Raw genomic sequence first — 144,179 nt, forward strand, 5'->3', positions numbered from 1 at the left:
GCCATGAGGACACTTGTATGATTTTATATGTTCTTTATAAATTAATCGTGTATCATCATGATGTTCATATCATTTGTATGGTTTATATCTAAAATTTAAAAGAAAATAGTATTTTTATTGTTTATTATGTTTTGTCCTTTGGGCCTCATAGCGGGGGCGTGACACTTGGTATCAGAGCCCATGTTCAAACACTGGGTTCTCTTGGTGTTCTTGGGTTCATTCGCTGCTTGTTTGTTTCTGCGTGTGCGTAATTCTTTTCGTTAGCTCGTTTTATCTGTGTTGTTGTGTTGTCTAGTAGAATATCGAGAGCACAAGGTAGAGGATGTGGTAGAGGCCTAGGTAGGGGACATGGCATGGGGGTAATAGATAATAGTACCCCCTCTCATAGTTCCCAAAGAGATTTTGGTAATCAGATCGTGAGCAGTCAGAATCGACAAAGAATTAGTTGCAAGTACCACTTGAGCATCTCCTTGACCATTTCAGTCCCCACCAAGAGAATGGGGCTCATGAAAGGTTGCCTGTGAGACCTGTTAATGATATGTCAGAACGGGAGGCTGTATTCATGAGAGATTTGACAAGAACTCAACCTCCTAAATTTCATGGCACCGTAACTGGTCTAGAGGCAGAAAACTGGTTGATTGAATTGGACTATTGTTTAGCTATGCATCCCTTCAGTACCAATACTAAGGCTAGATGTACAATCATGCATCTGAGGGGTTTCGCATCCACCTGGTGGCAGTTAAAAGAGTTGAAGCTTCGCCTTGACATTAATACCATCTCTTGGGAGTTGTTTGTGGAACAATTTCAGACATGGTTTCTTTCGGATCATTGGAGGCAGCGCATAGCATATGAGTTCCATGACTTGCACCAGTTATCCATGTCAGTAGAGCAATATGAGTGTTGTTTCTATGAGCTCAAGAGATATGTTGGGATTGGAGATGATGAGACCATGTTAGTACAGAATTTTATCAGGGATCTCAATGATCGGATCAGTGGAGATGTGCAGGTTTTCTAACCTAAGACCATGGAGGTTGTAGTTGAGAAACCTCGTCTGGTAGAGGAGAAACTCGCAAGGGATCTTGGTGGACACACGGAAGTGCAGAATGGTAGTTCAACCACTGGTGGTCAAGGTTCTAAAGAGGGATCATCCCGTGGACAGGAGCAGCATCAGTCGAAGAGAAACAACTTTGATGTTCAGCAGGGTTAGGGTACTCAGACAAGCAAGAATAGGAATTGGGAGAGGAACAAGCATGATCACAATGACCAGCCTTGTGTTAACACTCAGTCAATAGTTAGTTGGAGTGGTCATCAGCAGTCGAGTGCACCCTCTGGTGGTAGTGGTTTCGGTCATAGTTCAAAATGCTTTTCTTGTGGTCAGTAGGGACACATTGCAAGGTATTGCCCTTAGAAGAGTACCCAAGGATCCAGTAGTAGGCCATCTGCTTCAGAGCCTATAATTGGAGATGTGGGAAGGAGCTACAAGATTCATGCAACGGTTGATAACCGCCAAGAGGAGCTTCAGGATACGGTGATAGAGTCATCAGGTTGTGGTCAAACAGCAGGTCCTCGGGGACGTGGACATTCGAGAGCATAGGCATTAGGTTCTCAGAGGTAGAGGTTTTGAGCAAGTCAGGGTTTAGTAGGAACCTTTAGTTGAGTCTCCCGCTTCTAGGTTGAAGGTCTCTCATATGTGTGAGTTCTATCCTTTCCTCTTCGTAGGCTTCCAAGAGTAAGCATGATCCTAGGGGAGGAGGATGCAGTGCCCCTCCCTCTTTTGGCTTGTTAGACTTTGTGGATTGACTTCTGTGTGGTTCGACCTTTTCTTGGTGTTGGTCGATTTTGGTTTTGGTTGTGATGTTCGCCTATGCCTTTTTGGATTCATATGTGATATTCATACTTTGTGCCCTATGGTTCGTTGCTATAATGATGAATTTCAAGAATGTTGTTATATGATTGTGGGTGATGATTTATATGTTGATGTCTATAATGGAATTATATGATGTTGTTTATGATGTGCTTATTAGCTGCTTTTTATATTGTTGACTGTGATATGTTTACTTGATGTATCTATGCTCTAAGAGTTAGATGATTATTGAGATGGATTATATATGTAATATTAGGATTTGATCTTTGATGCTCATAGATGATTATTTGTTTTGATCTTACATTGTAAATTATCTCTGATGTGTTTGGGTGAAGGGGAAAAGTGTTTCACTGCTCTCTATGGGCAAGCTACGTCACTTCCATTCCCTTTTCATGGTGTGTTGTTGTATGGTTTATATGCAAATGTTCGACGGTTTGTCTACAAGTACCGAGCATCAACTCCACCTGAATCTTCAGATCTGAGCGTGCTCTCCAACCCAATGGTAAAGTGGTAACTGGAGATATCAGTCAGACCCTAGACACAACCTCCCTGTCAGGTGTCCTTGTGGTCATAGTCAGTCTTGTTATTGTTGGCCTCATCCTTGTGTTTTTGTGTATGTTGTTGCAGATGTCTTCTTAGAATTTGTCTATGTTAATTAATTAATTTTGCAAGAAAAAGATTTAATTTTATATTAAAAAAGAACTTAAATATTTTTTTATTATTTATTTAATTAATAAAATGTATATAGTGCAAGTTTAAAATTAAACTGATTAATTAAACATTTAATTTGGTATTTGTGCTTAAGAAATTAATGTTTTAAGGAAAAATAATAATAATTAAATTGATATATTCGGCTTTCATAAAATAATATATGTTTTGTTAAAAGAAATAATATTATTATTATTTAAAAAGCATTTAATTGTTTTATGTGCATGTAGGGAGTTACAAAAAGAAAATTAATGAATTAAATTATGGAAGAATCCTTGCATGCAGGGGGGAGTTAAATTTTCGTTCTTTTGGGGGGTTTTTGAGCAGAAGCTCTTCCTCTCAAGGATTTTTGGGTTTTTGTGAAGGTCTTTGATTTTTTAAAAAAATTGGTCTAGTTTTTTGTGAATTGCAATGGCAATTAATCGGTAATTTTGTTGGGAAATTGTGATGAGCTGATTGAAATTATTGTGTTGAAGTTTTGGATTGAGGATTGTCTAGTTCTTCGGATTTGGATCCGGGGATCTTCTATTAATTGTTGCTTCTTCTTCTACACATTTTCTTCCGAATAGCGTTTTGAGGTAGGGACTTTTGATCCATGCCTTGCATGTTAAATTTCTTTGCAAATTTAAGAAAATAATTTGTTTTTCGGATTTCAGAATGATGAAATTGGGGGATTTTGCATTTATATTTTATTTGGCAAAATATTGTTCAGAATTCTAGGTTAAAATTGGATGTTGTCCTTGTGAGTTTCTTTGTTTCTGTCTTGTAGTTTTCCTTATATTGTAGCCTTGTGAGCTTCGTGTGTATCCTTGTATCTTTATGTTTCTTTCTTCGTCTCTTAGGTCTGACTGATACCTCCTAGCATGGGGGGTGGACCTGATGGTACCACATGGTTCGGTGGAGTGCTATTCGCACCCATTGGGTTTTCGTTTGACTTGCTCCTGGCCGAGATAGTTTGTGAGAAGTTTGAAGATCTACATTATGTTCTAGATTTTGTACTCACTTCATTATTGTACTGTTGGATACTATATCCTTATGGATACCTTGTAGTGTAAACAATGATCATATGTACATTCTCTTGGCGATGTAAATTGATCCATGTACCTTGTAAAGGACCGTGTAATCTTATTTGTAAAAGTTCTCATTTATTCATTTATGTATGGTTGTGTTATTTGAGTAGTTTCGTTGTGGGTCCCTGGGGACACTTGTATGATTTTATATGTTCTTTATATCTTAATTGTGTATCATCATGATGTTCATATCGTTTGTATGGTTTATATCTCAACTTTTTTTTAAAAATCACATTTTTATTGTTTATTATGTTTTGTCCTCTGGGCCTCATAGCAGGGGTGTGACACTTGGTATCAGAGCCTATGTTCAAACACTGAGTTGGGTGTTCTTGGCTTCGTTCGTTGCTTGTTTGTTTTTGCGTGTGCGTAATTCTTATCGTTAGCTCATCTCATTTGTGTTTTTGTTTTGTCAAGTAGGATGTTGAGAGCACGAGGTGGAGGTCGTGGTAGAGGTCGTCGTAGGCGACGTGGAAGGGGGTAGCAGCCGATAGTACCCCCTCTAAGAGTTCCCACTGAAATTTTGGTAATTAGGAACGTGAGCAATCAGCATCGGCACGGAATCAGTTGCAAGTACTGCTTGAGCAGCTCCTTGACCGTTTGGGTCCCCGCCAAGAGAATGGGGCTCGTGAAAGGTCGCCTATGAGACTTGTTAATGATATGTCAGAACGGGAGGCTGCATTCATGAGAGATTTGATGAGAACTCAACCTCCTAAATTTCATGGCATCGGAACTGGTCTAGAGGCAGAAAACTGGTCGATTTAATTGGACCGATGTTTTGCTATGCATCCCTTCAATACCAATACTAAGGCTAGATGTGCAATCATGCATCTGAGGGGTTTCGCATCCACCTAGTGGCAGTTAGAAGAGCAGAAGCTTTGCCTTGACATCAATACCATCTCTTGGGAGTTGTTTGTGGAACGATTTCGTACACGGTTTCTTTAGGATCATTGGAGGCAATGCAGAGCATATGAGTTCCATGATTTGCGCCAGTTATCCATGTCAGTAGAGCAGTATGAGTGTTGTTTCTACGAGCTCAAGAGATATGTTGGGATTGGAGATGATGAGACCATGTTAATACAACATTTTATCAGGGGTCTCAATGATCGGATCAGTGGAGATGTACAAGTTTTTGAACCTATGACCATGTAGGTTCCAGCTGAGAAAGCCCGTCTAGTAGAGTAGAAACTAGCAAGGGATCTTGGTGGACACACCAGAGTGCAGAACGGTAGTTCAACCACTGGTGGTCAGGGTTCTAAAGGGGGATCATCCCATGGATAGCAACAGTATCAGTCAAAGTGCAAGAACTTTGATTATCAGCAGGCTGAGGGTACTCAGTCATGGAAGAATAGGAATTGGGAGAGGAACAAGCGTGATCGCAATGACCAGCCTTCGCATAACACTCAGTCAGTAGTTAGTTGGAGTGGTCATTAGTAGTTGAGTGCGCCCTCTATTGGTATTAGTTTCGGTCATAGTACAGAATGTTTTTCTTGTGGTCAGCAAGGACACATTGCTAGGTATTGCCCTCGGAAGGGTACCCAGAGATCCAGTTGTTGGCCAACTGCTTCAGAGCCTATAGTTGGAGATGCAGTCATGAGCTATAGGATTTTATGCAGCGGTTGATAACCGCCAAGAGGAGCTTCAGGATACAATGATAGAGTCATCAGGTCATGGTCGGACAGCAGGTCCTTAGGGACGTGGATGTTCAGGAGCTTAGGCATCGAGTTCTTAGAGGTAGAGGTTTTGAGCAAGTCAGGGTTTAGTAGGAACCTTTAGTTGAGTCTCCCGCTTCTGGGTTGAAGGTCTCTCATATGCGTGAGTTCTATCCTTTCCTCTTCGCAAGCTTCCAAGAGTAAGCTTGATCCTAGGGGAGGAAGATGTAGTGCCCCTCCCTTTTTTGGCTTGTCAGACTTTGTGGATTGAGTTTTGTGCGGTTCGACCCTTTTTTAGTGTTGGTTGATTTTGGTTTTGGTTGTGCTGTTCGGCTATGTCCTTTTGGATTCATATGTGATATCATACTCTGTACTCTATGGTTCGTTGCTATAATGATGAATTTCATGAATGTTGTTATATGATTGTGGATGATGATTTATATGTTGATGTCTATGATGGAATTATATTATGTTGTTTATGATGTGCTTATTACATGTTTTTCATATTGTTGATTGTGATATGTTTACTTTATGTATCTCTGCTCTGAGAGTTTGATGATTATTGAGATGGATTATATATGTAATGTTAGGATTTGATCTTTGATGCTCATAGATGATTATTTGTTCTGATCGTACACTGTAAATTATCTCTAATATGTTTGGGTGAAGGGGAAAAGCGTCACACTACTCTATATGGGCAAGCTACGTCTCTTACATTCCCTTTTCACGGTGTGTTGCTATATGGTTTATATGCACATGTCCGGCGGTTTGTTTATGCAGCTGCAGGTACCGAGCATCGACTCCACCTAAATCTTCGGATCTGAGTGTGCTCCCCAACCCAATGGTAAAGTGGTAACTAGAGATATCAATTAGACCCTAGACACAATCTCCCTGTCAAGTATCCTTGTGGTCATAATCAGTCTTGTTATTGTCGGTCTCGTCCTTGTGTTTTCGTGTATGTTGTTGCAGACATCTTCTGAGAGTTTGTCTATGTTAATTAATTAATTTTGCAAGGAAAAGATTTGATTCTATAATAAAAATGAACTTAAATATTTTTTATAATTTTTCTAATTAATAAAATGTATATAGTGCAAATTTAAATTTAAATTGATTAATTAAACATTTAATTTGGTATTTGTGCTTAAGAAATTAATGTTTTAAAGAATAATAATAATAATTAAATTGATATATTCGGCTTTCATAAAATAATATATGTTTTATTAAAAGAAATAATAATATTATTATTTAAAAAGCAATTACTTGTTTTATGTGCATGATGGGAGTTACAGAAAGAAAATTAATGAATTAAATTATGGGAGAATCCTCGCATGCAGGGGGGAGTTACATTTTGGTTCTTTTGGGGGGATTTTGAGCAGAAGCTCTTCCCGTGAAGGATTTTTGGGTTTTTTGTGAAGGTCTTTGATTTATTTTTTTAAATGGTCAGCTTTTTGGGGAATTGCAATGGAGATAATTCAGCAATTTTCTTAGGAAATTGGGATGAGGTGATTGAGTTTATTGTGTTAAGTTTTGGATTGAGGATTGTCTGGCTCTCTGGATTTGGGTCTGAGGATCTTCTGTTAATTGTTGCTTATTCTTCTACATATTTTCTTCCGAATAGCGTTTTGAGGTAGGCACTTCTAATTCACGCCTTGCATGTTAAATTTCTTTGCAAGTTGAAGAAAATAATTGGTGTTTCAGATTTCAGAATGATGAAATTGGGGGTTTTGCATTTATATTTGATCTGGCAAAATATTGTTCAAAATTCTGGGTTAAAATTGGATGTTGTCCTTATGAGTTTCTTTGTTTGTCTTGTAGTTTTCCTTAAATTGTAGCCTTGTGAACTTCGTGTGTATCCTTGTATCTTTATGTTTCTTTCTTCGTCTCTTGGGTTTGACGGATGCCACCTAGCACGGGGGGTGGACCTGATGGTACCACATAGTTGGGTGTAGTGTTATTTGCACCCATTGGATTTTGGTTTGACTTGCTCTTGATCGAGATAGTTCATGAGGAGACTGAAGATCTACATTATGTTCCAGAGTTTGTACTCACTTCATTATTGTACTCTTGGAGACTATATCCTTATGGACATCTTGTAATGTGAACAATGATCATATGTATAGTCTCTTGGCAATGTAAATTGATTCATGTACCTTGTAAAGGATCGTGTAATCTTATTTGTAAAAGTTCTCATTTATTCATTATGTATGGTTGTGTTATTTGAGTAGTTTCGTTGTGGGGCCTTGAGGACACCTATATGATTTTATATGCTCTTTATAACTTAATTGTGTATCGTCATGATGTTCATATCATTTGTATGGTTTATATCTCAAATTTAAAATTTAAAAAATCACATTTTTATTGTTTATTATGTCTTGTCCTCTGGGCCTCATAGTGAGGGCGTGACATGTCATTTAATCCACAAGCATGCCGAAGATGGATCAATGATCTTGCAATATATTCCAACTGAGGATCACACTGCAGATTTTCTCACCAAGTCTCTCAATCTGGAAAAGTTTGTCAAATTTAGGGGGCAACCTTGAGTAGTTTATAGAATGACCAGTAAGGAAGGGTATTAGAATATTTGATTAATATTTTAATGGTCATTATTATTATTTTTTGTTTTATTTAGTTTTCTATTTTTGGTTTGTATTTTTAGAAGTGTTTGTTTCTTTTTTTAAAACATAACCGTTTGTAATCAACTAATTATACGGGCTCTCTGGTTGAATAAAATTATCCAGTTAATTTTTCACTTTCTATCATCTTATTTCTTTATTTTCTCATCTTCATGCAGACATCATGAAGAACTTAAAATTGGACTTTCAAATTCAACAAATTAAAAGTCAATTGGAGCAGCTTCTGAAGAAGAAAAGGATCCCTATGACATAAGGTCCTCCTTGCAAAATTGATTTAAAAGACGGCAGAGAGTTAAAAAAGGTTGTCCAGTGGTTATCTTCATTCAAACTGTGGAAGCCTCTGCATATGTATGCTCTTAAATACCCACATCTCTTTAGTGTGAGTTCAAGTATTGAGATTTAAAAGAGAATAAATGTTTGGAGTGAATGATTAGAGTCAAATTGTCATTCTAGAATCTTGTTAGGCCCATGCCAGGTGCCTCGTACAATGCATTGGAAAACAGGATTGCATGCTAAGGAACAGGCAGCGGAAATGAAAAACTAAGGAATTCAGAACCCTAGAAGGAATCCAGAAGAAAGGCAAGCCAAGGACACCAAAAAAGTGAATGAAGGTAAGCCTTAAGTTGAAAGTGACCATTGCAACAGAATAGAAAACTAGGCTTCACTCATTGAAATTAAGCACCGTGAAAACTTCACTTCTCAAGTAGAAAAAGGAATCCATTACAGATGGTTTACAATTGGATGAAAGGATTTTGATTACTAATTGTGATGCAGGCCCCAGAATATGTTCATTTAGTTCCCTCTGAAACATAGACAAGAATCCTCAGAAGATGGCTTAAGGCATTATTTTGAACTAAATAGTTTTTGAAAGTTCAGAATCCTTTATTTTGAAGAGAAATCAAAGATTCTAGGCAGCTACACGCTAATTAAAAGGAATGTCTCCAATTAATTACTTAAAATAGTCTTGATAGAAAATAAGATTTGCATTCTAGGAAAGTGATGATTTACTAAGCACATTAAGAAGGATAATTTTCCACCAAGCAAGAAAGACTTCTTTAAGCTTGTTTACTAATATTATCATTTATAATTATATATTAATATTGGTACAAGCATGGTGATGTGAAACATTTCAGTGCAATGAAAGAAAATGTAAACCTTGGTTTGGATATAAGTGTTGTTCTATCCCCAAACGTATCTCCCAAAAGTGCTCAAAATCCCAGCATGAATCTCTCTACCGTGATGGGTGATGTAAATGGATGTGTGTATTTTGTACAGAAGTAATGGTATAAAATAGGCCAAAAAGTGTTACACAATAATGCAATATTACATGATTGTTGTGCAAACAGAAAATTTCAAATTTGAACAGATGAAGTGTCCAAGAACAATAATGACCCACATTGTTAAATCCCAATAAAAAAAGCACGAGCAAATCCTATCTTACTTAGGAACACATGCTCTTCGAAGTTCAAGAGTCTAGTAATAAACAAAGATAAAAATGTTGTTTGATTCAGCTTTTGACCAACATTGTTCAACAAATCATTTTGTTCCATTTGAATTAATATAAGCTCAGAGGCAATCATATTACAAGGGCAATAAAAGGGAGCATGCAGGCATATAAAATCTGCTGCTCTTTTATTGGTACTTAAAAATTTACTCCCTTTGCTTTTTTATTAGCTTCAAAATTTACTGTTGTACCTCTTGCAAAATTTAGTATTTATCATTCTCTCTAGCAAAATTCATTTATGGATGTTAACAAGTATAGTAGGCAATATATTTCATGGCAAACAAAAATTTGTGCATGTTCTCCTTACTTTTCGCCCTGTAATCAACCAAAATGCCCCAATTGAGCCCCAAACCATTACAAATATGGATTTCCCATTATTCTTTTCTACTTGCCCCACCTCAAAATTCAATTAAGCCATGGTTTTCACATTTGGAAGTGCTTCGATCACTGCATCTGCCAAGTCTGATATGAAAGCTGGTTCAGAGCCTAATGCTGGAACCCTCCCCCAATTCTCAATTCCAGATTCAAGTGCCAATTCTTTGTACTCCATATCAATTTCCTCGAGTGTTTCAATATGCTCACTAACAAAACTGGACTCCAGACATTATCAACTTATTAGCAAAATATTACTACAACTAAAAAATTGTTTCTTTTACTTTATGCTATACATGCTGAAAATTCGAGGACATTATTTCACTAATTCAAAAAGAAAATTATAATTATTCATGGATAGCAAGACTAGATTACCTTATGGGAACTGCAAGGAGACTCTTGACTCCTCTCTGGCCCAGTTCAATTATAGTCTCATCAGTGTATGGCTTCAGCCACTCCACAGGACCAACTCGGCTCTGCCATTCATTTAATCATTTGTTTAGAATAAACCAGTAAAATAAATCAGCTCATGTTTACATATATACAAAACATTACAAGACAAGACCCACTATCTCCATGCTCCACTCTCCATTATGATTTTGCAGTGATAAAATCCAGCCATCATTTGGCAATACAGGTAATACCATAGAAACATAAAACAGGAGTAACACACAAATAATCACAATTAAGTGGCCAAGTGATCAGCAAATGCCAGTCGAAACTGTGTTTTTTTTCACTCCACTCGCCCTTATGATTTGGCAGTGATAAAGTCCATCCATCATTTGGCAATACAGGTAATAGTGATACCATAGAAACATAAAATGAAAATACCACAAGTAATCACAATGAAATGGCCCAGCGATCAGGGTATGCCAGTTGAACCTGTGTTTTTTTAAACCAAACATGAAAAAAATACAACAACCCACAATTTAATAAAAAAAGTCTCACGTTTTAGAGCTTCGGGTTCTATTTGTCATGTTATCTCTATTTTAGACCCATGCAATTGAATTCCATTTACACTTTCAGTTTGCCATGTAAATGTAATGCTAGTATGTTCAATACCACAAAAATTATACACTAACAAAGTACTGTTTCGGTATTTCGGTCACCTAGAGCACTCCATACTCAATTTTACATCAATTAAATGACAATATTTACCATACAAAGCTAAGTATTTGGATACCTAATTGACATCTAAGAGAAATACCAGGACCAGGAAATATCAACTTACTTGGTAAGCCTATCTTAAGGTTGAAAATAATAATCAAATGGCACTTTTTATCATACAAAAGTAAGAATGAAATCTTGACAAACTATTAAAAAAGAACTAAATGCTGGCTTGATGTCTATTGGAAAATATGGTGAATACGCTAAGGCTAGTAAGTCAAGACACCTCGAATTCAACAAGCATGCATGCAGATATAGCAATATAATTAAGTTTAAGATAAAAAATCATTGCCAGCTACATCATAAAAGTAAACAACAGCTTTTGAAAGCAAATGAGTGACTGAGAAACATTTTACCGATCATTTCCTCATTCATACTTATGGCTGCAAATATATAAATGGTTGATATTGCTTAAGGGTTTGTCCTCAATAGTCTACTAGGATATATCATGTTCCCTTTAATAAAAGTTTGTCTCCATTGTATACAGTTTCTCTAATTGATGGAGCTGAGAAACGTTTATCAAAGAACGGATTTTCCCTAAAAAGCAGAACCACTGACAGAGAATATTTTAGTACACACTGTACATTATTAAACATATCCTCCAACTGAATAGGAGCAAATGCATTCTTACCTGATATGCGAGAGTATGTTCATTATAAATTCCCCTTTGTTTCAACTCTTCCATAATCAGAGCCACACACTCCTCCATCTGTGTCTTGTATGGATCCCCAGCATTTTCAACATATGTAACCGGCACTCCATGAGCACTGAAAAATATCATCACCTAAGCATGTGTTTTAACCATCAGAAACTATCCAAAATACAAAATAAATTAAACTTAGGGCGCATATAACTCTAGTTCATTGTTCTTATATACTTTGACAGAATGTTTAATTTGACTTCTATCATTGAAGAAGTAATTTCACCTAACTAAGAAACAAATCTCAACTCACCAATCAAATTGACTAAATATGCAACTTGAAGACTCAGTAACCTTGTATGACAAATCAGCAATGAAAAAGAATTTACAGAAGACATAGAAGCATGAGATAGGCAGTGTTTCACAAATGATCTAGACACCCAAGGACAAAAGGACAGCTGCAGAATCAGAATGTCTGACAGGTTCATCTGCAACCAAACTCACCAGGAAGTTTTCTACAGTGTCAAACCTGTTTTGCATAAAACAAGACAGAGGGGCAAGGTCATAGAAAGCCACTTGCATACAAATACAACAAATTAGCGAACTCCACAGAATCCATGATCCATAATGATCCAAAAAGGGATGGAACCAACTATGTCTCTTTCCCCAAAGGTATACAAAATGCTCCACATGACTCTTCATGCCTCACACATGACATTTCATTTTCCTCCCTATGACTATTCATGTTCCTTCATTTTCTAAAGCAAGAAAACCTATTTAAAGATGTGTGGAGGGAAAATTATTACATGGAGGCATTCCGTAGTCAATGTATCATCAAGGGAAGCAAGATGGAGTGTTGAAATCTAGGAGAAGGAATTGTAGCTGAAGAATGAAGTGGCAAGCTTGAGAGTAAGAAGTAAAAATCTTGTGCCACTAAACAATATTCTAATTCTAAAATTAATTGTCATTTAAGGTTTTCCAGTAGCATGCTATTATTATAAATAGTTTGGCTTGTTAATTTCTACTATAAATTGGAGAAATTAAAGATCAATTGTTATCAAAGCAGAAAGTTTCTTGAGTGTTGTAGGAGATTTTGGTTACATATAAGAGATTTGTGCATATAACCATAATTCTAGATTTGGGACAAGGTGTTGGAGAAATTATTTGTTGAGCAGTAAAACAAAGACAAAGCCACTAAAGAAAGATCTTACAACATCTCCAAGTCCCATGAATAAGTGCTGCCGGAAAATGGAGCTCTTTGGGAGGTGGTGTATTGCATCCAAGAAGAGAATGAAGAGTTGCAAAATCGGATGACAAGCTAAGGAAACTTGCTCATAGATATCATAGAAAAGTTGCAAAAAGAGTGCAAATTAAAAGAAATGTCAGAAAAAGTTCCAAGATAATGGTATAGCTTTACAAATGACACACAAACACAAAACTGAGGGATGCACAGTGGTCACTCCACCAAATTTTATTTTTAACCATCAAGAATCTTTTGGTAGTTTAGAAAAGCACACCAAAATATTTTATTTTCAGATGTTAACAAAGATAGATTATGACAGGAAGGGGCATGGAAAGAATGGCAGAGATACATTCAACCCCATGAAGGTTACAGAAATACCTCAATTTGCAGGTTTCAGATATTTTAATGGTGTACAAGCAAAAGGAGAATGCTCTAAAACAATATGGGTAAGATAACCTTGAAAAGACAAGGAGCCCAAGCTACTAAATCAGAAGAAACAGCCCAGACAAGGTAATGGTGTCATTCATTTTGCTGAAACTAAGATGAAGCCTCAACATGTTGCAGGTTTCCTGTAATGTATGAGTAGCAATCAAAGGGAAGTAGAAGAGAACAGAATTCTACCTCTGGAGTTGAAAAAACACATCCTGATTTTATTTTTAAAACTCGCCACTGTTGTCAACACATGAACTTGCCAATGAGCATGCAATTGAAGTAATCTGCTGTAGTAAGTTATGGTTATGAAGTTTCAATTTGACCAAACTGTTTTCACAAAAGTTTGAGTTATTTTGGAATAAGATGTTGACAAATTTAAATTCTCTGATTTATTGATTTCAGAAGTTAAAACACTGCTGCAATGAAATCTGATATAAATTTCCAAAGTCTTACAACTGCTGACACACATTTCTTGCTGAACAATTAGTCACAAGTGCATTACATGAAACAAATGAATTTCAAGTAGTTCAATTATGAAATACTTCGATTATGGAGCGAGCAGGAATGGGGACTGATCAACATACAAGAAATGAGGCCTCGCAGGGACTGTTACATAAGTGGAAACAGTGCTACAAGTCTGCAATACTGAAAACATAGGTATGCTAGCCCATAAGTCTTTGTATCCTTATTCAGCCAAGCAATAGATACCTCCTCTTAGCAACAACCGGTAACCAGAACCCCCAGCAACCCTCCAAAACACCTAAAACAGTCAAAATACAACCAGTCATGCAATTTCAGTATCCTTAGAACTGTTCAGCCCCTTTTCTAGTCATCAACCCCTCCGACATAATAATCCAATCAACTGCCAATGCCTTATACCAACCCAGCACCCCTTAGAAACCCTCAACCATTATAGAAAATGCAGAGAATTAATTGCACTTCAGATCTCAGACCAGTACATGCTATGATTCATAGCACTAAAGGCAGGGCGATCTCAAAAACAAAATTGAAACTCCTTCATTTGATGCCAATCTAATGCCCAACCACTTACAACCATTGAAAAAGTTCTAGGCACTTCCCAATATGCAGAGTTGCCCCCAAAAGGATAGGCATTTGAACCTTCACATCCCACACCAGTCATGGGATGAAGTTGTACAGCTGGTATAGATGTATGGCCACCTTAGAATCAATGAATCAACAGCAAACCCTTCAAAATTTACACTCAAACCTGTCGCCCAAACATATAAATCATGCTCCAAATAAGCTCTGATAAACTCAGACCCAATTCACAGCCCTACGGGCATTTTAGAAGGGTCATCCTTGTTAGGACATCATCGAGGAACATCATTTTATAAAGCCAACCATGTAAGCTCTGCAGATGCCTTCAAACGCAACAAAAACTCCAAAAAAAATAATTGATATTAATCTCAAACAAACCCACAACCAAAAGGCCATGAAAATTTTCATTTCTAGAAACCTTGGATTACCAAAACACCATGAAAATCAATGTGTTTCCTATGTGAAAACACCAAACTAGCTAGGATGGATCTTTCACCGTCAAAACTAGTGAATATTGACAAGGATTTTCGTCCTCAATCAACCTTGGAAGAACTACTTTGTTCACTCAAACAGCATCTCAATATGTGTGCAACTCTGAGTAATGAAAATGCGAGCCAAAGCCCTTTATATAGAGTTGGAGGAAATTAGGGCAATTGAAAATTCATAAAAGATTATTTTTCTTCAAAAGCCTTTGCACTTTTATCAAAATAACTTTGTGTAAGTCCTCTTTTCCCCTAGACGTCCACTTGAGGGGGATAAGACATAACTTTATTAAATTGAATAATTTAATCCAAACCACTTTACAAAAAGCACTATCAAGTCATCAAAAACAGAAACTGAACACACTAAGAAGGAACTGAAGCTAAAGAATGATGCCAAGGACCAAAACAGGCAGTTACTAAACATAGAAGTGTTCTCCAAAAACTATGGAGAACAACCCAAAAGGCTCAAAACACTACAAAGAGCATTACCGCAAAAATAAAAAACCAACTAAACAACCATCACTAGATGCCGAGAAAATCTGAAATTGAAGTCTCCAAGAACCTTGGAACTCTCACATCTCACCTAGAAACTTGCGGAAGACCCTGAAAACTAGCTGACGCTCACAGAAAAGTATGGCGTAAATATTGGAATATTAAAATCCTCCTTACCCAAAGATTGCTTGTCCTCAAGCAATGTCAGCTCATAAACCGATTGATCTCAGATAAAACTCAATGTAATTCCATGATCCCAAATAAGTCTTGAAGGTTTATAGCTCCATCTGTTTGGAGCATTATACTGCTCAGCACTTGCACAAGTAACCTCCTATAAGGAGAGCAACCAAACAATGCAAGATCTCGGTCAACTCCTTAGAAAATTGGTCTCTATAATCACAAATCCATGGCACCATAGGAAAACATCTGAGATAGTAAATGTTTACTCCCTCATTTTCAATACCCACAGGTGCTAACTGGAAACAAGAATTAACAGTAATTCCCTTCTTCTGAAACCATAAACTAACCCTATTATGAGGCTAAAAGGTTAGAAAATGTGTAAATTTGCAGCTATCCAAATCTGAAATTAGCAATATAGTCTGATTTCTGAAACATCAGCACCCAAAATAAAGGACAATTGCTGTAACACTGATAATCATCAACCAAATTTAAAAAACTGATCATTACCTCAACTGAAAATGCCTTCCCAAAAGTCACCAACTTGGTAGAATACCAAATTTTGCTCAAAATCCCTCTCCAATTGACTTGTATGAGCACAAATGGGCTCATTAGATGACTGTAAAAAGAGGTAACAGCAGTATTCCTTTCACCTTTTTGATACATAACCTTGCATGGTATGCCCCTCCCATCATCTTTAATTCCCAAAAACCCGTGCAAATGATCATGGGCAGAGATATTCACCCCCAAAGCAGCTCGACCACATTCAGGCCCATCAATCTCTTAGTCACAATAGTACTCCTCTACTTGTGGTGAATGCACAAGGTCCTCCATCATGCCATATTAATCCCATCCACCAAGATCCATCACAAGAAGCAAACCATCATAAAGAACTTGTTCTTCCCCTAAATTATCAAAATGCATCTCAAAAAGAGGATTACGAAATGCTAACTCTGTGTCTATGACAAAAAGGGAATTAACCAAAATCTGAAAATCATTTATACCCCCTTGTTGTGACTTTCTTTTTGGCTCATGATCAAATACTTCTTGCATCATCTTGCATGTAGCAATATGGGACCCCTCCTTTATCATTCCTTTCAACACTACCAATCTACCGTCATTCCAAAATTTAAGCTCCATAGATTTTAAGTTCAAAGTTATCTCACCAAGTGAACGAAGCCACTGCATACCAAGAACAACATGTATGCCTCTTGTATTCACCACATAAAAATCATCATTCACTTCATAGTGGTTCAATAGGAACCTCAATTGTGGAATCTTCCTCGTGCAAGACATAGTGTGAGTCCCATAGAAACGAAGAAACGAGACTCGAACTCAGCGCGGACTCGGCAAGGCTGACCCGACTCGGGACTCGGCAAAAAATTGGTAGGACTCGGCAAAAACTCGGTAGGACTCGGCAAAAAAACCAATTTCTAGTGACTTTTACCTAGAGCGAGTCCTGGAGAGTCACGACTCCCTGAGACCAGCTAGGGTCACTCGGCTCTAAACTCCCCAGGAATTGGCGAGTCCTGGCGAGTTCTGGAACTATGAGTGTGACCATTTGCAATCATGACTTTTAAACCTCCAAATTTCTTAATCTTGAGCCCACGTTGTGCCACAATCTCTTCATCAATGAAAATATGAATAGATCCTGTGTCAGTAAGATCAACACTTTGTTGCCCTTTCAAGGTACCTCTAAACTTGAATGAATCATTTCTTTTAAGACTAGAGAATGAATCATTTCTTTTAAGACTAGAGAGTCTAGCAAGTATGCCTCCACTTCCCTTCTCTTCCCTAGACTCCTCTGCTGATTCTTTTTCTTCACTTTCCTCCATTTCAGCTTGTTGGTCTGAATTATTTAATTTAGATTTACCAGCTGAATATGCCTCCAATTGACAATTTTTCCCTTTTCTAAACACTTATGTCCTAGGGACCATGGTTCCTTGCATGTGAAACAAAGATTTTTCTTCCTTAGCACCTTTTTGAAGTCATCTTCCACCTCCTTTAAAGAGAGCTCTTTGGGCTGAATGTTTTCTTGTTATCATGCCTCCTACCTTTTTCATCCTAGAAGATCTTGGATGAGAATTTTTTTGGGGGGCAGCAAGCTCCATACTCCTAGCCTTCCTCATAACATCCTGCAAGCTTGGTGGATCAAAGACCTTAACCCATCCTTTGATGGACTCCATTAGTCCTTCACTTAAAAGGACTACCAACCTCCTCTCTGTAATATTAGGAACCCTAACAGATAGCTTCTAAAACTCTAAAATGTAAGCATCCATAGTACTGTGTTACCTCAACTGTGCTAGCTCTTTGAAATGTAACTCTAGGTCCTTGTCAAAACTCTCAATGAGTTTGTTGGTGAACTCATTGTATGTGGTAATTAGATCGTGTCCAAGACTGACTAACCCATTGTACCACCACTCTTGGGCCGTGTCATCCAGATGAAAAATGGCAAACTTAATTGCCTCATCCTCTACCATGGGCCTAAGAGCCCAATAGTTGTCCAACTTCTAAACCCAAGCTTTGGTTGTGCATTTTTTACTACCATTGAAGTGTGGCAAGGTAACCTTGCTCAATGCCTACTGAAAGTCCCTCCGAACTGCTGGACCCTTGTTCTGAACTCTTCCACCTCCTCTAATTTAGATAAACATTCAATGATAAATGATGCTTAATCTCATCCAGAAGAGTATCATACTCAACATAATCAATCCTCATCTCATCAACCAAAAGAAGTGGCATCTCTGAAGCAACATGGGTCTCCTCCCTATGTGTGAAAGTAAGCTGGATAGGCCTTTGAACAAATCCTGACACTGCTGTTGTATGGTGTCTCTCAATGTTATTTTGCTGGTTTGCAGAACTTGTTTCACCACTTTGACCCTAAGTGACCTGAGGAATTCCCAAATTCATCTTAGCAATCATCTGGGACATCATATCCAACATGGTATCAAATTTACTCTCCACTTTAGTATTAGGACTAACTGAACCAACTCTGTCCTTACCCCTGTCACCCATGACACTAGGTGGGCTAGATAGATTGGGTGTAGAATCTGGAGCATTGTCACTGTTACTAAACAACCCCACCTTTACTCTCTGAGCTGCTGCAAAAGGATTCTCAAATGGAGCTTGCAGTATTAATTTCTTTTGTTCACCAATATAATACCTTAATTCCCTTTCACTCATAGATGATACTTCTGCTGCAATGAGGTTTTAAAAGCACTGGCTGGCAGGAAACCGGCTCTGATACCACTATTAAAACACCCCCTCACTTTCGTTTTGAAAACTTGCCAATGTTGTCAATACATGAACTTGCCAATGAGCATGCAATTAAAGTAATCTGCTGTAGTAAGTTATGTTTATGAAGTTTTAACTCAACCAAACTGCTTTCACAAGGGTTTGAGTTATTTTGAAATAAGGTGTTGACAGATTTAAATTCTCCAATTTATTGATTTCAAAAGTTAGAACACTGCTGCAATGAAATCTGATTTGAATTTTCAACGTCTTACAACTGCTGACACACATTTCTTGCTGGACAATTAGTCACAAGTGCCATTACATGAAACAAATGAATTTAAGTGGTTCTATTATAAAATATGTCAATTATGGAGTGAGAAGGAATAGGGACTGATCAGCATACAAGAAATGAGGCCTTGCAGGAACTGTTTCATAAGTGGAAAAATTGCTACAAGTCTGCACTATTGAAAACATAGGTATGCTTGCCCACAAGTCTTCAAATCCTTTGTCAACCAAGTATTAGATGCCTCCTCTAACACCAACCGGTAACCAAAACCCAGAGCAACCTCAAGCAGCCCTCCAAAACACCTAAAACAGTCAAAATACAGCCAGTCATACAATTTCAGTCTCCTTAGAACTGTTTGGCCAGTTTCATAGTGTTGTGACGTATTCACACATCGCCCCATTGCAAATGGGGACCCCTGCTTTTTGCTTTCTGGGGTTTGTTTTTTAGGTCTTTTAGGGTTTTGTCTGTTAGCCTTTAACTTTCGAGTGTCGCCAAGGGGATCACCTGGATAGCAGGTTCTGCTTGAGTGAGGTCAAGTTGATGAGTGATGAAGTCTGGAATGTCCTGATCCTGAAATTTGGCTAAGTCTGGAATGTCCTGATCCTGAAATTTGACTAAGTCTGGAAAATTGAAAATCCTCCAAAAACTCGATTTTGCAATATAGCTCCTGGAGGTCTGAAACCACTCTCAAACATCCTGAAAGTATATATGGAATATAACTTAAAGTATAAGTCTTTCTTCTTTCTTATACTTAAATGTTATATTCCATAAAATGATCCTGACGGAGAGTTCAAAAAGTCGAATTTTGCTCCTGACCCTTCCAGAGGGTCCAAAGCGAAAATCAACCTAGGACTCATTTCTTGCCTTATTTGACCAAATTTTGATTTGCAAGGCATTTTGAAAGGAAAATTGGAAATGATTGAAAACCTTGAAGAAATGATGGATTCTAGCCTGGAAGAGGAATTTCGCTCCTGACCCTTCCAAAGGGTCCAGAGCAAAATTCATCATAAACTTCATTTGCCACCTTGTTTGAGCTTGCAATCCTGTTCCTGGCCTTGAAAATGATCTAACCTTGTCCTGTGGAATGGTTTGAAACTTAAAGACTGAGCAATTTGGCCTAGAAGGAAGATTTCGCTCCTGACCCTTCCAGAGGGTCCAGAGCGAAAATCTTATTTGATGCTCATTTTTCACTAATTTTAGCTAAATTGTGATATGCAGGGTCTCTTGGAGTGAAGATTGGACATCATTTAAAGATTTGGAAGCATGCAAAATGATGAATTTTGGACAAGGAAGGCAATTTCGCTCCTGACCCTTCTAGAGGGTCCAGAGCGAAATTCCTCATAACCACATTTTGGGCCTTCCTTGGACATGAGACTTTATTCCTAGCATGATGAAAGATGAAAAACTACCTTGCAAAGAAGTTTCAAGTTGGAAAAATGATGATTTTTGGTCAAGAATGAAAATTTCGCTCCTGACCCTCCCAAAGGGTCCAAATCGAATTTTCTCAAAATCACTCTTTGCTATCGAGTTTTGCTAAGCAAGTAAGGGACAAGGTGAAAACAGAAGGAATTGAGCCCAAATGAGAAAATTCGCTCCTGACCCTTCCAGAGGGTCCAGGGCGAAAATTCTTCAAACACCTATTTTCCCTGGCGAAATCAAGTGAAACTTGGGTTGAACATGCAAGGAGAAGTGTGTTTTTAGCCTTGAAGGTGAATTGAAGTTGAAAGGATAGAGGAACATGCTCAAAACTCGAAAATCACTCCTGACCCTTCCAGAGGGTCTAGGGCGAAATTCCCTAAAATGCAATTTTTTCCTTCAAGTTTTGATGAGCTAACCCAGTGATGGAAGGAAATGGACCCTGGAGATCGCCTTGAAGGAGTTCAATGATCAAGCTAAGGTGAATTTTGACCTAAATTGAAAAAATCGCTCCTGACCCTTCCAGAGGGTCCAAGGCGAAATCTTGAAGAAACTTCACTAAGCCTCAGTCAAACCTTGATATTCCCAAATTTCACCAAATTTGCCAAATTTAAGACATTTGGGAGGATAAATTAAATTCGCATTTATTAAGGCATTGGCAATTTAGTAAATTAATTTTTAGGCCTTGAAATAATAAAAAATCCACCTTGGAGGCATTAAAATTAATTTTGAAAATGAAAAAATTAAGTTGAGCGCTCAATATTTGTTATTTGCATTTATTTGCCAAGTCGGCCATCCTTCAAAAAGGGGTTTTATTTCATTTTATTTCCTTTTTCTCAAGTCGGCCTCAACAAGAATTAGGGTGAGCGCCCTATATAAGAGAGGTGTATTGTGGACAAATGCAAATCATTCATTCATCCCTTCTAAGTGCGAAATTGAGGAGCAATTTGAGGAGCGAAATCCAGCAGAATGGAGGCGAAATTTTGCTAAGTGTTGGAGGCTAAAGAAGGAGAAGCTCTTATGGAGGCTAATGGAGGCATAATTCATCCAAAGGAAGACCACAATTCAACCCTTGTCCAGCAAAATCCGGTCTTCTTTCATCATTTTCCAAGGTTTTATAGTTAAGCATTCATGGAGGAGGTTTCAAATAACCACCCAAAGCCGGAGGATCTATTACTTGGCAGACTCTCATCAAAGAAAATCAAGCCAGATCAAGGACGGTCTCCTCCAGCTCAGTATCATCAAAGAAGGTCAAGCATCATCAGGAATAACCTCTTCCAATCCACCATTCCAAGGCGAGGTACATCATCTTCCTACACATCAATGACAAAAGAAGTCAGAGCAAGGGTTCGTTGAGGAAGCAAATAGTTTCAGGTGAATTAATTGAAGCTAGCTTCTCAGCATCATCAAATTGGATATCTACCAAGTTGCAAGTATCAGACAAGGTGGCATCCTAGTCATCACTCCTCCAATCGGGTTGGTCCACCTCAACATGTCCAGATTCAATGTACCTGACTCATTAAAGGTGGCACAAACTTCGATGTACCTACCTCAGCTATCCATTGGTCGAATATTCCAGAGAAGACATGTGTCCAATTAATACAATTATTTCATTGGTCAGAATTGAGTTTGTTGAAGCAAACCCTAATTAGGGTTTTCATTGTAAAATCTTGGCCATTGATCTCAAATTGATCTTAGCCATTGAATTGTATTAAGGGCACTATATAAGCCCCGACTCTTCATTTGTAAAGGCTAATAGAAAGTAGTTAGTGAATAGTGGAAGAATAGTGGGTAAATAGTTAGTGAATAGTCAGTTAATAGTATAGCAATTAGAGTAGAGTAGAGAGAGAAGGCAAAGATTGTTGCCAAGATGTTGTAAAAGACTTGTAAAACTTCATTGAAGAAATGGTGAAATCTATGGGTCGATTCAACAATTTGCATGGTCTCTATACTTCTCAGTTTTGATTTCATGTTATTAGATGAGTGGAAAAAATGTGTTTGATTGATGGTGATATTCGTATATCCATACTACTAGCAGTTTGTTGATTGCAAACTTGCCTTGTGTAGTCAACTGGAATCATTCAGCTTAAGCTTAACTTCAATTGTCGCTTCTTCATTGATATGCATCAGCCTGATGGTGTCTATGCCTGTAGCGATGATCTGAACATCATAAAGCTTTCCTCCGAAGATCGCACTAACCTTGTGGAGATGGTCCTGCGATGTCAAAACAAGACTTAGTTAGAATTTCATCAAAGATCAATCAATGCTCCTACATTTCTTAGTATCAGAATTAGATCCTTTCCTCGCCCTCGTCCTTTTTTCCTTCTTTCAAAAAGTCTAGGCTAGTGAAATCCTGTGTTCCAACAATATTCAAAGTGAATCAGACGTTTAGGTCGTCAAGTGTAAGTCCCCTTGTGATTCCAGCAAAATCACATCATACTGCGAAGAGCTTATCCACACATACAGATCCTACAACGAAGAACCTTGAAGTCATCCCGATTGATCCTTTTCGCGACATCTTTAGCATTCGGAGACTTTAATCAAGAGAGGATAAGGTACCTTTTGGGTATTTTATTTTGTGTTTGGTGGTGTACAAAATACACATCAACACATAGTCATCAACCCTATCGACATAATACTCCAATCTACTATGAATGCCTTATAATAACCCAGCACCCCTTAAAAACTCTCAACCGTTATAGAAAATGCAGATTATTAATTGTGCCTTGGATCTCAAACCTGTATATGCTAAGAATTATGGCAATAAAGGCAAGGCGATCCCAATAAAAAATTTAACTCCTCCATTTGATGCCAATTCAATGCCCAAACACTCACCACCATTGAACAAGGTCTAGGAGCTTCCCAATATGCAGATTTGCCCCCAAAAAGCTATGCATTTGAGCCTTCACATCCCACGCCAATCATGGATGAAGTTGTACGGATGGTATAGAATCTATAGATGTACAACCACCTTGGTATTAATGAGTCAGCAGCAAACCCTTCAAAATTCACACTCAAACCTATCATCCAAACATGTAAATCATGCTGCAAACAAGCTCTGATACACTAGAATCCAATTCACAGCCCTACGAGCATTTTAGGAGGGTCATCCTTGCTAGGGCATCACCCAAAAACATCATCTTGTACGGCCAACCTTGTAAGCTCTACAAATTCCTTCACACACAACAAAAACTCCAAAAAAATACCTAATATTAATCTCATACAAACCCTACAATCAAAAGACCATGAAAACTTTCATTTCTAGCAACTTTGGATTACCAAAACAACATGAAAATTAGTGTGTTTCCTGCATGAAAACACCAAACCAGCTAGGATGGATCTTTCACCATCGAAACTAGTGGATATTAACAAGGGTTTCTGTTCTCAATCAACCTTGAGAGAACTTCTTTGTTCACTCCAACGCAAAGAAACGGGACTCGAACTCGGCGAGGCCAACTCAACTCGGAACTCGGACTCGAGAGACAAAACTCAGCTCAGACTCGGCTGGACTCGACAAAGTGAAAAACTCAAGAAATTTAGAGATTTTTAAATATTTAAAACTTGTTTCATGCACCCTTTATTAAATACACCTTAAAGACACAATAACATCATCAAATAGAAGCTGATTTGATTACATACACAAGTATACATCTTTCACATAAGCATAAACGCAAATTGTAGCTGAAAGAAATAACAACCATAGATATATAAATATTGTCAAATGTAAACAATATTACAAAACTCATGGAATAAAAAATCCATATCATCATATGATCAAATGAGATGCAAACTCTTCCTTTCCAACTCTTGATGCACCAAATGAAAGTATATGTTGTTATATGGAATTGGAGCCTAATCAAACTCGGAGGTTAAAATTTCCCTACTTTTATCAGCGCAATTTCCCCCCTAATTTTACGACGGGGGTTTAGGGGCAGCACCCCCAAGTTGGGGTCAAGGGGCAACGCCCCTTGCAGGGTCCAAGAGCATACGGGGCGGGGTCTAGGGGCAGCGCCCCGCGAGGCCAAAAGACTCTTATTATTTTATACAAGTGTCGGGTGTTATTTTTCTATTGTTTCTCCTCACAACTCACCTTTCTCCTCCTATTTTGCCCAATGAATGAAATGAAGTTCACTTTTAGGCTCAAAGCATAATATAAACCAAAAAAAATCAATTCAAAACATATTAGGAGTTGTGTTTTTTTACTAAAAGTTACATGCTGCCGGCCGAGTTTGGCGAGTACTCGGCGATTTTGGGCGATTTTTTGACTCAGACTCGTCCGAGTCCAAGTCTGAGCCCACTGGACTCGACGAGCATGACTCGACTTGGAAATCGCCCAAACTCGGCGATTCCCGTTTCTCTACTCCAACAGCATCTTGATATGTGTGCAACTCTTTTAATAATGAAAATGAAAGCCAAAACCCCTTTATATAGAGTTGAAAGGAATTAGGCCAATTTAAAATTCATAATAAATTATTTTCCCTCAAAAGCCTGTGCACTTTTTTTAAAATAACTTTGTCTAAGTCCCCTTTTCCCCTAGACATCCACTTCAGGGGGGCAAATCATAACTTTATTAAATTAAAACACTAAAGAAAATAGTTTAAAGTAAATAACTTTTGCGTAATAATTTCATAATCCAAACAACTTTATGGAAAGCACCACCAAGCCACCGAAATTTGAAACTGAACACGCTAAGAAGTAACTGATGCTGAAGAATGATGTTAGGGGCCAAAACAAGCACTTACTAAAAATAGCAATGTCCTCCAAGAACTGTGGAGAACAACCCAAAAGGCCAAAAACACTACAAAGAGCATTACCATACACATGAAACCAACTAAACTCTAAACCATCACCGGATGCCAAGAAACCCCTAAACCAATAAAATCAAAATGTGTGAGGTAATGAATCAATTTCAGCCTTCACATTCATTCATAGATGATTGGAACTCCCATCAACTAGTTATGTATAGCAAGGAGGAGTAAGTGAGATTACTTGGTTGCATGAAGGTACATGCGCTTCTAGTAAAACCACTTATATCAGTCATGTGGAAAGTGGTATGGACATTTTTCAATGTTGTAACTTGTAAGTGTTATTTTAAACCCTAGGTAAGTTAATCAGATTCATATATTTGATTATGCCCTAGGTTGTAATCAGATTTGCAGTATTTTAGTAAACCAACATAGATTAATTGTACCCTAGATTGTATTCAGATTTACAGTATTTAATAAGCCAACATAAATCAGAAATGGAACAGCAGACAAACAAGCATACCCTGGGAAAACCTCCAAGGAGGAAAAACCCAGCATGAAAGACCCACAGGTCAGATTATATATTCTCCTCTAAACATAAGTACAATACTTAGCTTGAATCTGATCTGCACATATCAGATCTGTTCATTGCATCAAGATCCACTATGTCCTCTTGGACAATTTCGCACCAAGCTGAATAAGTTTTCAGTCTTCCTTAAGTTCGCACCCTTCTTAAGACTTCGCACAGTGGAGCTAAATCGCCTTGTATATTATCGAACTTGATTGATTATTGACTTGCAAATTATCATTTACTTATATGCATCATTTATTCTTTCAAATGTAAGTCGGCCTCCTTGGATTTTGGCACCAATGTTAAATGGCGTGTGTTTTAGCATAGCGTGGCATTGAATAGGGTCACGTCACCCTAGGATAGGACCCAGTCCTAAAATGGGGGTCGGATGTTGCCTTAAGGCAATCCGAACCCCTATATCCCTAGTTACAATTAACAGTAAGTACACTTGTTCTTATGATTATTCTTCCATGCACATGGACATAGGAGTTTCAGAAATGGAGGAAGAAAAAGCCTTCAAAAAAGGGAGATAAGTCCATAAGGATCCAAACAAGTGTTATCCATAACAATCCACGAAGGGCTGAAACGTCCCACTTGTCTCATCTTTTTCCAAGAAATAATAGAACACCTGTTACACCTCACTTTGTCTCTTCCCCCAGATGAAGACAATGCTCCACACATGACTCTTCATGCTTCAGACATGACCTTGAATGCCCCCACCCCTACCCCCAACCACACCCACCTCTCCCCTGCCCCCATCCCATGACTTTTCTATTAGAATAATATTAAATCTATGTTACCTCAAGTTTCCAAGATGGGGGGACTGGGGGACTTGGGGACAGGACAGATTTCTTTTGGCCATTTTTGGAGACAGTTATATAAAAAGTAGGGAAAATGTTAAATATATAGGGAAATTTCAAATATTCATATGATAACAATGATAAACCATTCATCATATACATTATACATAGCAATTGAGTTGAATTGAGAGTTCCAATGAGAGTTGAAATTCATAAATTCATATACATAATGTATCTTAATAGTTAATACATGAGGGGTCGTCCCCTGCTGTCCCCCATCCCCGGGACGCTTGGTTTTTATCCAAGAAATGTGTCCCCGGGTAACACTATATTAAATTATTAAAAGATAAGACTTACAATTGTAATAAAGCCACCTTAGTAGCAATTATTTTCTTTCTATTTTGTAAGTTCGCTCTTTAGTTTGATGTAATGTTTATCTGTTTGGATAGTTTATTCTCCAATCTCTATATAAGGAAATGAAACTCTTTGTAATAATCGATCCAGTTATTTAATAGAATATTAAAATATTGTGTTCTATTAATTTTTACAATATGGTATTAGAGCAAGGGGTCACATGAATTATCAATTGTAACAAAGGTTGAAATCACAAGCCATTCCTAGTATAATTACGACCTACTCTTTTGGAAAAAGTCATGTGTATTTCAATATTATGTGTGAGCAATATTTCTTTTTCAAAGAATTGAGTAGGAACTTTGATGCAAAATAAATCGCATATACTTGCATGTGAGTTGCATGTACTTGCATGAACTTGCATGTTGCTTCCATGTGCTTGTATGCTATTGAATGTGAAGGAGGCGTGCTGTTTAAAGTTCTAAGTATTTCTTCTATTACAATTTTTCAGACTGGCTAGCTTGTGGGAATATATTAAAAGGAATTCCATATTGTTAAATGCTTGTGGATTGTAAGGGATATTTTGTGTTATGCTTTTATGTAGATCAACATCCTAAATTTATTCAAAATTTAAACAAGAAGGTAGTAAGTTTTAAAAATATTGTTTTTTTATATTTTTCCAGAATGGAAATTTTTGTTGGAGTTGCTCTAAATGACCAGCACAATGAAGATGGAGTAAACTTAGAAGGTTGGACAACCATGTACTTTGCTTATGGGTATCATGAAGTGAAATGTGTTGAGTTACTTTTTGAAGTTAATGACGACATACTTTTTCGCCATGTTGAAGATCCTCCAAATGCATTTACAGGAGAGCCTAAAAATATTACTATGCCAAACGATTCGCACATATTTTAAGAAGCCCACACCTTGAAGATAGGTAAGAAGCCAATGTAGACAACTCAAAATGCATGGTTACCTAGTTAGCTTGGGAGTCTATGATCTTGAGACTCATACCCTTCTAGGGGTTATGAGACAACTTGATGGAGCTAAGCAAAGTAGCTCAACATGGATTGTTGTCCAATGGTTTGAGAGTTTTGAAATTTGGGACTTTGGGGAGATGATAATCTGAGAACGTGAGAATTCAGCTCGGGAGCTACACCTTTACAAAGGTTTGAGGTGGCTTGATGGAGTTCTACCTAGTGCATGGTCCATTTTCAAAGAAAAGCTTTTGAAGAATGGCATATTCATGGTTCACGGTGTTTTTAATTTGTTATATTTTCAATGAAGTAAGCCATAAGGAGGACTATTAGAATAATAATAAATTATTAAAAGATAAGGCTTATAGTTGGAATAAAGCCAACTTAATGGCAAATGTTTTCTTTCTATATTTTTAGTTCACTTTTTAGTAAGTCATGTAAAGTGTAGAATCCCCTATGGAATCTTGACTGATTTTTTTTCACCTTTTCCCTCTCATTATTTTGTCTAACAGTTTGCTTGCAAGGCAATGTTTGATTTCTATTTAAGCAGATTTCTTCCCAGGTATGCATTAAATGATTGAACAATAAATAACACTTGCAAGCACTTGAAAGGGCAATGTTTCATTTGATATTCAAGACTGATAAAGTTTTTAATAACATAAGTACAGATTGCTGACCTTCCAATGCAAGTTCCAAGCACTAAGAAATATCTCAGCAAATTAGGCAAGTGGTGATTACTCAAGGCTAACCACAAGTTTTTGGTGTGTAATGCTACCATTAGGTACTTTAACACACTCTCATTTCCTTTCCAAAAGAAATATCTTTAAATTTGTTGAGTTTGTTGTTCTATCTTGTGGGGGATAGGAATCAAATTAAGGAAATAGGAATCACTTGAAGTACCATTTTAATCATCTAAGAATGCAACCTACAAGGCTGATCCATCCATGCATCCAGTAGATTGATTGGATTGTTTTTCTTTGTAGTACATCGATTACATTGTTCCATGATATTGAAGAATTTTTAAATAGAAATGGAAAACAAAGACCTATGTCTGGAAAAGTTCCTTCCTTCAATTGAGTTTAGTTAGTAATTTCCGTTTTTTAAAAAGAAGGATGTTTGAGAAAAACGTATTCTATCTGGCCATATTAAATTGCTGTCCCAAATCCTCTTGATAAGTTTGCAGAATTTTTTGTAAGCTAGTTTGCCTCTGTTTTCAGAAGTGTTGTGAGTAGAAAAAGTACCATCAGCAAAACAAAGGTAAGCCTTGTAGATCCTCCAATGTCTGAGATTTCATAGAGTTATCTTCTTTACTTGGCTGCTTGTATCGTGAAGCAAAGAGTTTCACTCCTTTGACTGAAGAGGGCTGGACTAAGAGGAATAGGATCATCTTGTCTCAAACCCCTTACGGAGAGAATATGATTTCTCGTTCTCCTTTAATATTGCCATTGAAGGTGGATGTGCAGACACAATTGTTGATCCATTGGATAGACTACTTTGTAACCACCTGAACTTGTGCAGTGTTGTTTTAATTAAATTCCAATTGCACCTGTCAAAAGTTTTGGAGATATCTAACTCAATGACAATTCTGGTCCTTTTCGGTTTTTAAAAGTGTGTAGAATTTCTTGGACAACAACAATATTCTTTGTGATCTAACTCCTGGGGACAAAGGCTGATTGCTCCTGAGAAATCAATTTATTTAAAAGAGGTTCAAGAAACCTTTCAATGATTTTAGAATTATCTTGTAGACCATGTTTCATGAGGCAATTAGCCTTTTCATTACAAGCATATGAGCTTAATTTACCTCAGGGATTAGGGCTACTTTGTGTTGATTTTAGTAATCAGACTCAAAGTAAATAGCAGAAACACATAACAGCACAAGATAACACAAGGATAACACAAGAATAACACCAGAACAACACAGCAGTACCCTGGGAAAACCTCCCTCTTCGAGGTGAAAAACCCAGCAACAAGTCTCAGATCTGATTAGATTAGACACAGTAACAGATTACAACTTCACCCTCCTAGGGTATAAAGTATAAACACAACTTATCTGATATGTAATTCTGATTAGACTTGAAGATCTCACTCAGAATATAGTGTGCTGAACAAGTATCAATGTTCGCTTAACCATGAGAGGGCTCGCTCACAGCATGAACAAGAATTTGGTAGTATAGGCAGGTTCATCTATGCAGAATGTAGCTCACACAGCATTAGAACAAGTTCGCTGCATTTTGATCAGATTCGCTGTCATGAATGCCCTAATGCAGGAGATCGCTGATGGTGTAGATGAACTCACTGATGGATGGATGAACTCGCAGTATATATCAGAGAGGAAATTCGCTGTTTTGTAGCAGACACAATTCGCATGTAATTGTTATTATTTGACCATTAATCATCTTTTATATATATGATGCAAGAGCCTTCCATAAATACAAGTCGGCTTGCATAAATTTGACGCCAAGAAAACATTTTACATAATGTTTACATGTTATACATTAATAGGTCAGGACCTATATGCAAGTCACAGCACGTTGCATATGTATTTGGCATAAATCGCCCAAATAGGACTTGATAAAAGAAATGGCGAATTGCTAAGGCCAAAGGCCAATTAGCAATTAAGAGAACTAGGTCGGCCCAAGCAAGGGATCCGACCTAGCTATAAATCAACACTTTGGTGTTGTTCATTTGTTTATTTCTGTGTGATTGTTCTACTACAAAAAGCAGTTTAACCATCCAGCCAAGCAACTTCAACCAAGTTGAAAGAAAAAACACTGGTTTTTAGTTCTTCCTCCACAATAAGCTACATGAAGGTTGTTTTGTCTAATTCTGTATCCCCTTTTGGGATGTGCTGAAGAAGATTTTGTGTTGCCTTTCTTTGTGAATTGAATTACGAGGCTCATATAGCATGTCTCAGAAGAATTTAGTGACACATTTCAAGATCTCTTCTTGAAAATGATACAATCCCCAAATGAAATTTGTGGTCTCTGGATTGTGTTGAAGCATCTCCTGTTTTGAGCAGTATAATGAGAGAATCTGATGTTGGAATCTCTAAAATTGATGCATTGCTCACTTGTCTTTTGATCCTAGCAGATCTGTTATATGTTGAAGTGATGATAGTTAACAAATAAAGCATCTCCTGTTTTGAGCAGTATAATGAGAGAATCTGATATTGGAATCTCTAAAATTGATCCATTGCTCTCGTCTTTTGATCCTAGCAGATCTGTTATGTGTTGAAGTGCTCATAGGTGAAGAATAAATTTTTGCTCTTGCTTTTCTATTTCTTTCAAGGATTCTTGACATCCAACTTGAATTTGGACATCTTGCAGCTAATTTTTCACATGTTTGCTTTCTTGGAAAAGGTTACCAAAGACTGCATGGTTCCAGTGCTTTATTGGGAGTCAAAATATTTTGATTTTTACACAAATTTGAACATTTCAAACCCAGTTTGTTGTGGCATAATAATTCACCATTTGGAGATGTTGCAGAAAATTCTTGATGGGTTAGCCATCTAAAAGGTTTTTCTGATTGTGCAGTTCTTTGCTTTGGTGACCATGAGGAGGATGAGCCACAGGACAAAGAGGGTAAAATTATAGATTTGCACTTGTACTTTCCATTCTGGGTGCATCCAATTTTCTGCAATAAAATTCTGTTGAGTTTTTAAGCTAAATAACTGTTGCCTTTCAGTCTAACAGACCAATTGTATGACCCTTGATTGAATTGATTATTGAAATTCTACTAGATCAGTATTCGCTTCCAATTTGTTAAGTGGTTCATTAGTTCTTTGGTTAAATTTAAAGCTTTTTTCTTTTCGAATGTAGTTCTGAAAGTGTTGAAAACTCCCATCACTATGTGTGGGCATGCCTTGAATCCATTTACTCAAATCCTTAATAAAAGTATTAAAGAGATTCTCCAAAGGTGGGATATAGATGTTAACTGTGATATCCAATGAGATTTCTATGGAATAAAAAATGGTGTATATAAACATTTGTCGCATGGGGACACATACCCAGGCTTTTTTCAGGTGCCCCCATCTCGAAAACATTTCAGGGACACAGGGAAACCTGGAAGACATCCACGAGGCCATTGCTGGGCCCCAATGGCCCCCTCACCAGACCATTAAAAGGATGGCCAGCATTCCTATGAACAGAAACAAATTATCTCTGATGTCAGGGACCAAAAATATGATAAGATCCCCAGCAAGGGATATGTATCAATTGCTTCACCCAAAACAACCTAGGGATCACATCTACATGCTAAAGGAGTAAACCCATCCCTGTGAATAACAAAAAGCACATTAGTCTCATATTTTTGTACCCAGCAAGAGGGTTTTCCCAACCCAATTGCTGGAATTTTCTATACTAATGTGTTTGGCCCATTCTTTCATGGCTAAAGAGAAGCAAAATGCTTTCCCTGTACTATGTTTTCACTTCTAACACTTGATGTTAGAATATTGCAACAGTACAATGAAAAAACAATATTTCTTCAGAGCTATCACTTAACCATACTCAACATTCATAATTGTAGTATTATAAAGGCATAAAAACTGCCAATAGGATCAGCGCGAAGCTGTCTCTATTAATGAATAGGTAAGTCGATTCATATAAGGAAAATACTACACACTTGTTATAACAAAAATGGATAGATCTTTCAAGAAAATGATAGCAAATCACATCTGCATGGAAATCCTACCTTTTCTGCACATACAAAACTCTGTAATTCTTTTTCTATCAAATTTGCCATTACTTGGATATACCCTTCCCTCTCATACCATGATGCTATGATCACGTGCTGCAACCTTATAAGATAGTCATCCTCCCTGAAATAACCATGATACCTATTTTGTCAGTCTGATTCAAGAATTTACTAAAACTACCGTAGACTTTAACCCTCCTGAAAAGCTAACTTGACAACCAAAAAAATTACAAAAAATACATAGATATTATATAACATACTGTCATTTACCGAAAAAGGCTTTGTAGAAGACGAATACTCGACCCACTTGTTGAGATTGAATACTGAGGATAAAGTGGAAGAACAACAAGTTTTGTGACCTTGTCCCTCTTTATCTGCAGCAATTTACTTAAAGAATTTAGAAACCAGAATGGATGTCAAAAAACAATAACTCCATTCAACTTGAATGAAAACAACTGCATTGAGTTTGAAAAGAACATTAATACAAAAAGATATAGAAACATGTTTACTTCCTTCATTTATATGATGTTGAACTACAAGGGTACACATAATTTGGATGTATGAGGCAAAAGGAGATAAGAAACATGCAGAAGAATACTTCAATGAAAAAGTAGAAAAACATGAAAATCGTGGGCTTATGCAGGAGAAAGGCATTTTTAAAAGTATTTCCATAAGCCTAACAATCAGAGGACAAAACATAATATTATAGTTTTATATGATTAAGTTTCAAGAAGACTCTTCAGTATAAATTGGGATTTGAAACAGAAAACAGTATATCAATAGTTCACCGAATACCCATATTAAAAAGGTTCTAAGAATTTTTTCTGTAATAATTAAATAGTAATATTAAATATAGCTTCCATTTTCTGAATCACTTTCTAGAAAAGTCTATCTTGAAAGGTTTAGAGGAATAACTGTAAAACTGTGAATCCCTGAATAAAAATCACAGAAGAAAGGTGTCTCAATTCTTAGATGAAGATCCAACATGGTTGGTTCTATTTATAGTACAAAAGTGTCTACAACTTTCCTATCAATTATCCCAAAGTGAAGATTCTCCAATTTGAGTTATCCCAAATTGACATCATGAGTACATTACATGCAAGTACACGAGGTTGTGATTTGTTGATAATCCCAACAATATATAATTCAGAAGTTACATGAAATGTCCCACAAAATTGATAGTCCAAACAATATATACTTCGGATGTCACAGATCACAGTATAACTAGGAAATAGAATGTGTAATGCTCGGTGTCAAGAAGTGATAATCCAAAACAAACTGATGGATTTAGGGCAGACTTGGCCTAGCTATCTCTTTGTGTCTCATGTTATATGATTATCCTATGTTTGTCCTAGTTCTCACCTTGCATGTATAAGCAAGGCTTCTGTTGTACATTACATATCTTGCGTCTTGTATCTTGGATCTTGCACCCTCTTGTATGCTTGTATCATTATTGGCAATATAGCATTCTTTGATGCTTCTCTCCTCTACGTGAAAGGTTATTTGGTATTTTAGAAGACTGCTACTCCTGTCAGTCTTTATGGTGACTTCAACATGGCATCAAAGCTTTGATTCTTTCAGGCCTCTTCTCAATTTTTTGAATGATTCTACCGTCATCTTTTTGTGGGTGCATCCTGAGCTCAATCTGACCCCATGGTTGAGTCCTGAAGGCCAAAATCTATATGGATCTACTAGAAAACACAATATACTTCTGTGTCAGTCAAATAAAGTGTTTTATTTGGCCCCCCTACCCCAATCATATGACATCCATACTGTCTATGAAAACATCAGAAATTTCTACATGTACTAGCATAATCAAAATATTATGTGCATTCTTCTCTACAAGCTAGTGAAATATTTAACAATAGCACATTTGTTTTCAAAAGTTTTAATTTTTATAAAATAAAAAATATAATTATCGGTACCAGGTCCACAAACCACCATACCCTCAAAATATGACAGGCCTGCAAGTGTCAAATCTGCATGCATGCCAAGTTGTAAAATCCACAATCAAAGTTTTCATTTTGTTTTTACACTTAGCAGCTATGGTTAAGTGCTAGTGCCTAGCACTAAGCACATGAGCACTTAAAGTCTTAAGGTAGTGCCTTATGCAATAAAGGTTGTGACACTCACTAAAGCCACCTCCACCAAAGGGCCACTCCACAACATCACCTATACTCCTCTATAGTGGCTACAGTGCCCGAAACCACCACTACTCCACTCCCTTGCTGGCATATCCAGAGGCCACCTTGATAGAAGCCAAACCTTGTTTCTTTGCCTCAAAGAGCTGATTTTATTGACAAGGCATAACTTTTGCCCATAGAGATATTTTTTTGCATTCAAATAGACATCAAAAAGCTGGGTTCCTAATTTTTCAGCTTTAAGGTACGTTTTTTATCCTTCTTTGCAACAGCTATAACTTTGCATATGGACTCATATTTTGGCAAAAAGTTGACTACACCATATAAGACTATATAAATTATAATATAACTTAATTAAGGGTTATCCTGGCCACAAGTCGACACCACATATCCCCCCGCACAATATAGGTTAAAGGCATAGCAAATACCACCTAAACAACCATCCTCTTAAGTCCAACGGCCACCATCAAGGAATATCAATAGTTGACAATCCACCATGCATCTGCAACCACGACCATGAATATCAATGAAAATGGCTACAAACAAACAACATCCCCATTCTTTTGCATTTGCCACCATATCCTTCCCATGTAAATAGAAAAATCAACAAACAAAAACTCATTCCAAGTCAACTACCAGTCAGTGAACAAAATCATCCCTATTTTATTATTATTCTACAATTGTCCACTTCAGTGGCAACAAGTATACTTCAGCAACAACATGTAACTCTTCAATAGCACTTTAATAGCAACTGAATTTCCCAACTTCCCTTCCGCAAGTGATGAAAGGATTGTCTCCACAAGTGTCAAGGCAATGTTCCAAATCATCACCAAGATTCCCGTAGAAAATTCTTGCAATCATGAACCTGCTGTATATTCATAATGACATTAAATATTGTTGAAAGCAACTTGCAACTGCTCTATAATATAGCTCAAAAATGCCCCCAACTTTTGAAAACCTCCCTGACATGAACCACTTAAATCAATTTCAAATCATTTGTGAAGACCCACAACAGATGTATAGAATTGAGAAGGCAGCTTAAATTCAACAACAGTGGATTACCCTTGTCAATCTTCATGGTCCAAAACTTAGCAAACCAAAGGCCAAAATAGATAGGGCTACATAAGCTCAATCCAAATCTATTGGATGGTGGAAAAGGAAAGTCAACAATGTAGTAGAGTTAAGAATGCTTGGCACTCAGCTCCTTTCATATACTGTCAACTCCTCTACTAAAGGAGAAATTGGTCCACATACAACTTCTTTCTATCAATCAAGAGGAATAGGCTTATCTCTCAACAAATGGAAAAGTTGGTCAAACATGGTGCCTTGTAACTTCAATATCAACAAACTCCAGCTACATGGTGGCATACTGTCTTCAAAGATATGGGTTGATAAGGAGGAATGGAAGGGTTGGTTAGAGATGAAGTAGTCCCTCATATTAGTAATGACTTAGATTCAATAACTGATTTTAATGAAAGCAAAGATGAGGCAGAAGCATAGCAGTAGTAGATCTAGTAGTCTACATTTTGTCAATTTATTGTTATAGCCTTCCAGCCTTTTCATTTTGTTGCATATGCACATTAGAAGCAAAAACTCAAATGATTATATATTGAAATTTTGTTAATTTGTATTGACTCATGAATTCTCAATTCAGCTCTAATTTTTCATAATATGGTTATTTATCGAATGTGATAAATGCCTTAAAATAATAATTGAAAATTCTTGTATTTTTAAATTTCCCTTATATTTTTTAATTGCCATCCCCTATCATTGATGCTCTTCTAAAAGGCCTAACATCGCCTGCTGTCCCCAAAAACACCACACCCCAAAACATAGGGATTTCATGAACACTGTCATGGCATTACAATCAGCCACTTGCTGTCATTGCGGTTACACATCTCAACATAATGATCAGAGTATTATTCAGCTCAAAAGAATGCAAGGTTGCATACAAGGACAAAGGATGTTGGCATTCAACATCACTTTATGCAACAACAGGCAAAGACAAAAGTAAAAGTGGTAACATTGATCACATGCAACAAAGCTTTAAGCCAAATTGAAGTTTTAAGAGCAAACCAAAAAAATACAAATGGAATTCAATTGCTCAAGATTTAATCAGAAGTCCAGAAGAGTCTGTAAATTCATAAAAATGGGGGAAAAAGTGTTCTTTGTTATTGGAAGCTGAATAAAGAAAAAAGCTCTGCTTTTCCTCTTCCAGTGCAGCCCAAAACAATTTTTTATGTTTTTCTTTTTAAAACCAGCAGGGGACAGGTGGGGCAGCTGGGTCAAGGAGCAGTGCCACAAGAACATTCCTTCTTGTAATATACTATAGGGTTGAGGGGCAGAGCCCTTGCCAACAAACTAAGGCCTGTAAGAAGCCACAAGGACCTTCATGGCGCATGCCATCTTTCATAATTTTATTGCTTTTAACCAACTGTAGATAAACCTTCCAATTACTTGACAGTCAAATCATGCCACTAAGATCGTAACCACTTAAGTCAAAAATGACAAAAACCAAAAAAGATCATGGTTTTATCAAGGCTCTGCAAATTTTATATCGGTGGTTGAATTCGCAGAGAAAACTTGCAAGCTACAGGCAAGACTTGTCAAACAAATCACAAGTTGCCTCTCAAGTTTGTCTGTAGGACTTGGCTCACAAGTAACTCAGACTGCAGGTTTACTTGTGAGTCCAGTGAGAACTTGCTGAGCTTGCGAACTAAATTTAAAATTTCAAAATATTCTTAGTATCATAAAAATTATACATTAAGATGGAGGGAAGGTTGAGAGTGGAGTAGCGTTAGAATGTAATATTTATTTTGTCAATGGTTTGGCACTTGTATCAATAGTAAGTACCATTAGTTCAATATGATGGATAGTTTACACTTTACAATATATATAATTCATTATAAATATCATAAGCTCAATATCATGAGTAGATTAATGTATAACTGGTTTCTTGTTTCCAGGTATACCATTTATTCACCATCTATATATTTATACCACCATTGCTTATACTCATCAGATCGCTGCACAATACATTTCAAAAATGAATATTCTATTATTCATGCTAGCTCTCTCCCTCTCTCTAACATAATGTCACAGTATTATCTATCATCATTATACAGAGACGCATCCACGAGCATCTGGGTGATGACCAAGCATCTAGGTGATGTCTTCAACATTCAAACTGTCCTGGTGACTAGGAGACTTGGAGGCAATGTCCCCTTTTTACAGAAATGAACAGCCTGTTTCATTTGCTGAATAAAAATAATAAAAAAGTCTACTTTTTAAGAGAATGTTAAGTTCTCCTAAAAATATAAAAGGGGAAGAATTGTCATTGAAAATTCAGCACACTTTTGTTTGTTTAAAATGTTTATGAGTCCCCTTACAGATTTGCAGAAATAACTTTGATACAGAATTTCATAAATCTGAATTTGATATAAATACTGACCAATCCGCACTACTGCGTGCAGATGATTAATATAAATCTCTGCAAGCTTCTGACTTGTAAATGCTGCAGAAATACTATTCACTTTGACAGTGAAATGACCACATCCCTGTTGATAAATTCATGCATCCCACTATTACTTGGACGTGCACAAACAACATTAAGTATCCATCAAAATCCAAGGTTTGTGCGGGCTTTATCACTCCTCATGTCCTTGGTGCAGGTATTCACCCTCAATACCAGATTGAGATATAAATTTATTCCTCCCAGTAATGAGGTCGTTTGTCCAAAAGGAAAACACCCAGGCTTAAGCTTCAAACGCACTATTATTCTCTGAATATAATAATATTTCCACTCCCAAAATATAATTTTGACACACCATACAATATTCACAATATAATAAACTTGTTTTTAAATAAGAAATAGATGCAAATATCTTTGTTTCTCAAACAAACCCTGAACCTTAAAAATTTGTCTCCATTAGAAACTTCACAAATTTGCCCAAATGTGAACTCCGTCACAAATTCACCCTTTAGGAAGAGCTAAGTTTTCATCCAACCTTTCTGTCAATCTTCTGAAGGTTTTTGTCCTCAAAAATCGGCTTCAAAGCTCATAAATGATAGATCCAATCATATCAAATCCATGAGCCCCTTACTTCATCCAGCCAGCCTCCTTATAAAGAACTCTAGGAAACATCTAGAAGATTAGGTTACTTTCCATATTAGGTTACAGGTAGAGAAATTTAAATACTTTCCATATTTAAGGTTACATTTCATTTTTGTCACAGCTGGAGAAATTTAAATACTTTCCACATTAGGTTACATTCCATTTTAGTCACAGCTAGAGAAACTTAAATACTTTCCATATTAGGTTCCATTCCATTTTTGGAACAGCTGGAGAAATTTAAATTGAGTGACTTAATTATTATTTTATTATTCACTTTAGTTTTAATTAAATTAAATAATTTAAGTCATCCTTTAGAAATAAAAATTGCTTTTTTTGGACAACATATCAATTAATTTATTTAAGTCACTTTATAAAATTTGGGAACATTACATTGTTGCAATAGCTATCCCCTCGCCCCACCATCCCAAAAATTTGGGAACAAACTTGCCGTCCCCCAAACTACATCCCATAGTCCCTGCATCCCCACATACTGGAAACTTAGAGAAACACTGATTATCTTTTCTAACACCTTGCTAAGTTGGCATTTTGGGCCATGTAAGTCCCCTATAAAATATCCAATTTTTAGATGTCAATATGGATCTAATGGCATATAAGTTATATCACTTGTTTCTAACAATAGCTCAAGTTAAACCTATTATGAAGGCAGACAACCCATTTAAGTTGGGTTTAAAGTATAAATATAAACAAAAAAGAAATAACTAATGCGTAGCAGTTAACTGAGAACAGTTAATGATGCATTGTGTGAGTTTTCCTAATTAAACATTGCAATACCTGTTCTATTGCTTCTTCTGTAAATGGATACCAGTAGCGCATTCCAACATATACTTTTGCTGGGGTCTTCTTGCCTTCCAAAGCAAGTCGCAATGCATCAGCCTACCAAAAATTCAAATCAGAAGCTTCATCACATTTTTCAGGGTGAAACTTATTTTTTATATATAGAACTCCATCATGAATGGAAATTCATTAATATAACCACATGTTCACTAATTTTCAAATTGGATCTCTATATATACCAAGTTCTATAATATAGGATCTCAAGAAAAGAGTTTGTGTCCAATGGCATTTGCATTATTACAATATTTAAAATGACTTTAATTTTCAATCAATAACTACCATGTTTGACAAAGACATCAAGATAATCTGGAATTTCATAATCACAAAACTTGCTGATCGTTTAAACACATACTTTGCACCTCTCTGAATTGTTATTTTGTAGCAGAATTAGTAAATTTTTTTAAATTAGATAGAAGTTTTGTCAAATAAAACTAATTAGTTAACAAAAGTAGATATTTACAAGTCAAAAGGGATAACAAACCTGCTCGTAAGTTATCTTTCGTAATGGTGAACCACCTCCAATAGCAGCATAACCTTCCCTACTTTTGGGAGCCCTGAATACAGATATAAATTTGGCCAAAGGTTGCTGAAGAAACCGGAAAAATCTCGGCAGGCGAATAATGTCCTGTACGTTTCAAATACTCAGTTGCTCATCCAATAGTAGAAAAACATCAAATTCTTTATGATATATTTGCATTTTTACTTCTTAGAAGAGGCTACTGATCCAAAGGCTAGGTCCCAAAAGCAGCTACTAAAATTACACTCTCTGAGTGCGAGAATCAAAATTAATGAATTGATGATAACAATATAAAAGTATGCCACTAGTACAGAGGACAGTAATATCTGATTAGTCCATTGGTGTTTCATAGATCCCACCTGGGTCCCATCCCAATTGCAGTCTGCCCACCTGAATGGAATGTGAAAAGGATGAGGCCAATTCAAGTTATGTGTAATTTTTTTACTGAGACCCAATATCTCAACCAAAAGGAGTTCCATGTGTGGTGCAAAACTCTTGATGAGGAATGCTTCAAGAAGCTTCATAGCAAAAGCAAATATGCATCAGGAATAAAAAATGGGTGGAACATTTCTTAATTTGAACATGCATCGAGTATCCCATCATAATAAATAATTTTTTGAGAAAAAAATGTAATAGGAATGTGAAGAACTCTGGTAGTGGAAATAATAACCTTCGAGAATCTAGCAGTTTTGGGATTTAAGTTTGAAACAAAATAAAGCCAGATTTGCATGCTAGAAGCAGGAAATAAGATTAAACACAGTTACTGGTTCAAATGTGAGCACCAATTTAACTTTATGTTGAAAAATTAGTCGTATTGTGCTTTTCCATTCTGCAATTGCTTCTATTTTATCAAAAAGATGGTTGGCTGGGTTATCAAAGTTTATGAAGAACAAAACAGTTTCTAGAACTTATATTTATAGAAATCTAAAAGGATCACTTGAGCAAAATTTTAGGTGAAATAAACTTTTTTTCTTTTAAAAAGAGCAAAAAATATAGAGCAGAAAAGTGACAAGTTCTGAATTATTCATTAGACCTGAATGAGCATCATTCCTATCATCTATGATGACAACCATCAAGGAGTAAGCAAAGTATATTAAGAAGTAAATTACTATATTTGCCTAGTTTGATCTCAACCAACTTATGAGTTTATATATTACTGATGTGATACTAGGTCAAAGTCAGACCAAAGACCGCATAGATGGATTAAGCATGTAATAAATCTCAGGATTAATCCTGGGAGCACTGGCATATGTGGATGCCATGGAAGAAGAGAATATTTCTTAATAATACAAGTCCTTTCACTGTATGGAATCAGATCAAGATTAATATTCCGAAAAGCATCAGAAACAGGTTCAGAGTCCTAACAATACAGTTTATGAATATTCAGAGTCCTAACAATGGTGTTCTGAATCTAAACATTGAAGTTCAGTTTAAAGAATATCTCATCCCTAATAATCAGGCAGGTCAGTCGGATAATAAGCCTAATGAGGAGTACCATTGAAACCCCTTAAAGCACCAATTGCTAAGCTTGAAATGGATGATTCATGTAGAACAATTAAACTCAAAGGTATCATCTAGAATACTAATTAGCAAATGCTAGACTGGTGTTGAAACTTGAAAGGAATCCTATGGCCTCCAGTATTGCTGTGCAGGCACTCATCATCAAGCAAGTCATATGAAACATCCTAAAGATGTCTATTGATATTTTAGCCATTGGCCAGATTCCAAATTCTGTTCCCTCATAAAGCTCTAACTAAATATGGGTATCTAAACCCTGAATATAATCAATGGCATCTAAATGTTGTTTCCTATGTTTAACTAAGTGGCATGCAATAGAATGAGCAGGATTGAAAACAAGGTGGTCAATAGACCAGAAAAAATGGCCCTCTGTGGAGTTCATGCATTACAGAGTTGGTTTGTGTACTATTGAACAAGGGGAATGTACAACCATGTCACATTCTCTCTTTTAGCATCTCTCCCATGAATATTAGGGAGGGTATATGGGTAAGCCATAAGTGATTCCTTTGGTCATATTTACCCCTAAGCTTCATCACCCTGAGATTAAGAGGATCCTATCCCCGATACCTGATGGACCCCCACCATTTAATAGTTCTTCAATAACAGAAGGTGTTGGCAGTATGGAGGTGGGTAAGTGGTAGAAAAGGCAACAAACTTTGGTGTTCTTTACAGTCCACGTGTGCAAGGCCTCAACTTCAAAATGATATTCAAGGAGATTGTAACTTAACTTCCAGGATGGGCATCATAAAATGGCTAATGATGATCTGCATTATTGGAAACCACTGGTGCAAAACCAAGCTGCTACTCACATCAATTTCAATAACTCACCAACCATCTTGTATAGACTCAAATGAAGTTGTTGCAATGAAAGGTCTTCAATTTTCCATCAAAAATAATTAATTCTATGTTCCTTCAGTTCCACTGGTTGCTTGTTTCAGATTCATTTTAGTGCTGCCTATTTGCCAAGGTTAAAAATTTGATTTGTTGTAAAGGTTAAAAAATTCAGAAATCCAGAATTTCAAAAAAAAAATGGTGAAATTTCTATAGGATTTGAAAAGTCTGAACTGAATCTAACAAATCCGACCAGTCCAAAAATTCCAGATCCACCTGCATTTGGTCAATACTTCTATTTTTGTGGTTTATCTTAGGAGGTGCACAATGGTCATGACAATCAACATGTAGTTGGAGTACAACATGGGCACAATAATGAAAAAAGAAATTTCATAGGCTGAAAATAACTATTCTTCATGGTGCTAGTTATCGAGAGAAATCTTATCATTGAGGAATTGAAAAGGTATATACTATATACTGAAGTTTAGAAATTTGAGTCACGAAAATACAACTGAAAAGAAATAAGGAATATTAAGAAGTCAGAGTAACTTTGACAGGAACAAGTCCACAATAATCTAGTGAACTTTGCAGCGAGGAATAATGGACACAGTAGTCAGATTATACCAAATTGCCAACTGAGATCCTATTCAAAATCAAGCTTTGCATGCGATGCCATTACAACACAGATTCCACAAGTCATGTCAATCATCATAAAGATAAATGCTCATTTGGACTACCTCCTTGGCACCCACACTAAGCAATAAGGATATGGATGGGCATCAAACCAACAGGCATATTGAACCAAACAGGGACAAAGATTCTAAGTCAATGTTAAATACTGTAGCAGGAACTCTACATCAGCTACCGAGACAAGCAGAAATGCTTTGTAAGGAGGTGAAGAGCATATTCATAGAATTGGCCTTCAAGATCAAAGTTATATAAAGTTTAGTGAGCCCATTGCAAATGTGATAGCTAGTGCTAGTTAGTTTGTACTATAGTCGAGGTGGTACCAAGGAACAGAATTCTTCAAAAGTTGTAAAATGAAAATCCAGAATCACAGATGTCATGGAGGTGAGATCCTGAGCTTCTTTCTTCTTCAATTTCTCTATGAATGGGCCCATTGGATTTTACTATTAAGTTTTTATGTCTTGTAAGGCGATGCCATCTTGTAATCATTTCTATTTTTCATTTTTTTTTGCAAGTCACCATAACAATCCATATGGCAACTCTGATAAAAGATAGAAGTGTCATTTGGTCTAAACAGATGCCTGTCAAATGAACTACAATTTTGAAAAATTTATGGTATACGGTTCAAAAATTAAATCTATGCTTGTCAACTCATGTTCCAGTCTCGAGTTCTGCGGTTCACCATTTTTTTCCCAGGTTAGAGAGGCTGGGTTAGGCCATATAATACATACATATGTAATATTAAAATTACATTGAAAAAAACATAATATGCACAAAATGTACAAATAATTACAGAACACGGCTTATAACTGATGATTCAATATCGACTGTAAATTGTTAAAGGTGAACCAAAATGGTTTATATTTGTGCAACTGCATATAGAAAATCAATACAAATCATCACATTGATCTTCATCAATTGAAGCAATGTCATCAGCTACTTCATTAGAATCACAAGCAATGCCACTGCTGCTCCCACTAGCTGCAATATGTAAGTCCAGAGTAGCAACCTTGTGCCCCTTAGCTTTGGATCAAGACTATGGAAAACTATTGATTAGAGTTAATTAGGTTTATTTGTTTGTTTTTTATTTTTCATTAATAAATGAGATTTTCCAGTCCCACGCAAGTTCTTCCTAGGTTCACTTGGGTTCACAGAGGGTAATCCCCCAGGCTACAGATTCCATCTTCGTAGATCTGAATATACCTAAGCCAAATCTACAACTCCAGGACAAGACACTGGACAAACCAAAGCCAAACATGGACCAGGATTCAGGATTCATACGTGGTCTGCACCAATCTGGATTTGATCAGGGTTCTTGCAGAAGCTGGTAACAGGGGTATAAATTTATGTTAAGATATTGGGTTTTCAACCTCTATGATTTGTAAAAGTCTACTTGCTGTGGTGAACATGTTATCACTATCAACAAAACTTTCCTTTATTTCCTTATTAAATGGATTTATCTATGCCAAAAATATTTACTTTGTTTTAAGTTAAATGATTCAAATTGCACATATAACAAGAAAAGGAATTTATTTTCTATCCTCTAGTAGTTGATTATCATAAACACATGCCTTCAGTTATAAATTGCTTAAGTTTTATATGGTATGCAATCATGGGACTTTGGCATTGAGTATACTCAATGCTTCATGACCCATGGCCACCCATGTCCAATCTTCCAAATAGATGGTAATGCTTAAGATGTAATGCTCCGTTGCACTGGTTGCAACTCTAGTTGCTATGCTAGATGGTGAAAGATCAAAAGAATTCCAATAGCTAGTCCAATACATCAGCCACCAAGAAGCACAGTTGAACAATGGGCACATAACAAACACATGTATATCTAGACTATCACAAATTTTTATATCTTGTTGGGCTGAACAAAATACCGGATCTGAAAATAAGTTGAATAAGAAAGGCTGAACATCATCAAGTGTATCAGGTCCTCCAAGATTGAGCAATAAGACACCCACTCTGTCCTGGTCAACACCGGCATCACTCACAGCATCACTCGCTGGTGCTACTTCAATATTTTCTGCAAGCGGAAGTGCCCTTGAAGAGATAAAGTTATTATCAACAAACTCTGTCTTCTTAATTGTTCTATACAAGAATGGTTTCCACTGAAGTTGATTCCGACTAGTTAAATCATTTCTGGATAAATGCAATTTGCAGGAAGCTGTGTGTATAATCCTCCTGTTGTAAAGGGAGGACTTTCGTACTAATCCTTCAGAATCTGTAGAAATATGTGTTTTAAGACAAGATCTGCAGTCAAAAGTCATATTTTATTGTAAGTGATAAGGTTAAAAGCAGTGATAATATGGACAAATATATATATTATTAAGAAAATAGAAAGACAAAGCAATAAAAAACTGAATATATTATTTTAAAAAGTTTAAATTTTAACCATTAGACCCACATGTTAGGAATATTACATTATTCATGTCTTCTAGATACATATGATAATCATTTGTTAGGTTTACTAGTATTTGTCATGGTTGGTTAGGAATTATTTATCCCAAGCATGTCTATGTAAAAGTGTGGTTATAAGAGCTCACCTATAATACAGGAGACAGATCTATAAATATAAAATTTGTATCATGTATTACTGAACAATAATGGATATAACTACAGTATTATTAAGTGTAATTAACTCCAAGCACTCTGAAAAACCAATATGGTGTCAGCTGGCAGAATATCTGGTAACAATCATCTGAATATAGTGGCCAAATGGCACATAGACAAAGAAATTTGTGTCTCTTCTGCATTTTTGTCTTGTTGGCTGCAATCGTCTCCATTCTCTAATTCAGTTGCCAGACAAGTTGATAGAATTGCCAAGATGGGGAAGAATGCCAGCAATCTTGGCTCCAAAATCACAAACAAAGTGTGTGTATTGAAAAATTAGGTGAGTTGTCACATTCCTGTTCAATTTCCTGCTTCACAGGAACTACCTACTCTTCTATATAAAATCCGGGACAGGCTACAAGTATTTGGCAAATTTAGATTGTTATTCATGGAGACAAAGTTATTCTTGAGGATTGAATGGAGAAGTCGCCAATTTGTAATTGCCTGATTGCTTTCTACTTCACAGGCTATCCTCTTGAGAAAGCTGAAGCTTATACTGCTCTTCAAAGGCCCTTTCTTGTGAATCAACTGGCACCCCAGCATCTTCTTCATGATTGGTAGAAGGCATACAACCACCTCGAAAATATTGGCATTCCTACTCCCCGTTATGCACTTGTGAATAGAAATTATCCCAATTAGGAGTTGGATTGCGTTGTAGAAGAAGAAGATTTTCTTAAGTTCATCGAAAGCAAATCTTGAAGCCTTTTATTGAAGTTCCTGGAAAGTGAATCTTGAACCCTTTTCGTTGAGAAGCCTTTTCATGGAGATGATCACACTGTTATGATTTACTACCCAGATTCTATTGGTGGGGAATAAAGGAGTTATTTCAGAAGGTAGGTAACCATTCCAGTGAGTTCCATCCAGATGTAAGAAGAGTTTGAAGAGAAAGCAAAAACATAAATGAAGAATTCAAGCCCATTGGAGGAACAGATGTTAACGGTTGGAGCTTTGTAAAGAATTCTTACAAATGTATGATGACGTTACATCTGTCTTATGCAAGATGTTCTTAGATGCTAAGGCACCTCATCTTTCATCAACAATTCCCCCATCACTTCCTTGGAAGGCCACAAAACCATCTCAACCTTCTGGGTTAACTCAACAAGGCTAAAAAGTGTCTAATGATAGTTTTTAGATTGAACATAATTTTTGAAAGTTTGATATTGGTAGGTTGTAATTATAATCTGTCGTCTAATTGTTGTTAATTCAGTGTTTCAAAATATAATATTAGAGATATTTTGTCAGTCTAAAAGTCCAATTAAAAAAGAATTGTATGTTGTCAAAGCATGTCAAAGTCAAGCTGTATCATTTTGTTTAACATAGGGTCCATTTTTATGACTCATCAAAAGTACGACTCTCAAAATTCAAAAGTGTCAAAAAATAATAAAAAATTGCCTCAATTGTAATTGAATGCACTATTGCTTGTACATGACATTCATCTTGTGGGAGGGAGGCGGGACAGTGGGATTCTAAAACTATGAATCAAAGCCAAAGGCACGGAAGGTTGGAGGACGAGTAGAGTTCTCTTGTCAATCATTAGCTATGAGGCCTTGAAATTGTATTAGTGGCAAAACTATTTGTGCCAAAATGACCAAAGCTAAGATCAATTCTGAGGTGACAGCAATAACCATCTTCTATCATTTGTGATCAAAGTGGTAGTGATCTATAACAATAGTTGCATACACTACAACAAGGACCTAGTGCTCAAAAAAATTTATGTAGTGATTGGATGTGTTTGTCCCCAATCACATTTGTTGAGTAATAGTGATTGGATGTGTTTGTCCCCAATCATATTTGTTGGGTGATTGTGTTTGGATGTGTTGTCCCAAATCATAATTGTTGTGAAAAGCAGTGTGTCCCCACTCATAAGTGATGACGGATTGACATGTTTGTCCCTATCCCAACTTGTTGTATGACCTCAAATAGAAGAATCAATCCCTATCTTTGGTTCCATGGGTAGATGTGTTTGTTGTTGTCATGTAGCTAGGTCGGATCCCTAGCGAGGGGCGACCTAGTCTTGGAATTGCTAATTGACCTTTCGGCCTTAGCAATTCTCCATAAAATGTGCAGCTTATATGTTTAATACAAAGGTATTGGTCTGACCCTAAATAAGTAACTTGTAATTAAATAGGACTGACCCTATTCTTGGCGTCAAATCAATAAGGCCGACTTGAGGTCTTTTAGGTAGCCTTACCTCATATGTATTCAATTATCTTGTAGTCTTTCATGCACAATGAACATATGCAATTCATAGTAAGCGAACTTATGCTTGGGAGTGACGATAAGACCTTATCGTCTATGGTTGGGAAGGCAACAATCTGATGTTTGCTTGCGGTGAACAAGCACAACCCGGAAAGTCAACATGGTATCAGAGCTATGGCTTTCCTAAATTGCAGATTTAGCCGGATGCGGCCTAAGCGAGTTGCAGTCGCAGTGTGACAATCTCAATGTTCGCTTGGCAATCACCGTATAGTCAAGGGTAAATCGCATTTTGAGTTTAGTAATCACAGTCGCAAGGTACTCATAGTCGTTGTGGATTGCATTTGCATTATCCGCATGGTGGTCGTGGCTTCGCAGCCCCGTGTTCGTTGCAGAGTATTCACAAAGTATTCGCAATGGACATTGGGGTATATCCAAATCATCACGGGATTATCGCAGTGACCGTGTTAGTGATGTTCGCGGTGTATTAGCATTTGCATCCGTAGTGTGTTCACATTATTGCATAATCATGATTGCATTTCAAGTTTTGTATTCGCCATGTTCAAAATGAATCGCATAAGTGTATGCATTGTTTGCGACCATTGGCAGCCGCATTCGCAGGGTGACTGCCAGACATTGCAGTCGCCATATTCACCTGGAGGCGTAAATGCAGGGAGGAAGCCGCTATTCCTCACCGCTTGGTATATTCGCCTTGTTTTGCACGATCATGGTGCTCAAGATATTCGCAGGGAGCCGTGTTCACAGTGTGAGCCATGGATGGTTATAGTCGCGCAACAGGGGGGCGTCCACGGACATTTTTATAATCCGCACCGTGATCACCATGAGAATATTTGCATTTTTATCACCAAGCTGATCATCTAATCGCGACAAGGTGGAAGCTCGAACCAGATTCGGGTCGTGATGGAGTTATCGTGTTTGCCAAGAGTCGTGGAGGCATCAAGGTCGCAGTGGTGATCGTAGCAGGCATATTCACACATGGAGGCAGCATCTACTGTAAGGTGATATCAATAATCACAATGCATTGAGGGGGCGTATGGAGACTCATCTCGATACACGGAGATTGCAGAAGGTGGTGACCATAGGTTACTCACGGTGATCTCATTGATTGTAGGGTGTATCTGTGTATGATCACAGGGGTATGTCCGCAGTATTTGCCTAGTCATAGTCATTCAGAATTAGAAGGATGGTCGTTGCTGTAGTGCTCGTCGAGAGCCATATTCACGGTGTTTGTATGCACAATAGCCTCGAAAGGAGTTCGTTGTATTCGCATTTGAATGGGTCGCAATATAAGAAATTGGCAATCGCAGAATATGATCACAATGCGTGGTCGACATTCTTGATCGTTTGTCGACTACAGTGAAAGCGTTTAGTGGCTTGGCATGTTGACGCCACCAAGATGAAGATAGATGATGAGCAATGGCGAGGGCCGAAGGCCACGCAGCCACCTTCACTAGATACTTCAGTATGGCTGGAAGCTTCGATACTGAGCCAAAACGTTGGTAGAAGACCAACCTAGAAAGAGATAAGTATTCATATGGTTGAATAAATTTTGTTAAATCATGTATGATTTCAGTATTGACATTTCAGCTTCATGTTTTGAGGTAATTCTCAGGGTCAAGGGGTGTAGGCTATTCAGAAAGTTCACCGTCATGCACATTGTTTGACCATCAACAACTTTGGTTGTTATGCCAACATTCTGAGCATCATCACTAAGCTGAAGGTAGATGGCAAGAGCCAAAGGCCACTCAGCCACCAAAGATTCATGAAACAACTTAAGGACGCAACTAAAAGAGATAAGTTTTATATATGCTTGTATCATGTTCGTGCTATTATTAATCATGGTTGATTCTAATAGTGATGTCAATAAGTCTTTAACTATTATGCTTCAGAGGGAGCTTGGAATAGGCATGAGAGCCTATACAAGTTTTCAGCTCATTTACTGACTTAAAGAGATGACTGACGATATGTCATTATGCTATGGATCCCTTTGTAGAAAGTAACAGTAAAGGAAAAGGAAATTTGGCATTCTTTTGATTTATGAAAATCCTATGATTGTTTTTCCTAATAGGATTCTTATATTATGTATCTCATTTCAAGTATTAAGAGGGAGTTCTACATTCCCTACAATCCTCAGTAAATTCTAGATGGAAGAATTGACAATATTCGGTAAGCTTAGGATTTTGTAAGAATTAGCATTAGAATTTGAAATGAAGGAACTAGGTCTAATGCATTTCCTTCTAGGATTAGAAGTATGACAAAGATTTAACTAAATCAATTAATGTTTTGAAAAGATTAAGAATGATGGATTGCAAACCTATGTCTACTCCTATGGAAACTAACTTGAAAGGTTGAGTATGTTTGCGGCTAACTCTGATTTTGCAGATCCATTTGAGTACAGACAGTTGATTGGATCCTTGATGTATCTAGTTAACACCAGACCTGACACCTGTTATGCAGTGAGTGCTCTCAGCCAATGTCCCTTCTTCGCTTGTGTGCAAGAATGGAAGGTTCCATTCTATACTTGTGTGCTAGATGGAAAATTGTAATTATGTAAAGACCCACTTGTGTATTACACTTTCTATACTTGTGTGCTAGAACCATCCTATGCTTGTGTGCTAGGTGGAAGATGTAATTCTATGCTTGTGTGCTAGATCCATTCTATGCTTGTGTGCTAGATAGAACTCTAAAGGTTCTGATTATGTATTCATTTTCTTCCCTAGTTAAGAGGGAGTGTTGTTTGTAACTAGGCTAAGAAAAAGGGGGATTCGGATTGCCTAAGGCAACATCCGAATCCCTAAAGGGCTGAGCCCTTTTGCCAAAGGGTAACGTGTACAGCTGGACCCTTCACGCCAAAGAAGATGGCATGTTCCTAAATAGGGCCAGCCCTATAATGAACACGCCACACTCAAATCAAATTGGTGTCAAAATATATATTTAAATAAGCCAACTTAAAAGGGTATATGCACCATATAAATAAAGGTTATTTGGCAAGTTTAAACACAATCATTCATTCATGCTCTTAGCAAAATTCATCTGCCTCTTGGTGTGTGAAAATAATCAGTGAACTTGGCGAATTTATCCAAGGAAGATATAGCGAATTTTGGTGCTCCTTATTGCTGTTAGATGGTGCATTAAAGTGCAGACCTGAGAGACTCATTCTTGCAAACCTGAAGCAAACTCGAAAGTACAGATTCAGTTGTAATGAAAGAGCAGACCTGGTGAATATAGAAGTGCAGACCTGGTATTAAAAGGGGCAGATCAGATTCATTCAAGTGTGCAGTTTTGGAGGTTTTCCCAGGGTAATTGAGCTGGTCTCTTGTGCACTTGTTTTCTTTCTTTCGTTTACTTGCTTATCATTTACTTAATGTTAATCTGAAATTAAATACTGAAAGTCTGATTGCTGGTCTGAGACAAAAAAAATTTATTTTTTAATCCAACCTGAGAGACATTTGCAAGGCACAATTGGTTATGGGCTGAAGTATTCACTCAATACTGTCATCACCTTGGAAGGTTACTCTAATTCGGATTGGGTAGAAAGTGTCACAGTCAGGAAGAGCACTTCAAGCATTTTGTTTTAGTTTGGGATCCATAGTGATCTCTTGGGCCTGCAAAAAACAGTCCTCAGTTGCACTGACTACTTCTGAAGCTGAGTATATTGCAGCAAGTGTTGCCACTAGAGAAGCAGTGTGGCTTCATAAACTTCTTGCTTATTTGTTTGGACAACCTTGGGAACCCACAGTCATTCATTGTGACAATCAAAGTTGTATGAAGATGTCTGTCAATCCAGTGTTTCATGACAGGTCAAAGCATGTGGAGACTCATACAAGATATGGTACAAAGAGGTGCCATACAGTTGAAATACATCAGCACAGATAACAGGTCTCTTGCTAGAGTGAAGATTGAATACTTCAAAGATAACTCTTGGTGTTGTGGAAAACACAGCTTTGGTTGAGAGGGAGTATCAACCCCAGTGATACATTTAGTTGTATCTTCCACCCTCTACGAGCAATGCAAGGTGGTGTTGTATTCTTCTCTAAAGAGAAGATTAAGGTGAAAATCCTCTTCCACCCTCTGTGGGCAATGCAAGGTGGAGCCATCATTTGCGGGCAATGCAAGATGGTAGTTATCCTTCTCAGGGAGAAGGTTGAAAGATCTCTTCCACCCTCTGCGGGCAATGCAAGGTGGATCCATCCTCTGCGAGCAATGCAAGATGGATATCATGGAAGAAGTCTATGATTTGTATTTATATATTTGTATGTATACTCACTTTTTGCAGGTGTGCATAGTAAGATTTTGGATCCATCCTTTGCGGGCAATGCAAGATGGATAGCATGGAAGAAGTCCATGATGTATTTTTCGAATTCAGGTATGCTTGATGAATATCATAGATGTGGATTACATGATGCATATCATTTCATGATGTAGAACATCATTTAGTTTTCATGGGAGCAGCCATGATGTGACTTGCTTATTTGGAAGTATCCTCCCTAGCTAAGAGGGAGTGTTGTCATGTAGCTAGGTCGGATCCCTAGCGAGGGCTGACCTAGTCTTGGAATTGCTAATTGGCCTTTCGGCCTTAGCAATTCTCCATAAAATGTGCAGCTTATATGTTTAATACAAAGGTATTGGTCTAGCCCTAAATAAGTAACTTGTAATTAAATAGGACTGATCCTATTCTTGGCGTCAAATCAGTAAGGCCGACTTGAGGTCTTTTAAGTAGCCTTACCTCATATATATTCAATTATCTTGTAGTCTTTCATACACAATGAACATATGCAATTCGCAGTAAGAGAACTTGTACTTTGGGGTGACGATAAGACCTTATCGTCTATGGTTGGGAAGGCAACAATCTGATGTTTGCCTGCGGTGAACAAGCACAGCCCGGAAAGTCAACATTTGTCACTATACTTGGATAAAATCTAGTAAAGTACATCTTACTAAGGAAGCATAATGAGGCTAGTTCTACTATTGCTCATCACAAGTAGATGTGTATGTCCCTACCCATACCTTGTGTTTTTTATGCACTACTGAATTTGTTCATCAAATGTCGTTAGTCCACTTATCCCCGTTTCAAGAATGATGTAACAAAGGTGGTTTTAGGAATATTACATCATTCATATTCCTTTAGGATACATAAAATAATCATTTTTTAGGTTTGTTAGTATTTGCTACGGTTGGATAGGAATTATTTATCCCATGAATGTCTATGTAAAGGGGTGGTTAAAGGAGCTCTCATATAATACAGGAGATGTAAGTCTTATCAATTTCCATTATCTATTAACGAACAATAATCAATAGAAACACAGTAAATTCAATGTAATTGAATCCAAGCACTTTGAAAAACCAATACACAGCTGCTCAAAATAGTCAAACAAAACTAGGAACAGGTCTAAAGATTGAGGAACAGAACTAGTAAGTTGGTCACTATTTACGATGTTGCTGTTTGATATAATTCCTTCTAGTACCAGTCACTGTTTTTATCCAGCCTCTGTCGATATATTCTTAACTTTTACCATAAAAAAGAAGACAAATATAAGAAAAACACTCAAAGCAATTCGAGTCATTCTCAGATTTGTACGTTAACAAACATGTAAATGGACTCCAAATTGCAGAATATGTGACATGAAAAATAAATCAGATTACATATAAGTACATACATAATCTCAAAGATTTCATTAAAAATCAACATGCAAATGCCAAAATATAGAGAACTATGGCATCTATGAAAATATACATCAGCATGCATGTAAGAAAAATATACAAATATGAAAGAATCTCATTAATAGAAGAGAACTACATTATGAAAAAAAATTATTGTTAGAAGAAAACTACATAACCTGAATGAGTCTCACAAATTAATCATCAGGGGAAAGGAAAAATTGAGTTATGTAATATTATGGTTATTAAATACCCCAATATAATCCATATGTCTCAACCGAAAACACTACCTTGCTTCTTTCTGATCAATCCTTTGACTGCGACTGATTAAAAATCTGTGAGAAAGTAAATAATTCTTGGAAAATCAAGAATATCTTTTGAAAGCATTAAAAAGAATGTCCACACCCAAACCGACTATCAGCACAGAAGCATCATTATGGAAAAATTGTTCTTTTATGTTTCAATGCTTCAAAAAGCACTCATACCACCAAGGCATACTGCCATCTGGGGGAGGGAGAAGATGTGCATTACAGATCAAAAAAATATCTTAGATCCAAATTCAATCATTCCTGGTATTTAAAAGTTTTCAAGGCTTTTAACAGGACACATTCACCCCAGGAAAGCAAAACTTGCTTATCCATTATCCATCCGAACATTGCAAAAAAGTTCATTGTTCAGAATCTCAGATGATCATGACATACTGCCTACAGCTCATGTTAAATTCAAAAGGCCGTGTTTCTGGAGGTTTCCTGGGCAAAAGTCCATGGGAAAGGATTTTTCAAAGCAGTTTTGGGGTTCAAGGCCAGGTGAGCTTCCCATAAAGGGTTTACTACACTAATTTCAACAATCAAGATCAGGCATGGAATTCCTGGAAAATCCCTATGAAAAATCGAAGTAAAGAATTGTCTTTTTTAAAATAATCTATCTAATTATAAACTATGGTTGAAATACGGGTTAAGAAGAGTCAGCCAAGCTACATCAACAACTGGATATAATTCAGCGTAGAAAAACGACAGATAAATTGTGAACAGAATCTTCCACAACTTGAAAAATTCGAGCAAAGAGCAGTGCATACAACAAAATCCCACCTTTATTCAAAATTAATGATAGATGAATATTAGGAATCCATGATCAGTGTTCATAAAGACTGCCACTGCAGAAGGTAAGTATTTATATAGTACACAAAACATGTGGCCAATGCAGAGTAGTTTGATTTGGAAAAGAATGGGGAGACTAGGACCCAGTGCAAATTGGCTGCTCTAACATTTGCGGTCAATGATAAACTCATGTTCCCATTGTTTGAAATGATTGGCATATAGAGTAAAATTTGTATTTCTATTTCTTCTAAGATAGAGAGCATCAAAACTTTCAGATGTGAAATTTCTAAATACGTATTTCTATATGGTGGCCTTGTACTATACCTACGGAATAAAAATAACAGCTCAGTTTGATTAAAGCTAAGAGTTTACCTCCAAAGGCAACCCATGAAGGTCAGATTGTGAAGGGATAATCAGACATTTTTCCTGTCTAATTTCACTGAGCTTTTCAAAGAAGATTTAGCATTGAATACTTTTTTAATCAAACAGAGTTGGAGAACCTTGTTAGAGGCACAAAAGGCTGCATTAGAATTAGAATAGACTTTAGGAAAATTTATAAGAAGACTTAAAAATAACAGTGAGCCTAATGAAATAAAGCTTAATGTGCAAAGGATTAAGCTGTTTGATAGAAGGAAAAATTTGAGATGTGAAATTTGGAGTTCAAAGGTATTGACTAATAACCTTATACATCTTAATTTAAACAATATAAAAAACCTGCCAACAATATGGCAAATAGCATAAAATCTATTGTACTTAATTTATGATGTAAAATAATATACTTGCATAAGGAAACAAAAAGTACAGTAGAACACCTAGTAGATCAAAATCATTTGATATGATGTAAACCGATCGATACATGCAGTACTACCCAAATTTTTGCAGGATTCAGCTAGAAAACCAAAGTAATATGTTATGGTTGCAGCCTTGCTTTAGTTGTTTAAGAACATTCTTGATAATTGTCAATTGATTAAAGATTTTTATAATTTAATGAAATTCCCTTATGTTTAACTTCAAACACTTAGAGCAGATGGTGAACAAATTCTGAAGGAAAGCGGTGCCAGAAAATACTTTCCACCACCTCAAATATACTCTTTCCTTTGTACATACTACATATACTTGCAGTCTCTGACATACAAAAGCCCTTTTCGTATTAGAGAAAAAATTGATGCCCCTCAATTTGCCAGACAACATTTTAAAGCAAGGAGGACATTCTCGGGATATTTGAGCTTTGCAATTAAACTCAGTGACTCTATGACAGAATTCTGCACCCTGATCAAAACTTCAAACACCAAAGGAGAAGAAGCTTTTCCTTCTCAGAAAATAACCATCAATTCCAGCACATACATCACAATGCACTGCAATTCCTTATTTCTGACTCAAGAATTTTATGAGTTATCATGTATCTTATTTGCAGCAGTTTCATCTTGTAGTCAAGTATGAGAAAGGACCAACAAAAAATATAGTGAACCTCATCAATTGTCCCCTTCTATGCGCACTAAGGATTAGAAAAATAATTCTCATTCAAATCCACAGCAAAGAACCCTTCATAAAGCTTTGCAATAGCTGACCATCATCAACCAAGTAACCTTTTTTTATCATAACCCTTACAGTCAGGTCTTGTACATGCTCAACTTGTTATATGTACCAGTTAATGAATTAGAATAATGAGTTCTTTTAGTCAGTTACCTTTTTAGTGGTTCTATTAATGGTCATTTAGTTAGTCATTAAGAGTTTTAGTTCGTCATCTTAGTTGTCGAATTATTTCGCATTTCGCTTTTCGCTTTTTGCTTTTTAGTTCGTTATGTGAAACTATTGCTTCTTTTATAAGAACACATTGTTTGCTTTTTAGATTTTAGCTTTTAGCTTTATTTAACACTTCCAAGTGTTTTAGCTTCATGTTGAAGTTTTACATTAACGGTTTGTTTTTTTTAGAACACCATCTTGTAATTCCTTTATATACGCTTGTATATTCGTTATTAATTAATTCAATATCATTCGATTATTGTATTCAATTATTTTTCATGGTATTAGAGCATGGATAAATTTTTTGAAAAGTTTATAATTTTTCTAAAAAAAGAATTTGAGTGAATCTTTTTAAAGAATATTTGAAGTGATCTTCGAAAAAAAAAAATTCAGAAAATCAAAGGGTTTTCTGAAAATTTTGTGGGTAATGTTGTGGGCAAGGTCGAAGATTTTGTGGGCAGATTTTTTGGCAAGATCGTGATTTTTTTTGGTGCAGTGTTCGTGGGCGGTGCGATTTTCTGAGATCATGCGTTTTTCAGGTTGCAATTTGCTTTTGACTGGCTTATTACTCTATGTTTTGCACGGAAAATTTGCACCTCCTTTTGGGTGAATTTTTTTTTGCAATTTAAAGTTTGACGACGGAACGATTTTTCACATTCAATTCAGTGTGACTTGTTCTCTACAAGTTTTCTGCAGTTTTTTGCGACTTATTCTCTTGCAACAGCGGTGGGAATTTTTGGGTTTTGTTTTCCGAATGCGATCTGGGTTTTCCACGCTTTGGATTTTATGATCTAGTAGCAATTTTTTCGCATTTTTGGCTTTTCGCAAGTTTGCAGCGCCGCCTGAATTTTTCTATCACGATTTTTTTGTCACGTTTTTTGCAGCAGCGTGATTTGTTGGGTCATGTTTTGCGCGATTTTCGCAACTTTACCTGGTGCTATGAGCATTTTCTTGTCGGCTTTTGTGTGGTGACTTGCAGATTTTCTAGCGCCTAGGGTTATTGCAACCAGTTTTTTTTGTGTGCGTGATTTTTCTGTAATGTCCCTACTAGTTAGAGATCATTAACCTGCAAAATAGATTGTTAGAATACAACAAACATATATATATATATATATAGAAGTAATCTAACTTTAATATACTTAACATAATCACAACTTTTATCTAATAAAAAGGATACGATTGCCATACAAAAGTATGTCCTTAGGCGGCCGTGAAGCTCGCCTTCTTGGAACCCATCTTGGTTCCAAGCCCTCCAGGAAGTCAAAGGTGAATTTGACTCCTATCTTGAATGTAATTTCTTACATCCAAGCCCTCCAGGAAATCAAAGGTTAATTCGACTCCTGTCTTGAATGTAATTTCTTACATCCAAGCCCTCCAGGAAATCGAAGGTTAATTCGATTCTTGTCTTACACCCAAGCCATCCAAGGAAGACCCTATGTCAATTCCTTGCCTTGGATGATGCATCCCATCATCCAAGTCCTCAAAGGGGACCGGCCAAATCCGTCTCTTCTTGGATGAACTTAGTCAACCAAGCCATATATATGCATATAGATATTCAGTATATACTGCCCTCCAAGGATTATCATAATCCCTCCGTTAGGCTAAGGGAATTTCTTCCCCATAACCTTCATCATATAATCACATTAATATTACATTTTATAATTCATTACTGTTTTCCATTCCATAATTTACGTCTTCATTTACATATTCTTTAATCTTTCTAATGATCCTAAATATACATACATATTCTACATAGATTTCTATCTTTATTGCTACATTCATATAAGTAATCATCAGAGATATATGTATTCATAAAAATGCATATGTGCGTGTGGGGCACACACATCCACACACATATATACCTTAAGACTTCTTAACCCCTCTTACTTGTACGCAGATTGTAGCCTACGGTTGGAGTTCGCACTATAGATGTCGCCTGCAAATTGGGAGGCATACCATAAAGAACACAAATGTTACTTCCTGTAACTTGATAACAATTCTGATCTGATCTTATCAATGGTGATGTCACTAGATGCTTTTGATTCCTTCCCTTTATATCTCTCAATTTGAGGGAGAGGTCACACCTTTTCATCATGTATGCCCTTTGGCAAGAGACATGCCCTTTCACGATTAGCACCCTTTGAAAGAGTGTAACTCTTCATTATTTCTACCATTTGAAAGGGACACAACCTTTCATAATCAGATCTGCACTTATTATTTAAATCAAATCTGCACTTCTCATCACCAAATTATCCCCCCCCTCAAATGAGGTTTTCTTCTCCCTTTTATATATCATTGTTGAGGGAGTGACAACTTTTCCTTTCATGTCTTTTGACTTTTCATTAACTTAATTAATTTTTTATTAATCATATTTAATTATATCATTTTATATTTTAATTTTATTATTATCATTTATTATTAAATTCTATTTCAAAGTGGGGATATTATTATCATTTATTATTAAATTCTATTTCAAAGTGGGGATATTATTATCATATATTATTAAATTCTATTTCAAAGTGGGGATATTACATTTTCCTAGGAGGGTTTCACTACTTTCGCAATTTCTGATCTCCAATCTGCAGATTATGCTCTCTGCTCGCAACTAGGGTTTGTCAGAGCTTTGTTTTTTTTAAGTTTTCTTTTTTTTTAAATCGTCTGTTTTTTTAATGATTTTTTAAAAAAAACAATATTTTCTACAGATTATTATTTTCTGTTTTTTTAAGAAAATTTTTAGGGTTCAAATTTGCAAGAAGTTTTAATTTATGGGTTTTTCAGCAAACCTCGAAATTTGCGCATTGGGATTCATGCCTTGAATTTCGTTCCAGGGGTTCAACTTCTTTGTGCATTTGTTTCTATTCTGATTTTTTAATCAAATTCTTCTATCTCATTTTATGTGCCTTCACAAGGTTGACCTTAATCAACCTTGGTTTCCATGATGGCCTCTTTGACCAACATCATGTTGGAGCACAATCAGAAGTTCAACGGCTGCAACTACAACACCTAGAAACAGCGCATGTTGATGATATTTGAATATCATTGCCTTGATTAGATTGTTCTAGACAAGCTCACTCGTCCTACAACAGCAGGTAAAGATCAGGACAAATTTGATGAGCAAAACCGAGAGGCTGTCATGCTTATCAAACTCTCAGACACAGACGATCAACTCCCTCAAGTAAAACAGCTAAAGAGATCTGGGATCTCTTGAAGGATCTTCATGAAACGTCCAACAAGAGTCGAGCTTTCTTTCTGAAGAATATGTTGTTTTCTATCATGATGGATGAGAAGTCATCTATCCAGACACATCTTACGAAGATCAAGGACATCCATGACCTGTTGCAATCTATTAGGTGCACCATGGCTGAAGAGGATATGGTAGTGATCATGCTGAAAAGCCTTCCTAGATCCTACGAGCATTTCATTGATACACTCAATATCACTTCTACTAGTGTTGATCTGAAGTTTCCTAATCTCTGCAACAAGCTTCTACAGCAGGATCGATGGAAGCAAAAGTTTGGAAGCAACGCTAGTTCGTCCACTGAACAAGCCTTCACAGCTGAAGTTTCGGATAAGAACAAGGATAAAGCTCAGTCCTTCCAACAGAAGGGACAAGGTCCACCTCAACAATCTTCAAAGAAGAAAAGTGTACAGTGTAACTATTGTCACCAATTTGGCCATATGAAGAAAGATTGCAGAAAATTGTTGGCATCTGTGCAATCTAAACTGGGAAGGTCTCAGGAACAAGAGCATGCTCATGTTACAAAGCGTTTTGAAGAGGAGTCAGCCCTCTATGCTTTGTGATAAGCAAATTTCATGTTTGGTAGGTTTTCACGATTTTTACCTGAAAAATTGTTTGAGGGTTTTCACGATTTTTTCCTGAAAAATTGTTTGTAGGTTTTCAAATTGTTTGTAGGTTTTCACAATTTTTTTCCTGAAAAATTATCTAAGGGTTTTCATAATTTTTTCTTGAAAAATTGTTAGTAGGTTTTCACCATTTTTTCCTCAAAAATTGTTTGTTGGTTTTTTCGATTTTTTCCTCAAAAATCATCTGTAATTCGCAAAGTTCACGTGGGATTTTGTGATTCGCGAAGTTCACATGGGATTTTGTGATTCGCAAAGTTTTCAAGGTTTGACAGTTTTTTCCTCAAAAATCGTGCTTTGTTGCAGTCAAGTTTGGATCACACCTGGAGTTGCTAGGGCGAACATCTGCAACCATGGTATCTTGCAGTCTGTTTTGTAGTTGTTGGAGCAAACAGTGCTCAGTACTCTTCTGCAAAAAGGTTTGCCGATTTTTCCTAAAAATCATGGTTTCATGCTTCTATAATTTGCGTGAGACAACTATATAATTCACATGTGAGGGTTATATCAGTCATCCAAAATCAGCTATTCCTGGTCATTACCACTTTGCAGATCCTGGGAGGGTCTTCGCGGTAGCAGAGTGTTCTTGTGTTTGTGATCAAAAGACCTGTAGTGTCTTTTGTCAGGTACTTAGTTGATACAATGACCATTAAGGGATAACACTTAAGCAGTATTTCTATAGATAAACCATTTGAAAAAAAATTGTTGATGATTGGTGTTGTTTTTGCAGCTAGTTGAAGCCTTCCAACTGAAAATCTGCCTTGTATCAACCTCTTCTCAGTTGTCAACTATGAGAATCTATCTCTGTGTATTCAGTATTACACCGTGGACATACATGGGTCATGGTGTTGTTCTCTAAAACAAGAGATCCTCAATACCTATAGAAGTACCATTGATACTCCTAAGTCCTAGAGTTATTATTTTTCCAGAACAACTGTACTTATAATAAGTTGATCCTTGCATTTATTTCAGAATGGGGATCCCAAATCCTCAGCCACTCTGCAAACCATTGTGGAAGATAAAAGAATCTATCAATTAAACTTCTCTACAGCTTTTCCCTCAAATTGTTTGTTGGAGTTCCACTGTTAGTTGGACCCTTGGTTTGGTGCATGCCTTAAACACATATACCATCAAACATAGGCAGAGGCACAACAATCTCCTGAATATAGAGTATGTCATGTTCTCATAAGCCACCCACCCTTAAGTAAGGTTTTACATCCTTGAACCATATAAATTTCCCAATGTCATTACCGATCCTTCAAAACTACTAAGGAGCAAGACAAAGATAATGTTTTTTAGAGCACCTAGCAACAGATTATACCACCGTAAAAGCATTTCATCAACAAAATCAAAGCAAACCATAAAGATTTCCACAAGGATATCAAACCCAACAATATGTCTAGGTAAGCGACAGAATTTAGCTGCAATTATATAAACCATTAGATATGATTGTGTGCCTCATAATGATCATCGGGTGCAACACTTTCCTCCTAAATCTTCCAGGTTTCCAAAGCATTGATGATGTCCTAGTGTCAACAGTGATAAACTGCGCCATCTATCACAAGTAAAAGAGAAGGTACAAGTTGCGAATCCTTAAGATACTGACTTTCAACTGCCTCTCAAAGACGCACTATATCAGTCCTTTCTTTGAGCAAATTCTTCATGTCTAAACTGTACACCATGACTTCTGACTAAGAATTTCATCATCTTTCTTCATTGAAAGCCCAAAGCAGTAGAAGATAAAATGAAGATGAAAGGAACACTTTTCTAGGGTGTTAGGACCCTCAACAGCATGTTAGGCCTCATGTATTAGAGTAAAACAAGTGGGTTGGAGTTAAAATACACCCCAAAACTAACAAAAACCAACAAGGAAGACAATATACAAGAAATGCCAACTTAGGAAAAAAGTTCCACCTATGAAAACTACAACTCCTCAAAAGACAGAAAAAGATCCAAGCTAATTGAGAAAAAAGAATACATACAATATTTCCATGCAACTCCGATAAAATCTGGAAATAAACTCTTTCGGTGGTTATTATGAATATGCAGCATTTGATTAACACATTGAAGAAAAGATAGGAAATCTGACTTTAACATCTTCTAGTTAAAATTTGAAGTAGAGGAAAATTTAGACAATATCCTAAGCAAATCAGAGATCCAAGACTTGGTGAGTCCTGAGCTGGGTCACCCTGGGCGAATTCTAGCAAGTCCAAGGACTCGCCGACCCAACCTGGACCCGGAGAGTCCCAATGTCCGGACTCAGCCGGCGGCAAAGCGGAAATAAAACATAAAAAAAAACTTTGAAATAAATGTTTTAATTTTTTTTTATATTTATATTGCCTCCTTGACCCTAAAAAAAAACCTCATTTGATTGTATTGGAAAAATAGGAAGAGTAGAAGAGTGAGTTGTGAGGAAAAACAAGAGTGCATTATAGGGCAACCAACAAGGAGGAAGAGCAAAATTTATTCAACAAATCGCATTGGGGCAGCGTAATACTTACATTTGGCGCATCAAGAGCTTGTTAGAAAGGATTGGAAAGAGGTTGCATTTCATTTCAACCTTGTTCTAATGAATAAGATGAAATTTTTTGGTTTTTTGGGTGTTTCCTAAGCAAAATTTACATTGTTTTTCTTTTAAACATTTCTATTCATTTTCTTTCAAAGAAATCACCAAGCCCCACAATGTAGATTTTTTTTTTCAAAACATTTTCATTTTCTTTCAAAGAAATCAACAAACCCTACAATGTACATTGTTTATGCTTTGAAAATAAAACAATGTACATCGTAGGGTTTGCTGATTTCTTTGAAGGAAAATGAATAGAAATTCTATTACAATGTTGTTTTTTTAAGATATCGGGTTCTAGTATGGGTACTGTTTGGGTACAAGTACGGGTACGGTTTGGGTACGTCTTGGGTGCCTAGGTTCTTTGTGGGTCTTTCTACGAAGAACCCACAGGGAACCCAAGCATCTAGAAAGTACCAAGGGCTCTACCCAAGCATAGTTTCATAAATTAAAACCTCAAACAGCATTTTTTATCAGAATATGCCAACAAGCAAGCAATTAAATATCATTCCACTTGCATTTGTGAGCTATACCTATGAACATGGGGTTAGTAAACTTTATATCAGCATTACTGAGATTTGATTTCAGTTGATTTACATTATGCATATGTAGCAATTGTTTGCTTATGTTTTGTGAAATCACTTTCCTTGTGTGGTTAATGATTTGGCATTTTGTCAAATGTTTGAAAAATGAAATTGAACCAACTTCTGCACTTGACATAGCTAGAGGTAGTGGCAATCCAATTGATTGTGGTTCAATGAAATTGAACCAAATGTTGCTATTGATCTTGATCTTTTGATAAAGAACATGAATATTAAAATAGATTATAATTTGAATTTTCATTGTGTAATGGCATTTTGAGACTTGAGTAATTTCATTTTTGCAAATTATGAATGAGGTATCAAAATATTCTATTTTTTTATATTTATTGGCAATTATGGATTTATGAGTATCACTCTTCTTATAGCTATACACTGATATAGTTTATATTTTATAAATTTGATGTTTGAACATATATATATATATATATATATATATATATATATATATATATATATATACCAACGTACCCGTACCCAAGGAAAAAAATTTGCGGTACCCGCAAATCTGTACATGTACCCGTATCCGTACCCGTACTCGGATCGGTAACTTAGTTATTTTTTCAAAATATTTCTATTACATTGTTTTTTTTTGTATTAGTTTATAATTTAACAATGCACAAATCTTAATTTTTTTGTAATTGTGTCTTATTCCACCTTCAACTTTTGAAAACCAGATTTTTGACAATGTCTAGTTCTACTCCTACTCCTAGAACAATCCCGGGTAGAAGAGATCCAACTTGGAAATATACTGAATATTTTCCTAGGCAAAAAAAGCGACAGACAAAATGTAAATATTGCAAAACAATCTTTCATGGAGGCATAAATAGATTGAAATACCACATTGTCGACATACGTTGCCATGATGTTGATCCTTGCACCGAAGCAACTCCTAAGGCTATTCGAGAGAGCCAAGTGCAACTAGAAACATTTGAAGCTCATAAAGAAAAGAAGAAGAGGCAAGGGGGGAGTTGGATAGCATTGGTTGTGTTGGAGAGGCTTCTTCCATGCCTCCATATCATCCTAGTGCGAGTGCTAGTGCTTGTGCCAATGGTAGTGGGAGTGTTAGCATTGATCCTAGAGTTCATAAATCTAGGATGGATTCATATTTTGAGCCACGCACTACTCCTGGTGCCCAACCGTTGCTTGAGAGCATGGATTGGAACAAGGAGGTACATGATGCGGCTAGACATGCAATTGGAAAATTTGGTTACTATTGCACCATTCCATTATTTGCAGCCAGGTAATTCTTTTTTATTTGATTGTTATAAATTTTTAATATTTACAGTTTGCTTTGTCTTATGAAATTTTAATGGACACATTTAATTTATTTGTGGCAGGTCCCCTTATATTAGAATAATGTTTTGCTTCTTCAATGGTCATCTAGTTGTCTTAAGTTAGTTTAGGAAAGTTTCATTTTCTACATTTTGTTAATGATTGTTTCTTTTAGAAACATCGTCTCTTGTAAATTCTTTATATAGAGCTTTCGTCTCTATTTTTTAATAGAACATTGAATTTACCATTACATGGTATCAAAGCGAGTCGGTGGGATTTCATAAAATTTGGCAAATTTTTTAAGAAAAAATTGAGCCTCTTCTGATCTGGAATTTTTTCTAGAAATTTGTTCTTCGATTTTTTTAATGAAAATTAAAAAAAAAATTGTTAGTAATTCTAAAAATTCTTGAGGAACTTTTTAGTGAAATTTTTCTGAAGATTTTTGGGGTTTTAGAAGATTGTGAGGGTTTTCAGTTTTCATGCAAGAGAGAGTTTTCACTTCTTCAAGCCCGCGCATTTGTTTTCTGTGCGTTTACGTCCATTTTGGGAGCTGCCATTGGGAGTTTTCTTTGTGCCTGCGTAAAGTCAGTGGAGCTTTTTCGCAACGGCCTTCCTTTCATGCATTTTTGGCACGAACTCACTGTGTTTTCGCATTTGCTTTCGTCGCAATTTCTTGTTCCTATGCACACGACAATGGTTTTTTGTTTTTGAGCTGCGCAACTATATTTTTGGCCCACACCTATGTCTTCATCTCTGTTCAACGGCTCTAGGGTGTCTATTTGTTGTTTGCGAGCTCTTCTTTTCTATCTATGACAAATCTGAGCAGGCGACTATTTGTGCACGAAGGGTTTCAGTGGTTTGATTTCCGTGTATTCTCTATGCGACGGTTTCTTTCATTTCTAGCTAGGTAGGGCACGTTTTCCGCCTTTGTTTGTGGTCTCTGTTACCAATGACTAGGGCATTGTTACATGACAAATTTCATATTTTTTACCGACAACAGGTTCTCTGCTCTATGATTTTTGTGACGCCCATTTACGACTAGTGTTTAACCATCATGTTTCTCAATCTCTTTTCTAAAATTGTTGGTATTTTTTTACTATTTGAAGTATTTGAGTTTTTATAATTTTTTGTCTTCAAAAAACTTATTATGGTTTTTTAATAATTTTTGTCCGTTAAAAATTATTTTTGGTTTTTCTTTATTTTGTTCTCAAAAATCATCTGTAATTCGTGAAGTTCACATGGGATTTAGGGTATCTAAGTTTATAATTTTTTCCAAAAAAATTATTTATGGGTTTTGTACAATTTTTTCCACAAAAATCGTTTTGTACAAGGGTTTTACTGTCTTTCCTCAAAAACAAAGTTTTGTATGCTGATCCATGTCTTGGATTTTGTGCCAGCTACTCACTGATGTTTCAATGTCTAGGTTTTATAATTTTTTCCTCAAAAAATTACTGATGGGTTTTTTTATTTTTCTCCTCAAAAATCATGTCTAGTTTTGATTTATTTTTCACCTCAAAAATCATGTCTGGTTTTACTCGATTTTTCCCAAAAAAATCATGGTTTCTTGCAGCTATTTTGGATCGCACCTAGAGTTGCTAGGGCAACGATCTGCCAAGGGTTTGCCAATTTTTCCTCAAAATCGTAGTTTCAGTTTGCGAAACTGTTCTCGATGTCTCTGGCTACAAGGAGGGACAATTTTTTTGTTTTCCCAACATCAGGTTGGACGGTTTTTGGTTATCTTGATCATTAACATTTTGCAGATTCAGGGAGGGTCTCAGCAGCATGTTGACAACAAGCGATTGAATAATTTGAATTTGATTTCGTGATTAGCATTTTTAATTTAAGATTTATTGAATGATCATTGATTTTGCTTTATTTTCAAATTTCAGGTGGCACCATGTTCCTGAAGTCCATTAATCCTTTTGCACATTCAAAAAATGCTACTTTCCTATGTGAGGCTACAAAGGAGGTCATACATGAGGTGGGTGAGAAGAATGTAGTACAAGTGGTGGCCAATAATATAGCAAATTATGTTGTCGTAAACTTTTGATAAAGAGGCACCCATCTATATTTTAGTCTCCATAAGCCACCCATTGCCTTGACCTCATGTTGGAGGATATTGGCAAGCTTCCAGGGATCAAGACGAGTGGAGAAGGCAAAAAATATTTGCAAATTTGTATACAATCATTCATGGGTCCTTTGCCTAATGAGGCAATACACGGGGCAAAAGGAGTTGGCTCATCCTAGAATCACTAGATTTGCCACCAATTTCATCACATTGCAATCCTTAATTCAGTGTAAGGTAGCTTTGAGGCATATGTTTGTTGGTGAGGAGTGGACTTCCTCATCCTATGCTATGACCGTTGCAAGGATTGATGTGGCAAATTGCATTTTTTATGAGTCGGGCTTTTAAGCCCCTTGTGCTGAGATTGTGAATGTAAAATTTTTATAAATTCTACATTATGTTTTAACTTTTATTCATATTTTTCTTTTATTTACTTATTTTCATTCACACTTAACTGATATTAGATAATGTTTCACAATATTTGCAGTTCATTGAGCCCTTGGTAGTTCTCTTATAAGTTGTTGATAGGGAGAAGTTCGCATTGGGCTACATATACAAGGGCATGGATAGGGCCAAGGAGGCCATCAAACCTGTCTATGGAGGACATGAGAGTAAGTATCTACCCATTTCGAATATCATTGATAGGAGATGGCAAATCTAGCTTCACAAGCCCCTCCATGCAGCCGCTTATTACCTCAATCCGGCATTTCATTTCCACCCTAATTTCAAGACGGATGAGGAGGTTCTTAATGGGCTCTACTCAATAATAGAGCCAATGCCACCCGGTCATAGTAGCACTATAATCCACGAGATAGAGGCCTTTTCTAATGCAGAAGGAAAGGTCTTCTCTTGTCAACTTTGCAAAGACAATCCGACAAAAATGCAGCCAGGTATAAATATATTTTAAGAGCATAATTTTAATTATATATTATTCAATTTATTATTAAATGAGACAGATTTTTTTTCTTTTTCTCATCTCAAATAGATGGTGGCAGATGTTTGGTCCTAAAACACCAAATCTTCAACAAATAGCCATTCGTATTTTGAGCCAACCATCCAATGCTTCCGATTGTGAACACAATTGGAGTATGTTTGAGCACATACACTTCAAGAAGTGCAATAGACTGTCTATGGAGAGGTTGAATGATCTAGTCTTTGTTCATTACAACCTCCATCTTACACAGACAGCTTTGGACCATGACACCACCCCAATCATGCTAGAGGAGGTCAATCCAAAATCTGAGTGGATTACTGAGGCTATAGATCCTATCTTTAGCAATGAGGACCCTCTTGATTGGATCGACCAAGTAGATAGAGAGGCTGAAACTATAGCCATGGCAAAGGAGGAGGTTAGAGCATGAGCAAAGCCAAACACAGACAGCTGATGTTGGTGAGGGTGGAATAGAGTCACTGCTAACTCATCCAAGACCTACCTTAGACACCTTCGCAGGAAGGATGCAAGCTCCTTTGAACCATAGACTTGTAGTTGTTTTGATATTTGTGAGGAACATTTGATATCATGGATTTCATATTCCATGAGTTTTGTAATATGTTTACAATTGACAATATTTATATATCTATGTTTGCTATTTCCTTCAGCTACAATTTGCGTTTATACTAATGTGATCCATGTATGTTTATGTATGTGATCAAATTAGCTTCTATTTGATGATATTATTGTGTATTTAAGGTTTATTTAATAAAGGGTGCATGAAACAAGTTTTAAATCCTTAAAAAATCTAAATTTCTTGGGTTTTTCACTTTGCCAAGTCCTGGCTGAGTTTTTTTGCTGACTCCTAAGTCCCAAGTCGAGTCACCCTTGCCAAGTCTGAGTCGCGTTTCTATGGAGCAAATACACAGATCACCTAGTTGAACTGCGTTACCTTCAAATTTCTTGAAAGGAAGAACCAGAAAGGGAGTTGCAAAATATTGAAACTGCTTCTTCAAACTGTTTTTTATATTTTAGCATTCTTTTGTATATTTTGTTAGTTTTAGTTGGCTTAACATTTTGTAGTTTTTTAAATATCAACGCAATTTCAATTAATACATGGCACTATATGTTCTCTAGTATGTACCAAAAATGCAGAGTCTTAGAGAGCTCCAAAATTTTGTGCAGCCATACCTACCTCCTCTTAGAATTTAATACAAGTTGCTCTAAAGGTATTCTTCCTCCAGCAGCACACCAGTACACTGCAGTTTCCCCTCAGAAGAGAAGCATACCCAACAGGAGCTTTGGGCATGGTCAAGAGCAGCATTAATACGGTGCAGAAGTGATAGCAGAGTTCACCTTAGTTTCTGTGCAATTGAGTGATGCTTGTTAAAACACAACAGCCTTCAGTAGGCATCCTTGTTATAACGGCACATGTATGTTTGAGGTGCATGTGCCATCCTCCTTTAAAAGCACTGTTCCAAGTTAGAAAGGCACTGATTTTGTTGTGTTTTAGACTAGGCACCTGCATGAGAAGGTTCTAGTTTAGCAGTGAATTAAGTGTTGAATATGATGTAGAAGAATATGTGCATCCCAGCTTAAATTTTTAAGTTTAGACTTTGCTTTTTCTAATTTGTTTTGCCAACTTCCTATTAAAAGAATGGCAGGGGTGTAAGTGTAATTAAATAATTCCAGTTTTTAGCTAATCCAGGGTATTTCTTTTAAGATTTAATGAGTAGACAGTTGCAGTTCATTGTTTTCTTTTCAGTGTGATGTGCAATAGGACTTATCAAGCTTGATCTCCTAGTGTTTAGGGTTTATTTTTCTAAGCACATGATCTAGTTAGCATGGTCTAAAATTTAACACTTCAATGTATAAACTACAAAGTAATACAATTATTTTCTTACTTTCTGAGCCAATTAAAAAAGGTAATATCAGAGATAATATAGTTACATTTAAAAACATAAATATGATAAAGTTCACTAAGTTGCCTCCAAACCACCTTTCTCTGGTAAATGCTTGGAATCTTTCCAATCAATAAATAATTACTTCTTATAAAATAAAACACAAATCAAATAAACAAATTCATAATTTGATGTTTTTAATTTATGTTGACAAAGTATGAGTCGATGCAACACATATGCTTCTATTGAATGACATTATGCTATGTGAAGATAAAAAAATGCTTAGTAGTGCAGCTAAGTAACATTTTCCCGGGCCCCCATAATGCATGGTTACCTTGCACAAATTGTTTTTTGAACAGCAAAACTGGAAATATTAGCCTCTGAAATTCCAAATTGAAGAGATCCACGAGTACTAGCTTGAAATGATGAAGATAATCTGTCCCCTGTTGTAGGCCAGCCAATCAGGCAATCCATAAGCAAACACACCATTTCTTCAAATAGGCTTTCCATAAAGAGCCAGATAATGCTTGAAGGAAAACATACATCATAGACAAAAGGCAAAATATGAAATTGCAGCCCAGAAGAAGTATAGAGAATCATACATAAATGTTTGTTGAGAATAATTCCTAATGGATATAAGGGGCATCCCATCTTACCTAGGTTACTTCTGTACTTCATTTTCATTATTACATGATTAACCATACATATTTTCTTTGATTTTTTTAGTCTTCATTTCAGAATTCTGGTTTTTGAATTATTCAACCACGCATACCTTTCTACTAATTCAAAATCTTGATCCCATAAAACTGAAAAATTATCCAAAGATCAAATTCAAGCCATATAAGAATGCTCTATTGAAATTCATTATTTGAGACCATTAGTAAACATATTTTGTCACCTACTACTTTCTAACAATGTCTAGAGTCATTGAAGAAAACGTAAGTTCCTCATCTCCCTTGTCCTTTTTTACCATCAAGAATAAAATAAAGTCAACTTTTATGTAAATAATTTCTCCTCTTTTAATATTTTCACACACAACTCTCTTAGTATCAAAATTTAGCCTGTTCCTATACCATAATAGAAATATAAACTGAATACGAAATAATAAATTCATTAAAAGAAAGATATTTCATAAACGACAACAGCATTGGATTCATAAACTAATAATTTTCAGTGTCACAACTTAGATCCCAATGGAATCAACGTCAACAAAATTGCTAAAGGTTGACAACAGGCTACCACTGCAAAAACATGGATAAAATTGGATGCATGCATAAGTGCATTACACAAGTATAACATTATACTCCGACCAAGACTTTATTGAACATTATATCACTTGTCATAGAAAATGTGCAACACGTATCAGCTCTAAAAAGGATCAAATATAAGAGATTAACATCTGACGGGCTAGATCCCAATCAAGTCAACCTTAAACAAAAAGGAAATTCTAATGAGACTTATCAAACAAAGTTACAATATTGGTACTGGTTCAACTTTGGGTTTGTGGGTTCAATATATAGTCATTCAAAATAAATTTGGGCTTTGGATTCATCGATAAAAAAACATATAAAAACCATAAATATATATTAGAGACATTACATTTTTTTTAATGACTATAAAAAAAAAAAATTATATATATACATACACACTAAAAATTATAGACAGATTAAAGATTATAAATTGAATAGATTAGAATAATTTATTATACATTAAAGATTAGGGTATTTAAATAAATTAATTATATATCAAGGTGCTTTATATCAAGCACAAGTAATAAAAAGTTTAATTATATTAGAGATTGGTTCTTTTAAACTTCAAGTGCTCTCTTAAATCCCTCACCAATATTTTCCAGTATAGTAAAGATTTTCATGAGTATATAGAAAATGTATTAAGTTTTTACAACTCCACCAAAAACTTTGCATTCTTCATGCTTGTTTTTTCATGGTTTACATCAGGTATTTGTTCCCTTTATATTAACAAACAACGTTAACATTTTTTTTGTATTGCAAGTCCCCAACATTAACTGAGAACTCTTGCTTAATGTCCTTCTCAATGTCCAAGGGGATGTGGATGTATATCTTTATGTCAGCGTTCTTGGCCTTTTTAACAATTGAAACAGCTGAAAACAAGAATTCGGAAATTGGGGGAGAAGAAGACATAATGCAAATAAAGGAGATCCAATCAGCTTTAGCAGACACGGAATTAAAAGAGAAAATAGTTAAGAGACCAGATAGAAGAGGCCAAATCATGGTCACAAGTGGTAAGTGGATCAGCAAGTGAGCAAAAAGGAATCATTGAAAAACAAATCAAGAGACAAATAAAGGAAGAAGAAGACAGACAAAACAAGGCTACAAACATGATCATTAAAAGATTAAGGGACTTTGGTGAGAAGGAGAGTATTAAATAATATTATATCTATTCTATAATGGTCATCTTATCAAAAGCGCATAGCTCAATTGATTGTCTCTTGTATTAGACACCATATATTTATACATGCAAATATGATGATTCCCGTGTAACAACTGGTAACCATGGGTTCAACAAATAGCTTAAATTAAGCTAACAAATAATAACAACCAAAAAACAAACATCAACAAATTAACAAACATTACCACAACCCCTATCTACGTGGAAGAAATGATGGAGTAACCAACATTCCCCCCTTATTACATCATTTCTTTAAAGTACTAATAAGAGAACCCTGAAAACTTTCAAACTTCACACGTGCAAGAGGCTTGGTGAAGATATCAGCTCGTTGTTCCTGAGTTGAGCAGAATTGGACTGGATGTTGTTTTGCTGAAAATGTTCTCGGATGAAGTGACAGGCAACTTCAATATGCTTGGTTCATTCATGAAACACTGGATTACGAACAAGCTTGAGAACACTCTGATTGTCACAATAGAGGACGGTAGGCTGATTTTGAGGTATGCCCAATCCTTCCAATATGCGACGCAACCAAACTGCTTCACAAACTGCTGCACAATATTCTGCCTCTGTTGAAGAACGAGCAACTGTAGATTGCTTCTTACTTCCCCAAAAAATAGGACTAGAACCCAAGAAGAAAACAAATCCAGATGTGGATTTCCCATCATCCACTAAATCTGCATAATCAGCATTTGTAAACCCTGTCAAGGAAAATTGGTCACTCCTTTTATATTCCAAACCATGATCCATTGTACCATGTATGTACCTCAAGACCCCTTTTGCTGCTAGCCAATGAGAGGTCTTTGGTTATTGCATGAATCGTGAAAGAAAATTTACACAAAACTGATATCTGGTCTAGTATATGTCAGGTAAATCAACCTCCAATCATTTGGAGATAAAGAGTTGCATTCACCTGAGGAGATTGATCAAAGGTAGATAACTGCGAACCTGATTCCGTAGGTGTAGACATGGATTTGGAATCCATCATTCTGAATTTCTCAAGTAGTGTCTTGTCATAGTTTCTCTGTGACACAAAGATATGGCGATTTGTTTGCCATACCTCTAAACCTAGACAATAGTGAAGTAGCCTGAAATCTGTCATATCAAAAGCCTTCTTGAGATCATTTTTGGTTGACTCAACCATTTCTTCTAAGCTGCCTGTGATGACTACCTCATCAACATATACATTAATGATCACAATATCCCCCCCTTGTTCTTTGAGGTAGAGATTTGGATCATATGGATGCCTAGTGAATCCATGTTTTAGCAAATGTTCGTCAATTTTGATATACCAAGCTCTAGGAGCTTGTTTCAGACCATATAGGGACTTGACAAGTTTACACACCTTTTCTTCATTACTAGGTGCAACATATCCCTCTAGTTGGGTCATATAGACCTCTTTCATAAGGTCTCCATTAAGAAAGACACTTTTTACATCCATTTGGTACAATTTCCAACCAAATTGTGCAGCTAAAGCAAAAATGATTCTAATTGTTTTAATCTTTGTAGTGGGAGCAAAGGTTTTCCTCATTGTCTATACCCTCTTTTTGGGCATAACCCTTGGCTACAAGTCTAGCCTTATGTTTATCTATGCTACCATCTGCTTTATACTTAGTTTTGAATATCCTTTTGCAACCAATTGCTTTCTTACCAGGTGGTAGATCAACAAGCTCCCCAATGTTGTTTTTCATTAGAGATTGATACTCTGCATCCATAGCCTCTTTCCAAGGCTTTGATTCAAGTGCCTCTTGAACAGTAGATGGCTCAAAATTTTCAACAACTGAAGTCATTAGTGCAAAGTTTACCTCATTGCGAGCCATGTTGCGAGTCCTCGGACCTGAAGTTGAAGTGTCTGGAACTCCATCTAGCTTTGCATCTCGAATGGTACAAGTATACCATTTTGGCAATGATTTTCTGACATTGGCGGGTGGTCATTGACTATCAACATTCCCATCATTTTTACCATCCATAATGAATATAGGAGCACTATCTTCAGTAGGTGAAGATGTAGGAGGAGAACTTACATCATTCTTCTCATCAAAGATTACATCCCTACTAATATAAATCTTCTTTGTATTAGGATCCTGTTGTGACCATTTCACACATCGCCCCATTGCAAATGGGGACCCTTGCTTTTTGCTTTTTAGGGTTTGTTTTTTTTTAGGTCTTTTAGGGTTTTGTTAGCTAGCCTTTGCATTTTGAGTGTTGTCGGGGAGATCAATAGGATAGCAAGTCCGGCTTGAGTGAAGTCCTGATCCTGAAATTTGGCTAAGTCTGGAATGTCCTGATCCTGAATTTGACTAAGTCTGGAAACTAAAAAACCTCAAAAAACTAGATTTTGCAATATAACTCCTGGAGGTCTGAAACCACTCTCAAACATCCTGAAAGTATATATGGAATATAACTTAAAGTATAAGAAAGAAGAAAGATAGAAGGAAATGTCACTTATACTTAAATGTTATATTCCATTAAAATTGTCCTGATTGAGAGTTCGAAAACTCAAATTTCGCTCCTGACCTTCACTGAGGATCCAGAGCGAAAAACGCTCCTGTCCCTCTCCAAGGGTCCAAGGCGAATCGCTCATGTCCCTCACCAAGGGTCCAGAGCGAAAAAGCTCAGTGGAGTCATTCCTGACCTTGTTTGGACAAATTGAGACATCAAAGGCATGATGGAGGACAAAATGAACGTGATAGAGCATCCAGACTTGATTAAGGACGATGAAATGATGGAGTATTTGTCTAGAAAGGTAAATTCGCTCCTGTCCCTCTCCAAGGGACCAGAGTGATTTTCCCTCAAGGCAAGTTTTTGGCAAAAGGAAAGCAAGTTTCGCGTTTGAGGTGGGTGGAGGAAGACACAATCGATCTGTTGAAGATAATTTTCAAAGCTAGCAAAGGACGAATTGGCTTGTAATTGCAAAAGTGCTCCCGTCCCTCACTGAAGGACCGGAGCTTGAATTTCAAATTTGCATTGTTCTTGCAGGATCAAGACAATTTTATGATTTGAAGAGACCAAGGAAAACATGATTTATCCATTGAATATAATTTGGAAGGCTAACAAAGGACGGATAAGCTTGGATTTGCAAAATAGCTCCTGTCCCTCTCCAAGGGACCAGGGCGAAAAACTTAATATCCAGTCCTTCTCGCCAAGTTTGGACAAATCTAAGCCAAGGCGCGAATTTGAAATGATGTTTAAAATGCCTCGAGGTGGAAAGGAGTTACAAGGACCACGAATTGTGATGACAATTGGCAAAAGGCGCTCCTGTCCCTCTCCAAGGGACCAGAGCGATCTTGTTGATGTCCATTATCTTGCCATGCCTAGGCACCAATATCATCTATGACACATTAAATGCCAATTTCGATGAAGCCTTGAAATATTTTAAAAATTAAATTGACATTTAATAAGTGCGCCTAACATTTAATAATTAATTTTGAGCCTAAAAATCGAATTTTTTAATTATAAAGGCATTTAAAATTAATTATTATTATTTTAAAAATAAAATTGGAGCGCTTGGGGTATTATTTAATGTTTTTATCAAGTCGGCCTCTTCCTTTATTAATTTTTATTTATCTTTTGGCCTATTTTTCCAAGTCGGCCCATGGAAATAAAATGGTGAACGCTCTATATATTTGAGGCATGTTTTTTATTCAAATCATTCACTCATCATTTCAAGTGCGATTTGGAAGAGCAATTTGTGGGGCGAAATTCATCTTGAAGGCTATTGGAGACGCGTATTTCTTGCTAGATTGGAGGATAAATTCCAGATGTTTTGAAGGCATTTGAAGGCAAATTTCCAAATCTTGAAGAAGCTAGTGGAAGATGGAGTTCTTTTCCAAGCTAAAGGAGGTGCATTTTATCCAAGGGAGAGCTTTGATCTACACTTTGCCTAGCAAAATTCATCTATTTTTACATCATTTCTTAGAGTTTAAAACTCAAGAGGAGGTATGGCGTAATCACCTTGGCACCATTTTTGAAGATTTAAATTTTGCTTTGAATCCTAAATTAGGAAATGATAACTCAAGATTTATCATGAAGTTTCCTAATTAAAACCTTGAATTTTCCTTTTAAAGTTTAATTTTTAGATTTCAAGATATATTACTAATTTTGAAATGTTGTGTAGGTATCAAGATGGCGACTCCAAGCTCGAAAGATCTACGAGTCGAAAGACTCTCCTCAAGGAAAATCAAGCCAGATCAAGGACGATCAAGCAAGGACAAGGACGACCTTCTTCGATCCAGCCTAGCATCGACAAGGACGATCTTCTTTGGACTAACATCATCAAGGGCGACCTCTTCCAAATCCAGCATTCCAAGGCAAGGTACATCAATCGTCCTGCACATCAAGGACACAAGAAGTTAGAACAAGGGTTCGTTGAAGAAGCAGATAGTTCCAGATGAATTAATTAAAGCTAGCTTCTCAACAACACCAAGTTGAATATTTACCAAGTTACAAGTGTCAGACGAGGTGGCATCCTAGTCATCACTTCTCCAGTCAGTGTGGTCCACCTCAGCATGTCCAGATTCAATGTACCTAACTCATGGAAGGTGGCACAAACTCCGATGTACCTACCCCGGCTATCCATTGGTGGAATTTTCCAAAGAGGACATGTGTCCAAGCAATACAATTATATCATTGGTCAAGCATTAAATGTTATGTAATGGTTGTAACAAACCCTAATTAGGGTTTTCATTGTTGAATCTCGGCCATTGATCTCAAATCGATCTATGCCATCGAATTGTATTGAGGGCACTATATAAGCCCTGGCATTTCATTTTGTAAAGGCAATTTAAGAGTTAGAAGATAGATAGAGAGTAGTTAGAAGGTGATTAGCTAGTTGATAGAATAGCAATTAGAGTAGAGTAGAGAGAGAAGGCAAAGATTGTTGCCAAGATGTTGTTGTAAGAGACTTGTAACTTCATTGAAGAAATGGTGAAATTTATGGGTCGATTCGACAATTTGCATGGTCTTTATACTTCTCATATTTGATTTCATGTTATTAGATGAGTGGAAGAAATGTGCTTGATTGATGGTGAAATTCGTATATCCATACTACTAGCAGTTTGTTGATTGCAGACTTACCTTGCGTAGTCAACTGGAATCATTCAGCTTAAGCTTAACTTCAATTGTCGCTTCTTCATTGATATGCATCAACCTGATGGTGTCTATGCCTGCAGTGATGATTTGAACATCATAAAGCTTTCCTTCGAAGATCGCACTAGCCTTGTGGAGATGATCCTGCGATGTCAAAACAAGACCTAGTTAGAATTTTATCGAAGATCAATCATTGCTCCTACATTCCTTAGTAATAGGATTAGATCCTCTCTTCGCCCTCGTCTTTTTTTCTTTTTTTTAAGTCAAAGCCAGTAAGAGCCTATGTTCCAGCAATATTCAAAGCAAATCAGAAGTTCAGGCATCAAATGTAAGTCCCCTTGTGATTCCAACAAATCACATCATACCACAGAGAGCTTATCCACACATAGAGACCCTACATACAAGAACCTTGGAGTCATCCTGATTGATCCTTTTTCGCGATATCTTCAGCAATCAGAGGCTTTATTCAAGAGAGGATAAGGTACCCTTAGGTATTTTATTTTGTGTTTGATTGTGTACAAAATACACGTCAACAGAATTTGGTGGCCTATGCATTTGCACACACATGGGTAACTGTGGACTTGATACTTTGTCTCAATGTGATGGTCTCTTCTTGTAAGTGTTTCTTAACTCCTGGTTTTGTTAAGGGAGGTTTTCTGAGTTTTCTTTAAGAAAGATTGATTCCCAAATGTTTTCCAACATTTTTCAGTGGTGTCGCCAGATGTTGTGACCCTTTCACACATCGCCCCATTAAAATGGGGACCCCCTCTTTTTTTGCTCGGTTTTGCCTGTTTCTCTCTCTGCTTTTAGGGTTTTTGAGTCGTCTGGATTAGGGTCAAGCCTTAGGGTTTCCGTTTTGATGATTTTAAGCCAGAGTCCAGTCCAATTTTGAGAGATTGTTGAGCTTCCTCTCGTAGGATGCAATTTTGAAGTGGGGTAAATTCGTCGGAGGTCGAGTAGGTTGATCTAGGTTCAGTCAGAATTTTGAAATATAAGTCCAAATTTTGCCTAAGTGTTGACGATGGAATTATGGAATTTTGTCTGATTGAATGATTTTGACCAAATTTTGAAAATTTTGATAATTGATTCCGGACATTGGAAAAGTCTTATTGTTGCCTTGTCAAGTGATTAAAACTCTAAAATCATGATATTTTGGCCTAGGGAAGCGAAATCGCTCGTCCCTCAGTCAGGGACCAGGGCGAAAGTGATATTTTATGCATCCTGGTTATTAATTTGTTTCATTTGTCTTGTGCAGGGTCGCCAGGAGATGCAGTTGAACGCAAATTGGAGGTTTTGAAGATTTTTTGAGACTCAAAATGGCAATTTTTTGAAGTTTGAGGACAAATCGCTCCTGTCCCTCACTGAAGGACCGAAGCTTAAAATCCAAAATTGCCTTGCCCTTGCAACATTTGAACGATTTCGCGATTTGAGAGGAACAAAGGAGATACATCTTATTAGTCGAATATAACTTGAAAATGTCATCATGAGGAAAATGGACCATAGAAGCAAAATCGCTGCTGTCCCTCTCCCAGGGACCAGGGCGAATTTTAGTGGTAGCTCCTGTCCCTCTCTCAGGGACCAGAGCGAATTTCCTTATAAGGCAAGATTTGGGCAAAGATCAAGTAAGTTTTAACTTTGAGGTAAGCAAAGGAGGCATAACGAACCCATTGAAGATAATTTGAAGATTGTAAAACGCCAAGTGAGGCCTATGTTATCCTAGGCGCTCCTGTCCCCCAGCCAGGGACCAGAGCGATTTCTTCCCTAGACAAATTTCTCGCCAAGATGAAACGAATTCCATGTCAAAGGTGAATGAAAGGAAGCATGACAAGTCCGTTGAAGATAGTTTTAAGCATTGGCTAAAAGTGATTGAGCCTACAAGTACAAGCTCGCCCCTGTCCCTCAGCCAGGGACAAGGGCGAAATCAAGGTTATCTAACATTTCCCTCCAAGTTTAAGTCACTCCAAGTCAAGGTACAAGGAGGCAATGATGTTTGGAACGCCTCGACGAAGAATGAAGTTGCAAAGACCGCCTAATATGATGAAATCACCTAAGTTCGCTCCTGTCCCTCTCCTAGGGACCAGAGCGAAATCTCTAAGTATGCTTAAATTTTGAAGGCCACGTTCGTTTCAAACATTCAAAAGGGAGCAAGGGACCTCATTTTATACTTCGAAGGCAATTGCAAGTCGATATAATCAAGGATTAGCACAATGAACAAAAGGTCGCTCCTGTCCTTCAGTCAAGGACCAGGGCGATATTCATGAAATCAATCTTTTTCTTCCTAGACCACGCCAAGGCAAAGTTTCACAAGATCGAATGTGTCTTTGGAAGGATGATGGACAAGGAACCAAACGTCAAAAGGTGATCAACTTGAGCAAAGATGCAAAATCGCTCCTGTCCCTCACCAAGGGACCAGGGCGATATTCACTTAAATATCAAATTGGCCTTGCAAAGGACAAGTTAAGTATGCGTAGAATGAATAGATAAAGTTATTTCTTGCCTTGTGACGTAAGTTGGCAATTAAAATGATCAAGGATCAAGGAGAAATACAAAAGTTCGCTCCTGTCCCTCACCAAGGGACCAGGGCGAAAATGGTCTAGGGGACATTCATTCAAAAGATTGAATCGATCAAGCTCAAGGTTCACCAATTAAAATGCCAATTTTGACGTAGAAGAAGTGACTTTGAACATAAAAGGGCGTGAAAATCAAGAGCAAAATGTTAGATCGCTCCTGTCCCTCTCCCAGGGACCAGAGCGATGTGGTTTGTACCCTTTCACCTCTCATGTTTTGGCGCTAACACCATTTTCAAATTATTTCAAATGCTAAATTTCGATAAAATGGGCATTTAATAAGTGCGCACAAGACATTTAATTAATTAATTTTGCCTTTTAAAAAATCGAAATAATTAATTACAAGGCATTTAATTAATTAATTATTAATTTAAATAAAGAAAGAGCGCTTGGGTTTATTTTAAATGTTTTGCAAAGTCGGCCTCCTCTTTTTATTTAAAATTTTGTTATTATTTGACTTATTTCCAAGTCGGCCTATGTGCAATTAGAGGGTGAGCGCCTATATAATGAAGATGTGATATCTCATTTCAAACCATCATATTCATCCTTTGCATGCGAAATATCAAGAAGACAAGGTGCGAATTTCATCAAGGTGATGCGAAACATCATAAAAGGGAGTGCGAACTTAGGTTGGAGTTGAGTGAACTTGCCATCATCACGTTGAAGACCCCTAAGGTTGGCGAAGTTACTAAGGAAGGTGTTCGCTTGAGGAAGATCACGTTGAAATCTTCAAAACTCCAATTTTTGTCTAGGCAATTCGCCTTATTTTGCATTTTTAGAGTTCGCTCGCAAGAGAGGTATGGCGAAGATCCCTTGTCTTAATTTTGAATTTTGATCGTCATAGTTTAAATTTTGAATTTTGAAATTTTGAAATTCCATTAGCTTAATCGTTTTTAGGAAATGATAACTCAAAGACTTATCACGAAGTTTCCTAAATTTAATCTCTAATATATAGTTATACATTGCAAAATCTATTACTTATTATGAAATGTTGTGTAGGTGTTACGATGGCGACCCCGAAGGCGGGAGCATCCACCAGTCGTCCAGCTCTCATGAAGGAAGATCAAAAGAACGAAGAACTGGAGACCAAGATCGTGTCCAAGTGGAGCAACATTGGAGATACCAACTTGGGCAACTTCAGTACGAAGAAGTTTCGAGAGGTCCCTTATATTGGCAAGCCATCACCTGTCGCCAGGAGGATAATTGAAAGTGGCATCATTAAGGCGGCCGGCTTCCCTCCAGCAATCCAGTGCCATGAGTTGATGATCGAGTGTGCTCGCCATTATGATCCTCAGTCCAGAACAATCGTGTCCAAGGAGGGAGACACTTTTGCTTATCTTTCAGAGGAGGCTATAAGTGAAGCTCTTCACTTACCAGAACATAAAGATATGATTTATAAAAGTTTAGAAGGAGCCAAGTCCATGTACGAAGATGATCCAGATGCTTGCCTAAGCATCATCAACAAGAACTGGTTACTTAAGAGTCGTCCTCGCCTGAGCAAGATCCCGAACACACCACATAGGATCGATTTCCAGGAGGAGTACAGAGATTTGATAACAATGCTCAACCGAGTCACAGGAGCTCCTCAAGCCTTCTATTTTGAGAAGTGGATGTTCCACTTCATTCAAGTGATAGTTCAGGGGAAAGGAACAATCCATTGGGCTAGAATGATTAGCCATTGCTTGGACGTACAGTTAAGGAGACTGAAGGCTACCAAGTCATTCCACATGAGTTCATACGTCGTATATGCCTTGATCAGGAGCTTTGAATATGCAGGACTACCTCACAGAGGAGTGATTGGAAGAGGACCCGATGAGGTCAGAGTTTGTGATTCCTATGTTCATTTGCATCATCCTCCCAGAAGCAACTACAAGTTAGTTAATGATACCTTCACGATGAACATCACCAGGACGTTGCAAGGCGGGATTCACAATAGGCTATCACAGGATGCACAAGAGCTAGTAAAGAGGTACGATGCTTGGTTCATCCAATTTCCGAAATTTACTTATATTAGAGTTCATGGATGTCCTTCACCTCCATACATGTTGCCGAGATATCCGACAGACAGAATTGTGTTACTTGAGGTAACAAGACAGTTGGCAGCTTATGTGAAAGCATTCAGACACAGACATGGAAATGGAGTTCCCGTGCCTATCATATTGGGCAATTCAGTTGAGGTATGTCCTAATGCTCTAGCCATGGAGGATGCAGAGAAGAAGTTAGCTTTATATTCATTTTCATTCTTTGCCTTGAGAGAGAGCTTTGATCCATATGGGTATATAGAGGAGACGGTCGGAAGAAAATATAAACATGAACCTCAGGTAGAAGACTTTGTGATGAATCTCTTGGATGACCTTGAAGTGAAAAGAAAAATGCATTCTAGATTGCCTTTAGACTTCATCAGGAAATGCAAAATTTACAGAGTGGCCGACCAAGCTCGGACAGTGGCAGGCATCTTCAATCATCTTATGATCGAGAAAGCAAATCAGTGAAGCTAGATTGGAATGAACCCGAGGTTGTGGATCTAGATGCTTTGATGGCTCCAGTCTTGTCTTGTACTCGTAGATGGGTTGATGTGCAGCATTAGAAGTTGAGAGAGCAAGGTATATCTATGACTTTCACTTTGGAAGAGAAACCAGTTGAAGGAGGAGCAAGTGTAAGTGAGGGTAATCCTAATCCCAGAAATACAAGCGAAGGCAACCTTCGAAGTGTAAGTGAGGGCAATCCCCATCCAAGAGGCTCGAAAAGGAAAGAGAAACCTGAGAAAAGAGAATCTTCCAAGAAGAAGCAAGAGGCCAACCGAGATCGTTCATCCGGCACATCTTCTCGACAGGAGAAGAGGACACTTGAGATAGAGGAATCCATGGAATCAATGGTGCAGAATGATAAAGAAGGACAGGCACCTCGAAGGTCACCAAGTGGGTCTCTCCAAGCTAATGAGCTACATGAAGATAAGGAAGATAATGAAGTAACGTCTCCTCTCAGGGAAGAAGAAACATTGCCCAATGAGATACAGGTTAGAGAAACAAGACCGGCCATCCCAGATTGGTTAAAGGAAAGACTTACAAGGGTAATTGTGATCGAAGATGAGGACAGTGTGATTGATTTAGAGAGCCTTGTTGGAGATTCCCAGGAAGTGACAGAGAAGAGGAAGGCTACTAAGATGTCCAAGATGATTAGAGATGAGACTGGATCCAGAATATTGCAGATAGCTACACCGGCCGTGGACAAGTATGAAGGTGAGATCCTTGCAGAAGAATATGATGTAGAGACATTTGAGCTTGGTCCACTCACAGCCGAGCAGACACTAGATGATGCCACCGATTCATTTGAGGCATTGAAAGATAAGCTTAGGGAAGAAATGGAGAAAAATAGAAAGCTTGAGAGAGAGAGAGGTGCATGGAGAACATACTTCAGCCATCTCAATCAACCTTTGGGACGTCAGGATCTAGCAGTATCTCCTACACAGGCACTTCCCCTTCAATCAATTGGTGAGGCAGAGAGAGTCAAGAGTTTAGTCCAGCTTATGAGCTCATGGATTGACAAATCTCATACAATCGCCATGGAATTTGCAACAAGGATGATGCAGACCATTCATAGGGCTATCCAGGTTCTTGAGGTCATCCACAACTTGATGATAACTGTAGCTGCTTTTGCTCATACTAAGGATGTTATCATTCCTGTCTTGCAAGTAATCAGACAAACATCAAGGAAGGTCCTGGCACAAGAAAAGATAATGGATGGAGGACCTCATAGTTTGCTTCAGTGGTCAACCTTACTCCAAATGAAGGAAGTTCTCTTCGAGGACATCAGTACTAGGTGCAATCATGTTGAGGAGGTTATCCACCCGATCCAGGACAAAGTATTTGAGGTACTACGTACCATTCTTGGCAGGAGGATCGAAGTTGAGACAGATGTGGATTTGCAGGAATTGGAAGATAGAGTCAAGGTCATCTTTTGCAAAGATGAGAATGTTATTACAAATGAGCAATGAGATCAGATGTTTGCCACCATGCTCCTGATTGAGAAGACCAAGGAACTTGAACCTGAATGGGACGCTGCTCTTCTCAAGGCATTTGATCAGGTCATCCACTTAGAAGAACGAATGAAGAATCTTCCCGAGATTCCCATTGCTGAGATCGAAGGAATCGTATCTAGATTCATTGCATATGCTAAAAAGGAGCATTGGAAAGGGAATAAGATTCTAGATGAGAGGTTGTTATAGATGACATGGCACCTTAATTGTCATTGGTCTATGTCTCCTAGATTTTTGTGCCAAATTTAATATTTGGCTATGCATTTAATGTTGTGCAATAAAAGGGGGCTATTTGTAATAAACCCTAATTAGGGTTTAGGTGTCATAATCATGGCCATTGATCTTCTTTCGATCTGGACCGTTCATTGTAATTGAGGATGCTATATATACCCTCATTTCTTTTCATTTTGTAACTAGAACTAGAAAAATTAGAGATTAAGGAGAAATTAGAGAGATTAGAAGCAAGTTGTTTTTGTAGCAAGATTGAGCTTTGAGGGAGGAATTTCAAACAATTGTTGTACATGATGGCTTTGAGATCAATAAAATATTGAAGTTATGGTGTTTTATTACAATTCTCGTGGTTATCTTCATGGTTGTTCATTTTCTTGAATCATTCTCAATCAAAGTAGTGTGTTAATTCGAAGGACAAAGTGTTGGACTTGATCTTTGGTAGGATTCGCTTTCCAAACCACTAGCTTCTTGCTGATTGTAGGAACGCCTTGCGTGGTCGACTGGAGATATTTGAATCGCTTAAACCTTCAATCGTTGTTGTATCTTGGATATGTACCTTCGTGGTAATGTCCTTGATACTTGATGTATTGAAAAATCATTTGTTACCTTAGAAGATCGCATTAATTTCAATTGAGTTGTTAATTTATGGCAATATTGAAGTTGGTAGAATCTCGCCAAGTCTCGTCTACATGGAGTCATTCTTAGGGTTAAACTAGATTAGATCTCTTGCAAACCCTGCCCTTTGATATTTTTGAGAGCTTGTTTAGTTTAGAAAATTCTTCGGAAACATAAGGCCCCTTGATGACACAGCAATCACAACGACCACTGATGCTTATCCACACATAGAGACCCTACTGACAAGAACATTGGAGTCACCCTAACTGATCCTTCTTGCGATATCTTCAGCAGTTAGAGACTTTATTCAAGAGAGGATAAGATGCCTTTAGGTATTTTATTCTGTGTATGATTGTGTACAAAATACACGTCAACAGATCCATAAGGCGATACACCTTGGACTCACTACTATAGCCAAGAAGTATACATTTCATGGATTTTTCATCAAGCTTCTTTCTCTTTTGTTTAGGAATGAATGTGCATATAGGTAGTGCATCCAAAAATACGAAGATGTGAGATAGAAGGTTTTACCCCTGTCCACGCTTCTTCTGGAGTGATGCCATCAAGGGCCTTGGTTGGCGCAAGATTCAAAAGATAAGCTGCAGTGTGTACAGCTTCAGCCCAATATGCATGCTCTAGTTTTGAATCTTTCAACATACTGCGGACCATCTCCACGATGATGCGATTTCTCCGTTCTGCAACACCATTTTGTTGGGGTGTGTATGTTGCAGTCAATTGATGTGGAGAATTTGGTGCTGGTGTATTCCCCCCCTCAATCTGAGCAGAGGGCACTAATACAGTGATTTGTATCTTTCTCCACCTGAGTACGAAACTCTTCGAAATAGGAAAGAGTTTCATCTTTATGCTGCAAACAAAATACCCACATTTTCTGTGCATGATCATCAACAAAAAGTTGAAAGAACTTGTATCCATGGTGACTAGGTGTTATGGGACCGCACAGATCGGTATGCACCAGCTGCAAAGGTTGGCTTGCACAATGCTCATTGGGATAGAAAGGTGCTTTGTGTTGTTTTCTAGCAATAGAATTAGAACAAACAGCACTCGACTTCTCAAGTGAAGGAAGCCCTTTGACCATGTTATTCTTACAAAGTTTCAACAAATAATTAGTGCTTAAGTGACCGAATCTATGATGCCAAAGCATGGAAAGATCATTATCCTTAGTCACTAAGGCTTGATTATGAACAATTGTATCAAGCCTAAACATTCTACCAACCTCAATAGCACTAGCAACAAGCTTACCATTTTTAGACTTATCTATGATAAGACAAACCTTTTTATCCTTAGGTGAATCAAATTCAATCCTAAGGTTATCATCAAGGAACTGAGTAACAGAAAGAAGATTTTTGGTAAGTCCTAGCACATACAGAACATTAGTAACCCTGCAACGATTAATGCCAAACTTCAAAGAGATGTCACCAATACATTAGATGGCATGAGTGGTATCATCTCCAAGAGTTACTGTGCCGTGATGGGGTTTCAATGTGTGAAACCACTCCTTCTGTCCAATCATATGTCATATGCTTTGTAGCACTGGAATCCACATACCATATAGAGGTGGATTGTGAACCATTATCTGAAGTGTGGGCTGACAGCATATATTCCTCCTCTGGAGAATCATTTGCTTCACCAACATTGCTTTGTTGCTTTTGTTTGTTCTTTTGTTCCCATTGCGGTTTGCCGCTTTGAAGTGGCTTCTTTGGATGTGATTTGTTGGAAGATCCTTTGTTGAAGGAGTTGTACCAACAATTCTTCACATCATGTCCAACTTTGTCACAGATTGGACACTTCTTTTGAGATCTGGATGAATGGCTAGATTTGGGTGGTCCACCAGATTGCTTTATAGGTTTCTTGCCTTTATGATGAGTAGTCATGGCATGATCCTCCTCCTCATGTTCGTGCCTTAGAGATTCGTCTTTTTGAAGTAGATTCACCAACTTCTCAAAAGTGGGTGTTGTCTCAATGGCATTCAAAGTTGTCACAAAAACTTTATATCTGGGAGGCAATGCCCACAGAACAATAGGCACCAAAAATGCATCTTCAGTCTTTTCTCCCAACACTTGTAAGGAAGCTCTCAACTCTGCAATCCTTTTGAGAAAGGATTCTAACTGTTCTCCATGTTTCATCTTTAGGCTATGTAGATGACTCTGCAAATTCAGGATCTGATTCTGATTCTTTGCCTCATACACCATGTTAAGCTTGTCCCACGTGTCTTTGGTTGTGAACGAGTCGTGGATAAAGGGCTAGACATCACCAAACACACTGAACAAAATGATCAATTTCGCCTTTCTGTCGGCTTGATCGAATTTCTTCTGCTCATCAATGTTTGTTTTATGGTGTGATGTGGTTCCACTGACCACATCCCAAACTTCTTCAAACTCGAGTTGAGTTTTAAGTTTGGTTTTCCAAGCGGAATAATTATTTCCACGTAACAATTGTGAATCTGGAAGAAGAAATTTTGGAGAGCTACTAGCCATTTTGTCAGAGAAAGAAAAAAAATAACACCCCCCTTTGAAAAATTATACAATTTTGTTTAAGACATAGCTTACTTTTTTTTTCCTTTGTTAACTTTTCTGGCATTAAATAATATTCTTGACTATTCAAATGATTCTGCAGCCTAGAACACTAGAAAAGTACATATTTGTATTTATCATAAAGTGAGATCACTCATTATAAGTTACGGCTTGCACAAAAGGAAAATTATTTGTCACCTTGGAGCATTTTAAAAACAGAATAATATAGGCAACAATACTAGATTACTTATCTATTATTACATGTGTAGCTCCATGCCAAAACAAGCTTCAAACACTCGACTTGTAAGACATTGCAATTTCGACGCCCCAATATGGATCCACTGCACTGGAGGATGAACTAACCACATCGATCACCAATCAAAAGAACATCTACAAGATAAAGAACGTGTCCATCTTGGATCATGTAACTGTATATGACAACCACGCACCAAGCTGGTAATATCACTTCCATTCACAAGTAGGGCTACTATTTGTGGACAACCGAATGCTCATCGTTGCCACAGAAAAACACAAACAAACATATTTCAGCTCTCCATGTGTGATTATCGCATGAGAAGTTATGCAAATGAATATGCTGAGCCCAATGTCAAACACGAAATTGCTGATTTGGAAGGAAAGGGCGTCTTACAATGGTGATGTCAATGTAGAGAAATGACATTGAAGACGAAAAGAAATAAGGCTTTATCGTGCACAAAGGCAATGAATTCTCCACAATGCAATGAGGCTTTATCATGCACAATTACATTCACTCTACAATTTCAATTTCTTCACAGACTGGACTCCTCCTGTGAGCAACTGCGGCGATATAAGTGCTTCACTCCAAAAGACCATACACAACACGACCTCTACAAGGGTGGAAAGGTCTGTGCAAAACAAGTCGCAAGACAAACAATCTTAACTGGAGACAATGAAGGCGATAGAATAGACATCCTTAGTGCATATCATATTGCTTGAACCAAAGGCATCTGCAACTCACAAAATAAAAGGCACAAAATCTGCTCGCTCTGATACCATATTAGAAGCGCATAGCTCAATTGATCGTCTCTTGTATTAGATAACATATATTTATACATGCAAATATGATGATTCTCGTGTAACAACTTGTAACCACGGATTCAACAAATAGCTTAAATCAAGCTAACAAATAATAACAACCAAAAAAACAAACATAAACAAATTAACAAACATTACCACAACCTGTCTACGTGGAAGAAATGATGGAGTAACCAACACATCTTAGTTGTCTTTTTTAGTTCGTTTAGTGTAACAATAGCTTCTTTTATTAGAAGGTGTAGTTAGCTTTTTAGTTTTTAGCTTTTTTAAGTGTTTTAGCTTTTTAGCTTCATGTTGAAGCTTTAGTTGAACGGTTTGTTCTTTTTAGAACATCGTCTTGCAGTTCTCTTTATATGCGTTGTATATTGGTAAATATAATCATTCAATTATTTTTCATGGTATCAGAGCGGGTCGATGGGGTTTTTCAAAATTTGGCAAATTTTTTAAAGAAAAATCCGTAGCCTCTTGCTACCTGGATATAATTTCTACAAAAAAATTTATGATTTTTTTACGAAAAAAAAATCATTAGGATTTTCTGAAAGTTTTTTTTTGTGTTTGCGTTTCTTGCTGAGCAGGGTTTGTGCAGGGTTTCTTTGGTGAAGGTTCGCATGTTTGTCGACCTATTTTTCCCTGAACGCTGCACTAGGGTTCATGGACAAGATCATGGACTTTTTCACGTCATTACTGTGCAGCAGAACTGGATCACGTTTTTTTTTTTTCGCGGCCTTTTTTGGGTTGTTATTTTCTGCATGCGCAAGTTTTCGTGATGATTTTTCTGTGACAACCTGTTTTTTTCATGCCATGGATTTCATCTGGTTTTTTTTCCAACATCGTGCGAGAGAAAAATCGCGTGTATTATTTCCGTGTTCTATTCTTTTCGCGCCACAATTTATTCATGCGATTTTTTCATGTTCTATTTTTTCATGCGCAAATTTCGCAACAATTTATTCTGCTCAACAGTTAGGGTTTGCCACATTTTGCCACACGATCTTCATTTTCAGGTCGCAAATGGTGGAAGGGTGCCACATATTTTTCTGCAACCATGGTATCAAAGTGGGCCGATGGGGTTTTATAGGATTTAGCGAATTTTTTAATAAAAATTCGTAAGCCGCTCCCTTGAAATAATTTCCAAAAAAAATTTAGGATAAAAAAATCTGATTGTTGTTTTCGGATCGCAAAAGATTTTTGTGTTTTTTTTCCTAGTAAGTGCTAAGGGTTTTTCTTCATGGTATTTCATAGGCATCTGATTCGAGGGTTCGGTGGATTTTTTTGTGGTTGTGTTCGCATTTTGTCCCTAAGTGGCTAGGGCACGCGATTCTTTTTTAAGATTCGCGTTTTGTGCCTGTGTTTTGCGGATTTTTCTTTCACATCCTCTACAAGCGATTTTTGGGATTCGATTTTTTTTCTCATCGGATTTTTGGCATGGATTTCTAGCAGTGTATTTAACCCGCGTTCTGCTTTCTTCACGCGATTTTTGCTTAAGCCGGTGTGAGTTTTTTGGCACACGCACATTATTTTTTGCAGATTTTTGCAACCCGCGATTTGTTTTTCTAATTTGCGATTTTCATTTTTCTGAGGTCCACAATTTTTCTGCAGCATCATTTTTTCTGCATTCTGGGTTATTTCTACTCGCATATTTGTGTTGCGGGTTTTTTTTTGCTGAGAACTAGCATTGATCTCATTTTAAGAACCCTTTTGTTGTGACTCAAACTACCAACTTCAACCTCGGCAATATTTTGTAGGCTGCATAGTATTTGCAGCTATGATAAGTCCAAGTGGTTGTCCTTCAATGACTCTTTCCTTAGAGTGAGCACACTTCTTTCGTTGTTTGCTTAACAAATCCAATCCTCTCCAAAGACATCCTGATCTCCTTCTAACATTTCCTTCAGCCACCGAATTTTTTCCTCCCACCTTGTTTGAGATTGATAACCCCTTCTCCCACATGTGATTCTTTCTGATTCTCACCTCCATACAGCACTTGCATACGAAGCCACCATGGCTGACACAATTTGCTATCTATGATTATATTTTTGACATATGATTTTTCTGTTCTAATGCATTTTTACACTTTAAAAAAATTAGACAAGGATTATATGCTTATACACATATAGCATGTGGTCCATTGACAAGAGGGCCTCTCCAACTTCTTGTTAAGAGGTTTTTTGCTTCAAATCTTGAGTCTAAATACCTTTTAACGGAATATCATCTAATTGTGTTGAAGACTGGTGGGTGGAACCCAAACTAACCTGCAATCAAACTCCCCACGATAATAAAACTATTTTTTATTGCCGAGTTAGTAATTTTGCCACACAAGTATAATTAGTCAACTTTGTGAGATCCACATGCCTGCACCTTGAACATACCACACAACCCCTCTCCATTCTTTAATGCAGCTTATGGGGAATGGAAGCAGTGGAATGCTAAAAGAAGCCTTTAGTTTGTTGGTATTGACAGACCAAAGATTTGCATGGTCTGGTGGAAGCCATATAAGTGCAACTTCTTCTGGTGAGCATGTAGATGGAGCTCTCTTCAAATCACCTATCACAATGCTTGCTGGAACTTTGTGAGCATGTAGATGGAGCTCTCTTCAGATCACCTATCACAATGCTTGCTGGAACTTTATGAGCATTTGATTGCACTATTGATCATTAGAAAAGGCCCTGGTTCAATTGGAGGAGGTATGCATTCCTAAGAGATGGTTCCTAATCAGTCAAGTAGGACCTATCTTTTTTGCTGGAAACTGATTGACAGGGTATGCCTTATTTGGTTGGAAGAGGTTCTAATGATAGGCAGCGTGTGCATGCGTTTGTTTGCAAGTAGATCTGATATAGCTTGGAATCAACCAATCTTGTATATAATTGTAAATTGTTGAATTGTAGTGTGGTCGATTAACCACGGGCAATGACAAAGTGTCACCCTCCCAACCATAGACAATAAACTGTTATTGTCTCCCCCGAGCACAACTACGTGACGACCTACTTGTCTTCTACGCTCTGCTATGAGCATTTGATCTGCTTATTGTGTTTAATTATTCGATGAATGAATTGATCTAGATGTATATATTAAATCGATCCTTTGAGAGACAAATGCAACACATATATATACCTGAACATAGATACCTTCAACCATCACGACTTCTCCACAAGTCAGCTTCTAATCAACACACCTCATATTAGAACCGATTCACATCTTAATCGGTTTAGTACAAACACATCTTAATTAAATGTGTCTTATAACCCAAGGATGGTGGATTACACATGATCGGAATATTAACAAATAGAAGCAAATCGATACAATTAAATTGTCTAAGTATATATTAAATCGATCCTTTGAGAGACAAATGCAACACATATATATAACTGAACATAGATACCTTCAACCATCACGACTTCTCCACAAGTCAGCTTCTAATCAACACACCTCATATTAGAACCGATTCACATCTTAATCGGTTTAGTACAAACACATCTTAATTAAATGTGTCTTATAACCCAAGGATGGTGGATTACACATGATCGGAATATTAACAAATAGAAGCAAATCGATACAATTAAATTGTCTAAGGCCGAAAGGCTAATTAGACAATTTAATAGTCTATGTCGGCTCACAAAGATTTTGACCGACGCTATCACATTAACACTCCCTCTTAGCTAGGGAGGAATCCTTCTCAATCTCTACAAGTCACATCACCTCATCGTGATGTTTGACCACTATGGCTACTCCCATATGTGGAAAGGAAAGATATCACCTCACCGTGATGTCAACCATCATGGCTTCTCCCATGGATGGTGAAAGAATAGATATCACCTCACCGTGATATCAAACATTATTGTGAGATCGTCACCTCACAATGATGGTAAAATGCACAAGTGTTCATCATTGTGAGATCGTCACCTCACAATGAGATTCACCATGGCTCATCCCAGAGGGTGAACACACAAGTACAAGAAAAAATCATCACAGACTCTCTCACGTGATGTTGTCATGGCGTCACACACATGACATCCACCATGACTCATCCCAAAGGGTGGATCCATCATGGCTACTCCCATGAATGGAAATGCAAATGAACACAAGTGCCCATCACGGAATCTTCAACGTGATGTCGTCATCTCATCATGACGTTCACCATGACTACTCCCAAAGGGTGAATAAACACAAGTGCTAAGTCATGGAGTCTCTCACATGACATCCACCATAGCTACTCCCAGAGGGTGGATCCACCATGGCTACTCCCAGAGTGTGGAGTGTTGTCCTCATTTTTGTTTTAAAAAAATGAAAGACCATTACATAAAAATTTTGTCAAAAAAATTTTTAAAAATTACTCTATGGCACGCTTCCCGAGGCAAAATTTTGCCTAATCCTTAGACTAGCTTAATCCTCAGACCATCCTCGAACCACGTTTCAAATTTCATTGCATTATGGGTTCGTTTGCTAAGTTTTTCCTTCAATTTCGGGTTTTTTCTCCTTGACTGCAGTTGGAAATTTTCCTTGAATTGCAAGTTTTAATGATTTCCTTTGTTTTGGTTTTTGTAGGGAAATTTTTGGCTAATTACAAGTGCACTTTATTGAAAAAAGAAATTGTTACTTTTTATTTCCCCCTTGATGCTTTTTGGCTTTTTAAGTTAACATAGGGTTTGTTTGGATAAGTTACAAGTAAACTTGTAATTCTTTTCTAAAACCCCTAATTTAATGTCTTTTGCTTGTAATAGGGATTTTAAACCCCTATTACATATGTGCAAGTTATTAAAACTTGTTGTAGGGATTTTATTTTCCCTTTACAAGTAATTTTAAACTTGCACATCTCTCTCCAAAACCCGATTTTGCCTAGAAATGAAATAAAGTGACATTTTAAACTTGCCATTTTGCCCAAAAAACCCGATTTTCTCCATGAAGTGCAAATTGGGGAATTTTAAACTTGTAATTGCATTTTTAAAACTCGATTTTGCCTTGTTAATGGAAAAAGTGACATTTTAAACTTGCAATCGGATTTCTAAAACCCGATTTTGCCTTGTTGAGAGAAAAGTAACATTTTAAACTTGTTGTTTGCTCTCAAAAACCCGATTTTCCTTATTGCATGCAATTTTAAACTACTTGTTCTTTCCCAAAAACCCGACCAGCAATATTGGTGGATTTTGTTGACAATTTCCACCGATTTTTGTGGAGAGATCTTAGAAGGAGGAAGGCATTTTGGATTCCTTGCTATTTTCATGCATTTTCCAACTCTCTTCATGCCATTTGGAAGACATTATCGCTGGTTTTATGGGGTTTTAACAGCAAAAACGTTTTTGAAAAATGCCACGATTTGCCTCATTCAAGTGCCACGAATCTTGTCTTTCCTAAATCGTTTTGGCTTGTCTTTCCTAGGCGTGGAGGTTGGGTTCTTTACTTGACCGATTCTTCATGCTTTGAATGGGCGTTTTGATACATATGGCATTTTTTCAAAAACGTGGCTAGGGTTTGAATCTTCTTCTTTTAACTATAAGAGGTTCTTTCTCTTCATGATAATTATATGTTTTGTTTTGTTCTTGCCTAAAATCGGCTTTGTGAGAGATTTTCCCCTTTGTTCCAAGTTTGCAAAGCAATTTGTGAATTGCATTGTTCTTCCCCTTTTTCCCTCTTTACTTGTATTCGGGATTTTAAATCCCGATTACAAGTTGAATGAAAATAATTGATCTTCCCAAAATCCTTCCATTTTCATCCATGTTCATTACCATCATCCATACATACCATTCCCACCATTTCATCCACTCATTTTACACCTTCATTCATTTATCCCATTTAAAGTCTACCTGCAGTCAGCCATCCAAAACCCGAAATTGGTCCAAAATGCACTCAAAAAACACTTGAAAATGAGTTTTAAAGGTCCAATTACAAGTGCAAATTTGTGGTTACCCATTACACATATGAAGTTGCATGTTTGTTCTCCACAATTGCAAGTTAATGCTCTTGTTTTCCCCACACATGTAATGCAGCTTCCAGAACCCGAAATTCACTTGTGAGCCCATTTTTTGCATCAATTTATCTCTTCCCTTGTCAGTCTGGTTTGCACACACGATCTACCAAATCAATGGATTAAGGCATGGGCCTTATTTTGCAAGCAGATTTCAAGAATGAAGGATGATACAAAGAAGAGATACAACAACAATTCATGGTCAAGAGCATAGAATGCTTTCAAGACAAAGATGGCCATGACATGAAAAGAGGAAGGCAACCTTTTCCCTCCTGAAAAGATAGTACTACCCCAAGCAAGAATACAAGGATGCAAGTTCTCGTTCCGGTTCAAGATGTCTTTACCAATCCAGAATACTCCAAGTTCTAGCATCTTGAAGCGACATGAAGATCATCACAAACAAAGGATGATGCAGTTAGAGTCACGTCTTCAGACACATGGAATAGTTTTAGTTATGCATTTGTAATTTTGTTTTGACAAGTTATATGTAAAAAATAACTTTGTAATTGCGAGTTAACTCATTACTTGCACTTTTGTAATTACATGTAAAGCAACTACAAGTTGTGTTCAATTGGGACTGTAGTTGGAATAAGTCATAGTTAGTTATTGAATAAGTCTTGGTGGTTGAGAGAATCTCTCAAGTTAGTTAGGATCCTCCCACCTTTTTCTCAAGGCTCCTTGGTGCAGGAGCACCTAGGCCTCATTTTCATCACAGGTTTGAGAGCAAGTTTGATTTTTATTAGTTTTGAGTTGGAAAGTTTGTATAAGATGTTTTTGTGTTGTTCTAAGTTGTTTGGATGAGTTTTGAACTCATTGTGTGGTCATGTTTCCTGTTTTCATCTTTTTGCTCAAAGTTGTCAATTTGGAGTTGCCTGGCAAAATGTTGTCAAAAGTGAGTTTTCAGTGTGTTTTTGTTGTGAAAAGTTCTTAGTCATGTTTGGTGTTTGGTTTTTAGGTGTGAATAGTGTTTTTAGGTGATTTGTAATCTTTGAGATCAACCTTGCATCATCTAGGCATTAAAAGTTGTCATTTTAGACATGAAAGTGTCAAATTTGAGTGCTCTTGGACATGTACCTGTCCGTACAGGAGGATAACTGACATGTAGGGGTATTTATTCTCTTGTTTGAACCATTGTAAGGGTTGATCATTCGGAGATATCAAGCATTTTGCAAGTTTGCACTAATTTTACCTTGCTTTTCCCTATGTTTTGACTCCATGTGAGCAGCAGTCCGTACACCTGCTGTACGTGGCCGTACTGTTTTTGCATTTTCTAGTTCTCTTATGTTTCCTGAAGCTTTTCCCTTTGGTGGCATTGAATTTCATTAAGTTTTGAGTTTTGTGCAAAATTATTTAGTTTTGACAGTTTCACTGGCTTGTCTAGGAAGTTGGCAAAGATGCTTGACCAACTTGGCTTCTTGAAGCCCTAAATATTCATGGCTTCCCAAGAACCAGTTGGTCAACTTGTAAGATATGTAAATACATGTTTTGATTTCAAGAACGCAGGTGCAAGAAGTTTTGTGGCCATGGAGCCCTAGGCAAGTGTGCCATTTGGCTAGGGTCTTTGAAGAAGTTTGATGCTTTGCTCTTCTATAGCAAATGCATTCTTCAGATAATCAAACCTGTTTTGTTCCTTGAGGTTGAATGTAAAGGTAAAGAGGCTTTCTAAGCCATAATGAGGATGATTGCATTTTCAGTTTGTGAAAATGATGTAAAAAACAGTGAGTCACTGTTTTGGAGTTGATTTCCATTCACTTGCTTACTCTCCACCATACATTGGGGTTTGTAAAGCCTTGTAGCTCCTTCTCATTGCTTGCAAACAAGAACAAGGAGTGGTTTTTGACCTTGTCCATGGGTTTTAAGATTGCCAAGATCAATTAATGATCTTTGAGGCAAAGTTGTAATACCCAGCTGGCAGTCACAGTCAACTATGACTGATTTTTGCATTTTTGTTGAAGTTGTACATGTAATCTTCCTCTTCAAAATGGCAGGTATGAAGGTCAACAAGCAACTAAAGACAGAGCATTGTTAAAGAGCACAAATCAGACCTTTGAAAAAGAGTTTAGACAGTGAAAAGTGCAGGTCTAAAGTGAAAAAAACAGTGAAAGAGGAAAAGTGCAGTGATAAAGTTTTGACAGTGAAAGTTTCATTGCTTTGTAATTGCCTAATGCCTTTTGTGCAGGGCTAATATGATTCTTTCTTGTCACTAATGATGGTCATGTTTACATGCTTTAAATTGTAATTGGTTCTCATGCAAAAGTTGTGTTTGTAGAAAGCAAGAATGAAAAATTGTCAATGATGCACACTCCTTATGAGCAACTTTTTGTAAAACCTTGTTCTCTAACCTTTGGAGGTGTAAATTGCTTTATTGTGGCCTAATTAGCATGTGACATGGTAGAGGTAGAACCAAGTTTGTATGGTTCACATTGAAGGTCTCTAACTTGTAAGTCAATTTTTGCCATCAAAACCCTTCCTTTTGCACCCATTTTTGGGACAGTCATGGAGAAGGCCTAATGAGCCCTAAAACTTAGAAAATCCTCAAGAACTCTCAAAAGGGTATCCGAATATGAAATCCTTTTTGTCTAGAAGTCCATCGTTGGAGCAGGGTGACCATAAAACTCCAAAAGGAGGGCTAATTCCTTGTAGCCCGTTTTAGGCCTAAAACTTGGATTTTTGTCAAATTGGGTACACAAAGGGAGGTTGTAAAGCCTAAAACCCATCAAATCCAGTTGAAACAAGTTAATCTTGCATGCCTTTAACACTTTGGGTGAGATAGACTCCAAAACTTAGTTTGTAGCACTTGTGAAGGACTTCTACACCCCAAAACGTAGAAGACCAAAGACACCCATTGGGGGTGAAACTTGACACAAACTTATAAATCAACAAATGGAGACCTTGTGCAGTTAGAGAGCAGATCAAGACAAAGAAAATGAATTCCAACAGAGAGAGTAAGGAGTTAGACCACAAAGCCAAAAACTATGGAGTTGAAGCCCTTGAGAAACCAAGAAGTGTTTGACTTCGGGAGGTGGATCAAGGAGAGTTGCTAGGTTGTCTATAAACCTTTTGCACTCTGATTTAGGTGACTACACCTTAAAACTAGCAAGGACCTATCCCTCAATGATCATACAAGCCTATTGGGCAACCCCCTTGCCCTACCTCCCTATCACTCCTCTTCTATAAATGCTTGAGGGGTCTATTGTAATTTTTATCTTTTAGAAAGCAAGCAAAAACTCTACCAAATTTACAGCAAAGAAGTCTTTGAGCTTTCATGTGTAAATTCAAGAATTGAAAGGAATAGAAGAAAATTGCTCAAGCTTTGAGTCTTTGTGCTACATGCTTGAGTTTATGTTCTATATTATCTCTCTTGCAAGTGTTCCTTAAAGAGCTTAATCACATCTGATTTGCAGTCTTTGTGCTGCAAGTAGTTGAGGTTAATATAGATTAAAACAAATATTTTGTTGAGAAAAGCTGCAAGTCTTTGTGCTTTCACTTGTATTAGCTGTAAGTCTTTGAGCTTATACTACTTCCCATTCTTTTAAGTAGAAAAGAATAAGATATTTCAGTCTTTGAGCTGTTATAATTTGTTCTTTATAGCATTAGTATAGAAAAGGGTAGATAGGACTTCACATAATCAAGTCTTTGAGCTTGATATTGCTGTCCCGTCTCGAAGGAAGTGACGGAAGTCTTTGCGCTTTCAGGAAACTTCATTTCCTTTCTCTCATTTCATTTTGAAAGTGGTTACTGTTGTTTATATCAAATCGCTATTATTTTCTATGAAGAGAAAAGGATGTTGTCTTTCTTGAAGGAAGAAGAAAGATTGTTGTCCCATCCTCTTTTATTTTCAAAGTTGTAGTTAGATAGGGAGAGCCCTCCCTTAATTAGGAGAGTTTTACTCGCACGCTGTGATTGAAACCACAATTTTGTATATTTCCCCAAGTGTACAAAATTTTCAACCAATATGGAGCAAGGGCTTTCACCTCAATCTTCTCTTGCAGAGAAGAATGCACTAACAAGGGCTTGCACCTCAAACTTCTCCCTCATAGAGAAGAATGCATTAAGCAGATCTTCATGATGATGTGGCTCCCTTTGAAGCTTCAAGATCTTGCATCAACCTTTTGACCTCCTTGTCCAAGGTTACCTCAGATGGTTTGTCAGATTCCCTCTGAATGTTAATTCCTCCTCTTTGAAGAAACAGATAGGCTCTTCCTCTTCGAGAGATGTCTCAACTTAGTCTTAACGGTTGTAAGTTGTAACTCCATACATTTTCCAGCCTGCATGACTTCCTCACAGAATATAGCAAGCTCTTCCTCTCTTGAATTCCTTATGCAATCTATTATCACCCTTTTGCTTCTTGATCCGTTCTAAAAGCATTTTAGGGAGAGATTAATAATAGTTCAAGGAATCAAGCTACTCGAAGAGAAATAAACAAATTAATGCTGGAAGCATACATGATTCACTGTTGCATGAATTATTAATAACTACATAAAAAAAAATCATGAACATTATTCAACCATGAAAAACTTATCTCTTTATTGGTTAGTCTTCCTCACAATCCACCAACGTTCTTTCCTAATCTTGCATAGCATTCGCATTACCATCCATTTTGAATCGATCGCACAAAAGCGACAAACAATAGTTGGCGAACAGAGAGCATCTAGCGATAATCTAATGGCTGCGAGGCCTTCGGCCCTTGCCATCACACATCATCTACCTTCAGCTTAGAGACGACATATTGGAGTTACACGCAGGGATCGCTCAGAGTTGTCAACACAGCAGACTGTAATATTTTGTGACCATCCACGGAGAGTCTGTCCAGGCTTCAAAAAAGTAATCGAGCAAGAACAAGATTCCCTGCACCAGTAAAGACTTTCTGAACTCGATATAACCCAATATCATATACCTTAATTTTTTATTTTTTTTAATGTTGGAATGTACCCACGATCTATGTTCTGAAGTTTGAAGTTTGCAACATAGTCTCAAAACAAAACTTATTCAAACTCACCGGAACTGGAGAAGACACGCTCAACCTTGCCATACCCATGCATAGTTGTCAAAGCATACCAAAACACTTCAATTCATTGAACACCAATGCACATACAATACTCTGCTGGAAGTATAGTGCCACGATCACCATAGATTGTAAAGGCCCGATTCACTGTATCTATGTTCTCTAAAAACCGCCTCTTTGTTCTTCGCAATGTCTTCCCATTTCTTCCCATAATTGTCAGTATTTGAGCCAAGCTCCCGTTTCTTGGACGGAAATCCGCAATCCGTCAAACGACAAGCAAGCTCTTCAACTACAGCACTAGAATTGAGCTCATCCGCTTTGAGACGGACAGTCGCCATTTCAGTGAGCATGTTGACCACAACGAACTCCACGCAGGTATCTGCAGCAAGGAGGCTTCACACCCGCGCAGCACAGCTCTCGCACATCATGTCATGTATGTCTAATACCACGGAGTTCAAGGCTGGTTTCGAGGCGGGGGCATTCAAAGGAGGACCGGGCAAGCAGCTGCCCTGCACCCAAAAACGAAGGAGCTGCCACACTCTTCGAAGTAGAAGGCCCATGACAATGATCAACAGCGCCCATAGAATAGCATTCACCTCATGAAATACGTACTCCCGCATCATAGTCGGTGCCCTGCTCTCTTCCATCGCTGACCAAAATTTGGCATTCCATGACCATGCATCTGCTACATCGTCACTCCAGCAAATTAAAAAAAAATATATCGCTTTTACCTTCAAAGAGCTTTGTGATAGTCCGTAGGTTGTCTTTTAAATCAGTAAAGAGTGACCTGAGTGTTGAATTGCAAAATTTGGTGCAGCGCTCTTCACATCTCCTAGCCACTGGCGCACTGCAACGTTGACTCACACTATATTGACATTCAGAGTCTCGGCACTCCATTGTTACAAGCACATTACCGAGTCACGGCACTGCAATTTGATAGTCAAGTCAACATCATTGATACAGAAGATTCCACAGATTGACACCACATAGTTTGTCATCTCTATAATCAGCCCTTCAATAGCATATCAACTTGAACCGCTCAGCACCAGAAAGATCCCTAAGACCGACCTGCTCTGATACCATGTTGAATGGTAGTGTGGTTGATTAACCACGGGCAATGACACAGCCTCGCCCTCCCAATCATAGACAATATACTGTTATTGTCTCCCCCGAGCACAACTACGTGACAACCTACTTGTCTTCTATGCTCTGCTATGAGCATTCGATCTGCTTAATGTGTTTAATTATTCGATGAATGAATTGATCTGGATGTATATATTGGATCAATCCTTTGAAAGACAAATGCAACACATATATATACCCGAACATAGATACCTTTAACCATCATGACTTCTCCACAAGTCGGCTTCTAATCAACACGCCTCATATTAGAACCGATTCACATCTTAATCAGTTTAGTACAAACACATCTTAATTAAATGTGTCTTATAACCCAAGGGTGGTGGATTACACATGATCGGAATATTAACAAATAGAAGCAAAACGATACAATTAAATTATCTAAGGCCAATTAGACAATTATATGTCGGCTCACAAAGATTCTGACCAATGCTATCACATTAACATAAACGTTCTTATACTTTGCATGATGAACTTTTTGTTTGACGCTGTTCCTTTTTTCTCAGAACTCTAAGTAATAGCAATCAGGAAATTGCAAGTATACATAAATATTTTTCCAGCTAAAGTGATTGTGTTAGCTTCTGTCAATTTAAAGAAATGAAAAGAAGATTCCAAGAACAGGATAATAGGACTAACAGAAAAACCTTCACAAATGTGCAGGTAGATTATTATCTGGAAGCGTGTTCAAATTAAGAATGAAGAATGTTATAGGTTCAATTCACACTCTGGAAAGTACTCTAAACATTTTATGGGCTTGTTGCTCTGTGCTAAAGTACCAAGAGGTGCACCTGACAGATAATGGATTCAAGTCCTAACCAGACCATGTCTTCCCACTAAGAAGACATCCATCAACTGAAGCATGTGATAGAAAGCAAAGCATCAAATTTTAGTCATTGAACGAGAAGACTGAGAAGTTATGGACAAAAACTGAGTTATTTAAATAAAGGATACCTTGGAAGGTAGCTCTAGAGATTAGTAGATTCCAATGACAATACTACAGACCCCAACAATTAACAATGACTGCGAAGAGAGCACCATGACAAGCCAATTGGAAATGTTATCTAAAAGCAAAAAGAAACAAATATTTTGCATACTATAATATTCAAGTTTTATCAACTTTTGGCATGCTGTCTAGGGATCTATTATAGTGTTTTCCTTGAATTCTGAGTTCTCAACAGGAATGGTCTAAATAATGTCTAGATTGCAGAACCCCACTTCTACATGTTTTATAAGATAATTGACCATGTATAAACTCCAGTGTACAATAAAAAAGACTAATGCATAATTAGTGCTAGTAAGTGTATATTACCGAACAAGAGAGAAAGTTATAATGCCTGAACCTGTAAATAGTTAAAAGCAAATGCGGAAAGAATACATATTGTAGCACTAGCAATGGAGAATGCCCTCTTCAAACAAATTCGTTGACAAGTTGACAAGTAGACCTTGATTCCCTTTGGAAAGTGAGAATCCCATCAAAGGTTTCAACTTTAAACCAACCGCATGTACTCCACACTCAAACTTGCTAGTGTATATGTTTGGGCCCAATATAAAAGGCTGTGAGGGGATTCTCAGGATTCTCACCGTCCTGGATGAAGGTATCTTTGATTTCCTTCATTACTTGGTAATCAGGAGGAATTTTTCTCTTTATTCAGCAAGAAATCCGTCAAAGCCTTCAATCCCCTTAGAAACCACATGCACTCTTCATTCTATCGTGATTGTTTCTGTTCAAACTTCAAATAGGATCATGGTTCATTGCTTTCATTAATTATTGAGAGGGAATTTTTCTACTGGCTTCATGATCTCATCAGTTGTTATAGAACAGACTTACCAGCTCTAGCGTCTAATAATGCTCTTAATTTTCTTCTTGTATGTTGGAGTAAATATTCACAATGTTAATATATACATTCTGGATTATTTCAAACTAAAAAGGAAAATGGGTTTGATATTTTCGGTGTTGTTCTCTGTTTCAGATATTTTACACAATACTAATATAAAGTTGAAACCGTTCGAAAACCAAGAAAAGGCATTGGTTGCCATTTATTTAGGTGTTATTCCCTGTTTCAAACGTCATTCTACGCAGATAGCAGCTGTAAATGCTATTTGTTGGGCGCATGTACACCTATTTCACACAAACAACAATGAATCCTAACCCTGTACATAGCCCCCATTCAAAAAGCCAAGACAGCAACCCAATAAAACCTACAAAGAGAAATGAAACGGAACAGCTGCAATGACAATAACGGACAATCCAACCACTCATTCTTTGCGAGATCAATCTTTCATGTTCATTGAGATAAGTAAGAAAGCAGATTTGGCATTCAAAGAAAGGGATTTGTCAGCCAAAAAACATTTGTGATCAGAATCAAACAATCTCAAAACTTACTCTGCATAACAGGGACGCTTGAGCAAAACGCCACCGCCTCCATTATCTTTGTAATTGATCTTTTGTTCGTCGTCTACACTCGATAAAAAAGAATTCTGCAAAAACCCAAATCCTTCCTTATTCAAATATCTGATCATAAGCTTATACACATTTCTTGAAATGCGACATCTATCTACATCCTACCGACCGGATGTGTTAAGGTCAACATGAACGCGTTTTAGCTGGCATGAAGAATAATTCCAATTGCAGCACCAAAAAACGTGGGCTTTTTAATTATTAGACCAAATTTGTTGACCTGGGCTTATGACTCGGGCTTTTTCTCTGTTATATGTGACTGACTGAACCCAGCTAGAATTCTAGAAACAAGATACGTGTCACTAAAAGGTCCTTTCAATTATATTATTGATTTTAATTTCCAGTGCGTTGGGAGGAAGTTTCTACTGGCCCACACTTACGTATGGGTAAGAATGAATTTGGAATACTTGTCTCTTTATCACTACATTTTTTAAAATTATCTGGTCGGAAATTGTGTAAATCTATTCAACAATTTTAAATATTCATTATTTTTTAATAGAACTCTTTCAATCAAAAGTATTTTGTGAGAAAACAATTAAATTTTCTTTTTTTTTTAATGGGTAATAATAGTTTTATATTTTATTAATAGAAATGTAGAATTTGCAATGATTATATAGATTAAATTTTCATTTCTTAATAGTAAGAAAAAGGTGTATTATGGAGGCTAAAAGTTTAAGTCGATTTATTAAGTTTTTCATTTAATTGTAGATTGTGTTTATTGTGATTTTTTTATTAATTACAACCATTTTCTTAATGTATTGTATGGTTCTTCAACTAATTTCAAAAGCACAATAACAAGATTCATACTTCTGGATAGGGGATGACCCCACAATGTAGCGGCTCTAGGGAAAAGATAAAAAATATCGCTTCGATTGTGACTCATCAAAAAAAAATTTACAATAATCAAAGATTCGTGCTTCTGGATTTAACAAGATTCATGTTACAATATGATTTAATGAAAAAACTTTACAATAATCAAAGATCTAAACCATTCTTTGGATAAGTTGGTCCAAAATTTTGAAAAATCAAAAAAAAAAAAAAAAAGAGCATTACAATGGTTGTAGAAAGCCCTTAATTTTGTGTTATTTGTCACCACCTCCTCATTCATTTTGGCAACAAATGCAATTAAACCCACCTACTGAGATGAGAAATTCATGGCATTCAAGGCAAGTTAAATGTCAAAGCATAGTGGAATAAAATTTTAAACCAATATTTAAATTACTCCATACACTCGTTCCAAATTAAAAAATAAGACCTGTCAAGACACATCACATTCAACATGGAGGATAAGGCTTCTTAGGACTAGCTACCTAATAGTTAGCCATTCTAGACAACCAAATATGTCTTACGAGAAATGATTTAGAATTTTAGAACTTTTGGCTTACACGTACAACAATAAGATACTTGCCCAAATAAGGCGGCTTCATTTTCTCAACCCTATTGCATCTCTATCAACAAAATTGGGATTGTGGAAGATGGAGTAATGCTCAACACTTATGATTTTTAGAATGTTATTTTGTACCAAGTTGATCCTTTGTTTTTTATTAAGTAAGAAGAAAAGTAGGATGTTGAACCCTTTACAAAAAGCCCCAAGGGAAAAGCAAAACAAGACACTAATAGCACACAAGCAACATATAATAGTCAAGAGTCTTAATCAAAGATCATAACCAAAAAATAGAAAGAAAAGCATAGAAACTAAGAGAACAATTGTCCCTAGTCCTCATAAGAAACTTGTATAAATCTCCATAATTGGTGTTGGTAATGATACTATAGTTCAATTCATGTCTCTTAATCTCTAGATCATGCTAGATACATAGAGTAGTAGTCGAATTGTGTATCACTTTCTAGCTAAATTTAACCATTACTATCAACTTTCCCTCTAAGGTATCAGCTTTGGTTTTAAGTCCAACAACCTCCATAGCAAATTGGTCACATTTAGGGCATACCATTTGGGCAGGCTCATACATAGGAGCAATATCTATATAGAATTAGAGAAAGGGGGCATTCATTTCTTCGAACAAGCTACCACCCACATCATTTTTGGGGGATCTCATTTCTTTCCTCTTCTTTATTTTTCATTTCCTCATTCTAGAACATAGAGTCATTGGAAGCATCCCTTTCTTTGAGATTGGGGGTTTAATGTCTAGCAATTCTATTGGATCTCCTTATGCATGACACCTTAATATTATGTTCACTAATAATTACCACCCTTGCGTTAGTTTCCATGATAGTTTTATTTTGAGGAAAAATGGACTCATTATAGTCCAAAGAGGCATCCTTGTCTTTCATTTTCTCTTTAAGAATTAACTCTTCCTCCCCATCAAACATGTTATCCTCCTTAACAAATTGAATGGTGCTTCTATTAGCCTTCTTAGCTTTAGAGATTTTGGGATACTCAGCTAAACTCCTCTTAATGAGTACCTTCCAAATAACATGAGTCGTCAAGGGGCTATTTTTTAGAGTGTAGAGACCCACAACAACTTCCTTATGAGGACAAGGTCTAGGGGTCTTAAGAGAAGATTTCGTCATTATGGATGTGAAATGAATTGTGAACAAAATAATACATGAATAATAAGAAACCCAATCATAATCAATTCAAATCACTTAGTGAAGCATAAAGTAATTGCATAAATAATGAATCAACCCTACAACAATAACCTCATACAATCACCTTTCTTAGCTCCATTGCTCTTCAATTACACCTTAAAGAATGGTAGTGTAGTTACTCTCAAAAATTAGCACAAAGCACTTATAATGATTCTGATCACAAAAGTATAAATATTTATAGAAGGCGAATGAGGTAAATGCTATTTAAATCTATTGTACTTGATATTGATTAACAGTTGAGATTGAATAGATAGATCAATGGATGAGGATGATTGAGATGAATTGATTGGTAGGTATAAGGAGTTAACTAATTGTGTTATTTGAGTGAAATGATTACATGAATAAGTGAAGTGAAACTCTTTTATCAGAGAAATGAGAGTGATTGTGAGTAGACTGAATAGATTGGGGAGAAGATTGATTTGGTTGAAGAGTGGACTGAAAGTGAGTGGGGATCAAAGGATGTTGTGGAAAATGCATGAGGAGTCAATAAAATAATTAAATAAATGAATTATTTAATTCATGTGCACATGGAGAAAATAATTAAAATATTGGTTTCATTTATTTGTAAAAGAAAAATATTTAGAAAAGGAGAATTAAAGAAATTAACATAATTCATTTAATTTATGGAAGAATAATTGGCTAATTAACTAAGTTGAAATAATTATTTAATTATTGATAGCTGGTTCTAGAAATTAATGGGAAATGAACTAAGTAAAAAAAAATAGAATTTATTTAATTAACATGAAAGGGAAGAATAATTAATTAATTAGAAAATATTTATTTAAAGTAGAAATAAAGGGAAAGTTCAAATTTAAATAAGATAATCAAATTATCAAGGATGAAGGGGAAATGATGTGAGTTTAATTAAATAATGAAATTGTTTAACTAAAGTGACAAGAAGAATTGATGAGAAATAATGGCATGAAGGGTTAGTCATTTTTTAGGTGTCTACATTTTACCCCTCTTCACAATAATGCATTTTACAACATTGTTTCAAAGAAAGTGTAAAAAATTTGGTGATGACATTACTTTTCCATAGTGGACCGAGGGATGAAGGTAGGATAACCCCTTTAGAGGTTGGCCAAAAAATAAACTTTTAGATCAAACTCTCAAAAAGTATGGATAGATAGGTTGAATAGTAGAAGATGGTGAAACCAAATAAAATAAGTCAAATGGAAGCAATGACTGGTATGGGGGAAAGGATTGTGTAGAATGAGAAGAATTAAGGTTTGGATGGCTATAAATGGAAGGTTGGGGTTGTATTTGTCCTCATTTTCACTCATCTTGCTTATAGATTTCAAAGCCTTCAAGGCCCGTAGGGAGTGAAGTAGTTGATGCAATGGCAAGCATTCCAACAACATATCATTATGCAAAGCAAGTTTGGACATAGGGGCAAGCAACTAACACACCCCGCACGATATGTACCTAACTCTCAACTCTTGATTGTTTGTTTCAAGTGCATTTATTAGGCTTAGAAAAAGTAAATAATCAATTGCAAACTAGAATTTTTTTTGGCACAATTGACTCTATAAACGTCATAAATGTTGCAAATCAACATAATTAATATCTAATTTGTCGCAATTTATGCACTTTGACACATTTAATTTTAAAGTTCACAATTGAAATTAGAGGTGCAAAGGATTTTGTGACGTAATTGACCTAAAAATAATGTAATTAAAAAAGTGATTCACAATTGGTTAGTCAAATGATGCAATAGAAAATTATGTCACAATTGAAGAATTGTCATTGATCAAACATAAAAAAAAGTTTGATAAGATTTTAGGAACTTTTGGAAAATGTGACTAACAAACTACACATTATGGTTACAGGTTGTCCTAGAGCCATTTTGTAAGAGACAAGTCCAAATGTGCTCATGTTGAGGTGGTAGTTGACATATGACAAGCATGTGTTCATAGGAGCAATAGGATTATAACACATCACCTATATGCCCAAAATTTGGGCTAATAAGGGGATGATGATTGCTCTATAAAGAGATGGCATGGTGAGAGAAGTGCATTCCTATTACCTATTAACAAGGTGATGATTATCCTTGAGGACATCTAGAGGATTTTGATCCATTGTACACATGTTATGTATAACACGAACATAAAGGAGAGTGTTTTGAGTTGATTGTTTCTAATCGAGGACCTTAGCATTGAGGACTATGATATCATATTGAGCTATATTATGGTGCGATTTGAGACACTTCTAGTGGTTATGATAACACTGATATGTGGAGTATTGGTACTAGATAAGAGAAGTTGAGGATTCCTAATCAGCTATGGGAGAGTGTTGGAGACAATGTTGTATGAGAAGATCACCTATGCATAGAGTCCTTGTGTTTTGGATATGTTATACCATCAACTACATTAGGTGGTGTACGGGTTTGGAGCTAGTATTAGATGTGAAGTGATTATGCTACACATTTGGGTATGGGAGCACATTGTTGTGATTAGACTATTGATAAATAGATCCCAAGGGTTAGGATCACCACATGTGTGGTGTTATGATGGTATTATTACCCAACATAAGTTGGACAATGAGCATACTAGAGGCGATTTTTTGTATGACCTAGTTTCATTCACTTGTAGGTCATGGAGACAATGCAATACATGGCTTGATGATGGGGAGAGCTTGTCATATTGTAGATAGATGTAATACATAATTGATCAAAGTGTTCATATCATAAAGAAACATTTACAAGAGTGAGTAGTTCAACAGTTTGGGTGAAGACAAGGTGCCTCAATTGGGGAGGCTACGTATGCGAGATCCCAACAAGAGATCCCTCACTGGGGGCCTATCATCAATCCATATGCAGTGCTAGTTCACTATGACAGGATAGGCCTAGTGTAGTGGGATCTACAACCTAATGTTTTGGGTGTTGGGATGAATCCTAAGTATGACACTTGTGGCCACAAAGAGTCCTTCACAACTCAGAGATCCAACAAGTGTGGAGGTAAGACAACGAGGAGATGAGGAGAGGAGAGGAAATAGATTTCATTGATGAGTGGATAGGGAAGATGATGGTGATGATAGGTGAAGAGAATAAACAATTGTGGTAGTACCAACGATAGTTGTATAACTACCTCTAGTGATTTCATTAGTTATTTAGCCAATAATATAGCAACTAACGATATGGTATCCAGCAGGGGGGAGATAGTGGAAAAGGGATTGGTGGAGGTAGAGAATAGGTTACCATCCTGCATGCTCAAGTGACAGGATTGTAGGACCAGTTAGTCAAATTACAAGCACAATTGGCCTTATTTCAACTGAGATAGATGTAGTTGTCTTATGTTAATTGTGGGTAGAATAGTCACTCTTACGAGTAAGGGACACAACACACTGGTTCACAACAAAAATGATTGCAAAGATTACTCCATTTAATAGGAGGCTTTGTATTACCGATATTATTACGAGAGTGTCGTTCTCCCAAATTGCAAAGCTCCTACTTTTACATGCAGCATATTAGAGAAGTATAGACCTTATAAATCAATTAGTAAGGGAGTGATGGGGCCACTAAACCAAGGGAAAACTCACAAATGCAAGGTCAGATTGAATCAATGAACAAAAGATATAAAACAACCAAAATATCAAAATATGAAACAACCTTTATACCTTGCCAAGAGAGGATTCTCTTGTTCCTCTGATTCAGACTCTTGTTGAAGCCAAGAATGTGCCTCTTCCTAGCTTGATATGATCAGTCCAATGGGAATAATGTGGTTGGCTCTCCAATATTGTGCACAAAAAGTATATGATAGATGGATGAGGGAGGATGGATTGATGATCAAAGGATGAAATGGCTAAGTATGGATGGGTGTAAATTTTGGTATAGTAAGGGTATGAGGACGATTTCTTGGGCACAAAATAGCAACATGGATTTACTAAGCTTGGAGATGAGATATAAGGGGATGGAGTCGTCAATTTATAGGAAGAGAAGAGGAAAAATGGAGGGCTAGGATTGACCTAAGATGGAGGGTCGAGATTTCTTGTGAGTCCACACAAGGCCTAAGAGGAGATGACAAGACAAGTGTGGAGACCAAGAGATATGCCTTAAAGGCATTTCTTGTCTCCACACTCCTCGAGGCTCATTAGGAAGACTTCCCAATGTGTCTAGGGAAGAATAAGGAATAAAATATTCCTTGAGGGATGGAGATGAAGAATTAAAAATTCTTCAAAAAGGATGTTCACGGGGATTGGAGTAATAAGGAGGAATTAAAAATTCCTTGGAGGATAGGACACCTAGAGAAATGTGAGATTTTGAAAATCTCACATTCACCTAGGAAAAGAGCATTTAAGGAAGGTAGTTGGGTGGAAGGGATAAGGAGTTGACTTTGTGGCTAATCATGATGAGTAGCCACTAGCAACTCATTAGGAGAGGGATTAGAAGAATGATTAGGTGGGATTAGAGTAGACAAGATTTGTAGGAGGATTTGACTAGGAGAGAGAATAAGTGGGGGGAATTAAAAATTAGAAGAATAATGTTAAGTGAGTTTAGGGAGCTTCTAGAAGAATTCATTACGTTAATGATGGATTAGGAAAAAGGTGATTTGTAGGAATCACCTAGATTAATTAATTAATTAAAGGGAAGAATTTGAGAAGACTTAATATTAGGGATTTTTAGAAGAATGAAGGTGGATTGATTTATTAAATAAATCAATTAACAGACTATAGTGACAACATTAATTATATTTAATTAATATTGACGAGGAATAGGAATTGGCACAATTAATAAATTAATTATGTAGAGAACTTAAAATAATTAAAATAATTATTTTTAAGTGTCTACATTTTGCCCCTCTTTTATGCAGCGGCAAATTTGGCGATGGGTAAAAGATAGAAGAAAAAAAGAAATAGATGCCCCAACGTAAAGTGAGGGTGGTGTATGCCCCCTCGAGAATTTTTTCAAATTTTTTTTTGTAAAAAATTGACGAAAAATTCTCGAAACGAAGAAGGAAGAATTTGGGTAGAGGAGATAATTGAAAAAGAAAGAGGGAGCAAATGTAGAAAAACTAGAAGAGGAAATAGAAGGAGAGAGACCGTGAAGGGAATGGGCTCTCAAGGGGGTCCATATAAGCCACAAAGGGCCCAATGAGGAGTCATTGTTACACACAATCCTTGGAGCCAATCAGAGCCTAGAAGGGGAGAAGGAGAGATGGATCGCATTCCCACACGTTAGCATCACGCTGAGAGGATCTGATGGTACGACATACCCACAGACTATGGACTATTGGTACGTAGGACTATCCTCCTTTGTGGATTTTTAGGTTTAGGGTAGAATTAGGGCTTAGTTTAGGGCCAAATTTAGGCGAGGCGGATGCGCTGATCGTCGTTTCAGCGTGCGCGCCTAAGGGGTAGCGCGAGCACTCGAGGGTGAAATACAGAAAGAAAGGGGGTTTGGGGGGGTCACTGGTGTTTAGAGCATGCGCTCGCGCAACCATGCAGGCGCTCAAGGTATTACGCAAGTGCTCGCGCGTTGGAGGAGTTTCTAGGTTAGGAGTAGGATAGGATAGGGTGTCTGTTAGCACGTGTGCCTGTAAAATGGCGCGAACACCATGGTTTTGGTGCGAGCACAGAGTGAATCAGCGCGTGCACTGGGGAAAGAAGAAATTAGAAATATGTTTATAATTTTGGGATAGGTTTGAGGGTATAGGTGCACCCGAGGGTAGAATAGGTCTCGAGGATGTGGAATAATGAATTGGATTGTTGGATGCAGGCTGAGTTGGGGTTGTTGGCTTCGAAGGAGAATTGGCCTGCTACCATGAGTTTATATAGAGAGTTGCGGTCAGATGAGTTGGAGGTCTTAGTTTCTCTAGGGTTGCATTTTGTGGGCAGGTGGCAGAGGATTCGAGCTCATATTGTGATGATGACGGCTTTAGTTGAGAGGTGGTATAGCAGGTATAACACCTTTCGTCTACCTACTGGCGAGGCGACAGTGACTCTTTTGGATGTATGGAGGATCTTGAAAATCCTCGTTTGCGGTGTCATCCCAAAGTATCATTTGGATGCAACAGATTTTTACCTTCGGGAAGTTTGCAAGTATGAGACCTTGCCGATGTTGGACAGGAGTAGGATGCATTTGGGTAGGGCGACGGGTATTCGACATATTCCTCGTGTGGTACTGGTGATTTGTGGATTTCTGAGCAGACGGATTATACCAAATCTCGGAGGGCATGGATTTCCTGTTGGATGGAGCAGGTGTCGTTATTTCATGGTACATGATGACGTGAAGTATCCCTAGGGAGCCGCGATGTTGGCTCAATTATATCACGATATGCATCTGGTGGTGTACAGGGAGTATGCTAGCTTGTCTGCGGGAGTGACACTTCTCCATATTTGGGCTTGGGAGCATATTGCGGTTACTTGGCCACTTGGTGTATAGGACAGGTTGGGCCATCGACCATATGTAGACAGGTACAGGGGGCTGCTACATTACACCCGGATAAGATCTATATGGTTTTGGTGTTGGATTCTTGATGAGCTTATGCAATTTACATGGCGACCATTTTTGGGTTGTGAGAGATGGATGCGGGATTGGCAGCTACACTGGGCTGGAGTGGAGATGTGGATGTTTGGCAGGTTAGTATACATCATGGAGTATTATGCACCCTATATAGTAGCGAGACAGCCTGGGCAAGTTCAGGACATAGTGGGAGACATCCCCTTATATCCTCGGATTACATGAGAGGTGAGTTCTTGGGGCCCGACAGTGAGTCCATTAGAGGGCAGGACCAGTTTTTAGACAGTGTCACATTTGGTCTGGGATGAGCAGATGGGGGCAGGTGAGGATCTAGGGATGACAAGTGGATACAGGAGCTGGTGGGAGGGGCACTTTCCAATACAATTTACCATTCCTAGGTTTTTGGAGGAGGATGAGCTGCAATCGACAGTAGATCAGATAGTCGATGGGGAGGATGACAAACCGGGTGAGAGAGTCGTGGTTGGAACAGGGTGTGGTGTTGGCAGACAGCAGAGGAGGGATCCTGAGGTGGGAGAGGAGGAGGCAAGAGCAGTACCGGCAGGAGAGGCTACAGAGGGAGGGGTTGGTGGGGGAGATGATGTTGTACCTATGGATATTCTTGAGGCACAGGTGGAGGGTAGGGCGGGAGTATCATAGTTGATCTTGATAGAGTGCAGCATGAGAGAGACATGACCCAGGCGAGGCTCCACTCCCTTGAGGATGAGATACATATAGAGAGAGTTGGGAGGGAGAGTTTGGAGGCAAAGGTGGAGCGGCTACAGTGGGAGATAGAAGATTTGACAGAGAGCCTCCATACATCGAGGACAGAGGTGGATGCTTTGAGGGAGGAGAGGGAGGAGTCTAAGTGGATGCTAGAGGAGGCATAGACAGGGATGGCTATTGAGGCCTTACATGATGCTCTCTATCGGTAGGATGATGAGTTAGAGGAGCTACGGGGCCGAGTACAGAGGGCAGAGGCAAATGTGATACGACTGCGGGGGGAGAGGGATGCAACCCATCAGATGTTGGTTCCTGCAGGGCTTGGGCAGATGTACTCTAACATGATGCAACAGAGGGATAGGGCGGAGTGGGAAGTTTGTGAGGTAGGATACTATAGGGGACTATACCACGGAGCAGTACCTACGGTGCAGCGAGCAGCCTCGTATATTGAGAGTGTGCGATCCCACAGGACACAGAGTTAGCGGCCCACACAGAGCCAACAGACAAGTGGATCGGTGGGTTTTAGGCCACCTAGAGGAGGGGGAGAAGGAGGATCAAGTGGAGAAGGTGTAGAGGAGGGGGGTGGAGAGACAGGAGGGGAGAGCTAGCTCCATTTTGGATTGTGTCTCATATTTTGATCCTTCGGGGTGATCATTGTATTATGACAAACATATTCATCTTTTTGAGCGTATATGCATATATATGATTTGCGGCGGCAGATGATGTGTGTACTTTATTATGATGGACTCTATTTATTATTTTGTGATGTGATGCGTGGATGATGATTATGGATATGTTGTGCTGACCTATTTGTGATGCAGTGTGGATGCTTATATATGTATGCTTATGATATGTTGCTGACATGTTTATGGATGCAGGATGAGTGATCATGTTTTTTATGTGTATATATGTTGCATATGCAAATTTATGATGGATATGTAATGCAATAGTAGATGTAGATGTAAATGATTTATGATGAATGATTAATTATCGTAGATGCAATCTATATAAGGAATGAATGTAATGTCACTTATATAGATATTGCAATCTAAATCATCAATGCTATGCAAATGATATGATCTAAATGAATGATGAAATGAATGAGTAATGTAATGTAATCTAAGTGAATGAATTAATGTCATCTATTATAAATGGATTATGCATCTTAAATTACATATGCAATGAAATCTAAATGCAATCTGTGTGGTAAATGTTTGTGAAAAATGAGAATCTAAATGAGTAGTGTAATGTAATGAATAGGTAATGCAACCTAAATGAAATCTATATGAATAATGACACCTGAGTGGATAAAATGAATGAATAATGGAAAGAGGGGATATGTCGGTAGTAATACAATGATCTTAAATAGAAAATAGAAGAATATGGAATAGTAGGGGGGGGATTGAGGACTCCATGGGATTATTAGATCAAGACTTTATGGAATGATGGTGAGAGTTGTGCACAAAAATGTGGAGAGCCAACCTAGTTTGATATTGCCCTGGGTAACCTGCACCACTGATTATAGGAATCAGGATGCCATGAGAAACCCAAGGCGTGGATTGACTCACTGTCAAATGGGAATTCCTTACACACAACTATGCAAGTGTTGAGGAACACTAATTGATTTTTTATTTTTTGGGTGTCACAAGGTGCCTATTTGCCAGGTTTTCACCAGAGTGACGATCTTTTTTCAGGATCTTTTTCTCATTTTTATGTATTTTTCATGATTTTTATTTTTATTTTATTTTTTGACAATTGATGACTTTTTGAGGACTAGGCATAGAATCTGTTTAGGTGCATGATATTCATCGGATCATCCAGAGGATCTCCTTCAGGATTAGCCAACTGATAGGTCCCTGATCCATATTTTGTTGTGATTACATATGGTCCAAGGCAATTAGGCTTGAACTTGCCTTTCTTTTCTCTTTCTTGAAAGTTTTTTGATTCTCCATGAGGACAAGATCACCAATTTCAAATTCTTAGTTCTGACCTTCTTGTGGTAACTCATGCGTAGGCGATTCTAATATACCCGAAGATGGTTCGAGGCCTTGAGGCACCTTTCATCTAACAATTCTAGCTCTTGTAGTCCGGCAATTATGTATTCTTCATCTGATAGGATATTCTACAATGACACCCTTAGAGAGGGGATCTTGATCTCAAGGGGGAGGACAGCTTCAGAGCCAAAGACAAGGGAATAGGGGGTAGCACCTATGGGTGTGCGGTAGGCCCACAAAGCAAGGTGGAGTTGGAGGTGCCAATCACAGCCAGCTTCATTGATTGTCTTTATGAGGATTTTAATTAGGGTTTTGTTAGAAGCCTCAACTTGACCATTACCTTGTGGGTAATATGGGGTGGAGAAGCGATGTTGGATGTTGAAATTCTAGCAGAGTTCTTTAACATCTTGGTTTTTGAATTGTCTGCCATTATCTATAATGATTACTTTTGGGATCCCATATCGACAGATCAAGTAGTTCAAGATGAATTTGGATATCTGCTTACTAGTGGTGAAAGTAAGAGGGATAGCCTCTACCCACTTGGTGGAATACCCGATGGCGGTGATAATGAATTTATACCCGTTGGAGGATGTAGGGTGGATTTTCCCAATGAGATCGAGCCCCCACTATGAGAAGGTCCAAGGTGTAATGAACGACTGCAATTCTTGTGATGGTACATGGATCTTGTCACCATGTTGCTGGGAAGGAATGCATTTCTTCACATTGTTATATGCATCTACTTCTATTTTAGGCCAGTAATATCATGTTCTCAAAAGCTTTTTAGCCAAGGTGAGTCCACTTGAGTGTGCCCCACATATGCCTTCATGCACTTCATGTAGTGCCCATTCAGCCTCTTGTTTATCTAAACACCTTAGGAGGGAACCATTGAAATGCCTTCTGAATAAGGTGTCTCCAAGGATAGTGTAACGAGCACATCGGCGGATGAAGGTTCGTTGTTGGGTTTTGGTAAGGTGTGGGGGAATGGTGTTGTCTTTTAGGAAAGCAAAGGTCTCTTGGTAATAGGGGGATTCAGGACCAACGAGTACACACACCATTTCAGACTCTGGTAGATCATATGTCGGTATGAATAATTGCTCGACCAAGAACTCACACTTCTGACTATGTGTTGGCATCTGAAGGAGGGAGCCAATGGTGGCCATTGCATCTGCAACTCTATTGTTTGTTCGCGGGACTTGATGAAACTTGCTTGTTGTGAAGTGTTGCTTAAGATCTTCAACCATGCTACGATAGGGGAGAAGTTTGTCATCTTTTGTTTGGTATTCATCATTGACTTGTTTCATGACAAGTTGGGAATCACCATAGACTTGTAACTCCCTTATCTTCCACTGGATAGCTAAGCATAGTCCTATAATGAGTGCCTCATATTCTATGATGTTTTTGGTACATGCAAAAGTTATCTTGTATGACTTTGGGATATCATCTCCTTGAGGTGTGATCAATAGTATTCCTGCCCTCTATCCATTTTGGGTGCAAGAGCCATCAAAGTATAACTGCCATGTGGAGGATGTGGTGACAGTCATAATGAATTCATCTAGTAGTTATGTAAGAATAGGATGATCACCTGGAAGTGGAGCATCATCCAATTGGTCCATGATAACCTATCACTTGATTGCTTTTCTGTCTACATATTCAAGGTCACATTCGCTTAACAACATGACCCATTTAGTAGTTCTGCCTGTGAGGGAAACTTTTGACAAGAGATATCTAAGAGGGTCAATCTTAGCAACCAATTTTATTTTGTTATTTAGCATGTAGTGTCGAAGTTTTTGTGTGCTAAATACCAATTCCAAGCATGCTCTTTCAATGGGGGTATAATTGAGTTCATACCCCACTAGTGTCCGACTGATGTAATATATGGCATGTTCCTTCCCTTGATCATTTGTTTGTGCCAATAATGCCCCCAATCCCACTGTAGTAGCAGGTATGTATAAAATAAGAGGTTTTCCAGGAGTAGGAGGCATAAGAACTGGAGGTGACGCCAGATATTCTTTGAGTTTTTCAAAGGCCTTTTGACACAAGCAGTCCCATTTGAATTTTGTGTCTTTGCGCAACAGGTGTGCAAATGGATGGCATTTATTTGCAAGTTGTGAAATAAAACATCTAACAGATTGGAGTTTCCCCTGGAGGCTGTGCAATTGTCTAAGGGTCTTTAGGGGAGGCATTTCCATGATGGCTTTCACCTTTGCAGGGTTGACCTCGATGCCTCTGCGAGAAACAATGAAACCTAGTAGTTTTCCCGACGTGACACCAAAAACACACTTCTTAGGATTGAGGCACAGTTTGTATTTTTCCAATCTTTCAAAGATCTGCTTTAAGATAGGGATGTGCTCCTATCTTGTCTTTGATTTGCCTAGCAGATCGTCCACATAGTCCTCCATAATTTTATGCAAGAGGTCATGAAAAATTGTTGTCATGGCACACTGATATGTGGCTCCAGCATTTTTAAGGCCAAAAGGCATGACCCGGTAACAGAAAGTCCCCCATGGTGTTGTGAACACAGTTTTGTGTTGATCTTCTTCTGCAATCCTGATTTGATTATATCCAAAAATTCCATCCATTAGTGATAGCATCTCATGTCCCGTTGTAAGGTCCACAATCATATCTATGTTGGAAAGCGGGAAATCATCTTTAGGGCAAGCCTTGTTTAGATCTCGAAAATCAGTATAGATGCAGATGCCCCCAACAGTTTTGTCGACAGGTACAATGTTGGATACCCATTCAGCATAGTCCATTGGTTTGATGAATTCTGCATCCAACATATTTTGGAGTTCTGCCTTGACCAGGAGTGCAATATGTAGATGCATTTTGTGCAACTTTTGTTTTACGGGTTTTGCATCTGGGTGGACAACAAGATTATGAACCACCAAGTCAAGATCTAGACCTGGCATGTTAGCACAAGACCATGCAAAATTGATTTTTGTCTCTGTGAGGAAATTGATGAAGTCTTGTTTCTCTTGCTCTCTGAGGGACTTGGCAATGAGCAAATTTTTTTGAATGTCTTTGGTGCCCATATTGATACTGTTTGTTTCCTCCATTAACAAATTTGACCTATCGTGTGGAAGGTGACCAATGGTAGGGAGGTCAAGTCCCTCACCCTCAAGTGCCTTTTCTAGGTTTTCACTTTCGGATACACCCTTTGTTTTTACTTTTTGCTCATCCAAAGGTGCCTCAAAGAGGTTTTCACCTAAGGAATCATGTTTTTTCTTTTTATTATCTTTTTTGTGGCTAAGAGCATTGACTTGACTACCAAAGTATCCCTTTTCATGCAGTTGAATCCCGTGTACTCTGTTGCAGTCTTCCAAATTTTGCATAGTCAGGAGAGTAATGAGAGCATTATCATCGACACAGATATCTAAAGTGGGTTTGTCTCGTTGGCCCTAGTCTATGAGTTCAAGATGGACAAGATGTAGCTCATGTGAAATGGGAGGGGTTACGGGGGTGATGGTGTTGACATGAGTATCAAAGAAGATGTCATTTTTGTATTCATAAGGCATTTCATGGAACTCCTCTTCATTAGAGTTTTCGATATCCAAAGGACTTGAAGGGGCACCAATGATAGTAATCTTAGGCACCGGGGTGTACCCCAAGCCTCTATTGTACTTGTAGGAGATAGGATTTATGGGTGCTTTTCTTCCTTTCTCCTTTGGTCCCAACCCGCATCCTTTGTAACCCATTTTTTCGACTATAGTTGATGCTTTTGGATACATTTTTTTAGGTATTTTTGCTGGGTCTTCATCTTCTTCTCGGTACAACCGTGAAGAGACGTTTGTGTCTAGGATCTCCTCATCAAGTGGGCCTCATTGCTGAAAGGTGGTATCTTTGCATTGTATGACTGGTTTTTGACATTTTTTGAGTTCTTTTGGTTTGCCAAATGACTTAGGAGATAAGGGGAGGTTGCCTATTAATAAGACATCCTCCAATTTGTATTCTCCACAACCATTATCCAGGATCTTGATTTGTGGGTCTGCTTGGGATGAGGTGGAGGCAACATTTGATGCATCAGATGGAGGAGTTGGCGAGGGTCTATTTAGTGGGAAATGATATGGATGCTTCCCCTCTAGGAGCTTGCAATATTGAAAAGGTTGTGGATCACCTTTGATAGTGATCTCTCTTCCATTGAAGAGGAATTTGATGCATTGGTGATAACTGGAGGGTATGACCTACAAGGAGTGAATCCATGGCCGACCAAGAAGGTTGTTGTAGGGGAGATAAAGATCTAGTACTTGGCAAGGGGTTTCAATTGTGATAGGGCCCACTTGAATAGGTAAGGTGATCATGCCTTTAGAAACTCTTTTTGCATCATCATATGCTTTTATTGTGATCCTTTCTGATGTAAGTCCCAATTGTTTTATTAACTTGTATGTACACAAATTGAGTCTGGATCCACCGTGTATCAAGATACGTTTGACCTTGTGTTTCTGGATAAGGGCTTCGATGTGAAAAGTTTTATTATGGTCTTCATCTGTAGGAGCGTCATTGGAAGTGAACACAAGGTATTGTCGGGCGCTAAGGTTTCCAATGAGAGCTTGAAATTGGGTAGCATTAATATTATCAGGAACATGAGACTCAAGGAGGGCTTGTTACAAGATTTCTTTATGGACAGGGGAACTCTTGAGAATTTCTAGGATGGAGATTTGTGCAGGGGTCTTCCCAAGTTGGTCAAGGAGGTCATATTAGCAGGTGGAAGACATGGGGGAAGGGTTTGGTGGGGGACGGGCTCCTTGAATAGTGACTCTGCTTCGGCGGGTGGTTACATTGCAGTCATTCTGAGAGTGGGAAGTGGAAGGTGTGGCACATTAAATGACTATCCTAGTAGGGTTAGGTCTGCTTTGGGAAGGGGAAGGGTTAGCTCCTTGGATAGTTATGACATTGACATGATTGTTTGCGGGCTCAATGCGACCTACTAAAGAGTCAAAGCCTGTTATATGATTAGTGTAGTCACAGTTCATAGCATTAGATGATGAGTGTTTTCCTTTATCATGTTTTGGGAAGGGTTCCTGGTACATTTTGAGTTTGTCATTGCTATTACCTGGTTTTGCATTTGCTACCTCAATTTCACCCCTATCAATTAGATCTTATATGTAGATTTTAAGCTTCATGCACTTTCGTGTATCATGTCCCTTGATACGATGATACCCACAATATTCATTCTCATTATACCACCTAGGTTTGGGTTGATTGGGATCAAACGGGCGAGTAATTGTGAAAACCACCATGCCTTCTTGAACAAACTTTTGAAACACCACTTCAATGGGTTCAACAAGAGGAGTGAAGTCTCTTGGAGTCCTGTTATTGGATCGGGGTGGTCACCCCTAGATTGAGACATTATTATGAGGCTTTTGGGATTGATTTTGATTATTTTTATTGTTGAATTGGTGATTGGTGGTGATGGGTTTTGGAGGAGTGGCCACGGTTTGGACCCGTTTTGCATTAGTTACACCGTCATTGACTACGTTCTTGTTTTTGGACCAAAATTTTGGTTTATCATTATGATAAGAGGAAGAATTTTGACTTGATCTTTGGTAATGTTTCAAGGTTCTTTCCTCTAACAAGACACGTTCGAGGGATAGGCCCTTATCAGTCAATTTTTTGAAAGATTTAATACATTGAGATGTCAGAGGCCTTGATAGTTCGGGCACTAGATACTTTTGAAATAATTCAATTTGGTGTTGTTTTAGCATGTCCCATTGGAATTTTTTGATGAGGTGTCGCCATCTTTGCAAGAAGTTAGCAAAAGTCTCTTCGGGCCTTTGCTTCGTGTTACACAGGTCCATCATGGAAACATCATTAGCCATGTTGTAGGCATAGTGAGCCACAAACTTCTTTGCCAAGTCTGGGAAGGAGATAATGGAACCTCGCGGTAAGGATGAGAACCATGCAAGGGCATCTCCTGTGAGACTCTTAGGGAAGAGTCTTCGAAGGTATAGGTCGCTATAGGAGACTTCTTGACATAGGATGTGAAATTCCCAAACATGGTCGCGGGGGTCCCCTTTGCCCTCATACTTCGTGAACTTAGGGATCTCAAACCCTGGGGGGTAAGGTGCAACTGATATAGATGGGTCATAAGGACAAGGACAAAATTCCTCAAACAAGTAAGGTTTCCTTTTGTTAGCCCCTTCTTTCATGTCCTTGATGATGTTTTTCATGTCCTGAATTTCTTTAATGAGGTCTTGTTATGGATTTTGGACATGATGAATTGTGTTTTCCCCTAGAATCGGATGAGTTATGGAAGGTCCACCACCACTAATGTATTGATATGATGAGGAAGTGGGGATGTGAGATGTGATGACTGACATCACAGGGACTTGAGTGACAGTCGGTTGCGACCCGCAAACTGTTGTGATAGGATTAAGTGAGGCTCGAATGAAGTTAGCAACATTGTTGATGGGAATGGAGGTTTATGAAATAGAAATGTATGGTCGAGTAGAAGAATATGGTATAGAGGCATGTTGGATAATAAACGAGATTGGATTTGATAGTGGTATAGATGGTAAGAAGGAAGAAGGCAGAATGGAGACCACGGGGATAGATGTCACGGGCGCTATTGATTGGGGTTGAATGATTGGTGGGGCCGCAATTGATTGAGTTTGAATAACAGGTGCGATGGTATGAGTGGGAGCAAGGTCTCCTTGTGGTTGTTGACCAAGGGTGGATTTATCAAAATCAAGTGGGAGTTGAGCTCCATTTTCAAGGAGGGTCTTTAGAAGCTCACTAGGATTGTGTTGGATAAATTTCTCCAACATCTCTTGATTATAAGAGTTTGCTAGGAAAGTTTGGACTTCCAGAGAGAGTTCATCTTGGTCAACCATATTAGAATTTTGTGGTTGATTTTGAATGATAGGTTGCACACTTTGTGTAGGACCTTGTGTAGGATCTTCATATAGGACACTAATGTCTGACATACCATATTGTTGTTCGACCATCTTTTTCTTTTGAGATCGAGTTGTGACCATACAAGAATAACCTTAGAAAAGATTGATTGAAGGAGGAAGAAATTTTTTGATGAGGACTTAGCACGACTCTTGGATTTTAGGATTTGAATTTGATGGAAATGGATTTTGTTGATTGATAGGGTCCTTGGATTAGGACACGGATTTGATTATAGATTGCACCTTAGTCCTTAGATGAGGATTTTAGGTGGAGAATGTTGATGAAACCACAAGCGAGGTAATGACCAAGTTGGGTAGAATTTCGACCTTGGAATGATGATCAAAAGCCTTTCTTCCACTAAGGGTTGACTAATGACCCTAAGTAAAACAAAGACGTGAGATAAGAGTCTTGATTGACTTAAAGGATAAGGCAAAGGTACTTGGAGAGTATTCTTCTTCAAGAACAAAGCCAAGTGATTGATTGATTAAGGATGAGGTCTAAATGAAACTTCACAAGGCATGCAACCTTAATGTGAGGTTAAATTGGATTAAAGGATGATTTGATTTGGATTGGAGAATTGATTTGATAATTGAAGGTAATTGATTTTGTGATTAATTGATATGCTAAGTCCTTAGGAAAAGATTGAGGATGATTGATTGAAGAGGGATGATAGTGATGATTAGAAGAAATTTGGTGACTAGGCTACCCTTGGCATGAACATGACTCAATAGATGATTGGTTCGGATGGGAAGTTGTACGAAGGGATACAGCCCCCCTGATTTTGATGATAGTTGGTGTTAAAAGACAAACTTGAACCTTGATGGAGAGCACAAACTCTTAATTCATTACCAGCATTAAACTCATTGCTATGACCATGGACATAACCATGGTAATGATGCAAGAAGGTCCTATGTTTAAGCAAGAGTTTGCGGTTTGTGAACCAAAATTTCTGACGACTAATGAGTTGTGCTTGTGTAAGCTTCTTATTTTTGATAGGTCAGTGGATTGACTTCTTTGGATGCTTATACAACTTGGGTTTATGAAACGTGAGACAGACAAAGTTTTGATGCAATCGGGACTGTATGGATGGTGACTAGGATGTGACTTGGGTATGACTATGATTGGAATTGTGACTATGACTTTAACTTGGATGATTGTTTATTTTTAGACAAGTGTTTTTACAAAGTGTTTGAGGATAATGATGTGTTTAATCTACTCTTGGAAAGTAAGTATCAAGCAAAGAAAACACAATAATCAAATGAATTTTAGCTTAAAGACACTCATAATCATATACAATATTCTTAAGGCTAGCAAGGACAATAGTCATTGGATCCTAATTGGTTTCCCAGCTATACTTACCTAGAGCAGACACTTAGATGCTTGACCCTACTGGCTCCCCTCCACGACACTTACTTCTCCGGGGCAACCAAGCATCAATTCCCATGAAAAATCCTCATGGCAAACTTTGTGTCTCTACTAAGGGCCGTAAAAATATGGGCAGCTTCGGAGGTCCGACCTCCTACACCAATGACTAGAAGGTTTTTGGCCACTATGCACAAGGTGTTTAATATGGCTTCCGGTTGGGAGCTACCCTTTGCAGTTGCGCAAGCGCAATTGAGGCCTATAGCCCAACGAAGCACCAAGAACTTAGTAGTCACACAAGTGTGATTGAGATCTCTAGGATCCTACTAAGCACCCAATGTGAGAGTGAACTCTCATATAGCCCCAACCATTGATTCTTTCAATCTTAATGGCCTATTTATTATAGTGAGTTGGGAACCCCAGGTCTAGGTGTACTCACTTGGGTCGTTCCCCTCTCACTGGCTCAAAGAGCAACTCGGGAGGGCAAACCCGCTAAGGGTAAACATGCGACAAACATGAAAAGCTTGGAGGGTCTAGATTTTTTTCGTCTAGATAGATGAGAGAATACTCTCCTACCTTTACATTTTTCACAAACACAAAAAGCAATGATTTGTTTACCTCCTAATTAGATCTAGGTACCTAGTTTAGAAAAAAAGACACAATGTTTGTTTGAAACTCCTAGGCAACTTGCAAAACCATTTGATTAGTAGTTTTGTAATTTTTAAGTCTTGGACAATCGAAGAATTTTCACCACTCACAAATAAAAATGTAATTAGTAGCTACAAATCTGCAGAAACAACGCACATGCTGATCTGCAGTCAAGCGCGTTGAAGCGCCTGCACAAGCACTAGAAAACTTGCGTATGCGCTGAAGTGGGCCGAAAGCAAAATAAAATATACAAAATAAAATCAAACAGAGTTGCTAATTTATACCTGACTGTCGCGCTATTCTGATTCGGTTGCGTTGAAGTGCCTGCACATGTGCTGAAACGGCTGTGCTCACGCTAAAACATAGCAACTAAGAAAAAAAAAAGTTAGCGGTTAGGCGAAAAATTCAAATTTATTTATTTTTTTAATTTTTAAAGTGGGCGGGATTCTTAAAAACGGTTGTGCTGACATGGGTTCTCCCGCGCTGAAAAAGACCAATACAGTCAGTAGAATTCAAAAAATTCAAAAAATTGAATTTGAGAGGGGATCCAACAGAGCGCCTATGCTATTCGCAGGTCGCTCGCACTGGACTGGGAGTACTAAAAAAACATCTAATTTGTAAGACCAAATAACAAATTTTTTCTCCTAGATTTTTTTAATGTATTATGACTGTTATCAACAAGATAAAAAGCAGAATGAAAAATGAAAAGACTATTAGATTAAGCAGGAAACTTCGTGAATTGAACGCATTGTTCTAGAAACGCTCACGCCAATATGCAGACCTGTAGGGGAGAGGGAAAGTAAATTCAAATCTGAAGCGCTCATGCTAAAATTCCTTTCTCTCGCTTTGTTCCCGAGTCGGTCGCACTAATTTGTAGGCACTCGCGCTGTTCTGATACTTGCAATCAAAACTCATAAAAAAGCTCAAAAAATATTAAATTTCAGGGACGTGGGTCCCATCGGGCGTGCTAAAATGAACCAAGGGAAAACTCACAAATGCAAGGTTAGATTGAATCAATGAACAAAAGATATAAAACAACCAAAAGATCAAAATATGAAACAACCTTTATACCTTGCCAAGAGAGGATTCTCTTGTTCCTCCGACACTAATACATTTGGGGTTAAATTCTGATGGAGGTTTCCGATGGACAAGGAGCATTGTGTGAAAATTTGATTTTTTTTTTTTTAATGCCCGTGTTCGTCGGAATTCCGACAACCTATGCCCGTGTTCATCGGAATTCCGATGACCTCGGGCATTTTATTAAAAAAAAAAAACACACACAATGCATTTTCATTTTGAAAGCACAAGCGGCGACCATCTTGCCTCCTTGCCCCTCCCGCCAGAGCGATCTCTGCACAAGCAAGGTAAGGTTTTTTTTGAATTAATCCATTTTGTGCATTCCTGCAATCTTGGTAATGTATTTTATCATAGGTTGAAAATGATAGGCTGGGGATTCTTTCAAAATCGTAACCCCTCCAATTTCTTGCTATATTTCGATTGGCCTGCAAAGGTGGAGTTCAAATTGTTTGAGACCATGCCATTATTTACTTCTCCTCACCACAAATCGGTTGGGTAATACTTTTGGTATTCATTTGTTTGTTTTGTTTGTTTTCATTTCACAGTTCCTGCAAATCGTGGCAGATATATATATATATATATATATAGTATCGATCTTTTATTGCTTAATTTCTCAATGTTGTCTCTGCTCTAAATTAAACCCAACCAAATATGTGATTATTTTCAATCTACATTAACCTTGATTATTTTTGTTTAGCACCGATCTGGCGAAGTACATGGGCAGGGATCGATTTGGTTTGTTTGAAGGCTTAATCAGTACCCATGAGGGTAAATTCGCACCCTCCATTTCTCCCTTTTTGAAACCCTACGTCCTGAATCTTGTTGGACAAGAACCGATCTATATTCCAATGCTCTCTCAATTATGCTTTGATGGATGTCCACACCTTGTTTGAAAGCTCCTATTTTGGCACACGCAGGGAGGATGCTGGCAAACGTTTAATTATTTGCTATATGTCTGTAAAAAAATTCTTTTGTTGTCAAGGTAAGGTTTATTTATCAACAATAAATATGAGAAAACATTAGTGTAATCTCTAAGACAGTATCCAAAAGAGTAGGGTATAAACGAGGGAGAGATGAATGTCAAGACAAAACAAACACTAGTAATGATGAATTCTTATTAAGACAAATCAAAAGCCATCATCAGAATTCTTGACCAAAGACAATATTTTTGGAATCTTAGAGGGGCTCGTGGAAGTTGCAACTCTAAAAGTTTGTAATAGAAGTTTGTAATGGAAACAAGTGCATGGACCATTAGCTACCATGATAGTTTCTCACACCTATTAAGGAATAGTCTCCACTCTAGAACCAAAGGTTTCACATGGACAGACATCCTAACATGTATTTGAGAGAAATCAAAATGTCAACCACTAATAACAGTCCTACATTACTCTTAGAAATCATGTGAATGTTGTTCGCCCATAGCACTATCAAAATCCAAACACCTACTTGGAATTCTTTGGGCAAAGTTCAATGATGACTTCAACACCGAGGGAGCAATTTTTGCACCATTGTCATCAACAACAAAACATAAAACATCTAAAAGGACAAGAATCATTGAATGTTCGAATACCCCTTCACTGTGATAGTTTAGAATTAACTTGTGTAGGATGCAATAGACCCAGAAACATTCACATGAGCTTCCTCTACTTCATCCATTCTCTTCTTCCTCTTCCTCCTCATATAACTTTATGAGGGGATCACAAACAACTCAAAATTAGGGACATCGTATGGCATGTCATTACCACTACTCTATCTACATTGTCGTTGAACTTGAGCATGATCCTTTCTTGCATTAAACCATGGCCACATGTGAATATGGATAGTTTCTGTTGGATTATAATGTGGACTGAAGTTGAATGTTAGAGCATAAAAATGCTCAAGATCAAGAAAGAATCTCTTCACATAGAATGCATAAGGATAGGTGGATTTTCCTAAAGATGAAGGGATAAGACTTAACAAAAAGAGGACTTAGGATGATGACAAGGAGGATTCATTTAAGGATATGGCATATTCACCTAAGGGATAGTGTATTCTCCCAAGAATATGGAAAAATTATTGATTGGTGGAATGACATACTAGATCAAGGAATGATACAAGGGTAGATTCACCTAAATATAGGGTGAATTCAGCTAAAAGGGTACCTATGAGATTGTGGTACTAAGTACCTATCTATGGATGGTGTATTTGGATACAAGTATGATGAAACCATGCTTGTGTATGATGAAACAAAGTCCATATCTCTATTATAGGTCCAACATAATCTCTGTTATTTGAGACACCATTTTATTAGCATATCCAATTAGGGTAATTTATGGGTTTAATTATGGATCATGTTGTCTATTTCCATGCACTATTGAACTTATTTGGATGTATTGTGATTATTTTAATTTTGAAGTTATAAATAAATTATGTTTGTACCTTAGAAAGGGTAACTCCAATTGATGTTTGGGCAGTTTATTTGAAAACTTATGGTGATTATTGCCCTATGTTATGTAATGGAGTTATTTTTACACTAAGTAATTAACTAGAAAAATGAATTTGTATTGTTGTACAAGTATGATGAAACCATGCCTGTGTGTTTACATGTTTGTGCATCCTATTGAGAACCAACCTTGTTGTTGAGGAACTCAATAAATGTGATGTTAAGTAGAAGAATGGAAAACTCAAGAAGCTATGGTGACATATTGTGGCATTAGTAGGGATTATCTCTATTGACCACACCTTTCAAAGATAGTATCCCCCAGTTCTCCTCATAGAATGGACCATTGGATGGCTCATAGTGGTATCCTATCCTACATTTATCTTGATGGCATTGCCGATAGTTGGTATGTGGTTCTTGGTACGAGTTTCCTCTTACCCTATTATCTTATTTATATGTTTGTTCCAACATGTGGAGATTGATTTTTGTCATGCTATGATGATTTTCATGTTTGCATGTGTTTTGACATTATGCAAATAGATATGATGTCACACCATACTTATGTTTTGATATAGTATAGGTGATGGTTACATGTTGTTGATGGTAGCGATTTGGGTTCAAAGACATAATTCCACACACACACACAAATATTTGAAGATGCATTTTATATTATTCCTTCTTAGTGGTGATTAGTGTTGGAAGATTTGCACACATGTAGAGAGGAACTCATGTTAGATACAATAGGTTGTGTTTGATAACATATGAACGTGCCTCATGATGTATACATATAGCTTTGGTGTGTGACATGCATGCACATTTTCCCATAAGACACATTGCTATGTGGCATGTGCCCTATGCATGTCTTCTTTGTGAGGCACGTTGCTATGTGCAATGTGGCCCTAAGTGTGTCTTCTCTATGAGGTGTATTGCCATGATATGTTAGGATTTGTAGTGTGCAGGCCACAAATGCATGCATGAGGGACTATTATTATAGTCATGTTTTTTGGGCATGTAGCCTAGGCATGTCTTCTCCATTAGGTACATGGCCATGCCATGTGGGAGTTTTTGTGTTCATGCCACAAATGCACACATGAGGGACTATTATTGGAGTCATGATGAATCTTCACTCTATTTAGCCACAATTTCTAGTCGTATAGTTATGTAATGTGCACTTTTAAGGATTGTGAAGTTTCCTTCAATTATTGATGATCTCTCATCTTTGTTGCATGGGCCAACAATTTTATTTTATCTTGTTTGAATTAGTTTAATCACTATTGTGTAGTTATTGTGGCTATGTTTGATTTGCTATTGGAATTGAACACATTTATTTGACTTATTATTGGTACTATTTTTTCTTTCTTTCAATATTTATGATCTTTGGTAGTTTAGTGAAACTCTTGCTATTTTTAAATGTTGCCTTCTTTGTTGTGATGTGATTCCTCACCAAGATCGACGTAGATAACCTTGGATGAGTGTATATAACCAATATGTGAGCCTTGTATTGTTATCCCTGAAATGTGGATGAATAAGTGTATGTTAAAATAAATGCTTTGCATGCCATATAGTTGCATATGAGTTGTTCACATCATCAGATCATGATTTAGAATATGTGAATTCTTTTATCCATGTGAAGTCGAATGATTGATTATGAAAATGTGTTATACATTGAAACATAATCTGTAAGATGTTCTCTTCAAGAAAAAATATTTATGCTTTCATAGTGAAATGTTGACGAAATGGGGTCCTAGTCTAGGAAAGTAAACTACAAACTTATACATTCACCATTTCAAAACATTTTATTGGGGAATAGTCAATTTGGTTCAATTTAATTCCTCTAGGAGAGACCAACAATATGATTAATTGTTCCATTTTGATGTGATTGGATATGATTAGATATAATTTCATTGAAGATGCAAGAACTAAGTAAAATTATGCCAAATTGACAAGATTAAGCATAAACAGGCAAATAATAAAGCAAAAAGCTAACATAGAGGTACACATTTGGAAATAAGACTCTAAAATGAACCTAATCAGTTACCTATAGGGAAAATGAGGTTAGAGATAATCTACCTATATGGAAAGTGGTTAAACTCTACCTCTAAGTGGCTCATCTTGAGCATTGTTGGTATATGGGCATTGATGGCATATTATATCTGGTTCTATCATTTTTGTGGGTGCAAAATTAACAAGGCAAAATAGTATTAGTGGGATCATGATCTCATGAAAATGGTTTTGGCTTTGCATTTATGATAGCACATTGATCACACCTTACAAAAGGTTCCAATCTCATACATAGCATCCCAAAGTAAGGTCAATAATGATGTAACTTAATGCTTAAATTGGAGTTCTGGGTAGTCATATACCGATAATTTCCAGGATTGATGCTTAAACTGGAGTTCTGGGTAGTCATATACCCATGGCATAGGGTAGGGGTGACCTACAAACAATGCTAGTTCTAGATGCATGTTTGCTTGGTGTATAACTTGTCAAAATTAGATCGATTGGCTACAGGTCTGCCATAAAGTTTCCAACTTATCACCAGTGAAAATACAAGAACCAAGGCTTAGAATACTCAAAAATGTCTCTCAGAAAGTCTGCAACAGGCAAAATTTTAGTAAGAATTTGCCGACACAATGCTCAAAAATTCACACAATTATCTACATTAAATACATTCTCTATTAAGTTCAATGTTTTAAGATGAAAAAGAAGAGTTAAATGGTTTTGGTTTGATTTGCAATTTTTGTGAAGCTTTTGCACTAAAGTTTCCATAGCTTGATTTTTTTGCCTGTGAAGAAAGACCATGTCAGATAATATCAGCGAAGAACAAAACAAGGAGACAATTGCTAGATTATGGTCTAACTTGAAAAGAAAAGGTGATGGGAAATGTTATTGTCCCTACAAAATTTGTAAGGGCTTAAAGACTAGAAGACTTCTAATCAAAACAACTAAGAAACATTGTAGGCAGCATGGTCACATTGAAGGGGGACATGATTATCATCCATTGGTAAGTTGTTCATTATATCGTTTTAACAATTTATATACATAAGAAATCACTTGATAATGAGATCATGATCATGGTTTATTTATGTTGATCATTTTTATATAGGTCGAGAACCCCAGGGCACATGATATGGACCAACACAACCTGAAGAATATGGTTTTCAAAGTGGAGGAACATGGAGGTGTGAATATCGAAGCTGAAGATAATGATCCCATGGAAGATGACGATCATGCACTAGAAAACACAATTGAAGATGATGGTACAAATACATTGATCCATGACACATTTAGTACTGGCACAGTTGATCATGATGATTAGGATGACCTTGATGTTCATGATTTACCTTTTCTTGAGAAGGCATATGAGCCCCTTTACAAAGGCTCCCAAACAACTCTTCTCTCTACTGTATTGTTATTGGTGAACTTGAAGGTTATGAATGGTTTATCCAACATAACAATCTCACATATGTTAAGGTGTGTCATACATATCATTACAGTTAATAAATGGTGAATCATGTACCATTAATATTGTTTATATTAACACCTCAAACTTTTTTTTTTGCTGTAGATTGATAGGTGAGTTTTTCTTACCACCATCAAATATTCTACCTCGCTCATGCCAAGAATTATCTGCCATTATGAAAGATATTGGAATGGAGTATCAAACAATAGATGCTTGTCCCAATGATCATATTATATATCATAAATAACATGAATTTGGAATAGAATGCCCTGAATGTCATATCAGTAGATATCGAACAGATCAAATAACAAAAAAGGTGCCTCGCAAGGTTCTTCGTTATATTCCCATTATTCCACGTATGCAATGATTATTCAGGTGCACTAGCTTGGCACAATTTATGGATTACCATGCATGCTATAGAAGTCGAGATGACATTATTCGAATGCCTGCGGATGGTTCAACATTTATGGACATAGAGGAAAAGTGGCCACACTTTAAAGAAGAACCTCGTAATCTCAGGCTTTCATTGGCAACGAACAGTGTCAATCCATTTGGAGAGTTGAGATCTGTTTACTCGGTGTGGCCTATTTTTGTTATCAACAATAATATTCCTCCATGGATGTCAATAAAGAGGGAGCACATAATGTTGGCAATGATTGTTCCAGGTATTTTATCATTTAATAGTCATCTACATTTAATTATAAATATTGCAGTAAAATGGTCATAATAATTATGTAATGTTTTTGTTCATTCCAATAGGCAAGTACCAAGTTAAAGATATGAATGTATATATTGAGCCTCTTATCGACGAGTTGCTGGAGTTATGGAATGGTGTGACCATGTATGACATCTCTAGACCAATAGGACAAAGACAATTTCAATTCCATGCAATGCTTGTATGGACAATACATGATGCCCCGGGGCTAACACATTTTTGTGGTACGTTATAGTGTTCAAGTTGCGCATGATAATTATAATTATAAAAATTAACAGATTTAATAGAATTCTACATTATCTTGTAGGTCTTCAAACAAAGGGAAAATTTGCATGTCCAGTTTGTGGTCCAAAGATGAAATCTCATCATTTAAAAAGTTTAGGAAAGCAGATGTTTGATGAGTATAGGCACTTCCTTCACAAATATCATAAGTATAGGAATACTGAAAAACATCTTTTCAATGGGAAAGAAGATACTACATCAAAGCCAAAGAATGACTCCTCACTTATGGAAGTTGGAATATAATAGAATTAATCGTCAAGGTAATGTCATTACATCTAATGGTTTATGTTTGGAATTTGAATTTTTCTATCGTGTTTTGTTTACTGATGATGTAATTGATGATACTGAAGGTCGTCAAGGCATGGATGGCCACCTTCCAAAGGGACTAAAAAGTTATCCCAGACAATTCAGTAGGTTGCCTTACTATGAGCAGCTACAAATTGTGCATTTGTTTGATACAATGCATATTGGAAAGAATATAACAGAGACATTATGGAAAATATTGGATGGAAGGCGTGACAAAGAAAAAATTATCAAAATTTGTAGTGACATTGTGGAATCCAATCATGCAATGAAAAATGCCATTCAATCAAATAGCAATGGAGATCAGATTAATATAAGTGCCCTTCCTTGGTTATTAATGGAGCAACAAAGCAATTCTATAAAAGAAGTCATACAAAAAATTCGATTTCCCACAGGATTTGCTGCGAACATAAACAATCTCATATCAAAGAAGAGTGAATTTGGGCCAGGGATGAAAACGCATGATTGACATACCTTCATTAAGGTAATTCACATTCTTGTTTATTTACTATATATTTGTATACTGCGCATGTACTTTTCATTGCATTATGTTAGAAAACAATGAAAATATCATTTTATAATTGTTGTAGTACATTCTACCTCTATCTCTCCCAGACCACTTCGACAATAATATCAAGCAAGTCATATATGATCTTGGAAAATACATGAGGTAAGTAGTGATGTTTGTTCAATTTGTTGTATACATATTATATTTGCCATTTGGTTTACTTGTTATGCAATATATTGTATATTATTTTGTAAAGTCTCATTTATATATTTTTGCGTCTTCAATCTCTTTTAGGTGGTTGTCATCTAAAGAAATACACAAGGAAGATATAAAATATTGGAAGAGAAAAATCCCTCATCTAATGTGTGAAATGCAAAAGTGTCTACCTTCAACTTTTTTCAATGCACAAGAACACTACCTCATACACCAAGTTGAGGAGATCGAATTGTGTGGACCTGTACACACTAGGTCAATGTGGATGGTTGAGAGGCACTTGAAATTTTTGAAGGCTTTGGTTCGACAAATAGCACATCCTGAGGGTTCTCTGGTGGAGGGATATATGGTATACCAAACTATGGTGTACATTACTAAATATCTTCCTAAGTTTGCAGCAAAAATATGTAGATCGCATTTGGGATCCCAACCCCATTAATAAATTCGAAGGGGAGCACTTGATGGGGAAAGGTAGATTGAAGAAAGTGAGAGGTAATTATAAGATGTTATTGTAGTAAATTAATTCTTCATCTTCTAAATAAATCAGTTGTAAGTGGTCTATTAATTATTTGTATAGTTGGTCAGGAGTGGGATGCGCTACATTCGTATATTGCAAACAATCTTGATTGGATGACGGTGTGGATTGAATGATGTCAACATTCTGGTCACACATTAACATGGGATGGTGTCGCTTCATTGGTTAAAGAAGCTCACCGTAATGGAGATTCCAATGTTACACAAAGGGAAATTGATTTAGCATATGGTTTAAGAGATCAACAGGTACGTATAATTTTATTAATCACCCGTATGTTTATCAACTCGTGATGCAATAATTTTAATATGTTAGACATATTGCAGGTCAAACACCACAATGGTCATAAATTTCGCATCAAACAGTTGGATGACATGAAGAAAACTTGTGATTCTGTGATAACTGCAGTCTTTGAGGTGACCAATATTTCATCTAGAAATGACATACATCCTCAAAAGTCTCAAAATCGATACTATGGCATTTTGGATGATATACTTGAGTGTGACTTTAATTCCTTCAAATTAGTTCTATTCATCGTCAAATGGTATAGGCTACGACTGAATAAAAATGATCCTGATAGAACTGTTATCGAACATGATAATGGATTTACAATGGTTAATATAAGGTCGTTTGAACGAGTTGGGGATGAGCCCTATGTTCTTCCAAGTCAATGTGAGTAGGTATTTTACTCAGGGGTTCCACATAAACCGGGTTGGTCATTTGTTGTTAGACATGATCCAAGAGGAAGGTCGATAATGTATAATGTGATGGAAGAAGAAGATACTGAAGAAGTAGAAGATGATATAGATGATGATCACGATTAACAGTTAGTCAATGATGTTCCTGACAGAAATGTACACGAAGAAGAAGCTGATGATGATGATGCTACTACTACTGATGATGATGGTGATGGTGATGGTGATGGTGACGGTGATGGTGATGACGATGACGGTGATGGTGATGACGAACACAATGACGATGACGACGACGACGACGATGACGACGACGACGACGATGATGATCATGATGATGAGTTGGATGAAGAAGAAGATCAATGACATGAATGAAATGTATGAGATGCAATTATTATATTATCTATTTAATATTGATATCTTGATAGAAATTGATTTGACTTATATGGTTACATAAATAATTCATATGTTTTGAATTCTAATGCCATTACTTAATTAATTCATGATGCACCTCTAGCTATGTGATAGATGGTGATTTAAAATACATATGTGATGGATTACATGCTTATGATGATACATGTGACCTTTTTTGAACTTTGTGTTTATTTATGAAATGTGGACTACTTATTAGCTATGTGATGGATGGTGATTTATGATACGTATGTGATGGATTACATGTTTATGATGATACATATGTGATTCTTATGATGCTCAATTACATATATGATGATACATATGTGATGCTTATGATGCTTATGATACTGCAGTATTTATTGTTTATCAAATTATAAATGTAATGCTTATGATGCTCAATTGTTGGTGCAGGAACCTGAACCCCTTTGACGAGGATCCTGCATAGTCTCATGGATCGACAGGTATAACTCAATACACCTTATAGAAAAAATATATTTTTTAAAAATTACAAGAAAAACAAACTTCCTCAGTTTTTCAAACCTCAACATTAGCAGCAAATCTAATACAGTTATCAACACTTGAGGCCCCAGCTAGACTTACTCAAATTTTAATCTCAACATCAACTTTATGGCCGACTTCTTCATCAATATTACCCTCATTTGCAAAATATCTCTCTCATTGCCAACTAACTCTCTCATTTGATGGTGCACAGGGATCACCAAATAGGTATTTGTCAGATGTGTCTTCCTCGAGTGAGGGAAATGCAGGAATAGAAGAGGAAAGTGAGACATGTAGTAGATCTCAAATAGGGAGATCAACTAGAGGTCAAAAGATTAGAAGAAAATTCAATAAACGCATGGAATTTTTTCTTGCTCAAGGGGGGTCATGTTCTTATGATGATGAGACCAAAGGCGACATTGAGGTGCCCTTGAGGTACAAACATCTACTGAAACAATGTGTACCCAAGGAACTTCCTCCAATAAACACTTATTTTTGTGTTAATGAGAGGATATATCGCATAGCACCTTCGTCGTTACATGGTTTGGGCCTATTTTCCATGGACAACATAAAGGTCTGTTACAACAAAGTTGCTGAATTGATGGAGTTTGTTGGACCTTGTTACAATTATAATGATTGGATGCAGATTGTTTGATATAAAAAAAGTATGCGTAGGTATGCACTGTCAACCAATTATATACAACAAAAAGATAATGATCAAAGTAAACGAGTGGCTGTATACATTGATGGAAGGCTAAAAGCAACAGGGAATATTGCAGGTTTTATAAATAGTACACGACCTGGGTCAACTAATAAGCAACCCAATTGCATATTTGAGGCACGTGAGGGAAATTGTGTGTTTGTATGTGCGATAAAATCAATAAGTGCAGGGGAAGAGCTGCTAATCGATTACAATTTGAATCGTATAGATACAAACAAAGTTACTATCATGGGGGTTGTACGTACTATATATATACCATTTAAGCCAACTTCTAATTAATGAATCCAATAAACCATTGTATTATTAAGTTTTTTTGCTAAGTCTATTGGTTTCATTTCACTAACGTTTTTATATTTTTTCTTTGTCACAGGGCCACATGGATCCACCGCATAGCACAGATAGGGGTGTAGGTCCCGACACTTCTATAGAGCAGGTAAACCTCATTGTAATTGTACAAATTAGATAGAAGCAAACTGTTACATTATGATCTTTTCTTGAGTGTTTTGAAGTAATTTTGATAGTGTTAATTATATTCTTGTCATAGATGGATGTTCGGGATAAGGGAAAGGAACCTACAGTACCTCAGCACCTCCATAGGGATGTGGGGCGCTCGACAGTGTTATGCACTGATGACATCGCACTTAGCGCAAACCCTATACAATTTGTACAAAAGAATGTTAGAAAAATTAGGCAAGAGATTGTTGATTTGGCAACCATAAGCCCTCAGACTGATGAGATAACAAAGAGGGTGCAACTATTGTTGCGGGCAATGGAAAAATTGCAAGTAAGCAGTAATGAAAGCTTTAATCATAACAAAAGTTCAATAATGGTTTATATTTTTTTCTCTTTTATGTCATTAACTAAAATATGTATGTGTTATTTTTACAGAAATTTATAGGGCCTCATCATCCTAGTGGTGATGATCAGGGTATTGCGGGTAGTTCAGGTGATGACCATGTTCTATATATTAAAACCACTCCTTTGGACTTGTGAACTTGCTTTTTTAATGTTTTACATATTTAATGTATTACTCTTCAGGTGCTGACATGGGTCCGAGGTCGACCCCAACTATATTGCTGACTGCAATGTCGACAACACGTAGCATGCAGACATCATCTGTTGCACCGGCTCGTGTTGACCTGCCCACTGGTGGTAGATCCCTCTTTTTCTCTCTCTTTCGTTATGTGTTTATTACCCTTGAAGTGTTCTTTCTTGGAGGCATTTCATAGTGGATTCATTTATTGTGGCAGGAGATGCACATGAGGATGCGCTAGAGGTGAGTATTGGTGATAACATACCATCATTTCCTGGATCTTCCCGTATTGCTAGTACGGGAACATTGCAGGCCACATTGGTGGTGAGCGACGAAGAATTGATTCCCTTGAAGATACAAAAGGTTCTAGGTACTTTGAAATTATTATTATATATAGTCTAATTGTAGTTTACTTACTGATCACTCATTTTGGACTAATGATCCCATGTTTTTTTTGCAGGAAATGATATTTTTTTATAAAAATCTTAATGACATTACATTGTAGATATTTGGGCCCACCATACGTAAAAGGTGGAACATCATACGTGAACTAACCCTTATCCACTATTTTGATTTCATATCATTGCTAGAATAGTTTTCCTTTTATCCATTTCTTGAACTTTATCAAAGGTAGCTTCAATTTCTTTCTAAATCTAAGAGGTTTGTTTTTGCTTTAAAGGTGGAATGACCAAGAAAAAAAGTTAAAAGATGAACTCACAAACCGTATGGTAGGGTTTTTTGGAAATGACACATTCGACAAGACTAAGCTCCTGGAAAAAGCTAGCACATATCTAAAGTATGTGAGGGACCAATACAGGACACATTTAGAGAAGAACGTAAAGTATGAGCATCCCCCCATGATTCCAGAGAGGGAGTGGAAGGACCTGATTTTGGATGCAAAGGAGAGAATTGAAAGGAAAAAAGGAAATACACCACCAGACGCTAGAAGAAGGTATGTGATACTATTAAGAATGTGAATATGTACTAATTATTCATTATATTTATATAATCTAACATATTTCAAACTTTTCATAGATTGAGTGACACATCAAAGGCAACCAAGGCAAGACAAGAAAAGCATGGGCAACACAAATTTGGCTCTGGTGGTTACTTGCCGCATGAATTGTAAGAATCAGTAAATTAAGTATCACATCAAAATATTTATAAATTGTAAACAAATTTTTTTTGATCAAACAATACAAGCAAAATTCACAATACTAAGCAAAAATGCATGGCTCTGAATTCAATAGAGCGCCCACGGAAGATGACAAGAGAATTGGCTACTAGCAAGGCTATATAGTCGTGGCTGAACGGCTACGAGAATTGAGTGGGCAAACACGAGATTCTGATGCATCTGTCACAATGGTAAATAAGCTAAATGAAAATTATTTCAAATTGAATACTTAACCAATAATCTATTTGATGTTAAGTTTCAACATAAAGTGACTATATTTTTTTTAAATAAGCAAGCAATGATAACACTGCGCGTGACATTGGAATGCAACATGATAATCGTGGAACAAAACCTATACATGAAGGTCCGGATGTGCATCCTAGTAGTGGAGGTATTCATTTGCTATTCAATTTTTTTAATGTAATTATTAATACAATTAAACATCTTAAATTGAAAATTAGTGTAGTAATTAATGTAACCTTTATTGTTAATATTTTAGAGCATGTAGTCGGTGGTGACCAAGTGGAGCATGATCCGGGTAGAAAACATCAAGAATGTGATGTTCCCCAATCAGGTAAAGAGGACCACTGTTATTCCTTTAAACAAATTTAATTGCAATTGGTGTATTGATTAATGTAACGTTTCATATTTCAACTCCAGAGGATCTAGAGGGTGTTCAACATGTCGAGGTTGAGGCTAGACAAAATGATGTGGAAGATGATGTGGCCCCATCAGGTAAAGAGTGTAATGGTTGGGTTCTTTAAATTAATGAAATACTTGTAACAATAATAAAAAAATGTTTTGAATTTAACCCAATTCTTTGTTATTGCAGAGGACCCCCCTTTGGTTCAGCATCCTTGTCCTTTGTATAGGACTAGGCATACATCAAGAGCACGAGAAGAGGGCAGAACATCCGAAGATGGGGGAAATGATGAATAAACCGATGTTCCACTTAGTCTTTTCATAGCTTCAAAGAAAAAACAAAGAAATAAATGATTGTAATCTACCTTATTTGATAATGACTGATTTTTATGTGTTAATGAATGTAATTATGTGCTAATGAATGTTCATGAATGATATGTGTTGATGATTACTGATGAATGTTGCGTTTTAATGAAAGTTAATGAATTTTATGTGTTAATGAATGTTATGTGATAATGAATGAATGTTATATTTTAATAATGGATGAAAGAATGAATGAAAGAATGAATGAATGTTAGATGTTAACGGGGAATTTAGAGTGATGTTAGTGGTGGGGGGGGGGCAAATGAGCTTCCACCTTCATGTGGTTGGCCCTGTTAAGTAGAGACTATTAAAATATTCTCGAAACAAAGCGAAGCTCAATAAGATAACACACTTTTCAATATTTCATTATGTTGCACAGTTAATCTTATTGAATAATGTACATATATTGAATCTTAATTGCAGGGTCCAACAGAGCCAACACGAACAACACCATGCTGCGACTGCAAAAGTTGTGAATATGCCTCATCATGAATAAAGCTAAATTAGCGCATTCTCTGTAAAATCTCAAATGCTCTATACTTTGGAAGTTTTGAAATTTTTATGATCATATCGGTCCCCTGCCTAAAAGCTTTTTTCCTTGATTTCTTTGTGATACACATTGAGAGATTTTTGTTTTCCTTTTATTTATGCATGTCTTAACCATTCTCCACATGCTTCTCATTCTTATTTAGATTGTTATATTTTTACATATGTTGGAATCTGTAGTTCCATGTACATGTTTTCTATGTTCTTTGTAACTGTATGAAAAGGTGTAAAATGTGGGTATAGTCCAAAATCTTGATTACCAACAAGCTATTGTTGTTTAATAGTTCCAGTGTTTGTATTAATTGAAACAATTTAACCCTTTTAACATGTTTCATAGCAAACCTGCACTTTGTATGCAATCTTATTGTTACAGTTCAATTACTGAGGTGATGTGATTTATCTTGACAATAGAATGTCGAAATTTATCTGAATTTATCTTGATAATAGAATGTCGGAATTTAATACCACAATCCATGATGAAAATTGCCAAAAATGGAAATTTATCTTAGTTCGCAATTACAAAATGCTTTTGTATAGGCCTCTCGAAGATTAAGTACATCAGATTGAGACTTTATAAATTGAGTGTATGTATTAGCAATCTCCCAAATTGTTCAATGGTCTCCAAACCTTGTCAATTTTTTATTTTTATTTTAACTCAAATATGTATGGTATAGGCATATCATTGGTTGTGTGATTTTTTTTTCCTTAAATGCTTCTACAACCAAAAGAGACAAGTTTTAGATGAAAATGGGGTCTTATGGACCTTTTTGACACAATGGTAGGTTCTTTAGACCTGAAAATGCCCCAAAAACTAGTCGATTGCATTAAGTTACAAACAAATCCTTGTTTGTGAGCATGCTTCTTGATCTCCAATTTTGGTGGAATGAAAGATAATATTGAATTTCTCAAGCCTTTTGGATGCTTCAAAACCACCAAAAAAAAGCTACTTTGATAATTGAAATGTTGTAGTGACTTGGATAAAAAAAGAAAACTAAGTCTAAACTTTAGAAGTTAGTTTTTTCTTGTCAAATTGTTTTCAATTTTTAAATCATCCAAGGATGCAAGAGGAGTATATTTTGTTATGACAAGATAAAAAAAAAACTTAGAATCTTTTGAAACCATTGAAACACGGGGACCCCTTCCCCCCCTCCAAAATCCCTATTTTTTCAGGATGCAATACTTAGGGGAAACATCCCCTTGCCGCACCACTCAGGGACGTCCTAGGGACTCCAAGGAGTCTCTTGACCCTCTTGAGGATGCCTATGAGTCTCCCATGGTCCCCAATTAGAAACTCCAATTCTAAACAAAAATGGTGAAATTATTGTGAAAATGTGATCCGTATTAAAGGTTTGGCAATGCCCCCTAACCTTGATGGGGGCTCTGCCCCAAACCCCCCACAAGGGGCACTACCCATTGACCCCAAACTTCTACCCACCATTCTTATTGTTAATGCAATCGTTTCCATTTTTTTTATGTTGACTAGTTTAAACACTTAGTATGCCAAAGTTTCATCTGCAATTCTTATACTTATTCTTAGTTTGTTCCCAAAGTTCCAAAACTCTACCACCATTGTTAATGTTCAAATTTCAATGCAATCATTGACATATTTTTAATGTTTATTGTAAAATTTACATAGTGTGGCAAATTTTTATTTACAGTTGTTATACTTATTCTATACACATCCTTTTATAATTAATTTTTTAAGTTGTATATATATTTGCATCCCACCCCGCCCCCTTCGTCATCCCTCTGTCGTCCCCAAACTTAAGCCCTTGGTATGTTAAGATATGAAAGCTCACAATAGTTTCATTTGATATGTTAATCGAGGAAAAACCTACAATATATAGCTTCCAAGATTCTAAACCCATGAGGATCATGAAGAGGTAGAAAACCAAAAAAAGAAATTGCTTATCCAAGTTTCCAAATTTGTGACAAGGAAAAAGTAGAATCTCAATCAAAGAAGGAGAATGTGCAACTCATTATCTTATTCTACCTAAGTAAAAATATTACCTAATTAAGCTTTTTAATAGTGGAATATACAACTTAGGATAAAACATGTCCAAGGTAAATAAAATATTACATTGATAGGCTTCTTTGGTTGCTCTAAAAGTGGTGCCTTATGAATTATGTTCTTGGATACTAAAGTTTCCAAATTCTGGGCACTCTTGATAGCTTCTCGTAGAGATTGCGATTCGAAGGTTTTAACCAAACCTTTCAATGGTTTCTGTTGATGTGTTTTTTATGCATTATGCAACACAAAATAAAATACTAAGTATTCTATCCTCTCTTGAACAAAATCCTCCCAAGTGCTAAACTACGTGATCAAATGGGATGACTCCAAGATTCCAATAGTCAGGTCTTGACTTTATATTGCAGATAGACTCAATGATTGTGATGTGATATCTTCTGGAATCACAAGGGGGACTTACGTTGCTTGGGTCAAGACCTATCCATTCTCATGTTTCATGATTGATTTACACTCCATGATTTAGGTCATCCTTGAGCAACATCTTGACTTAGCCAAATTTTGTTTTTTGTACCCTAATTCTTTAATTTTGACCCCTTACTAGCATTGCCTTAGGTTTTATTGGAATTCTTGCTTCTCTAGCATGGGCACATTTCTAGGGTTCATTCGCACAAATTGCTCTTGATGAGCAAGCTAGTATCATGACCATGACTTAAACACAATTTTAACTTAGTCAAATTATCTCCTCCAAACTTCTATGAGTTCATCGACTTCATTCTTCATCATTTGGATGTCTTTTGTCATTGGAAGGTAATTCTTGACCACCATACCTCAATCTTGACCTATGCTACCCTAAAACCCTAGAACCTTATCATGTTTACAATTGAGATCTTGGTGACTTGATCACTTAATATAGCTTAATCATGCAGGTCTCATCTAACTCTGACTCCAACACTTAAGCAAATCAACCCTAGCAACCAAGTACTTTGGGAAATATCTTGCAACTTGACAACATGGGTAATGATGGAGGAATGGAAGGTGAGACCTATAGAGGTGAGAGAGAGAGAGAGAGGGTGAGAGGAAGAGATAATGACCTGGAGAGGGTAGAGAAAGAGAAGTAGAGAGGGAGAGAAGAAGAGAGGGATGGAGAAAGAGACCTAGAGAGGGGAGAGAGAAGAGAGATAGTAGAGAGGGATAGAGAAGAGAGATAAAAGAGAGATACCAATGTCAATCTTTTTCTATAATTTTTTTTTCTGAGAACTCGGCCTATTGTCGGAAATCCGACTCCACAGGGTAAAATTCCGACAAAGGAGTGTCGTCGGATGCACAACATCCTCATCGGAACTCTCTTGGAGGTCATCGTACGAGGAGTGTTGTCGGATGCACAACATCCTCGTCGGAACTCTCCTGGAGGCCATCGTACGATGACCTCCAAGAGAGTTCCAACGAGGATGTTGTGCATCTGACGACACTCCTCTGTCGGATTTTTACTCTGTGGAGTCAGAATTCTGACGATAGGCCGAGATCGCGATGGTATTCTTTCTGGGTATGAGCATCCATGGTGACCGTCGGAAAGGTTGGAGGTGATGTCGGAATTGCGACGACCACAAGGATAGTCAGAACTTCCAACAAAAAGTTTTCAACGACTTTTTTTGTCGGCAGTGCAATGAAATTTCATCGAAATTTCGATGATTTGCCGTCGAAATTTTGACCCGAATGTACTAGTGCGATTGGGACTCTTGTTGAAGCCAAGAATGCGCCTCTTCCTAGCTTGATATGATCGATCTGATGGGAATAATGTGGCTGGCTCTCCAATATTATGCACAAATGGTATATGATAGATGGATGAGGGAGGATGGATTGATGATCAAAGGATGAAATGGCTAAGTATGGATGGGTGCAAATTTTGGTATAGTAAGGGTATGTGGATGATTTCTTGGGCACAAAATAGCAACATGAATTTACTAAGCTTGGAGATGAGATATAAGGGGATGAAGTCTTCAATTCATAGGAAGAGAAGAGGAGAAATAGAGGGCTAGGATTGACCTAAGATGGAGGGTCAGGATTTCTTGTGACTCCACACAAGGCCCAAGAGGAGATGACAAGACAAGTGTGGAGACAAAGAGATGTGTCTTAAAGACATTTCTTGTCTCCACACTCCTCAAGGCTCATTGGGAAGACTTCCCAATGTGCCTAGGAAAGAATAAGGAATAAAATACTCCTTGAGGGATGGAGATGAAGAATTAAAAATTCTTCAAAAATGATGTTCATGGGGATTGGAGGAATAAGGAGGAATTAAAAATTCCTTGGACGATGGGATGCCTAGAGGAATGTGAGATTTTGAAAATCTCACATTCACCTAGGAAAAGAGCATTTAAGGAAGGTGGTTGGGTGGAAGATACAAGGAGTTGACTTTGGGGCTAATCATGATGATTAGACACTAGCAACTCATTAGGAGAGGGATTAGAAGAATGATTAGGTGGGATTAGAGTAGACAAGATTTGTAGGAGGATTTGACTAGGAGAGAGAATAAGTGGGGGGAATAAAAAATTAGAAAAATAATGTTAAGGGAGTTTAGGGAGCTTCTAGAAGAATTCATTAGGTTAATGACGGATTAGGAAAAAGGTGATTTGTAGGAATCACCTAGATTAATTAATTAATTAAAGGGAAGAATTTGAGAAGACTTAATATTAGGGATTTTTAGAAGAATGAAGATGGATTGATTTATTAAATAAACCAATTAACAAACTATAGTGACAACATTAATTATATTTAAATAATATTGAGGAGGAATAGGAATTGGCACAATAAATAACTAAATTACGCAGAGAACATAAAATAGTTAAAATAATTATTTTTAAGTGTCTACAACCACAACCAACAAGACTGCCACATGAAGATAACGGTGACTAAGGCCAAGAAAGCGCACAAAGACAAATAGAGTTAGTACCATTAGGGTCTCAACAACCAATATCCTCTCATTTTGCGGGAGGAAGTTTATCATGGACCTTATTGTACAATTAATATTTTTGTTGACATTGTATCATTTTTGCATGTGGGATGCTTG

General features: G+C 37.2%; 1 protein-coding gene across 3 annotated transcripts; it reads right to left on the bottom strand.

Moving 5' to 3' along the window:
• Nucleotides 1-9,404: 9,404 nt before the first annotated feature.
• On the bottom strand, nucleotides 9,405-103,131 carry LOC131062309 (ferrochelatase-2, chloroplastic). Of its 3 annotated transcripts, XM_057995939.2 has the most exons (11): nucleotides 102,985-103,130; nucleotides 102,798-102,892; nucleotides 70,085-70,193; nucleotides 45,111-45,483; nucleotides 40,153-40,296; nucleotides 39,609-39,710; nucleotides 32,832-32,935; nucleotides 32,559-32,685; nucleotides 11,599-11,751; nucleotides 10,176-10,276; nucleotides 9,405-10,018 (listed from the first exon to the last, which is right to left on the bottom strand). In XM_057995939.2, the coding sequence occupies exons 2-11, from the start codon at nucleotides 102,838-102,840 to the stop codon at nucleotides 9,838-9,840; spliced, it is 1,437 nt and encodes a 478-aa protein (XP_057851922.2). In that variant the 5' UTR covers nucleotides 102,841-102,892; nucleotides 102,985-103,130; the 3' UTR covers nucleotides 9,405-9,837. The 3 variants fall into 3 exon arrangements, with proteins under 3 accessions (XP_057851922.2, XP_057851923.2, XP_059065156.1); XM_057995940.2 differs by lacking the exon at nucleotides 11,599-11,751 and having other exon boundaries at nucleotides 102,985-103,131; XM_059209173.1 differs by lacking the exon at nucleotides 102,985-103,130 and having other exon boundaries at nucleotides 102,798-102,956.
• Nucleotides 103,132-144,179: the final 41,048 nt, after the last annotated feature.

The sequence above is a fragment of the Cryptomeria japonica genome, chromosome 7 (genome assembly GCF_030272615.1).
Source record: "Cryptomeria japonica chromosome 7, Sugi_1.0, whole genome shotgun sequence".
NCBI classification, from domain to species: domain Eukaryota; kingdom Viridiplantae; phylum Streptophyta; class Pinopsida; order Cupressales; family Cupressaceae; genus Cryptomeria; species Cryptomeria japonica.

Excerpts from the sequence above, each read along its gene's own strand:
- LOC131062309 (XM_057995939.2), bottom strand. The coding sequence starts at position 102,840 with ATGGAGGCGGTGGCGTTTTGCTCAAGCGTCCCTGTTATGCAGA. Across the intron at positions 45,484-70,084 it reads CAAAAAACAATTTGTGCAAG|ATCTTGTCTTAAAACACATA; the intron begins GTAACCATGCAT and ends TTTTGACTGCAG. Across the intron at positions 32,686-32,831 it reads CTTCTACAAAGCCTTTTTCG|GGAGGATGACTATCTTATAA; the intron begins GTAAATGACAGT and ends TGGTTATTTCAG.